Genomic DNA, 117,158 nt, shown 5'->3' with positions numbered 1-117,158 from the left:
GGGCCTGAAGTGTATTTTCCTTTGACTGTCTGCTCAGAGACGGGGAGCTGGCATAGGACCTGAAGAGTTATATCGGACATTCACTAGTGTTTATTATTTTATGCGAATTATGATTTGAGACATTGCACGACATGCTAAGTTTCGGAAAACCTATGTTTCTCATTATATATGTGTTTTCATAAAACCTGGGGGTTAGTATGTTGATAACTGTTTTATTATATATATATCAACTTGGTCCACTCATGTTTGTTTTGCGCCCCCTTCAGGACATATGAACGAGGAATACGACCTGAGCTACGAGGCATTCCCCTACCAGTGATATTGTGTTATATTCGCTCCGTTTCGCCATCTATTGTAATAGCACTTCTCTATCTTAGTTCTGCTTGTACTCTGTGTTAGACTTATGCTCTGGACGTGTTGTGTATTACCTAATTTCAATACTTAGAAGTTGAACTTTTATTTGTGTAATTAGCATTTTTTGCGTACTTTAGATTATTTCTCAGTTTTTGTTTAAATTAAATGGCTTTCGTCACCCTTCGGGTGTCGGCCAGCACATGACCATCTCGATGTCTCTAGGACCTCGGGGTCGGGGTGTGTCATGCCAAGTATTTTTGTCCGTTGATCTCACCTCGTTTTGCGTGCATGAACCACTTATTTTTTTCCGTGCGTTGATCTCACAATTGGTTTGTACGGGAAACAATGGTTGACCCATGAGATTAAAACTAAACCCTACCCTATATTAATAATGACTTATATATGCTCCACCTCTGACACCAATGCTTGGTGCGAGCAACAATGGTCAACCTATGCATATGGAACCACATTGTTTTGAATGCGTTAGGCCGCCTTGTTTTACGTGCCAAATATTTTCGTGTCAGGAGGGGAAAAAATCCTACTCTCAACGGGAGATGGATGCGGAGAGATAATGGCAACATCCCCAATGCATTGACCAACTCTATCCCTTTGCAGTCACTTTTGGCCTCCATATGCAAGCTATATAATTCTAGCAAAATTATATTTAATTAAGAAATTTCCCCACAAATAAATGACTAATTATATTATTTTTTCCGATCACATCCATTTATCGTATATTGTGGCGTCAATTTTTATCAGGTACTATTTATATTTAATTTTAAATAAAAAATTTATAATGATTTATGACCCTACGATGTACAATAAACGGATATAATTGGAGAATTCCTAGAATCCTCACAAAGAAGATCCGCTGGATTTTTTTCCCACCAATATTTTATTTTTCCCACCAAATAATTTTTGCAGACTGAGACCAAAACTGAAGGCACAAAAAACGCTTCCCTTTTATCTGTCTTACTGTTTTATATATTTTAATTTTAATTTAAAAAAAAAAAAAGAAACGAAAAAAACGGTGAGAGATTCGATCTGAGGACCTAAGCCTCAGCGACAGTTGGATATAGAGAGAGAATAGGGGGATTTCAATCGACGAGCAAATTGAGCTGAATCGACGTCGTTTTTGTCGGGGATAGGGGGCAGAAGAGGGTTCTCTCATTTATCTGTCTCAATCTTTGTCAGAAGCAAACTCCGATTCAGTTCTGCGCTTTCTGGTTCGTCCGCTTTCACGTCGGAACGCAGCGAAACCGATACGAAACGACACGAACTGGTCCTGCGGATTCGGTACTCTCGCTGGTAATTCTTCAGGTTCCTCCGTCCTCTTAAAGGAGTTGAATTTTTCTAATCAAGTTTACGACTTTACTTGGCAGCAATTTAAAAGTTTTCTTTTTGGTTAATTATTTGATTTCTTAATGATTGTGATGAGAATCTGATGCTTTGGATTTGCTGGGTTGGCAAATGGGCGACTGGGATTTTGGTTTGGATGATTTCAGATGGTTTCTGAGATGCCTTTTTTGGAATTTGATTGGGAAAATGTGGAAATTTGGAATGGTAGATTGCAAATTAAGTTTTATTTTTATTTTTGTCTTTAAATTATGAGTAAATTGTTGAATAGAAGCATGAATTTACAGAAAGTTGAAGTCTTTTGCTTTTCTGTGAGGGAGGATTGTTTGGAAATGATCAAGCGAGATATTTCGTAAGATTGTTAGTTTTTCGGATACAATTTTTAGTAGATTCCTAATTTCCAACAAAGTTGGTGCTTTAGGATCCAGAATTTGGTCACCCATTACTGAATTACAGTTCGTGTTTGGATTTTGTTTCGTATCCGTTTAACCATTGATGGGTTAAATTTTGTTTATTGGAATTGTTACGATCAATGTCATTGGTATGTGTTTGATATACCTCATATTGGGTCACTCAAGTAGTCATTTCTTGTTTTCCTTTTTTCGCTAAGGCTAACTACTACCTCTTTGATTTTGTAGGATTATTTTCTTATGTATTCGTAAGGCATCAATCATTGCCTTCCGCATGCACGCCATAGGATAACATTCAAGCTGGTCTTGTGAGAATAGTGGGCAGTTCAAATTCGCGAAGCATTATTCTGCACTTATTGCCTAATTTACTAGATATGGCTATATGCTCTCAATGCTGATTTAAAACGTACTAGTTCAACAAGTTTTATCAACAATTTTTGGTAGTGGATGAAACCATAGTGTTGCGTATTTGGAGATATTAATGTTTTATAATTAGTTACGGATTCCTGAAATTAATCAGGCTATAAATGGACACATATGGTGAGAACAATATCTCGATGGAGTTACTGGATATATCTGCAATTTTGTGTTGAACAAAGGGAAAATGCTATCAAATTGGAAACCCCGTACTGATTTGATGCTTATCTCCTTGGGGTACACCTTAATCTTGTTCGTTGGGATATCTAGAATTAGAGAGTATTTAAACCGTGTGATATAAGAAGAAACCATGGAGTATGAATCAAATAAACGATTTCCCTTGGATGCAAAAGATTATAAGTTATACGAAGAAGTTGGTGAAGGTGTCAGTGCTTCCGTGTACAGGGCACTCTGTATACCACTTAATGAGATAGTTGCTATCAAGGTTCTTGATCTGGAAAAGTGTAACAATGACCTGGTATGAAGCTTACTCTTGTATGCAGCTCATATGTTTATTTTATTTATACTTCATTGAATTTGTGTCTAAGTGATGTTTATATTTGCCTTATCTCGTTCACTTGGGTTCTATGTCTAACATGCATGGACTAACTGAACTTATGCATACATATTGCATAATCTTTCGAGAAGCAATCCTATCACATCATGGCTTCAGTATCTTACAGAAGACTTATACTTCATTATTTTTGTGGTGAATTTGTTTTCTAACCCTATGTTTGGATGGGGGATTTGCAAGGGTTTTAGGATAGATTAGTTAAAACTGAACCACAAAACATTGTATAATGGAATTTGAAAGGCACTGCCTGGTCTTTACAATGACATAAACAAAAAGGATTTACAAATTACTCCTTTCAAGTAATCATTTGCAAAATCCATCCCAATGCAATAATGCATTGTATCTGGTCAATTCAAATCCCTCCCTCTAATCTTTGTGGTGCATTTCTAACTTATGTAGCTTAATCCTATATGCTTGCCAATCCCTCATCCAAACATAGTGTGAACGTTTGGGCACAACTACAAGGCATTTGTAGAAAGGATTTGTCTGGAAAGAAGTTTAGTTTCTGCGTTAGCAACACTTTTAAGCCATCATAGTCTCGAAGAATATTGTCTGTCGAAATTGACTGGTTTTTTGTCTTGAAGCTGTCAATTGGTTGATATAAGAGTATAAATGGTATGTGAAGTATCATCTACAGTTCTATTTTTCTGTCAAATTTTGCAGGATGGTATCCGACGGGAGGTTAACACAATGACTTTGATTAAACACCAAAATTTAGTACGAGCACATTGTTCATTCACTGCTGGCCATAGCCTTTGGGTCGTGATGCCATATATGGCTGGAGGGTCCTGCCTGCATATAATGAAATCTTCTTATCCTGAAGGGTTTGAAGAGCCTGTTATTGCAACTTTATTGCACGAAGTTCTCAAAGCTCTCGTGTATCTTCATGCTCAGGGCGACATCCATAGAGATGTGAAGGTACCACGCTCCACTGTCTTATTATTTACCAATAATTTTTTGTATACTTCATTCAGGCCAGGTGATTTACCAATAACTTTTTGTATTCTTCATTATGAAATAGGCACATTATTGGTTGCAATATGCAGAAAACTAGTATCCTTGGAACCAATATATTCTGACGATAGTTACTTTCCATGGCATGCGATTTTTTTTTTTTTTTTTTTTTTTGAAAAGATTAATTCTGCGCTCAATGATATAATGTTTACGTCTCTATTCAAAACTTCTTACATGTGAATAACTAGCCGATATGTTTGTGTACTGGGTATATGACAAGCTTGTGTACAAATTGTGTCAAATTTCTTAGCATACTGTTATCTATGCCTGTTCATGTTGAAGGATGATGCAATGGTATTCTTATTTATGTTCTTAACCTTCAAATTCAGGCTGGGAATATTTTAATTGACTCTAATGGTGCCGTCAAGTTAGCAGACTTTGGAGTGTCCGCATGCATGTTTGATGCTGGTGATAGACAACGTTCCAGAAATACGTTTGTTGGAACTCCATGCTGGTATTTGTTTTTTAATCTTTTCCGTCTGCCTTATGTATGATGGTGTAATATCAAAATCATTTTTCCATTTTTAATTGGCTTAAGGCTGTAGAAATTTTATACATAGAGCTCATTTGGATGTGCTTTTAAAATAACTGAAAGCACTTTTGGTGAAAATGCTTTTAGAACCAATTTTTAGTAAAGATGCAAGTAAACCCTGTAAAAGCACTTAAAGTGCTTCCTGGAAGAAGCATATAACTGGTGCTTCTTGCAGAAAACACTTTTAAGTGTATTTTGAACCCAAAAACATTTTCTCTAAAAGCGCTTTCAGTCATTTTAAAACACATCCAAACGAGTCAAAACAAGGTATTGTAGTAAGAAACGAATAGATTCCTCCGAACAAGTAAGAGTCATCAACAGACTATACACCCTAAAATACTCTGATTTTGTCCCTTTCTCCTCAGGATGGCTCCTGAAGTTATGCAGCAGTTACATGGATATGACTTCAAGTGAGTGGATTACTAGCCAATCTCTGACTTTCTATGTTCTCTCTGTATCCGTGGTTTCTCTGCTGCTTTATGTTTGGCTGAAGTTTTCTTATGTTGTATTTTTACCTTTTTCTTCATTTACAGAGCAGACATCTGGTCATTTGGAATAACAGCGCTTGAGCTTGCTCATGGTCATGCCCCATTTTCTAAGTATCCGCCCATGAAAGTAATTTTCTTGAATTTTTCATATTTATATGGGCTCTTCCTAGTAGAAGTGTTTCACCGGTGCTTATTGGGTGAGTTTACAAATTATTTCTACTCTTTTTCTTGCAGGTTTTGCTTATGACTTTACAAAATGCACCCCCCGGCCTTGACTATGAAAGAGACAAAAGATTTTCAAAGGTTTGTGTTGGCCAGTTGAAACTCACATCTTCCATTCCCAAATTTAATTCATGAAGTGCTACATTTTCCAGTCTTTCAAAGAGATGGTAGGTGCTTGCTTAGTGAAGGATCCAAAGAAGCGTCCATCTTCAGAGAAGCTTTTGAAGCACCATTTTTTCAAACATGCACGACCTGTTGAATATCTGTCCCGTACCATTCTTGAGGGTCTTTCTCCATTGGGTGAACGTTTCAGGATGCTGAAGGTCTCTTGCTACTCCCAAATTCTCTTGTGTACTTTATTATTCAGTTATGGTATGTGTCATGATTTCAGCTACATTTTTACCTTTTTTTTTTTTGTGTTTTAGGCAAAAGAAGCTGATCTTCTTGTGCAGAATAAGGCTCTCTATGGGGATGAACATTTATCACAGGTGAGAGTTGTTCGAAGTTAAATAAAGAGCTAACTACATTTTACACCCTTGAGGTTTGGGGTGATTTTCAAATTGGGCCATGAAGGTATTAAAATTGTAACAATTTATGCCTTTGGTCAGATTGATTGTTTGACCCTTTATTAAATTGATGATATAGTGAGTGTGAGATCCTTATATGGGTAAACATGTAAGCCAAATTTGCATTACATTGACAAAAATACTCATCAATTTAATGGAGGATTAGATATTCAAAGAGGGAAAAGGTGTAAGGCGATACAATTTCAAAACTTAAGGGTGAAGAAAATTTAAACCTCATGGTCTATTTCAGACCTCAAGGGTGTAAATATAGCTAACCCTTAAACAAAAGTAGTTACGTGTTTAGTTGTAGTCTTGAGTGGTCTTTAGGCATCAGCATTTAAGGTTTCTCTTTCCGCTTTCACTCTTTCAATTTGTCTGTGTGCATGTGCTATAAATTAATATACTGTGTAATCAAACTTTCTGCTTTAAAATTTGAGAATCTAATTCCTAGGTTTCGGTTAAGTTATTATCAACACCATCCTGAATATATATTCTTACTTGCAGCAAGAGTATATCCGAGGAATCAGTGCCTGGAATTTCAACCTTGAGGATTTAAAAAATGAGGCTGCCCTTGTAAGTTTATCAATTTCTAGCCTATGTGTACTTATTTTAGTCCTAATCAACTAACTGTTGGTCTGATTCATGCACGACGCCTTCATTTAACATTATTAATCATTTATTTTGTTAATTTACATTATTACTGAAATACTGTTGCCTGCAGATTGAAGAGGATGGCATGCCCAATGCATCAAGTGAGAAGCAAATTGATAAGGATGAGGATGTTAGTCTTCCAACGAAGAGGGAAGCCACTGAGATGGAAATCCAATCAAATGCTGTGCCTGATCAGGAGGTACAGGAACTACTTCTTTAAACTCATCACCCTTGTCTCAGATGTTCAGTTTTTTAAGTTCTAATTATTGTTTTATTTATTTGGTGTCTGCCTGCTTAGGATGGCTTCAACGATCTGCATGATTTGGACAACTCACTTGCTTCATTTCCTATCAAACCTCTTCAAGCGCTTAAGTATGAATGCTTTCCTTTTCTGGAATCATATCATCCACTCATATTAATAACTTCAGCCCTTATAACTTTAACTGATTTGCCAGCAAACAGATTGTTAATGCAGTCCTCCAAATTATTATTATTCAATATCTTAACTATTTTCTGCAAGTTATTGCATTTTATCCATTTTATGCAGCATCCTAGTAATTACTTTCATTATGGATTTTCCCAAAATTATTGAGATATTTTGTGTGTTTATTAACTTCATTGCGATTGTAATTGTTCCGTTCTTGTAGAAACCTTGTGTCTTGATTTAAAAGTTTTTTTTTCTATGTTTGCTAAGCGTTTTGAATGCAATTTTTTTGTCATTTCTTTAATCTTACTTCCAAATTGTTTTCTCTGATGCAGAGGCTGTTTTGATGTTTGTGAGGATGATGTGAGTGCATCTAGTCCTAGAAACATTGCTCAAGAAAATGGAAGAAGTGAAGGTGAGACTTCAAGGCAATGTAGTTCTTTACCACGTCATGTTAATCCCGAGCCTAAAAAGTTTTTGAGTGGTTCACTGTTACCGGATTATGTGCTTTCTCCCAAAAAGGTTATTGGCAACGGTGAAAGGTAAGTGTTCTTATGATGAAGTTGATTGGGTTGTTTAATGTGCTTTTTCTAGAATAACATCATCGATAGAATGCTCTATTTGTTTTCCACTTTTCTCAATCAGAAGAAAGTGAGCTTCCCCCTTTTCACTTTCCTGCATCAAGCATTGTTTGCATGCTCATTATCTCTGGCTGAATAAAACGCTCTTTGAATTCCGTATGTGGTTGCTTGTTGACTTAGTATAATACCTACTTAGAGCTCCTCACAACAATTGCGCAACAAACATTCTTGTTGCCTAGTATTGTTATGAGTCATCCTTTGTTGGAATCACACTGTATTTTTTATTTTTTACGTTGAAACTATCATATGATAATATTGTATATGTGGAGTACTGAGGAACCATCCTTTGTTGAGCTAAATTGTAATTAAATTTCTTCACTGTCGAAATTGTCATGATAATCATGGTTTTATCACCTAGAGCCTTGCCCAGTGAAAGTTCAGGAAACAATAATGAATATGGTTTTGATGGTAATAGACTAGAGTGTAAAAGCACCCTGATTGTCATTGTCGTCTTGCTTTTTTACGGTGTGATTCTTTTGGTATCCTCATCTGCCAATCATTGTAATTTTGTGCAATTGCGTGTAAAAATGTGGTTCTACTAGCTATGAGTTGAAAATATTATATGTTTTGAAGGGATCATTTGCAATCAAAACATCAACCTGAGCGGAGCTACAGTGGTCCATTGTCGTATCGCCAGAAGAGAGATTCCATCGGCCATGCTTCTGGTTTGTCTCTTGTCGCTATGTGCTTTCATCATTTATCCCTATGTCTGATATCTTCCACCTGTTTGTGCGTTTTAAAAATCTATTATATCATTTATGCATCTGTTTATGCAGCTGAGGATGTTTCTGAAGGAGCAGTTGTCCAACGCAAGGGGCGCTTCAAGGTTACTTCAGCGGACCTCAGTCCCAAGGTACATATATTTAATAACTGATATATTCTGGAGTGTTACTGACTATTTACAATAGAATTGCATTGCTTCATATTTGAGGCACCTATTGGTTTCAGTTTTTCCATCAGATTTGTTCTCAGTACCCGTCGGGGTTTTATGTCTACGTCGTGTGTTTATGATGTTTAACATCATAAAGAAGGGGTGCAACTTAGCAGGATATCCTTTAGGCATTAATAACCATTACCGTTCCTATCTCTTTTCCAGGGTCCTTCAAACTGCTTGTTTAGTCCTTCTGGAAGTTCAACTGGTCCAGCGACTGCAAATCTTGCAGCTACCACTGTTCTCCCTTCACTACAATGCATTCTGCAGCAAAACACCTCACAAAGAGTATGTGCCAGTTTTTGAACCCATTTTGTAGAGAGAGTGTGTCTCAACTTTCTTTCTTCATGTGACAGGACGAAATAGTTAAATTGATCAAATACGTGGAACAGACACAAGGGGAGTCCACTGACGCAAGCACCGGTGACCTTTTGCAGGTAAAACCTGGGTTTAATTACTGTATATATTGTTTCGTGGTTGAAGTAATTCATACCTTTAACAGTAATATAATCTATTATTTCACTTGTATATAACTTTCAAAATCGTCTTGGACATGTAGTTTAAGATACGTCCGACTTATGATAATAATTTGCGCTTATGGACTGTAAGATTGAACTAGATCTTGACTATGCTTTATGTCAAACTGATGCAGATGGCTCTGGCTTCCTCTCGGGAGAGAGAATTGCAGTCTCTGGTGATTAATCTGCAACAGAGGTATTTGAGTAATTAAACGCTTTTTGATGATGTGAATCTGATCTGCATATAAACATTCTACTTATAATCTGTCTATAATGTCAGTGTTGGGAATCTTGTCGAACAATTGCAAAGACACAAGCTGAAAAATGCCCAGGTTCGTGTATTTGTCTTGAATGGTTTTGTTTGAGTTTTTATGTTCCGCGGAGAAAGAAATATGTTTTCAGATTAACCATCTGTTAATCAAAATGTTTCTTCCAATTCCAAGTAATTAAAAGATCTCCCTTTGGTTTGCAGTTAGAAAGGCAATTGAAAGGTATGGCCAACAAAGACGAAAATGCTAGAAATCGAAGTGATGCATGAAGGCAATGTCATGTCCACCGCTGACAGTCGAATAATTGCTTTGACCGGAAAATAGAAAATGCTACAGCAAGCAGATGAACCATGGTGGCGGTGCTGTGGCCACCGGCGGACGTTGTTGCTGGTGCTCTGATGGTACGTGGCGTCTGCCGGTTAATGCTGAATCGCAGGAGCAAAATTTTTTCTGGTGTCTTCTAGTGTATCATATGTGTGAATGTGTGTTAGTGCAGACATTCAAATTTTGAGAATGCAATTCCTTTTGAGTCCCGTTGTGCAACATGTAATTTGTTGAACTGATATTGTAAATATAATTTATTTTGGTTCAATTTCTCTCGTCTTCGTCTACTGCTAATATCATAGTCGTGTTCTCGAGCTAGCCTCAGCGCGCATTAAAGAAAATTTTAGAAGACATTTGGAAGCGGATTTACCATTTTCTGCATCAGATAAGTGTAAAATCGATAAAAACTGATCTCAATCGGATTGAAATAAGCTAAATTTTAGAGTACAACTTACTCGAAAGATTTGAGCAACCTGTAACATGAATTGGTTCTCATTCTGCAGTTCTATATGGTAATAATTTCGTACCATATCAAAATATCTGATTTTTTTGGTGTATAAATTATCAAGAAGTGACTTATTGTAACGTCATTCTCAAGCTATAAGCAACAAGAAACATGGTTTATTATCAAATCGAATTTATTTATTCGAGAGTCCATTTGCCAACCCGAGTTTGCCTCCATGGAAGGATGATAGAGCTAAACCAGAGACTCTTATATAGTACATTTTAGAGCAACTCCACCGGGAACATTAGCCCGATGGACCGGCAACTTCCCTATCCCAATAGCCCCAGCTGTAAGCTCCAGCCCATGCAGGCGTGTGGGCTGAGGGAGGGGCCCGAGCGAGAGGCCCGACTTGAATTGGTGGCCCGAGAGTTTGAGGGCTGTGTGATGTGCGATGTGTGATGTGTGGTTGATGTCAGGGTGACCTGGCTCGAATTCGTCCGTTTTCCTTTGTCAGAATCTGGAAAAAAGAATGGGATGCATGCAGGGAATTAAGCCCTCGAATTAAACCACAAGAATTGCAACACAACTGGATTTAAAGCTTAAGAACACAAGATAATGATAGAAACATCTCTTGGCTTCGAGATTGAGAGCTCAAGCTCTCAGCTTCAATGGTAGGACCTCGCACCATGCACCGATGCCGCATGCAAGGCTATGGTTGGGTTCCTTGAGTTCCAGGGATTCCAAAAATATTATTTTTGAGCTTGATTTGTTGAAGAGATAACAGGTCAAATGAGGGGGAAAATGAAAAGAGTGATGGGGTGTCTGATGGATTGGGTGAAAAAAAAATATTAATATTTTATTATCTATTGCCATGACTATTCAGTTTAGAAGTGAAAATACAAAAGACAATTACTGTTCACTCGATGAATTTAATAACGAGTTGCCCTCCTTTGCAACGCTAAAGTTGCTCTTACGTTCACAATCGCATTTGCCAGAAAATTCACCTCGAAACATAGGATGAAAATTGAAGTGCAAAACCAAAACAAGCCAAGCCTATTGCCGACCTAGCTAGGTAGGCAACTGCTAGCAGTTTTTCTGCGAAAAATATTATTCTCTAATAGAGATGAGATCCGTATTCATTGATGGGCTTTAGAGAGACGTGTTAAATGGAGCATTGCATGACTTCCAACTGGCCGTAGACGCCAACAGACCAACAATTCAATATTTACATAAACTCATGTCTTCGTCTCTCTAGTTGTGTCACTCCATCTCTGTCCAACAGAAAACTAAGCTTCCGAACAAAACCTTTTTCTTTTTTTTTTCTGTGCCATTTTTGTGTCACCCAGACACGGTCGAAATGGGGATTGTGGGTTTGGAAGAGAGGGTGAACATCGAGGTGCAGGAGTTCTGCCGTACGTTGGTGGCCTCCGCCAGCCTCCACCGCAGAAAAGACGACCACCAGCAACCCGACCACAAGCGTTTCGACTCGAGGGGTGATTATGAACAAGATATGTTGGTGTGTGTCACTAGCGGCGTTTCCTTCTTAGGCCTTGCCGTCGTCGACCGTCTCCTCCACCGTGGCTACTCCGTCCGCCTCATCGTTGACAACCAAGGTAATCGTTAATTATCCATTACTGTAAATCATCATTAGTTAATGCTTTATCCATCCAAGTTCCAATTTGGATTCTCAAAGTGTAGAATGTGAGTTAAGTCGGTTGATTAAAGTTATGTCTACTTCTTTGTGACCGTATTTGAATCGGCTTGCTTTACTGAAAGTGATTGTTTCAGAAGCCTAATAAAAATCCGAAAAGCACTTAAAATTACATCTTGAGAAAAATCACTTCTCCATAAAAGCACTAAAGAAACTCTTTTATATAATTAATAAATACTTTCAAAATTTTCTGATGTTTTTTATTATTTGAAAGCTATTTATAAAAGTTCAAGCAATTTTGGTGAGAAATTGGAATTTCCATTTTATACAATTTAAACATTTTTTTGGGCTTCAATTAAGTTTCCAAGTCTTCTATTCTCTTCCGCAATGAAGTTGCACGATGACAATAGAAAGTTTCTTCCTTTATCCCTATTTCTTTCATTGTTTGTTTTTTTATTTGAAAAGGGAACAATTGTTGGTTTCGTTAGGACAATCCATCATTTTGGGAGTTCGGAAACTCAATAAGGCATTTCAGCCTTTCTTTGATCACAATCGTGCGATTCACTGATATCATGAATCGAACGTAGGACGCTTGTTTAATTGCATTTACATTGCAACATATTCCTTTATTCGAGCACTATTTTAGTTATAGTAGAACCTCTAGGAATTGATACCCGATAAATTAATAATCTCGATTGAATAATATTTTTTTAGAGTCTCGACTTTTAAGATAATACATTATAAAAAATTCATATAGATTTCACATAATATATAAATTTAATATGATCGATTGTTTTTAGTGTTATCTAGTTTATTTTTATTGTACTCGCACAATGCTTTGCACATTTTATCCGTCATTGTTGATTTTTACACCTTTGAGGTGAGAAACCATTGTTGTCTGTATTGTGGTAATATGACTTTTGTTATTTAAATAGAATTTTTCTGGTTAAATGTTCATAAGTGAAATAATATTAATGCATTGAACAATGTACAATATATTTAAAAAAAAAAAGTATATTCATGAATTTTACATTGTTAACCAAATACACAGAATTATTAGTTTGTAAAACAAGAAACTAAATACAATGTGCAATATTTAAGAAAATATTGATAAATTAATTAGCTATTAGCTAATCGAATTTATCGATTACTTAATATTCTCTAAATTAATAGATTTTCTTTGGTCTCAAGACTATTAATTTATAGAGTTTAATTGTAATTAAGCATAATTTTTGTACATTCATTTTCTTCTTATGCATTTTGTGACTTGTCAATGAATTTCCATCTAATTCAAAGGGCATAAAATAACTAGAGTGAAAGGAGAGAGAAAAAGGGGTACAAAAATCTTTTCTCTTCTTTAACGTAGTCTGGATTACCTTTTTTTTTTTTAATACAAGAAACGATAGTAAAATTTCATTATTGAATTATAATTACAAAGAATCCATGACAATTATAAGAGTTGCCACATGGATATAACCCTCTAATTGGCAACAACAACCGCACACTCACTAGCACAAGCATTGTCGGTTCAAATCTGCCACAAAGACAGCAAACGGAACAGATCTATACAGCATCCCATGTAATGCTAGCGTAGTAAAATGAGTTCATGTCGGACTTAAATATTGTTTTGATCAACTTAATTGCGCATGTGATTAGGTTGAATATTGATTTATCTTAATGCGATATATGAATATTTTTCCTTTACTTGTACCCATAAAGAAAATGTCGTGTGAAATTTGTTTAATTACATCCGGAATTAATGTGTTGTCGTGTCCCCCCGAAACACATATTCCAGAAGATGTAGAAATATTGAGGGAGATGAGGACAAGCGGCGCCACCAGCGATCGCATATCTGCATTTATTGCGAAGCTAACCGACACCGACGTTGTTGAAAGTTTGTCACACGCGTTCCATGGCTGTCGTGGCGTTTTCCACACTTCTGCATTTGTCGACCCCGCTGGCCTCTCTGGTTACACTGTGAGTTACTTTACCCTTTTCATTTGTCTTACTCTTCTCCAACTTGAAAAGATGGCATGCAACCGACTGCACACAAAGGAATTTCGATCCTCTGCTAACTTTAGTGTTCAAAGTCTAAGGGTCACGTCCCGGCCCAGATCTCTATCAAATCTCAAGCTTGACTTCATCATAATATAATATTATTCGTTTTGGATCCCGATCACGTCTTTACAGTTTTGTTTCTGAGAACTCATATGGGAACTCACACGAGAACTTCCCAGATGGTCACTAATCCTGGGATTGCTCTCTCGCCAACTCGCTTAACTTTAGAGTTCCTATGAAATCCGATTTGTGTGAGATGGGCCAACGGCAACAAGTTAATAAGGATCGTCAGATTCAATTTTAAACAATCCAGATTGTCTAATCGTTTGACTTCCGACAATGAGATGCAGAGATCTCTGTCCGAAGTCCAAACAAAGAGTCACATCCGCATCCGCATTATTTAGTCTATTGTGCCAGTTGTCCCATGTGGTCATTCAGACTCTAGATTTTTTTTTTTTTTTTCTTTTCACAAGACACTAGATTTCTTTTTGAGGAAGTGATTTTTGCATGCCCCTTTACTCTTTTTGCATGTACTTGTTCTACTGCGACCATTGGATACTAGTATTTATTTATGTCCTTTTGTGCTTTGATTATGAATGAAGGTCTGGGGAGAAAATCGAATAATGCACATACATTTTACCAAAATTTCTTAAAATCGAATAATTAGTGCTATGATCAACTCATCCGACTAACCTCTACTTGTACGTCATGAATTGCATATAATTTTGTGTCTATCATTTTCATCATGAAAAAGTAAAACTAAATAGTTTCACATATTCCTTTGATTTTGTTGCTCATTTACAATTCTATTTATTTGTGTCGTTTAAATGGCGACTGACCGTTGGATTTGAATGATGTGATTAGAAATCCATGGCTGAGATAGAAGTGAAGGCAAGTGAGAATGTGATGAAGGCATGTGCAATGACGCCATCTGTGAGAAAATGTGTGCTGACTTCTTCCCTTTTAGCCTGCGTTTGGCAAGACAGCTCCCAGAATTTGAACTTCTCCCCTGTAATTAACCATAACCACTGGAGCAGTGAGTCACTCTGCATAGATAAAAAGGTACTGTTTACAGTTATTTTACTGAAATTACTAAGGTTTTAAAAGACGCTAGCCGAGTGGTAAGGCAGTGAGTCACTTTGCATAAATAAAAAGATACTATTTACAGTTATTTTACTGGTAATTACCAAGGTTTTAAAAGGCAATAACCGAGTGGCAAGGCAGTAGGCATCTAGGCAGAGTCTAGGTAAGCGCCTAGACAGGTTTAGACAACCTTTCTTGTTTTTTAAATATCTAGAAATTAATCGTGATGGTGGCCAATCATCTAGCGCTTAAGCATGAATTTTTAGAACAATAGTAATTACACAATAACATTTCTATGCTAATCACAAGGATAATTATCATTAGTAATTTTTTTTAAAGTTTGATTTGGAAATGGTAGCTCTGGTATGCATTGGGCAAGCTGAGGGCAGAGAAAGCTGCATGGAAAATAGCTGAGGAAAAGGGGTTGAAGTTGACCACCATCTGCCCGGCTCTCATTACCGGCCCTGAAATTTCCACTAAAAATCCAACCGCAACTCTTTCATATCTCAAAGGTATTTATTCCTTCCCACCTTTTTTGTTTTCTAAAAATTTGGTATCAAACTCGTTGTACATGGTAATCAAACCAAATGGGTCTAACAATATTCCAAATTACAAGTGAAGAAATGTCACCAGACCGTAATGCCACTATGAAAAGAAGCGAGGCTATGGGGATCTCTGCTCCACTCAAGCGCTATGGCCTCATTGAGCACCACCTCCTCAAGCGGTGCTCAAACCTGCCCACGTGTGTTAAAATTTAGAAGATAGGATCCTTGCCATATCTTCTTTGTGAGGATTCTGGAAATCCTTTAATCTAATCATTTTATCGTACATCTTACGATAAAAAATCATTTTAAATTATATTATTTAAAATTGAACACAAACAATACCTGACGAAAATTGACCGCACAATGTACGATGAACGAACAAGATTAAAAATCTCGAGATTCTCACAAAGAGAATCCGACGAGGATCCTATCTCACAATTTTGTTATGAGTCAAAATCCACTTGTTCCCTTGTAATTTTTACTAATTTTGGTTGTGTAAGCACAGGAGCGCAAGAAATGTACCAAAGCGGAGTGCTAGCCACAGTGGATATAACAAGACTGGCAGAGGCACATGTAGGCGTGTTTGAGGCAATGGCAGCGTTTGGCAGATACATCTGGTTCGATCGAGTCATTGACGGAGATGAAGAGGCCGAGAAGTTAGCAGAGGAGACGGGCATGTCGAAGAACAAGATTCTGGGCAACGGCGGCTCTAACGTTGTCCAGAATCGATTCGAATTGTCGAACAAGAAGCTTACAAATCTTTTGACAGGAAGAGTACATTGCTGTTACAATTCATAAACAAATTCGGCATTTCAATTAGAATTCTTCCCGTTGTTATACTAAATTGTTCCAAAAAAAAAAAAAAAAAACGAAAATACAAGTGCAAAGGAAAAAATAACAGAAAACCACGGGGACAAAAGTGGGATTCGATATGGAGCTCATCCTACAGTTTCAACAATTCAAACTATTTAATTTATAAATCATTATTACAAAAATTCAATTTAATTCAAAATTATTTGTCTATTTAATTATTACATTAAACTTTTATTACTTTTTATAATTGTAGAATCAATTAAATATTTTCAATATTTTCAATTTGGTTAATATTTTGCAAGAATATCTAAGTGATGCAAATTGAAAAACGAAAAATAAACGGTTTTCATCGTTAAAGTTCAATGTGGTGTGAGCGTCTCTATTTTGAAACAAAATGGGAATCTCACTTCCCTTAAAAGCCTCGGTACAAGTATTATGCCCAAAACTATTGTTTCTATAAAGTCAATTACTTCAATATTGAACGAAACTAAACTAAACTAAATAAAAACATGTTTTCAGATAAATTTTGGGCAAATTGATAAAAGAAAATTTATAAATGAAAAAAAAAAAAAAAAAAAAAAAAAAAAGAGACAGGGGGAAGAGGGAGGCTCAGAGAGTTGCTAACAGTGCTCAGCGAAGAGCCCTTTTACAGGCACTTCTCATACAAGAGGTGTCAGAAATTTAAAGCACTCTTCATCTTTGCCGTATCAACACACACACACACAAACATATTACCACAACACCAAAAATATATTAAATTTGACCACTCAAAAACCAAAACCGAGAAGAAGAAGCAAAACCCAGAAGAAAAAAAGCTGCGAGCAAGAAATAAAAGAGTGAGCTTAGGGTTTTCGGAATGGTTTGAGATGTCATTGGTTGCGGCGTTTTATAAGTTTTTCTTTCTGGGCCTTTAGGGTTAACACTTAGGTGAGACCACAATTGACGTTAAAATACCCTACTGGATCAGTAAATTCAGCCCATTTTCTATGGGCCTATGCTTCCTCGCTAAATTAACAAATGAGTATCACTTAGTACTACGGTCTAGTGATCATCACTTGTAAGTGAGAGGAATGAATGGAGAACAGATATTTAAATGATTGCTCCGGTTAGTGAGTGGTACGAAACCCGTTGCTGGTGTAGAAGCCAGATTTGTGACCAGAGGGAGGCTGAAATGTCTCTGTGAATCTTCCCGGCTAGCGGAATGGGTGGATAACTGTTGCTTGCCACCAACTGTTCTCTTTTAAAATAAAATAAAAAATGAGGGGTCTAGGAAGAGATTTTCTCAATTGTTTAGTAGTCAAGCAACCTCCAAGGAGAGTTTAACAACTAATTTATTTCTCTCGATGTAATTAACATGCGTGGACTCCCATGTTCCAATATCTTTACCGTTGCACATGATGCACGTACGTACAGGTAAAAAGTGGTATACTACTACTAACCCCTCGAGAGCTTTTGCCTTGTCTCCTCTTAGACAAATTACCAACGATGAGCCCTTCCATGAATACTTTTCATGCAGCCTTTTGCCACCCATTCCCTTTTTTTCTAATTTGAGGCCGCTGAACGCCGGCAGCATTTTCTTAGATTAAGGACAGTATAGAAGCAGATATGGTTGTTTTTTTAGGAGATTAACGGGTGGCGAAGAGGCGAAGACACGGTAGTTAGATGCGAATTCACTTTGGGACAAGGTGGGTCAATTGGCTTTCCAAACTCAAAGATTTTCTGTGGAAGAACTGGGTACTGCCCTTTGAAAATCTGAGATACCCTTAAAAGCTGCTCTCCAGTTATTCACCTATTGCCTCTATAGGCACTAAGTAGGGTAGCTACTAGCCTCATGTCTTTATATGTTGTTGCTATAAGCATCTTTCGATCTGTATTCTTGCTCAAAAGCTATTAACATCAGTCAACATGCTCATTCGAAAGTTGTTCGCATACGTCGACATGCATGCAATATGACTTGACAAATAACCTCAGGCTTACCAAAGCTCGATGAAATGCTACTTTTCATGTTATACCCCGACCCCCCTCCCCACCCCCCAAAAAAAAAATCCTAGTGGCGATAGTTCACCTTTTTAGGGCGTAGGAAGACTCAAATAAATATTTTAATCTCTCCTGATCATTAACGTATGGTTCACAAGCGTTAGGAATTGAATCTAAGACAAATTGTGTATAATACAAATTTGAAATTCGTCCCAACAACTGAGTCATCAATTGTGGTTTAGATATGGTTGTTAAATGTTAATTAATTTATAAAGTAGAGCACAATTTTAACAAAGGGCCCATGACTACTCGTGAGTCAACCCAACCGGACATGGGAGAGATGACCATATTGTCGACATGCATTGTGGTGATCATGATTACTATTTATTTATTTATTTTAACAACAAAAGAACAAAGATTATTATTTGTTTAATAATTTTGAGTACCAATTTATATGTAGCTGGTGGGTCGTGTGACAGCTTACAAGGCCTTGCATGAAAATTGACAACCATATGCCGGTCAAACATATTAGTAATTCAAATTTGTTTAATTTTTTTCCTTTTTTTTTTGTAAAGAAGTGTTCAGATGGTAGTTTCGTCATGACAGTTTACTTTTTTGAATTTGTTTAATTAATCAAGTTGGGAGTTTGAAACATAAAGAATCATGAGTTTCACGCAAAAGTAACAAATTTACATGATCAAATTTCAAAATTAAATCACTTCTAGCAAATGCACTTTTCACAAAATTTGTTAAAATTAACGATTTGTTTAATTACTATTTCTAAGATTAGCCCGTCTTATATTCGGAAAATTCATTCATGATGATGCATCGTGAGTTTGAGGGAGTGTTGAAAAATCGAAAAAGAAAACTATTACGAGATTGATGAATTAGGAAATTTATTTTATTTTCTTAAGGTCTTGATTATTTTGTAAGTATTTTGCTTAAGATTCACTTGTGTTGGGTACTAAGTTTATTGTATTTTTATCCCTTATAAATTCATCTAAGATGGGAGAAGATTAAAGCATTCAAAAGGCTAGAATTCTGAAATATACGTTTTTAGAAGAAGCAGTTTCGAACGATCCCTAACAACATTTAGGACAAAAAATTTGAAAACGTTTTTGGATGCAAGAAGCAACTAGATTTGACGTGCTTTTGACAAAACAAAAAAAAAAAACACTTATAATATAATCACTTATGAGTAAAAGTGTTTTTTTTTTTTAAGAAAGTAATCCCAAACTGACCGTAATGGAGGAATAAACGGAGATGTTTAGGGCAACAGAGAGCAGGGTGGAGGAGCGAGTGGGAAAAGAGCAGGGTAGATGAGGAACAGTTCCCTATATTTGCTGTCATCGGTACTCATGAAAACCAATGCCGAAGCCCTCACTCTCTCTCCCTCTCTTCAAGAAATTTTTTAGTGTGACTGATAGACGGGATAATATACTATATGTACAAATAGTAAGATATATATGTTAAAATATTAATAACTTAAAAAATAAAATTTCTTATCATTCTTATTAAAACAAATAGTGTACCACTTATATTCCCGTCAAAATTAAAAATTTCTCCTCTCTACACCATCTCTCCCTCTCACACATCTTTCTCTCTCAAGAGTGATGCATGAGCACCGTTTTTTCCCTCTTTTTTAATTCTGCTTTGCTCAGAGTTCTATATAGAAGAAAAATCTTCTGCTTTCGTTAACAAGGAGCTGGCTTCTCTGATAACAGTAATATAAAATATTGACATATCTTAATCATGATCGCACAAATAAGAGGAGATGAGAATGTACGGAAAGTGGGATGGGAGAGAAGCCAGCTCCCGTTAACAAAGTTTTACAAGTCAGTTCACAAATAGATTAAAAGTAGCACAGACTCTGAGAGAGCTAGAGAGAGAAAGAGAGAGTAAAACTGTAAAATAGAGAGAGAGAGAGAGAGAGAGAGAGAGAGAGTGATTGTGTGTGGTTCTATTTCTTCTGCTTGCAGAGATGTTACATAAACAAGCGGTGGTTATATATGAAATCTGGGCGTTTGAGATCAGATCGAACTTCCAACTCGTTCATCTTTCATTATTCGCACTCCACATTGTATTCCAACGATCGAGCTTTTTAATCATCCAGAGTCAACCCAAGATCACGAGCTTTGACTTAAATCTCAACCTTTGATTTGATCCCCGCTTCTCCAGGTCAGTTCTTTCTTTCACTTCCTTAATATACATTTGCATTGCTCATTTCCTTCATCCATTTTCTTGTAGTTAAGATTACGAATGCCTTTTTGAACCTCTCATTATTATTTAGATTAGATTAGATTATCGCTCGACCTCGAGTGAGGAGAAAAACTGTGGAATGTAGATTAGATATTGCTAGACGATTCATGCAATTGCAAGCCAGTAGTGTGATGTGATATATGATTTGCTAATGCTTCTTAGTGAGTGATTTCTTTCACTTAATCTAATTACCTTTTATAATTACTAATTGGTGATTGGCTGATTTACTGCGGATCGGTCCCACTCATGTCTAACCTTTTTATTGCAAGGACCTGGATCCTCTCCTGAGCTAATGGAGAGGATCCTACTCATCAATCATCGTGGATCGTTGGATTTTTATCTAACAGTTACAAACAGGGAATCCCTTTAAAGTTATAATAATTGTAACCGTTGAAAAAAAAATTCAACGGTCCACGATAATTGATGAGGAGGATCCTCTCCATTAGCTCAGGAGAGGATCCAAATCCTTATTGCAAGTCCTCTGCTTGTGAAAAAAATCTTGACTTTCTGTTTGAACTTTGAGAGGAGGGTTTTTTTTTTTTTTTTTTTTTTTTTACTATTCAATTTTACACACATTATACATGATATTGTTAAATTGCTAATCAGTTAATAAGTTAATACATCGTTAACAAAATATTATCGATAATAATGGAATGATTTTGAGAGTAATCAAATGGTTAAAAAGTTTTTAATTTGGCTAATAATGACTAGGATATCTATATACTATATTTGTATGATTGTGATACTATCTTTTTCTAAATTTGATTAATGACTTTTTACTTTCTTTCCATTGTTCTTTTCCATGTTTTAATTAATTATTAATTTTTTCTTAATCCACTTTTCCCTCATTCAACACCACAAAACTACAAATTCCCATCTCATCGTTTTTGGTTTGCGCATTAGATTCTCTCCCAAATAACGTTGTTTGCTACAAAATGATTCTTTCTGCTTTCTAGACTTGGCAATTGGGAAGGATGAAACTATTTCGGACATTGCTGATACATTCTTTAATAAAACGAACCTCATATAAATGATGCATTAGGATTTTTCTCGATTAAATGTAAAATCATTTCAGAGTGGCTCAGTGATTTGAGACAAATTTCAAACTCATATTTCACACGACACACCCTAGCTTCGATTCCTAACGCTCGTGAATCGCACGAAGGTGGGCATAAAGAGCCTAGCGCATGTAAATCACACAGTAGTTGTCATGGAGAGGCTGAAATACCTCTATGAGTCTTCTCGACTCTTAGAAGAGTGGACTGCCATGCTCAGCCACCAGCTGATCCCTTTTCTTTAAAGAAAAACTCTGTATTAAATGTGGCAGTAATATAATCAGTTTTGAGTGTCTATATTATTTTTATTTTTATTTTTTCAATCATGGTCATAATTTAGGGCCCATGTGACTTCCATAGATTAGAACTTAAAAATTAGGAGCAAATTGACAATATTTTATTAGAACACGAGATTTAATAATGCTTTCAAAGTAGGTGATACTTTTTTTTCCCCAAATCTACAATATGGATAATTGATGTGTGTTGATTTTGACAGTGCATTAAGAAAATGAAGTACAACTTTCATCAGATAGAAATTTGGTAGCATGTCACCACCTTTGCATTTGTCACACTTTTATGGTAACATTTCCAATCGAATTGCACCCTAACAAAAATTATTCATTTTCCAATTGTCTTTTTGGGGTAAAGCGACCGACCTCTTTTGCTTTTTCACATGGCTTTTGGCATGTGTGTTTCCCTTCCAACATTTGCATGTGTTCTCAACCAAAATATCAAAGTGCATTTCACAAAAAAAATGTCAGACTAAATGTTCAGTTACTTCTTGTGCACGTCTTAGATGTATTTTTAAAGTTTTATTAGTAAATATCATTGTTTTTTCAATAAAAAGTCCCCCGATTTGCTCAGGGGTGGATGCACAATGGGACTAGGATGGTAATTCCAAGACCATTTGTATGTTTCTTTTTTTATACAAGTGGTATTGTAAACTAGTTTAGCTTACCTATATAACGATAATTCAAATTTAAGTGCATAAAGGTGTACATTATTCTCACCAAATTTTATGTACAACACTGATATGACGCTATTTTGTTTATTGCACTATAAAAATCTTTATTTATATCTTATCTTTGTAAAGTATAGACAATTTGATGTAAACGTTTATGTGGTGAAGTTATTATTTTTTGGTCAAAAGTTCAATCCATTGGTGGAAGGTGAGTGAAGGGATGGGATAGGATCATAGGACGACAGAGCAGAAATTGTTCGAGAGCTGAATTAGGCATGAGACATGGAGTGATCATTCGTCTCACGATAACACATTGAGGGAAACTTATTCATAAACTCGGGCCTCCCTCCCTGACTCTGCCTGACGTGTCTCTGTCTCGTCCTCCTTCCCATTCCATTTTCTACCTCACCTTTTAACCTTTTTCATTCATTAATTCATTCATTCGATAATTTTTTCAATGTGTCAGAAACACGATCAAATACACTAAGTGTTATAATAAAAATTTACAATAAATTGTATTAGGATACGTGGTATATCCACCGTATACTCGGCACACTAAAAAATCTCTCTGTTCATTCAACCCGAAACCCTAATTCTCACTGATGTGCTTTATAGGATTCGAGTTGCCTGAGTTTGATTTTGTTTCTGATGTCGGTTTTATGAGTTTAATTCTTATATAAAGAAATTAGATCATATGAGTTTAACTCCTATGGCAATATTTTTCAATGGCGTGAGTTTAATATTTGTGGGAGTTGAAATTTATAAGAATATTCAAACTCATGAGTGCTAAATATTGTAATTAGGAATCACACTCACTCATATTGACTCAAATATTATGATTTACTATGTGAGTTTGTTGTTTATAGTATCCAACTCAAATTTTCCGACCCGCTATAAAAGACTCAATAACACCTATCGTTCTAATAGTGCAAGTTTAATAAACATGCTCTATTATAAGAATTAAACTCACGTGACCCACTAGACTCAACATTTAAACTCCCGACTGATTTTCATATGAAGATATGTTATTGACGATGTTATAGTATGAGTCAATAAAAATCGTTTATGTAAGTTACTCTTTTGATGGGCTTTTAGTTTAGTTGGCTGGAAATGGCCAGCTCGTTGATCTGATTTGAGAATTTTGGCCCGATGGGCCTACAAGTATTTGGCCTAATCATCAGTTGGAGACGATTTTCGTGTCATTCAGCCCTTTGGTCGGGCTAGTTGGAGATGGGCTTATGTAACACTCTTTCAAAACAATTTTATGGACCATTTTGCCCTCCTATAATTAACAAGTTAAAAATGCATGAAAAAGAATAGTCTCTTCACGTCTCTCCTCCCACGTACCAGTATAAAGCATAAGCAAGTAGGAAAGACCCCTCCCTAGAAACTTGGGATCAAAATCTACGCTCCTTCCGCATCACCGTTGAAATTTATAAAACCTCTCATCTTTTGCAGGTCAGGTGAAATCCAATGGACGAGAATAAGCCGCCTCGGGCGTCACGTAACCACCACGGGAGTTCGTCGTCGTCGTCGTCATCATCGTCCGGGTCGTCCGACCATCGCGGAGAAAGTCACACGTCATCCGCGGGACCCACCACGACACCCGCGCGGAAGAGCCGGTACGGGTACGCCATCGACGACGGCGCGGGGGACCGGATCGAGTGCACGGGAAGGTTCTGCAAGTCGTGCAGCGGCGCGTTGATCGCGGACTGCGTGGCGCTCTGCTGCTGCCCCTGCGCGCTGGTGAACTTTTTGACCCTAGCGTTCGTAAAAGTGCCGTGGATGGTGGGGAGGAAGTGCTTGGGATTGGGGAAAAAGAAGGGGCAAAAGCGGGAAAAGAGGAGGAAATGCAAGGGGGGTAGGAGTTGTAAACGTGGGATCGAGTGGGTGGTGGAGAGAGGGGAGGAGGAGGGGAAAGTTCCCGAGATTTCATGGCGGGGTGGGGACGGCGAGGAGGAAATGGAGTGCGACGGTGCCAGGCAGGAGGCGGAGAGGGTGTGGTTAGAATTGTACCAGATTGGACATCTGGGTTTCGGGAGAGTTTCCTTTACTGGTATTCAGTCTCTTGGAAATAAGGGGCAATTAGGGAATGTAAATTAATTGTTTGTGTAATTTAATTTAATTTGTATACACTCGGGGTTAGTGCAGTTCAATTTGCTTTCTGTTTTATTGTTTGTACTGTATACGGAAGAGAAGCGATTCACGCTGTTCTTCTTGTATAACGGTAAAAAAATTAATATGTAAATTTACGAAAATATTGATAATATTTGCCATTAAAGTATCATATTTGCCTCCAAATGGAGGGGTTATAAATCACAAGAAATGGAGTAGTTTTGGAGACGGAGACAGAGATCGAGAGACAGGAAACGTGAGTTTGTGGCAGTGGGAGAGTGACAGGAGGCAGCATGAGGCCAAGGGAAAACTGGGAGTTGGTTACCTTTTTCAAGAAAAATAAAAATAATAACCAGCCTTTTAATTACTTTGATTTTCATATTTACTTATTTTGTTTGCTGCTAGTTGTTGCTATCAGGATCACCTGTGAACTCACGCTCAGTCATATTTTGAAATCATGAAAAGTTATGTTGAGAAATGAACAACCGAGACTAGGATTCTCTTCCCTCATTTTTTTCATTCTCTTTTATCCCCATCTCTCATATTCTTTATTTTGTCTTTCTCTTTCTATACAAAATTATTATAAGATGTTCACGTGGCGTAACTATGACCGTTCAAATAGGAGGGGAAGGAAGAACAGGAAAAAAAAGAGGGAAGAGAATCCTATCTCCGAACAACCGACGCCGGAAGTATCAACGACATTAAAGGCCATGTTTGGTGAGTTGAACGGGATATGTTATTTATAATTAGATTGGACTTGTAACTCAACTTAAGTTTGATGAAAAAATTGTAACACGAACTGGATTTATAAATTCGAAATAAGAAAAATAGGACGGGTTATGTAACCCATCCTCGTACATGATTTACAAGTCCTGTGATCTTCTTCTTCAATTTGGCCTTCAATCTTCTATTTGGTTTGCCGTTGATGTTCTTTTTCGTTTCAACGACCATTTTCTGGTGAGCTCATCTTCGATATGGATCGTACAATGGGGGTGGGTGTGGGTTGATGGAAGAAGCCATTGCGTAGCCTTTCAATAAGTTGATGCCACATCATCAATTACTTGATACAGACTTATACTTTTGTTTTTTTTTTTTTTTTTTTTTTTTGAGAAAGTACGATATTTATTGAATAGAGAAATACGTACATAAGTGAAGATAGGGTGCTAACAACGGGCTTCAATAAAAACCTTGTCGGGACTTTCAATCTGATCGAAGGAAAAAAGAGTGTCCCGCACCAATTAAATATGAAGACCATCCTCAATTAATAAATCATTAATAACATCACGAGGTTCTTCGAACCAAGAAAGTGGATGATCCAGCGTAAGACTCCACCTTGCAAGACGATGTGCCACTTTATTCGACTCTCTAGGTCCGAAGGAAACCTTCCAATGCTCGAACCCCTGAAGAATCCGTCTTGTGTCTGCAAATAGGTGCCCCATATGACCATGAAATGACGAACCTGCATTCTGAATAGCAGTAACAACCAATAACGCATCACCTTCGAACTGGACCTGTTCCGCACTCCATTGCTGCACAAACACAGCTGCTACCCGTGCAGCAATAGCTTCAGCATGCATAGCCGAGCCAATGCCGTACTCCCTACACGCCAGCGTAGCCATGAATTCCCCTGTGGCGTTTTGAACTACAACCCTAAAACCTCCGTATGCATCATTCTCCTCCCAAGCCGCATCGAAATTACACTTTATCCAACCAAAATCTGGGCGTTTCCATTTAAGATCACAACCAATGCTGTAGGCGTTTTAGCTACTTTCCATTTCTTGAATTTTGATCGCCATGTTTGAGCTTTAAGTTGGACATCTAGTGGAGAAATATCAACTCCATTCCATAATACATCATTGTGAACCTTCCATACACTCCACAATAACACGAGAAGCAATTCAATCCTATGAAATGTACGAATACCCAAAGGACTACCAAACCAAATAGCAGCTGAACGTCCGCACATACAGACTTATACTTAGAAACATATAAATAATTATGTAATGATTTTTAATATAAACGACATGTCACGATAAAATTATTCTGATACTCGTCAATATTCAATGAGATTACATAATTCAAAGGAAATCAAAGAATGCAAGTGGCTTGTAACTTAATCAGTTAAGAACATTAGCCCACACACTCGAGATTCATTATTAGAATATCTTTTTTAATAATTTAAGTGAATTTAGTATATATTATTCTATTACAGGTCTTTTAAAAAAAAAAACAATTTGAATAATAGAAAAGGAAAAAAAGACAATGGCAATTGAGTAATTAATCAGGTTTAGACCATCAAAGAATCTTCACCACCGCGCCAAATTTTTGGCAAACCATGGCATATGATATGACGCACGCTTTTATGTACTGCCGCGTGGCACATGTCGGTAACTGAACGGCGTAGGTTAGTACCTTTCTATTGTATTGGATATGCGCTATCCTGCACCTAGATGCGCGCTGTGCCTAATCGGGCTTACGGCTGCGAACCCATACAAACGAAACAATTCTTGCTTCATCTACCGACTTCATCAGAGAGAGTGCGAGTGAGGTTCGAGAAATTTCCGAGTCGACTCGGTGAGCGAAGCGAAGATGGCGAATGAGCCAACTCGGATAATGCTGGGAGTGAACGAGTCGACCATCAAGGGCTACCCGCACGCCTCGATCAGCAGCAGGAAGGCGTTCGAGTGGACGCTCCAGAAGATCGTGCGCTCCAACACCAGTGGCTTCAAGCTCCAGTTCCTTCACGTTCAAGTCCCCGACGAAGACGGTCATCTCTCTCACTATCACTCTCTCTTTCTGCTTTTACTTTTATGTTTTTGCTTGTTATAATTGTGCTTGTGCTCTGTTTGGTTGCTGAGAAAACGGAGGAATTTGAAGAGAAAATGAAAGGATAGGGAAATCGAAACCGTAACTGTAAATTTGTGCTGGAAGATAGTGAAATAATTTGATCAAGGAGTGTTAGGGGGTCGCAGATTGTGTGAGAGTACTAAATTGGCTTCGCGATTGAATAATTTGTTAGTGTCATTTGGTTTGTAAATTGAAATTAAATAGGTGATGATTGTCGATTTGACCTAATCGGCGTTGTATCTAACAATCGTTAAGGTTTTGGTACCAAACGGGAGGCCATTGAGTATGAAGGTGCTTGATAACTTCTTAAGTACTCTGATCATTCCCCTTCAATTTTTCAGTTCGTTTAAGCGGTGAATATTTAGTATTTTGAAGTTCAATTTTGAGTTTGATTGGTTACGAGATCGTACTATTTTCTGTACAAGTTTGTTTACGATTGTGTCTCAAAGTTGGCTTTGATATCGTGACTTCATTTAGCGTGCTTCATGTATTTCTCGTCGTTTCAAAAGGCATTTTGTGATCCGAACATCATGATCATGATCATAATTATTGTTGACGTGGTCCTCTAGTATCAACCGTCATCATAGCGTAGTGAAATTGTGATCATGAATTGATCTGAATTCATCGTTGTATGAACTTTGAACAATGTCAATCACTTTACGTATAGTCCAGATAGTCGAGCTTCTGTAAATTCTTGTTGATTTAAGCATGCTTAGCACTTAGTTTTCATTGCCTGGAAAACTGTCTGATTCTTTATCCTTCTTATTAACGATGTGATGTTAACTGATCTTTGTTGCTATGTATTAACTGGCAACTAACTGTTACTGCAAATAATATGTTCCCTCTTTCTATAATAGGTTTTGATGACATGGACAGTGTGTATGCATCGCCGGAGGATTTTAAAAACTTGAAGAACAGAGACCGAGCTAGAGGGCTTCATCTGCTGGAGTTCTTTGTTGACAGATGTCATGCAATCGGGGTACTGACTTGTGTTGGGGGGCGACTTTAATTGATTGCATCTGAAGAATACTCTATTTTAAGATAACACCTACATATTGGAATCTCGTAGGTTGCTTGTGAAGCATGGATCAAAAGAGGGGATGCCAAGGAAGTAATCTGCCGCGAGGTGAAGCGTGTGCAGCCAGACCTTCTGGTGGTGGGTTGTCGGGGTCTTGGTCCTTTCCAAAGGTATCTCTAAGTCCTTACCTTTCACAGACATGCCTGATATCCACAGTTCTTAGTCTTCTTAGATTGCTGACGTCCTTTTCTCGCATCTTTTGAAACTGGCGGATAAAGTTATTTAGCAAATGTTATATATGCTCACTGCTCTGGAGCATAATTGGGTTATATGCCTTATCATATACAAGGCTATCCAATTAACATATCCCTTTTTCTGTGCTGTGCAGGATTTTTGTTGGGACCGTGAGCGAGTTTTGCGTGAAGCATGCTGAGTGTCCCGTCATCACAATCAAGCGCAGTGCAGAGGAAACACCCCAGGATCCTGTCGATGACTGAATGTTACCGGAATGTGTATGTTTTGTTTCTTTGATTCCGTCAGTACACTTCCCGGCACCAGACCCTTGTACCTAAAAACCAACTGGGAATAAATTACATGTATCCCTTCTGTCGTGTGAATTTTAGTTCTTTCAAATCGTATGCCGAGGGAATTACACTAGTTGTACGATGAAACTTGAATATTTTGCGTTGTATTGCAATTAGTTTGGGGGCTCGTTTTCGAGCTTTCTTGTTCATCATCTTACATTCAGCTTAATACACTCTCTTTTCCATATTTGTTGCTTTTGTCAAATGGAGATTCGATGTTTCGAGGATGCTTCTCCATCTCCCCAAAAGTTTGCGTATTGTTCCGGTCGGGACACAAAGAAAACTGAAATGTACATGGAATTAACTGCTGAAATTGGAATCAAAATATCGAGAGTTGTTACATGGAGATGTATTAACTTCATCCACAAGCATCCCAAAAGAAAGTATTTAGATCTCTCCCTAAACCTACATATTCGCTCACTAGCTATATCCAAGCAGAGAAGCTGATCTACGACGACGATTAGACCATCGTGCTTACCGTCCCCAACAGCTCTTTTATCTCGCTCTCCAGTTTCGATTTCGTGACATCCGAAACTTGGCCATTTGAATCATCCAGCATTGAGGTCATCTTCTCCAGTTTCTGCTTGATTAAGTCGATCTGCGACGCCTCACCAGCAGCAGCGGGTACCTGTGAAGCTAATGCCTGGGTTTTGGTCTTGCCCCTGGACTTCTTAGCAGGAGCAGAATTGGATATTTCACTCAGTTCACGAACCTTCGAAGCAGCTGCCAGATTATGAAGCCGGAAATTGACGTTGGAAGCTCCAAACGGACTGTCATTTTGCGAATGGTTGAAGGCTTCTTCTGCATCAGCTAGCCTTGCAAAGGAAACACGAGCGCAGAAATTGGTGTAGAACATCTCAGTTTCCATTTCGTTCAGCTCTCCGAACTTACTATAAATCTTGATAAGATCAGCTTTTGTGGGGAGATTGGACCCAGGGCCAAATGTCACAAAAAGGGATGCAGGTGAAGCTATTTCGTCGGTCTTTCTACGCCTTTTCTTCAAATCCGGAGTTCCAGAAGCATGCTTTGATTTTCGCTTACTACCAGGCTCTGAACCTGGTGTCTCAGTAGCTTGCTTTTGTGTTGGCTTAGCAGACCTTGTCTCACTGCTCTTCTTGATTATCTTCTTCCTAGATTCAGTTTCAGGCAGGTTTTCTGCAGTCTGATTTCGGTCTTTCCCCATTGAGCCAGGTTCAGATTCTAACTTCTTTCTCTTCTTATCAGGTTGCTTCTTCTTGTATATGTCGTAGTAGGATCCATTGCGATAAATCGAGTCTCTGAATATGGACAGAAAATCCTTAACAATCTCAAAGGATTTCTTTTTGATTGGAGATGATGGATTAACAGCTGCAGAGCGGACTCCAGATAGCACGTTACGATTAGATACATTAGCTTTCATCTCATCAATGCTCTTCTTGTCATCTGCTGATGGTTTTTTCGAACTTGAGCCACCAGATATCTCATTCCCAAGCCCAAGTTCTGTGGAGTCTTTCTTCTGTAACGTCTCTGTGCAAGGATTCAGCATCTTCGGGGACCCAACAAGGTTCTCATTATAAACTTTCTGAGATTCTACTTCTATGTCTAGACTCCTTTTTCCAGTGCTTAGATTTATGAAGGGAGGGGACAAGTACTTGCTCCTTTTCCTCTCTCTTGTGGAAAAGGGGTGATCAATTTGGTCTTTCATGTCAGTTTGTGAACCGCCACTGCGCAGAATAGGACTATCACCGGCTTCTTCTTTGGTCTCGCCACCATTGCTTTCAATTCCAGTACCTTCAGCCTTCTTCCTGCTCCTTGTTAAGGCACCCTTCTTAGTTTCTTCCGTACGGTCACTAGAACCATTTTCAGCACATGATAGTTTTTTCATCTGCGTGCTCGTTGGTGTCTTTGAAAGCTTGGCCCTTCTCTTTCCGGATTCAGAAGTCAAATTACTCTCACCATGATTCTCGCCAACTTTCCGCTTCTTCGGCCCAGATGATACCCCTGCTTTCTCTGATGTTGCTCCTTCCTTTGTTTCCGCCTGAATATCATCATCCTCTCCCATTATATCAGCAATGCTCTTCTGCTTCCTTCTTTGGTATTGCCTATTCTCTAAACCTTGAGCCGAATTTTCGTGTAAAGGTTGATCAATTTGACCTGATTTTCTGGGAGAAGAAAGCCAGTCTTCAAATGGCCCTTGGTGCGGGACATCCACCGCCCTCCAGTCATCCTCAAGACCAGCAACTGGCTGCGCTTCGACGAAAACAGGCAAATGATAGCCCCCTTTTGAACAATAATATGCCGACAACCAACTCTTCAAAGCATTCAGCTGAAGCTCACTAGACGTGGACATAACTTCTGCAACATGTTTCAACTCAGCAAGAAGCTCTGCCGGGTCAGACAGACGATCCAAAAGCTTCCCAACCCTGCCTTCTGGCACAAGAACTCCTTCCTTAATTCCGGCATTTACTGCCAACGGCCGACCAACCTCACTCAGGGACTCTTCCTTTACACACCCACAACTCATCTTCAACATCACAATCCTTCCAACCTCATCCACAGCCTGCTGCACAGCATTAACAAACGCCTTCGAGCTACTCTGCCCCGACATCTCCCTAAAGTTCTCCTCAAACGGTTTCAGCTGCAATGAATTGCACCAAGCAAATGTTCCGTCCCCAAAATACGCCACCAGGAGTCTGTCTTTGGCCTTCAATTTCAGGGCATACTCCGAAGCGTCCGAAGGATCACAAATTTGTGCAGGCCACCACGGATGGCTCTTAATCTTTCCCCACACAAAATCACCAACAAGAAACTCATGTCCCTCATCATCCATGTCCTCACTAATCTCATCAGTTTTCTCATCGGGGTCTTCTCCAGTCCCATCCAAACAGCTCCCATTCTCTTCAAACCCTCCGTTCACATCGGTCCCGGTCTCAGTAATCTCAGTCCCATCCGGGCCTTCTCCAATTCCATCCAAAGAACTCCCATCTTCTCCAACCCCTCCTCCGTTCTCACCATGATCAACCTCAGCACCGCCGCTCACCGCCTTCTTCTCGTTACTCGAAACAAATTCCAACTTCTCAACTCTCCCTTTCCCTCTCAGCTTCACCAAACCCTCCTCAGCATCCGAGACATCAACACTCAGGTTCCCAAAACTCCTTCCACCGCCGGAACTTCCCCGACCGGACCCTCCCGAGTCGGTCACAACTTCCCTGATCGTCTTCTCCTCCGGAACTTCATGCTTCTCCGGTTCAGATGCAGAACGCAAATCCTCCTCCAGGGATGTAGTAGATCGCGTCCCTACCATCCCCATTTCCTGAAAAAAATTCAAGCTCAAGCTCAAACCTTGATTTCACAGCTGAACCCAATCACAAACAAAACCCAAAAACAAAAACACAAAACTATGCAAAAATATGTAAAAATCAGTACTTTCTAGGGTTTAGGTTTATGTCCAAAAGAGCTTGAAAACTGGAATAATATAATTATATTAACAACTAATTGCGCAGTGCACTAACAAACGAGAACAAATGCATACATACAATAAAAAAAAATATATATATATATATATATATATATATATAATAACCGAAAAATAAAGAGAACAGGGAAATTATATACCCGAAGAAACCAAAAGCTTCAAAGCTTGAAGCTTTTTTCTTTTGCTGGTCAACAAAACCTGCAAGCTCTGCAAATGATTGAGAAAAACTCCGATAACAAATAAATACGGATTTCCTGAATCGTATTCTGCAGAGAAAATCCGAATTCGAATTCGAATTGTGAGAGGGAGAGAAAGAAATGGTGGATGGCGGGGGGAAAATATCGCAGATAGTGGGCGAGAAATTGGCGTAAGGCGGTGGTGGGAAGAGCTGAGAGCGTAGAGAAGGAGAGAGTGGGAGTAGAGAAGAAGCGGCTATCTCGCTCTTGTTGTCGTTTTCTGGCAGAGCGGCCATCTCCACGTTTTGTGCCCGCCCAGCTGACATTTGGGTTGGTGAGGCGCGTAGACGCGAGAGTATGGAATGGGAGCGTACTCGCTGTGCTATGGGGCCATGTGGTTGTTACTGTAGGGATTTCGAAGAGGAGTAATCATGATCGCAGGTTCGATGCGGCATTGGGGATATCAAACGGCTGAAAAGCTATTATGTTTTGACGTTAAATGAAAAGCCGCGGATTTGATGTGGATGATCGCCACGTGTCCGTTGTGGATTTGGTTGGAACCGGATCCCTTCTGAGCACATCACACGGACCGTTGAAATTTGACCTAACGACTGTAATTATTTTAACTTTTAGAGGGTCTTCCTATTTGTAGCATTTAGATCAAATTTTAACGGCTTAGATCCTTTACTCAGGAGGCTGAACCTCCTAAGCTTAGGAGGGGATCCGGTTTCGATTTGGTTAAACATATCCCCTCATAAAGGCGATGCTGAATTGCTGATTGGTGATCCCAGCCAACATCTGCTTACAACGACATCGTTTTATGGTGTAACAGGTTTTGAGACTTTTCTTAGACAAATTTTTCAGCTAGGAACACTTCTATCTATTTTTCACGTGTCATAATATATGTATAGATACATTTCATATGATAGAAAAAGACAAACATAATTTATTCATTCCCCCACCTTGAAAGTTCAAAAGAATATACTATTCCTAATTTCAATTGTACTTTTATCGAGTCAAAAGAGAATTTTGCTCATAATTTTTGTCTCAAACTAGAAGGGGTTCGCTTTGCTTTCTTAAGGATGAACTCGCACATATTCGACCCAATAAGAGCATCTTCAAATAAGATGTCAAAATTGTTATGTAGGCATACAACAATAAAAAATGGCAGTAAATTCTCTCCAACCGAGCCTTCAATTTCTTAGGTGGCACTGAGTCATTTGAATGTCAAATTTATTAAATAATATTTTAATAGATTAATATAATATATAATAAATGTTGTTATGTTTTTGAAATATTTGATTGGTTGCCTTAATCATTGGACTCCACAAAAAGATAAAAATTTATTAAATGACATTATTTTTGAAATATTTGATTGGTTACCTTAATCATTGGACTCCACAAAAAGATAAAAATTTATTAAATGACATTATTATTTAACATATCGGGTGAAGCAAAATATTGTACAAAATGTCAAATTACCACTTAAGCTATCAACGATCATTTTGATGATTAAAATTTTACATTTCCTTTATAGATGCTCTAACAAGGTAAAGCAGTTATCAACATGCCGATACCAAAGACAGAAAAGAATATGGGCTTTTCGGGCAGGTTGATCTCTTCCTACATGTACATGAAGCAACGAAATGGATGAGGAAATAATGTGCACCACCCAATCGCATATGATGGAAATTGGACTAAACAAAATAGCTAGATTAACGTTGTTAAGTGATAAGAAGTGCCCACATTTACTATCTCTAAGCCAAGCAAAGTATACTTCTAGCTCCACTAGCTAAACAATCAAACAGCATAATCAAGCACTAGGGCGACCCAAGTCAAAAGACTTTTTGCTTTGGAAGTATCGGGAGGAACGTCTATGGCACGCAATCCCATCTTTGCAATGCGACATTTTGATCACAAAAGGACATTCTTTCCAACGAGCTAGAGCTCGCCCAACATAACCAAGCACTAATTTTACGAAAACCTTACAATGCTCTAATGTATGACATGCACCCAATTATTGAAGTAACTAGTTCATGAAAGCACACATTCTCTTGTTTTTTTATACTAACAAACATCGACATCATCGAGACATATACCGCTCATAACATTGGTAGATAACATGTTAGTGAAAACACATATTGCCGCCTTATTGAAATCTACAAACAACATTATCGATACAAAATCCGACGTAAGAATTTCTATAACAAATCAAACTACAAAAACCAAAGCAATCAAATATATTTTTTCAGCATAAAATTACAATTCCAACTGCATTGAGAACATTGAAGCAAGAGAGCAATGACATATCGCTAAACACCTACAATTCCAAATAAAAAGTACACAAAAACAAAGCTCATTTGCTAAAACCCCCGAACCGGATTAATTAAGCGCTAATTCATGATTAAACAATGTTAATCTTCGCCCCGGCGGCTTCCAGCTGCTTCTTCGCCTCCTCCGCCTCGTCTTTCGAAATTCCTTCCCGGAACTTCTTCGGCAAACCCTCAATCAACTCCTTCGCTTCCTTCAGCGCCAGGCTCGTCAACGCCCTCACCGCCTTAATCACCGCGATTCTCGCGTTGCTCGGCACTTCCTCGATGACGACATCAAACTCCGTCTTCTCCTCCACGACGGCGGGGCCATCGGCTGCTCCTGGCGCCACAGCAACTGCGGCGGCTGGGGCAAGAGCCGCGGCGGAGACACCGAGCTTGTCCTGGAGGTAGTCGACGAGGATGCGGGCCTCCTCGAGCGTGAGGCTGGAGATGTCAGTGCCGAGCTTCTCGATCTTTTCTGGGGCTCCGACGGCGGCGAGGGGGCGTATGTGGATGGCGCGGTGGGTGAGGGTAGGGTTTTGGGGTTTGAAGGGGAATTGGAGGGTGGGCTTGGGGGAGTGAGAAGGGAAGGAGGAAGCGGAGGTTGTGGCGGGGTAGGAGGGAGTGCCCAATGTGAGTGTGGAGAGAGTGGCAGCCATTGTTGTGGATTTTTGAGGTCTGAGAGAGAGAGGGAGAGCGAGAGAGAAATGGAGAGTGGGAAGATGATAGGATAAGGAATTGTGGAGCTAAAATGTCAATGGGTGATATCGGATGAAGCTGCTGGGTTTTATTTGGTTGACGATTTTACCCTTATGAAATGTTATAATTTTCCTGCAAATTGCATAGTAGTTCCGTCGTTCTTCAGGGGTACAAAAGGTATGTGAATAGCATTTTGAAAAGGCCAAAAAACAGAAAGGCCGACACAGGGGCATTCCGAGAATCGAACTCGGGACCTCTCGCACCCAAAGCGAGAATTATACCACTAGACCAAATGCCCACTCATGAACTTAAATTTATGACTTGATTATTATTTCAAATCATGTAGTTAGATGGGGCCGAAACACCGTATGTTATTATACAATTAGATGAAAGTTTTTCTTCAAGTGTCTCTCCAATTGTATAATGGCATGTGACGTACCGTCCTGTATTTAAGGCACATTGAAAATCTCTCCTATTCAAGGCCTTCTATCTATGGTCTAAATTGGTTTCTTACCAACACCTTTCACTAGCAATGTGGAGAACATATTAGATTATGTTAAAGTGCAACTACAATGTCCATACATTGGTCAGGCTAATTGGTTATACCGGTGTGATTGTCCTTTTGCAGAAACAACAGAGCAGTTTAAAATATCACTTTGTAAAAAACGTACGATAAAGCACTTGAAATGAGGAAAAACAAAAATTGAGAAGAGATTGGATGAAACAAGATAAACTATCCTTCCTAATCAATCTAATTCTCGGTTGTGTTCTTATATTGGATTACAAAATTGTAATAGTGAGCAACATATTTTTCCGAAATTTGAGTAACTCAAATACTCGTTCTTAATAAGTAAACAACAACTCATAAAGTTATGCGCTCGACCCAAATATTGCTCAGCACAAAAAAATTTACAACGAAAACGCCCACATCAACCAGATATTTGATAGGGCAGACCAACCAAAGCCCACATCAACTATCCAGATATTTGATATGGCAGCCCAACTTAATAGTTTTAAGCCCAAAGCCCATATTCCAGAGATTTTGGTACACGGATGCATATAATTCTTTGTATTTCATTAATTATTTACAACGACAGTTTTGCTTCCTCAATATATTTGATCAAATATTTGAGGCATCTCTCAATCTCCTACACCTTTCAATGCCACACACAACACGGTTATAGTACAGTCCCCAAACATCTGCTCACCACCTCCGGCGCTTCCTTCCGTACCAATACACGAACGCTGCTATCGATGCAGCCACAACAACGCCGGCAGTTGCATGAAAAGCGTACATTGGCCTCTCCTGAACGATGCCAGAACTGGTAACACCATGGGGTGGTGATGATGGCAGTGGTTTCTGGCCAACTGTCAATGCGAAACCCAAACCTTGCCTTTCCAACTCAGCTAGGTCCTCAACTTTCTGGCTTCAGCTTGGTGGCCTTGGCTATAGCTTCATACTCTTCCTTGGTTCCGCCTTCGAGAAAAGACCCGACAAGTTGACCTTTTCTTACCCAATAAGCCCCGAATGTGCCTCCTGAGAAGTCTCCGAAATGGACTACATCTCCTGCATTGTCCCCGTAAAACTGCCAAGACAGGGTGAAGATTCTCGAGTAAAAGAATGGTAGATAGTCGAATTCATCAACTTGGTTTCGTTCCATAATTGCAGTAACAACATGTCTTGCGGATTTTCTTGCTGAGTCAACGTGTTCGAGCCTTCTGGACTCACCAAATACTTTTACTGGAAATGTGGCAATATCTCCCACTGCATAGACTGAGCTATTACTTGACAGCATCTTTCCATTCACTTTGATCCCACCTTTCTCCAGCTTTAGTTGACCTTCAAACAGGCTCGTGTTTGGACGAATTCCTATTCCCACAACAACCACGTCTGCAGGAAGACTACTTCCATCTCTAAGATTAACAGCAGTCACCTGTAAAAGGATTGAGCAGAAAAATTTAGCATTTCAATCGCATCTAATTCAAAGAAAATGTATACATATAACTATGGAACCAATGTTTTCTCTATTTAAGAAAGTACAGAATTTGTTTTGAAGAAAGCATCTCAATAACCACTCAAAGTTCATGTTATTCCAGAAGAATTTAACATCTACCTTCCCGTCCGAGTCAATGTCAAACGAGGACAAAATGGTTCCTTTAACAAACTTCACTCCTTTGGATTTGTAAAATTCTTCATAAAAACTTGCGATCTTGGGTGTGAATAATCGGGCCACTGCAAAAACCAAAAGCATTGATCCATTTGCTTACAAGAACTCTTTCACCACAAATTGAACAGATGCCCCCCAGGACCCAACACACAGAAAAAAAGATGCAACAACGTTTGGTCTGCATCAAAATAAAAGTACTTACTGCAATGTTCTTCTGGAAAAACCATCGTTACATTCATCCTATTGATCACTAATGATGCAGCACACTCCATTCCAATGTAGCCACCACCAATGACAATAGCATTCCCACCAGAGGAAGATTCCATCAAGTTTACTAGTCTATTGGCATCAGCCAAATCTTGTAAATAACACACATTTTCAGAATCTGATCCTTTGACTCCAAATTCTTCCAGCTTCAGTGCCTATTTTCGACACACAAACACATATCCATTAAATGGAGAAAATGAATTTTCCTTAGCATCCTATACTTCGGAAATACCCCTTAAACTAATAGCGTTCTATATTCTGAAAATAATGTCCGATGCAACCACATTAACACAGCTGTAGAAAAGGTAATTAGCACTTTATAGGTCTACTACAACATTTTAACTCCTCAATCAGGTTTTGTTACTCGTTTACTTGAATTCGTGGTACATCAATATTGCTTATATTGTATTTGAAACTTTCCATTATACTTCTTTTAGCAATGACAGAACATATACAGCAAGAAAAGCAAAAAGTAAAATAAGATCAGTTTCAATACCCGAGCACCTGTTGCAATGATGAGAACTTTGTAACTTATAGTCTCTCCAGATTCTGTCAGTAGTGTCTTGCGTCTCACATCAACAGACTTGACTCGAGTTCCTATAACTAATTCGATCCCTATAAAGAAGAAGATCCAAATTATATTTCAGTTTATCTACTTCGATTTTATTGATAAAGCACCACGGTTTTTACCAAAAGTGATTACGGAAAGCACAAACAAAAAAAATACCACCCCCTATGATTCCTATTAACATATAAAGTCAAAGAAGCAAGACGTCCTAGATACTTACCATGCTCCTTATACCATTTTGGAGTTAACCTTTCCTCCTTAGCACCGACACAAGTATGAAATGATGGAAGGCGTGCAGGCGCTGCACATGAACACAATTTGCAAGAATTAAGTCAATGCAGAATTTCAGAAAGAGATATATGTGAAGTAACTAACATCAATGATGAGAAAGCATTTGCTGAAGGCATGTATCTAATACGGCGGCCAAACATTGATGTCTAATGTCTGTGATACAGAAACATTATATACCTTCTGGAAGTAGAAAGCCTTTGCTTAAAGCAGGTCTCTCATAAGGTGGAACCTGAAAAAGATATAATCGCAACCGTTGAATCTCCCGAATCATGGAATTTACTTTCACAGAATTGATCACTTATGTTACAAGTTGGTTCATGAAAATGGCGACCCCAAACCAACCAAGCTGCGAGGGTTAGGGGGAACGTCTATAGTAGACAGCCTTACCCTTGCTTTGCAAACAGGCTATTTCCACAACTCGAACTAGTGACCTTTTGGTCACAAAGGAGCTACCTTTCCGTTGTGCCAAGGCCTCGCCCTCAAAGTGTTTCACTCTTGTTTTCGAAAATTACGCGAAGCAATACTATTCCATATCACTTATGTGAGAGGGTTCATAATCGTAGGTCCACGGTTTACATTGTTCAATCCAATCAGCTAAAAAAATTCGGCACGAAAAAGTCCATTTTCCAATCCCAAAACCAATTGGCAATGCAAAGTTTGCTTAACTTTCTGATGCAGGACAACTCTCCACATCCTCACACGCTAAACAATGTTTCAATACAAACCCAAATCCTAGAATTTGAAATAATATAAGAATTCATGTATCTTTTCCTGGTTTATCATATAAAAAACACGAAACTAAAGCTTGCAAATTGCAAATTGCACACCTATTAATATATATATATATATATATATATCCATCAAACAAATGAATTATCAGCTATGAATAATTGAATTCATGAAGAAAAAAGAACTCACTGATTCTTCAGAAATGATGCAGAGCTCACCATGGGAGATGCCTCTCTTGTTGAATTCAAGAGCTGCATACCCAGCAGCCACCCCTCCTCCCAGAATAACATGAACAAAAGCCCTTCCCATCACTCCTTATTTTCTCTCTTGTCCCTCCCTCCTCCTTTTTTTTTTTTTTTTTTTTTTTTCTTTCACTGGAGTGTGGAAGAAGAGATTGAATTATATGTATATTTAATTTCTATGATTTTCTGGTAGGGAGAGCTTTCCTTTGAAGAAATGCTCTCCCGAGGAAGATGAACAAATGTTGAATGTGAAGTCGGACAGGATATCATCGAGAGAGAAAGAGAGAGACAGAGCTGCCTCCTTTTACCATTTACCCTTCATTGGATTTGCATCTGGATACCGTTGGATGGAGAAATTTTTCCATATGCGGAAAGATGATTCGGTACAACAAATGTTATAATTTAAATGGTTAGAAATTATTATTTTTAAATATCTAATCATTTATATAATAACATTTGATGTGACAGACTGTATTTCAACACGTTAAAAATCTTTTCAAATGAGGATTATCTGTGGAACCTGCAACTTGATCGTGATGATCGTTTTTTTGTTTTTCTAAGGTCGGGCTAGCGAGTGATGTGGTGACACGTGTAAGGCGGCTATCATGCCATGTGGTGGTGGATAAGAATGAGGATCCTTTTCGGATCTTGTTTGTGAGGATCTTAGAGATTCTCAAATCGTATTCATTCATCGTACATCGTGTGGTCAGAAATCATTTTAAATATTTTTATTTTAAATTAAATATGAATAGTACTTGATGAAAATTAACCGCACGATATATGATGAACGGACACGATTGGAGTGGATAATATAAGAATTTGTTGGTACTAGGAATTTTGGAAATAGTTTGAGGAATATGAGGTTGGATGGAAGTGAGATGATATGAAAATTATGCCAGAGTCGGAGAAGCCAACATAATCGTGGATCAGGTAGGTTAGTGTTTCCGCCACACATTCCCTTTTTTGAACTTATCCTCACCTCCATCTCTTCAATATTATACGTTTTTAGAAAAATTTATGAATATCAATAAACGCAATCACGTATTGTATTATTGTATGTGTTATAAGGAAGTGAAAATATAATTGATATGTCTTACTTTCACAAAGGCTAGTATATCTTCTTAGTAGATAATGCTTTGCCTTTATGAAAATTTTACTTCTACTAATTTATTTTTTTTAATTTTGATTGCATTAATTGACATGATTCGTGTAATGTGTGAGGGTTTGAATCCTAGTTTAAGGTTTATAGGGCTATTTTGGGATTAAGGTGATTTTTTTTAAAAGTAGCTTACAAAAAATAGAATTTTAATAAAACATTTTCAGTACTGTTCTTTTTTCAACAAAAGCCGGTCATACCATCCTTCCCATCAAGGCGCTTATTTTTGTAGCATGCCGGTGAACAGTGTTATTTTCTTTGGTGTAATTACTTTTTATTTGGGCCGAAACTCGAAACCTCGTATGAGGCATAAACCTGGCCCAACAACCTTCCAAGCAAGCGAGTTGGCAAACTTTAGCTATGGGCCTTATATCTAGTCCATTTGGTAGCTCCAAACCAGAGTCCAGTTGTATCTTATGGGCCATCAAAATCGATCACCAAATCCGATTGAATATTTATAAATTTTTTTTTTGAACAAATATTATAAGTAATTTTAAACACATTATTTTCTCTTGGTAATTTCAAGTCTTCAAAAAAGTGAAAAAGGTGAAGTTGAGATTCTCTTTGGATCTCTGTGTGTGAAGCAGCCAGATTAAAAAATTGAGCCGTTCAAGAAAAAGATATTATGACCATTCAAAAATTTCATTTTTCTTGATGTGAGCCCATAAGATGAGCTACTGAGGACCGCATGATTTAAGTTGAGTTGTTTGAATTTTTTGAATCTGACTGCTCTGGACACAAATAAATAAAAGGAGAGGAATTAAACAAAGTCTAGTAAATATATAAAAGTAGAGGAATTAAACAAAGTTTTTCAAGCATGGATCACGTTTTTAATGGGTCCTCTAATTGGTATCCGATTGTCTTGGTAAACGTCGATTTAATTAAGTTTTAAGTCGAATTGAAAAGGTATTGGACGGTAAGACGAAGGTATCAACTATCACTAAAATAGTTGACATGGTTATTTAACTTATTTGAACCCTACATTTTTTTTTTACAATATATTAGAAGCGTGAACTATAATATTGTTCGACTATAAATTTAGACTATACTGTTTTCCATCAAAATTTCATGAATTTATAATCTAACCACTGATATGCCAACTTATTTGCCAAGATAAAGCTTTGGAACAATCTTAATGGTCATAGTTCATATTAATAATCCGACAATATAACGTTTTAGAGATGTTGGTAAGTCCAGTTTTCCTGATATGTGATACATAAGAAATAAATAGAAGGATTGGTTGTTGCATATGCAATTAATAGAAGACGAAAGTTTAACCTCCAATTGGGAAAACATCTCGGTTGCATATATTTTCATCACGTATTCAATGTCGACCTTCTTCCTTGATGAACAAGAACTTTCGCTTTCATCCAATTTCCTACGATTTGTCACCATCCATCCCTCACATCGTCACGAGTGATCATCATGGAATCACATAACTTATCTAAAGCATGACATATATATTCTTTGTCGGCACCACTGACTTCTGTTACCATTTAGTGAGAAATTGCACTTGAACATCTCCATTATGACAATTTAATCACTCATTAATTTACAAATCACAAATATAGTAGTCTATATTGAGGTTTGCAACTTCATCATCCCTCCCTCGCATGATCACTAGTGATCATCATGGAATCACATAACTTTTGTAATGCATGAAATCTATATTCTTTTTCGACACCACTAACTTTTATTACCATTTCACACTGGTGCTGTTGTTGATACTTCAAAAATATGTTATAAAAATTTAGAGAGAAATTACATTTGAACGAGTGCATCATGACATGCTGTAGAGTTTTACAACAACTTCATAGCTCCAAGATTCACAGATCATAAATATTGTCGGCTATATTTTAGTTCGGGTGTGCAACTTCACCATCCCTCTCTAACCTGTCAACTAGTAGTCATCATGGAATCACATAACTTTTCAATAGCATGCCATCCAAAACCCTTGTCTGCACCATTGACTTTCATTACCATTTCACATTGGAGCTGTTGACGCTCTAAAATTGTCCTATTACATACTACTTTACAAAAATCTAGCAAGAATTCTCACTTGAATGACATATTTTAGGGTGTCATAACACCTTCATCACTCCATCATTCACAAATAACAAATATTGTAGTCGATATTTGGCTCATCAATATCCAAATCCATTAATTCATACATTGACTTTGGAACCATGGTCCTTAATTTGCAGGCCACCGATAAACTAATGGCACTTTAATTGAAAAGTTTATTTGAATTAGAGAAAATCTAGTGAACCCCAAAAAGGCCCGTTAGTCAATTAATTAACTAAAACTAGAATACGATTTCACGGACTTAGCTAGCAAGGATATTTTGTTATCAACATGAACCCATGTACAAGTTTTCTACATTCATGGCCGACCCAACATGTGAATTTTTCCCATCTTCCACGTGATCTTTATCGTTTGTGCTTTGCGATCAATTTCAATTGAGCATACAAAACATGTGACTGAAAAGAACGAATGGCTGAGAGACGAATTTGCTTTTCCTATTGCCTTTTGCAACAGCCAAAGGTCTGTATTCGATCATATTTTGCCATATTTGGCAATGCAAAGTCGACGAAATGGTCCCTTGAGGTTCTTTTCTGAGCTGTTTCTTTCGATAAAGGTTGGATGCTAAAGTTTAAGGTTGATTAAAATTCTCGTCCGATCTGCTATCCAGGACAATCTAATTTTGTTTGTTTCTTATAACTCAACTGTTATTGTAAGGCATAAAACATAGAAGTTGTTAATTAAAGAATGGATTAAACTAATGTCGCGCTAATACGATCTCCCTTGAAGAAGTACGTTGACTAATCATATAAAGCTATCAAAATATCAAAAAGAACTAATTAACCTGTTAAAATCGGCTCAAGTCATGCCGAGTGGATAAAATAAGAAAATAATAGAACATAAACATGCTTATAGTTCCTTAATTAAAGTCATCAAATCATTAAAAAAAGGAAAATATAATTATGATGAAACCTAACTATGTTGAGCAAAAAAATACAGAGCCCAGATTATTGATTTAGATCTTGAAAATTATAAAGAAAGCAAACTATGAATCAAGATTCAAGACTATTTATACTAATTAAAATCTCAAACAGTTTAATTACTTTGTATATCTTCAACAAAAACAATAAAAACAGATTAATTACGATATATTAATTATAAAATATATGTGCGATGAGAATTGCCATGTGTTAGCACGTTGGACTAGTAGATACCATAAAAATATACGAAATTAGAAGTATAAATTTGTAGGGAAAATAAAGTATGGAGTATAATAAGAAGCATGTGAAAACTTGCTTGCGGTGGGTGCAAGTTAGGTTCACGTCGAACATCAGTTTTGCATGGCCATGCACAACTCTGGAAAGCCGAGACCAAATCTGACAAGAATAGCCATATTAGCTTTCCGCGTGTCGATTTCCCAGCGGTTCATTTTTGCTGTATCAATTGTATCACGGCATGGGTATCTTCATCCTTCTTTCTTCGAATCTTCATGGGCATCACCACTTCCAATTTTCATGTGCAAACTCATCCTAAATAAAAGCTGTGTGATCAACTCAACTAAATCGTGAAGCTTATTAATATATAAGAACGATCAATATAAGCGTCTATCTCAATAATTATATTCAATCTCGATACTACAAAAAAAAAAAAATATGACATTTAATCATTGATATTGATTGCACATAATGAGGTGAGTAAAAGACTTCAATGACTAATAACTTATTAGCTACTGATATGTAAGATTTACTCCCTCAATTAGCCATTGTTGTACTTCTACTTTTTTCAGCTCGTTCTGTGCAACTAATTTAAATGGTTAATGTCGAACTTTTTCAGCTCGTTCTAAAATTTAATCATTGACATTGATTGCACATTATTCCCGGAACTCTTGTTTATGCCATATAAGGGAGAAAATTGAAAAGCTTAATTTCCTATTACAAACTAATTAAAATTACGTATATATAAAGACCATATATTTACATATTTAAGAAAAACACACATACATATATGTATTTATATACTAAGTTTTCATGTGGACAAACGTAAGTTTTCATATGAAATCGGTTATTTAATTACTCTCCATTTAGCAGTTGCATAGACCAGAGATCCTCCATGCTCCAGTAGTTATCATTAGATTGATCAGCAGGTAAAGGAGGAGGATAAGCATCCATATTTGCTTGGTGTGTTGGTGCGGAGTGGGAAATATCCATTGTGTCCAGAGTTTTAGAGATTGACACTTGACTTGTGCTTGCTTGATCATTGACCTCAGAGCTTTGTCCTGGTGTAATATTCTCAGCTTGCTTAATGTGCTTTTGAATTCTAGTCCTCCAATAGTTCTTGATTTCGTTATCAGTCCTTCCCGGTAGATGTTTTGCGATTTTCGACCACCTGAGTATTGCAAGAAACACTGTCAAAAAAAAAAAAAAAAAGAAAAAGAAAAAAAGAAAATTTGCAATGGGCCAAAGTTAATAAATGATTGGACAAGTACTTGTACTGGTATAGTAGTTGCTAGCTAAAAAATCCCAGAAGAAAAAAGCTGTCTTAATTAGAAAGCACACTCAGTAGAACAACATGAGAAAAGCTGCTATAAACACAACCAATTAACAGCAATAAACCCTAACCTTAAATTATACCTGCAACTTGACCATGGTTGTGCTTTTGGTGGAACTGAATATATATGTATGTGTGTGTGTGTGTGTGTGAAATAAAACTTTATGGCAATTAACTATTTGTAAAAATTCCAAGTCATGCATGTTCCATGGGTGAGATTGAAAATCCTACAAGTCCCCGCTGGACTTCTTTTATTTATATATTAGGCAGACCAGGAGCTGGACTCCTTTTATTTATATATAAGGCAGACCAGGACACAGAGACTTCTTCATTTACATAAACACAGAAACATATACTTTCCATACGTGTATATTCATATTATATACACAGATCTTACAAACTCCTCCAGTTCATTCGATCTCCAAGTTTCCATGTTCAAACCCCCATTTACTTATACCTTGAGCTTCAAAGGGATAGCTCAGGATCTTTTATATATATAAGGTATTCTGATTGATATTACTAATCCCATTATTCTTTCTTATGGATAATATCATACTTATATATATGTATATATGGTGCCCTTTTGTCCATGAATATTTATCAGGTGAGGGGGTCGAAAAAAACTATGGGCTAAATGCAGGAGAAAAATTCTTCAAGATAGTACATTCCATTTAACGCACATTAATATTGATCATAATTTAGTGTCCTACCTAACCATGTTCCTAGAATTAGTAACTATCATTTGAGATTTTTAAACTCTTTGATTAGCAGTTAAATTATGATTAATTTCTTAGCAGAAAGCTCTTGTTGCGAGCGCTGCCTCCATGCATATTATTAGTACGATCAAAAGAATACAAGCATCCAAAACAGTATGGTTCACGTCGGTTTCAACCAAAGTAAAAGGTTTTGTCCTTTACTTCAAAGTGAGAGCTAGGGTTGGCATGTGAGAAACTGACAGGGGTTTACCTATGAATGGAAGGTTTCTATTGCTCCAAATACTTTTTTGGGTCGACTTCACCAAAGTGCCTCTCAATATATATCACAAAGTCCAGTCCACCACCACATCTAGTTTGAGGTATTTTTCTTCCCACATAGACAAACAGTTTCCAAATCTTTAATTTGGACTTTATCATTAATGATTATGATTTATTAATAACACGAAAGAGCATTCTAATTATTTTTAATTTTGTTACCAGTTATAACAGCTTGTTTCGTCTTCTCATATCAAAACAATTCATCCTCAACATATATATTCTTTTAATTTGGTCACAAATGAGAGTTTCTCTGAATTTCTACCCTACTCGTACTGTTCTACTCATTACATCATCTATTCTCACCACTGGGTTGATCTCAATGATTTATCTCGATAATTTTTTTGACATTTCATCACGATGATTTTTTTATTTCAGTTCATCTCGATATATATTGGAACAAGTCATAAGAGCGGAACTTTGAAAAAAACAAAAACACGCCCCCCCCCCCCCCCCCCCCAAACCCCCCAAAACAAAACAATTTCATGGGTCCATCCAGCACAAGAGAATTACATATATATAGAGAAGCTATGCTACACAGAGTTGTCCTGCAACACACGTGGGAGAGCTTTAAGCTGTTGATTTGGTGGATTCCAATACATGTAAACCCACTCAACCAACGACTGTTGAAGATGGTACACCAATTATGGATAAGTACCACATTTCAATTTTTTTAAATAAAAGAAAAAAAAAATGATCAATTACTTGTCCTTCTCAGTAAATTGGCTGGCCTGGAGATATCTAAAATTATTTTGGAGAATAAAAAAGGGTTGTAAGCAATAATTATGATGTTGCCCTTGACACAGATCCAACAATCTGGTATTAATTGGTAATAGTTAAAGGATACGTCCACTGCAATGATTTGTCACAAGCCTCCAGAAATCCATATATCTTATAACATACCTATGAGAGATCGAGGGACAATTCTCGGTGATGAGTAAGAGTAGGTTATATCTAGGATTTGAAACTCTCTATTGTTACCCCCAAAAAAATAACAGAGACACAGAGAACGGTTGAGGCTGAAAAATGTACCAAAGATTTTGCAATCTTCCGGATGGATGAAATTGCTGTAATAGAAAAATATGTATGCAGAATCAAAATGAAGGACAAGAATTGAATTGGGAGTTTTGTAGCCCTAAATACAAAGAAACAGATCTTTCTCAGGATTTTTGCTGTCAAAATTTTGTTGGAAAATAGCAATTAAACCCTACTTCTTCATACAAAATTACCTCTCTGTCTCTCGGTTAGGTTCAAAACTATTCAAATAGGGCTGCTGACAAGTGATCAAAGCCCGATGAATCAAAAAGAAGAAACCTAGCTACTTAGCCATCCAAATTAAGAAGGTGACGAGGAGAAGTAGAATAGTTGGTCATAAGACTCGCAACTTATCAAATCATATGTATATACCTGTCCTTGTCGTTAAATTATCAGCGTACTTACATACTTACCTTAATGTTTTGTATGTGAATAAAAATAAAAATAGGAATGATCACCTGTTACCCCACTTTGCATGCAGTTCCATAATCAAAAGTTGTTCCTCAGGAGTGATATTGCCTCTCCGAACATCAGGCCGCAGATAATTCAGCCACCGGAGTCGGCAGCTCTTCCCAGTACGTTTGAGACCTAGTAACATAATATAAACCTAGTGACATATTATATAATATGTGGACATGTAGTTCTAAATTATTGAATTGTTCTAGCTGGGGTTTGATAAATACATAAATAGCTAGGGATCAAACATGTTAATTAATTACCAGCAGCTTTGGCTAGGGAGTTCCATACACCTTCACCATGATTTGCAATGTAGTTGATGAGAATCAGATCTTCTTCCATGGTCCATGGCCCTTTTCTCACTTCAACATCCTGGGATGAACTATTGCATGGATTTTTATCCATTTGGTTTCTATGTTTGTGCGTTTTGGAGAGAGAGAGAGAGAGAGAGAGAGAGAGAGAGTCAGTTAGGCAAGATAATAAGAGATAATGGGTAGCTGGGGGTTCTTATAGAGGGAGAGCAAAATATTTTTTCACAGCAATATTACTGAGTTAATCAGCATTAGTCGAGAGCTTTTAATCTTAACTCGTTCAATCAATTATACAAGGATGTATATTATTGTCCATGACACATACTTATTCGCATGCATGACTTTCGATTGGTTCGGGTAGAATAAAATCTGTATACAAAAATTTCCATGTATCAGCGAACATGAACACATGCCCTCCTACGTAAGCATAATGTATCCAGAAACATGTGCATGCGTAAGTTTAGTCTTAGAGATATTCATTTTTTAGAAAAATCAAATTGAAAGGACCATATATACGTACACACAGATATACATACATATAATCATATATATATATATATATATGCATATATGCATATATATGCATATACTATATATATATATATATATATATAGAGTGTGGTTCGATGAGTATTCGAAAACTAAGCATTAGGTGTTCAGAGACTCATGGTCCTCAATCACAACAGATTCCATATGAATTTATTGATTTGAAGGTAATTAATTCAACGTTGTTCCGGTCGAACTTAAAGTTTAGGGTTCATTCTTGGGACTCTCGAAACCCGAGAATAAACCGTAATGCATTTCAATATATATTGGTGATGCTAGAGAGATCGTTTACTAATAAATTGTAATGCAGGTCAATATATATCAGTGATGCTATAAAGGTCATCTACTTAAATCATATTGTGTAGACTACATGATGTGACAGTTGATTGTTAGATTTTTTTTGTTTAAATCATTAGAGAAAGTATTCAATCATCAACTGGTACATCATGTGATTTACAAAATATGATTTAAAAACATGGTATTCCTGCAGCATTTTCATGTATATATAACTATGCCACTTAAACGAAATGAAGTGTGTCGTTAACTCATTGCTCTAGAAATTAATATAGTTTGATGCATGGGTACATGTGCATTATCATTTGAGTAATGCTGCACTTATTACATTTTTCATACCACATTTGTCTCATATCTTCCATAGAGATAGAGTCTATCAGCATATGTGGGTCTCATCTTCATTGGGGAGTTTGTACAAAATATATGGTAAAGTATTATTTTTGTTATCTTTTTCATCCTTTCCACCGTTGCATGTGTACGGGAAACCCACTATATATCATTTTTGACAATTTCTAAACCATTTGATTTATTCCCAACAAAAAGAACATCAGAGTTACACATATCAACTATATCAGTATATCAGTTATATACACACACATGTTTGTGTGCCGGATGCTTGTTCATCGTCATCTATATGCAAATTGTGCTATGTTTTTACTCCCTAATTAATTTGATTATTGCGTTAAATAGCACGCAAAAGTAATTATATGTGGAGTAGTACGTATTACTGTGTGGATAATGTATTAACACTACACTCAGTATCGAAGAAGAAAAGCAAAGAAGAAATATTGCAGAAGAATGTAGAGAGAGAGAGAGAGAGTGAATGAACTGTTGTATTGAATGAATTGATTGAGACTACAAGGATTTCTGTTATATAGGCTACAATCTTAGCTTCTCAATTAAACTACTAACAGCTAACTAACTTTCTTATCCTTTTAACAGTCTAACAACAATCCTAAGAACCTTAGCTGACGGGTAAGCCATCTGTCAAACCTTTTGCTGATGTGTGTATCAGTCAACATAATGCATGCATGTGCGGCACAGTTGGAAATTCTCTGGCGAAGCCAGAAGCTGACGACATGATCCCAATCGTCGATTCCACTGTTTCTTTGAGTATCCAACTTCTGTTTCTCCATTTTACATGCACGCACAACTTATACACACACAAATATATACGGTTCCAAACTATAAGTCTGTAGTTAATTTCTTCGCGTTCCCATCCCTGTGTTAGGGATTGGGCTCTTGAGTTTCTAGTATTGTTTTTTTAATAAAGTTGAGGTTTTACCATAAAATTAATTGGTCACGTAAAAAGTAGTTCAATTTTGTATAAGCACACGAAAGCTTCCTTATATCTCTAATATGAGATTTACTCTCAACACGCCATCTTCACGTGTGACGAAGACAACACAAACTGAGTGACATAGCACACGTGTAGCCAATGACACATAGTCCAACTTTTACCGTGAAAACAGTTAAGGTTCTACCATAAAACCAATTGACCGTGGTGGGGTGACTAATCCAATCTCTTATATAAACTCCCTACTTTTTCTGATGTGGATTAACTCTCAACATCTTTTCTTCTTTTGTTGGGTCTTCTTTTAAGCTGCAAATCACCTAATAGATGGATTTTCTATCCAAATCCAACAACAGTCTTTGGTTGATTTTTCTTTCTTTTTCTTTTTAAGTTCTACCAATAAAAAGTCCTTGTTTAAGCAAAAATCAAAAGTGCTTATTTGAGCAAAAGTCAAAAGTGCTTAACATACTCTTATAATCTCGTAAAAATCATATAAAAATCCTCAGAAACAATATATATATAGTCAAAATATACAAATGCAATCAATAACATTATTTTTATCATCTTCATTCAAATATTTTGTGGATACTGAAAAACCTTGTTATTGTTTGGCCATAGATGTTCTTCTATTCATTCAATTAAACAACTGAAAATTAAGAGAGTGAGAAGTAAAAATAAATGTGTAAATAGCACTACTATATTTTGTTGTTACTGCAAGGAAATCAAAGCTATGTTTGTTCGATTCGTACATGTTAATTAATGTAGATTCGTAGAAAGTCATAAGAGGACAAGTTGGCATTTATTACAAGTACAGAAGGTGACTTAAAAATCTAAGTTAAATACCTAACTAATGCCGTATTAGCCACTCATTACATGACTAAATAAGAAAGTCCTCTTCCCCAAAGTCATTTGGAAGTATACTCGTTTTAGAAACCCATATTGCCGTGAGGGAGGAGGATTCTCTCTCTTTCCCTTCCCTTTTATTTGAACGGTTACAGTTAAGTTACATTAACATCTTATATTGATTCTTTTATAAAGATAATAAGACAAAAAAAAAAAATATGTGAGAGGAGGGAAGGAAAGGGATGGACATAAGAGGGGATAGAATCTTACTCCTGCCGTGCATTGTGGGTCTAAATTAGCTAAGCTTAAGAAAATGACTATTTTAATTAAGTAACCAACTACAATCCAAGATGCGTATAGTCTTTTTATCACACAAACAATTCTTTGTTTACTGCTAAACTCGCATGATCCACATCAATTAACGGTTATCAATAGTTGTGTGCACTATGATTTCATGTTGATCAATTGTTGCATTGCATTGACGAAAGTATTAAATTTAACCGGACTTGCCCCATCCTAATAAATACGATATTACATATATACATACATACACACATATCAACTGGATAAGCAAATTATGTCTATATCCATGCATAGCTGTGCGCTTTAGGGTTAAGTGATATACGAACGCATGCTTTTACTTATGAATCAGAGATAGTTTGGACAGAATCAAGTGCTCAAAGAAAAGAGGATGAGGGCTTAGTGGCTAGGAAGTTGTATGAGCACCACCATGGTCCCTTGATTTAGGCCACGGCATGTGATCACAGCTAACAATCACACTTTATGGCCACGAAATTTGCCACGGAATGTACCACGGAGTTAAAAAAAATGAAATCTAGACAATCACAGCCAAGAAAACTGATGCTTTTCTATTTTGTGGCTGAGATCATAGACTAATCTGCAAGCTGTATCCTCACCCTAAAAAGGAACAAAGACAAACTCACATTACGGATTAGATAATAGATGGTGCTTGTCCAATTGCAAATCTGAACACTATCGATTAAGTAATTAGGTGTTACAGCAAGATTTGATGGGATTTCATAGATTTTTTTTTCGTCATTTTAATTAATTGGGTTTAGATGAAAGCATTGTTTTCTTCATGTATGTTAACTGAGTAATGACTTGTGACATACCAATTAAGTGGTAACATGGTGCGAGTAAGATCGCTTTCGTGGCCAAATCTTGTGCAGGTGTGGACATTAATTAAGGATAAGGGTTTGCTTAGATTCTTGACAAAAAAAAATTGAGGGGATGCTATTTAGATGCACAAAATTGACATAGTTTGCAAACATTATTTCTCTAATACAAGGTTGTTTTCAAGAAAGTTGAGGTTCCACCATAAAACGAATTGACAATATGGGGAGTAGCCAAACTTGCTTATAAGCTCATGAAAAATATCTTCTCTCATCAGTATAGGATTCAGTCTCAACACGCCCCTTCACGTGTGACGAAATTTCAAGTATAGCATGTGGACAACACAAATCGGGTGACGTGGAGCATGTGTGGCCGTTGAGCTTTATAGGTGGGACAACATGATCTGATATCATGAAGAAAATTGAGGTTTTACTATAAAACCAATTAGCAATATGAAGAATTGCCCAACTTGCTTATAAGCTCATGTGAAGTCCCTCATTTCATCAAGATTCAGTCCCAACATAAATCGGCAAAAGGAGAAACCTTGCAAGGGTTTATAAGAGGTTGGACTATTCCTGATATTGCCAATTGGTTGTATGGTGGAACCTTAACTTTCTTCATGGTATCAGAGCATGTTGGCCTACGTATAAAGCCTAATGGCCACACGTGCTCCACGTCATCCAATTTGTGTTGACCAAGTGTTTGACTTGAAAATTCACCATACATGTGGGAGCGTATGAGGATGTAAAGATAAAAGAGTCTCACATTGGTGAAAGGATAAACCTTGCAAGGGCTTATAAGAGATTAGTCTACTCTCCATATTTTTTATTTTTGTTTTATGGTGAAACCTCAATTTACTTCAAATTTCACATACGATAATAGTGTAAGCCCCTATTAAAGAGTTTTGTGTCAACAAGTGTATTAATTTTGTGTGTCCAAACGAGTCCAAATTCGGGTGTGATATTAGATCTTGATTTAGGTCATTTGACTTATAACAAACTCACCGACATCTACATGTTATTTCCTTTATAATGGGTTCAGCTCAAAACGCGGATTGAACTTTATTTGAAAATCCAAAAAGTTGAAATCTTCATCTGATTTGTTAAATTTCCACTTAGTTTTGTTCAACCGCAATGGTTTTGTTTTTTCTGGATTGTGGGCTGAAGCTTAAAACCCGAACAAAAAGTTCATGAAGAATAATACTCTCGCGGCTAGGAAGGAGACGCTTCAAAGATTCGGAGATGGAGGGTTGCAAAAGTGTGTAAGCATGAATCCACCTTCGATATAATCATCAACATAATTTCATTTGTGTTTCAACATTATATTGAATTATTTACATATTTTGTTGTTATAAGTCTATGTATCTCCGTTATAATCATCAACTTAATATAAAATTATGCTAATACATGTAATTATAATAGTATTACGTATTTATATGTACGTTTAGGAGTTTTTTTTTTGGTTGATAAAAGCAAGATTAGAGGAGATTTGAACTCAAAACTTTAGGTGAATGGGAAGATGTTTTTAATCAACTGAGTTACAAGACTCATACAGGTTTAAAAGTATTTTAGATGACCACATTTGTAAATTATAAAGATTGTAGAGGTTCCTTAATATTATAGGCTATAAATTTGGACCCAAATTAGAATTAGAAAGTAGTTTGGGATATTGTTGAAGTTTAATATAGTTTTTTTTTTTTAACAAACGATATTAAACAATATTATCTACAGGGGGAGAGTGAGGGGGTGGGCATAGCCTCACAATGGGCTAGCAATAATATAGTTCAAATTCTCATTTGGAGAGAATCAAACCTAAGATCTCTCACTTACAAATAAAGAGGAATACTACTAAACCGTAGTACTAAGTAACAATGTCTCTCAGTTTATTTCCCTTTTCTTTTGGTAACAGAAGTAGAAGTAGAACCCTCGTGGGCCGTGACACTCCAATTGGGTTTGACAACAGACTTCACGTTGGGTTTCAAACTCAAAGGTCCATTTGGGGCCCAAACGTTAAATTTAAATGTTCATCATCATTTTTCATTTCAACTAGCCTTGAATCTAACAAGTTAACAAATCCAATTCCGTCGTAAAAATCAAAGAACAGATCATTGCTTTTACCCAAGAAGAGAGGGAAGAAAAAACACATGATCTGTCAATCCGTAAAGAAAATCTTCTACCATACAGAAATTTTTAGTGCAAACACGGATTAACGAAGCAAACACAATAAAATATAACCTTGGCTCATGTGTCAAAACAATCGTAACAACATAGAAACTTTGTTTACAGCTAAACAGTGTAGCTAAAGTAGCAAATACACACACGAATTCAGAGAGTCTCGGCAAAACATTCTGGTGTTACAACATTCATCGAAATAAAGAAAACTATCCTCCCCCAGAATCTCCAAGGCAAGAAACCAAACTCATTGGCCTCAATTCTCTCATGCCTGTAAAGAAAGAGAGGGGACTGTAAGAAACATAGAATTCAAATATGGATGGTATCTTGCTAATAAAACAAATCTAATCCACCATGTTTTATGAAGGCTTCGTGGTTAAAGATTCCAAAAATTAATACCGTGAACTGATACAAAAAAAAAAAAAAAAAAAAAAAAAATTATTTAAACTTGCCTTGCTAGCAATGTTGTTGGAAAGCCAGTCCAACCCCTCGTACAGACCCTCTCCAGAGGTTGCACAAGTGCTCTGGATGTACCTGGAAAAAGAACAACAATCACATCCAGTATTCAACTTTTGCCGAAGATCTTAGCATTGATATTCAAGAACTCATTTGTTTAACTTGAACCATCCATATCCAGCTCAAGAGAGAAGACTACTAATAAGTAGATTCACACCATAAATCAATGACTCCATTATTTCAGTCTCAGCATGTTCAACCATAGGAGGAAAATTACAAGGTTCACATATGGACTAACTATTGCAGGGTGAAAATTACCAAAATAACTTACCAGTGACGTTGACGGAGAGAATGAAGACCAAGCTTATCAGTTATCTCGGCGGCATTCATTGCATTAGGAAGATCTTGTTTGTTGGCAAATACAAGCAGAACGGCATCCCTTAGTTCATCCTGAAAGCAATTAATAATATTAACTTCAAACCCTAGTTCCAAGTACACGTCAACAATATGTACCATTGTTGTATCCTAAACACAGTTCTGATCATTTACGGGGAACAAAAACAGAGTTTTATCTCAGTACAAATGATGTAGAATCCTACATAAAGAAACAAAGCAACAAAGGCAAAAAGGATCATAATTAAAAGAACTTTAATAGAATCCACAAATTCAAGTACAGAAGAAAATGGAATAACAAAACAAAATTCGGAAGGCATACAACCTCCTCATCTCCATTTACAACAGGAACATTAGAAATCACAACATAAACAAGCGGAATGAAAATATAAGGGAGTCAGTAACTACCTCATTCAACATCCTGTGCAATTCATCCCTTGCCTCAACAACTCGATCCCTGTCATTGCTATCAACCACAAAGATAAGACCTTGTGTGTTCTGGAAGTAGTGCCTCCACAATGGACGGATCTACAAATGGAAGAAACCAGATCAGTCATTGGATATGTATAATTAGAACTTCAGAAAGATGTCCTCGTTGGACACAAGTAAACATTAAAGTAAATATACCATCCAATTCTCTATATATTCCAAAAAAAGAGATCACATAAAATGTTTTTGCATTCCGCCTCCGCGGATCTCACTCCCTTGGTAGAAGAAGAACCACAATGACTTGTTGCACAATCAACAACACATTCGAAGTGCATATCTAAGCAAGCATGCGGAAATACAAAAGATAGAAAGAGAATTACTTTGTCTTGACCCCCGACATCCCAAACAGTGAAGCTGATGTTCTTGTATTCCACTGTCTCCACATTAAATCCTGCAAAAAAGAAAAAAACCACTCTTGTAATGAAAATGCAAATTACGACACTTTTATCCACAAGAAATCAGAGAATTGAAACAATCCTCATCTTAACCGCAACAGATCACGAGGATAAAAAAGCACCAACGATACCAAAACCAACATACAATTGAATTCTTCATAAGCGTAAAACAAATTACACCCGAAAAGTGAAATTGATCCAAAATTCGGGTCGAAATTGGAGCGTTTCAAATGAAATATGGAAACCCATGGAACTATAACAAGAATGTTAGGGAATCAAAGCTCTTACCAATGGTGGGGATGGTGGTGACGATTTCTCCGAGCTTGAGTTTGTACAAGATGGTGGTCTTACCGGCTGCATCGAGACCCACCATCAGAATTCGCATCTCCTTCTTGGCAAAGAGCCGGCTGAAGAGCTTCGTGAACGTAAGCCCCATTTTTTCAATCGAATTCACCTGCCACACACAACCAATCACACATCATCGAGGGTTAAATCAAAATTAGCGAATTTGATTTCAATTTACAACAACATCAAGCAAAAACCAATCCAACTTTCATTCGTATGAATCATATCGCACTGCAAAATTCAATCAGATCCGTTTGATGAATTGAAAAACAACGAAAAGGGGCTTCAATTTACATGGAGATCAAGGATCGATTATGCAACTGTCGATCTACGATTCAAATCTGGTAACGGAGAATTTGAATATAGGACGAAGAAATTCTAGAGAGAGAGAGGGGGAGAGAGAGAGACTGACCTGGAGGAACGAGGAAGGAGCAAAATGAGAGAGGCAACGGATGAAAGGCTCGATTTTTATTGGTATTGCCTTTTCTCTCTCCTGGACCCTGGTCAGTTATTAACTACCGCGGTTAGATTCAGAACGCTGTCGTTTAACTGAAGTTCCAAATAATACAATGGCCTGTTTGGATTTGGATTGTTTATGGAAGGGATAAAAGTGCTGTCAAAGCGCTTTGACAACCGAAAGTGTTTTTGACTGGTTTTGATTGGATTTTATGTGAAGCACTTAGGCCATCTCAAATTGATCCGACCAAATAATTATATAGCTAAAAATAACTCGGAATAACACGAAAATCGTTTCCAACCAAGAGTTAGGCCAAAGAGCCCACTGGGCAAAAACCCCAAAATCAGGCTAGTGGGTTGGCCATTTCCAACTAGCCTGCCTTCTAGCCCATCCCTTTAGCGCCAAAATGTTAAGCTTGATATTTTGCCAGCCCTCCACCTCAGCCCATTTAAATGACAACGGCTACCTAGCGTCAGCATGACACCAGTTAGCAACGACTAGCTGATGTCATGCTACCGTTTGATTTTTTTTTTGGACGAATAAAAAAAATTCTAATTTTTTTCCTATAAATACCTAAGTCATTCTTACACCATTTCTCACATACTTTTCACTTTAGCGCTGCTCATTTTAGTAACATGTGTAATTCGAAATCCTATCCAAAAATTTATTGAGATTACATAAAAATGAGAATCTAGAGAGTTACTCACGTTAGCGACACATGTCACTCGAAATCTTGTCCAAAAAATTATTGAAATTATATAAAGATAAGAAATCCAGAGGCTTATTTGTTTAGCGACAAGTGGCACTCAAAATATGTCCGAAAACCTTATTTTAATATGATAATTTAATTTAATTAACTATATTAATTCAATTAAAATAATAAATTATATTTGGCCTATGGCTCTTTGGCCCTCTCGGTTGGAGATGATTTTTTGTCAAATAACTATATTTAGCCTATGACCCTTTAGCCCCTCCTTCGATTAGAGAGGACCTTATATGCCTGAAGTCCTTTTATCACAATTATGTGAAATTTTTTATTTAAAAATTATAGTACATGTTGGAAAAGTACTTAAAAGCGTTTTTTGAAAAGGAAAAAAAACATTTATATGCTTATTCAGAAGAGAACTATTATTAGCACTAAAAAAAATCTCATTTTACACTCTTCATAAGGGTATTTTTCTTTCTAATTATATATAATTTGGAGTGCTAATAACAATTATCATTTAGAAAGCGCTTTTACAACTTATAAACACGATTAATCTTTTATTTCAAACGTCTTCAAAAGTGTTTTAAGTTATCAAAACAATCATGTCTAGTATTCTAAAAACAGTCAAAATAGATTCTAAAAAGCACTTGTTATTTTGAAATCACTTTTAATTGTTATAAGTAATTATATCTCTACTAATTAATGAAACTCTATTTGTCAACCAAAAGAGGATGAAAAAAATAACTTAGTCTTATATCACACAAAAAAATGATGGGCAATAATGTAATTTCACAGGTCCAAATTTACTGTTTTTTAATTGAAACCTCATCTACAAATGATGTTAAAATATCTACAATATTTAAAAAAAAAAAAAAAAAACCAAAAACAAAATTCTCGTAGTCCCCGCTTTCTCTCTCTCTCTCTCTTTCTCATTTTCTAAAAAAATGTATTCATACACACAAAGTTTGTGTAGGCAAATGCTAGTGTTTTATTAAAAAAAAGACTTTTTTAATGTAAGCACTTGTTTCGAATGAGCCCAAAATTTTGAACATGTTGCTAACAAGTAAGAAAGCACTTATTTCAAAAGCGATTTTGCGGCGAAGTTGTTACAGAAGCAAACAGACCACAAGACACATATATCTTCTTCTCTGCGCTCTCTCCGCAGTCGTTTGACGCTTACTGTGTGGTCATGGCTTGCGTTGCTTCGCTCCACCCACTGTCTTCTTCCTCCCGCGCTCTCTTTCCACCTCTCTGCCGCCAGTCGACGATTCCCGCCATCTTCCACCGGCTCAAGAGTTTCTCCTCAACCAGCCGCCTAGTATCCACCGTGAACCGGTTGAGCCCGGTCCGGGCGCAGGCCAAGCGAGGGTTCTCACTCAAAGAAGACGAAGTGGCCTCCGGTAAGCCAAAACTCCATTGAAACAGAAAGAAAGAACGAAACTTTTTACTCTTTACATGCTCAGTTCGTTCGTAACTATTGATTTTGCAATGAATTGCATGATGAATGTATAGCTGCGGATGTGGAATTTGAAATCCCTCTGAAAATTGTGGAATACCCGGACCCGATTCTGAGAGCGAAGAACAAGCGAATCGATTCTTTCGACGATAATTTGAAGAATTTGGTAGATGAAATGTTTGATGTAATGTACAGGTGAGTTCCATGACTTGTTAATTGTTATGTTGAGCATATGTGTTCCTCTATGCACCGATTCTCCGCCATTTTAAATTAGTTTAAAGTAGAACATTGCTCGTTTGAGAAAATAAAGAATCGTTAATTATTTGCTAGGTGCCAAAATGCAAATTATGATTTTTGTGAAATGCTTGTTATTCACAGGAGTTGTTGGCTTGGTTTTTACACAGAACTGATGGAATAGGGCTCTCAGCGCCACAAGTAGGGATCAATGTGCAGCTCATGGTTTTTAATCCAGTTGGTGAGCGCGGTGAAGGGGAGGAAATTGTGCTTGTGAATCCAAGGGTTACCAGATATTCTCAGAAAACACGACCCTTTAATGAGGGTTGCTTATCCTTCCCGGGGATTTATGCTGATGTTGTAGTGAGTGCTGTTCTTGTATATGCTGGTTTCTAAGTCTTCTGCTTTGACCCTGTTTTTAATTTCCAATTGGTTTTCAAATGACTACAAAAATGTGCAAGAAATTAAATCTTAGTATAACAGCAATACTTGTTAGATGTGCAGTTCATTGCATACTACTTTCATGCCATACAACAAGCTTAAACGGCTTACTATGTGTGTGTAGTTACGCTTTTGTTGGTGCCTCTAATTTTTGTGTTTGCAGAGACCAGAAACTGTGAAAATAGATGCACGGGACATCAAGGGTGCGAGGTTTACAGTCAGCTTATCAGGTCTTCCAGCACGGGTGTTCCAGCATGAATTCGACCATTTGCAGGTTCTTTATTCAACTATTATTCAAGCTACTTTCAGTTAGGGGAAGCACACCTTACACATTTAGGTGCTAGATTTCATTGGATTTGATCAACTTATAGTTTGCACAAACGGTGTGCCACTGCCGATCCCTGTGCTATGCACATTAGGATTAGTTACAGAAATTCCACTTGTGATGAGGTTACGTAGAACTTAATAAAAAAAATCCCAAAATAGCGATTGATTAGCTTAGTTCAAATGGGCAAAAAATGTTCAGGAAGGTGGGAGCTATTTTCATGTTGTCTTTGAGTATCACTTTGTGAAGTGTATTTGACATGAATCAAGTATGGAATGTCGCAACTTTTTGCAAGCTTATCGTATCAATAGAAACCACGAATGGTGACAAGTATTTAACATTTGAATGTAGATTCTTAGGGTAGTAAATGCGTACTAAGTGTGGCAAGAGACTTGATAAAATTCATACCAGTACATGCCAATGTGTTTTGGGTAAACCAATAAATTGCCTCAAGGCATCTACCGTATCATTCTTATTTCGGAGACTTGAGGTTAAAAAGCTATGATATGGTGCTATTTGTTGGATTGTTTAAGCTTTGTCGTTATTTAAAGTTTTATAGTCTAAATCCGGAAACAGATCTTAGTTACTAAAATTTGTATGGCTGCTCCTTTCTCTCCGTCTTATATGGCTCATTCATCCGCAGGGAGTTCTCTTTTTCGATAGAATGAGTGAAGGAGTTCTTGAAACCATTTGTGCACAGCTACAGGTTAGTATGTAGGAATGCTGATAGTCTTTCTTTCGCTTTTGAATTTTGTAATCGTTAACCTTCAAATTGGTTTGTTTATACTGATATTCAATCCGTGTTAGTATTAATTTGCTGATTATCGTCTTATGGTAACAGGCGTTAGAAAAGAAGTACGAGGATAGGACAGGACTCCCGAGTCCTGAAAGGGTTGAAACCCGCAGAAGGATGAAGGCTGCTACTGGTTTTGGAAAATCACAATTAGTATAGGCTCCCACAAACACTTGAAAGAGCTTATAGATATGAAATCCCAGTGTTGTAATTTATGATTTTATTATTTATACTAATTATACATTTGCAGGTTCTTGCTTAATTATAATTAGGCACACCATAATAATTCTTGATTAATATTTATCTGAGTTCAACCCAAAACAGTCCAAATCCCAATCTGATTAATTATATTCAGCAGGCCAAATAGAATCCATTTAACAAAAGCTTAACTTGTAGCAGGGAAAGCAACACACAACACATTCATGAAAACGCCGTTCTAACTACAAACGTCGTTGTTCCATGGCGGTATAGGGTCGAGAAGAAAGGCTTCGGAGACATGCCCTGCATACTCTGAGGTATCTACGCGACTATACTAATGTAACTAATCAATCAACCCCCTAGGCTAAGCTAAGTTTAGCACGAAGAACCACTACTTCCGGATTGAGTTATTGTGCTCGGCTTCCCCTTCTTCAAGCAGTCGATTCGAGGAACGGTGCTTGTTTTGAGCACTCCGTACGCCTGCCAACAGAAAGGGTCGTACAGGTGCTTCCCTTCATCAACTGATTTCAACTCTATGGTATCCAGAGACACACCGGTGCACGGAGAGCTGTCACTGCATGCGAAATGCACGGCCTTCGACGTGTAGGTTCCTTGTATGTTTACGTAATTCACACCCGAAATCGCCACAGCGGAGCTCTGATTTTGGCACTTGCTCTTGTCGCAGTAGAACTGGTCAATCATGATCGGCGTTTCAACTTCTGTTAGTTGAATGTTTGAGAACATTATGTTTTGGACAGACCCCGATCCTCCCTTCATTACAAATTAGAAAAACATTTACAATTTGGTTCTGTCTGAGATTTAAAATGATTTGGTCCGTGTGTTTTTGTATGTAGCAGTACGTACCTGCCAGGTCTTTATTCTGACACCCGTGAGTGTACTGTGCATTTTAACGTCTCGGACAGTGACGTTCGAAACGCAAGCTTTCGTGTTGTCCTTCCCTAGCCCTCCAATGCTGACTCCATGTCCAGGTCCACAATTTACGTTGTGTATGTATACGTTCGAGCATCCAGTTTGTATCGATACACAGTCATCTCCTGCAGTCATTATATGTTGCAGTTCATTATATTGTTGTCGATATTGTGTCAACTTTCTTTCTTACTTGGTAACTTCTGCCATACGCAGGTTACGTAGTTAATTTTATGTTATGATTTACAACTTCTGTCAGTTTTTTCACCCAGGTTTTTGGACAAGGTTGCCCTTGTCGAAGACCGGATTCTGAAAAATTACCACAAGCGATACTGCTGGCGGAAATGACGGCATTTTGGGAGTTTTGGAGGTGGATTCCATCCGTGTTGGGGCTGTTGCCCGGGGATGAAATACTTATACCGGAAACCTGAACATTTGTGCAGGCGTCGAACTTGAGGTGCGCCTGAGGGCTGTTTTGAAGTGTTATGCCAGTGACACTAACGAGGTCGCTTCCATAGAACCTAAGAGCCTGCACATCAAAATGTACTAGCACACCATGATGATAAAATTAATCGCAAAGATCGAGTTGAAAGGTAATGAAGAGATTGTTACCGTTGGTTTGGTGCTTGGCATTTTCCCACTGTAACTTTCTGTGGCCTGCTGATGAAGTTGACATGAGAAAAGCACGCATGCTCGATTAGTTTCACTATAAATTAACACAAGTGAACATGATGATTTTTTTAAGCTGAATAAAAGCATTTGGCCGGCTGTGTTTTGGCTTTGACATAAGGTACGGATGGACAGTTTTTGTTTTCTTTTCACCCGACCAATATTCTAATTAATCTAATTCAAACTATAGGAAGGGTTCGGACTGGTGCAAGGGTACACTGCTTTACTTGACTATTTCGAGAGATGCATATGGAGGGACAGTTAGTTACCGAATCATCGAGACTGCTATCCGTTGTTTCGTTAGCAGGATTGTCTTTCGGCGAATCATTCCACCAAACCGAGCCTTGTCCATCAATGACGCCGGTGCCTTTGATCGAAATCCCTTTTAGTTTTGTGAATTCAATCCATTGTAAAAGACCTGAACCCCAATCGCCTGAGCTTGTTGGAGCTATGATTTTACCATCTAACTGCGTTAAAAATCGACCAATATATATCAACAAAATTCTAACAGATGAACTGGTGACAATTTAAGATTTGAAACTCACCTGAAACACGATATTTGCTTCGCAGTTAGGGCCAGAGAAAGAGATTGGTTTGACAAGGAATACAGACCCGGATGGAACACTTATAGTTGATGCCTGCACTTTGCAAGCTGCTGCCCACGCCGCCTCGAATGCCTGCCTTGCAATGCAAGAAACCAGTCAACAATAACATCCAGTAGTATTTGTGTTACAAAATTACAGCATTAATTTCATAAAAAACGAGATGTAATTTTCAAATTCACCTTGGTGTCATCAGCTTTTCCATCACCTTTAGCACCATAGTCCAACACATTAAACACGTCCGAACCCCCACCGCTCTTTTTTCCAAGTGTCACCGCAGTTTCCTCCGGTGTGATGTAACTCTCTCCCCTTGAAGCAGCGCGGCGATGATCACCACCATAACCCCTTAGTTTCTTCCTCCAGTGCTGCTTATTGCCTCCTTCTCGAGCATCACATAGTTTGAAAAAACTCGAAAACGAGATAATAAACGCAATGAGAACAAATAACAAGAGGGTTTTTAGGTTAAACGTCCTCATAATATTAACCTCTGACTTATTCGAGAAAGATGAGGATTTGAAGTTTAAGTTTCTGTATTTATAGTTGAGGGCTCATTGCACTGTGCAGTCACATGAGTCTACAGTTAAAAAACGACGAGGTTATACCTTCCGAATGCATTCAAAAAATTTATTTATGTGCCAGGTCAGAAACCTCATGAAGTAATCTCTCGACACGTTACGCATGACAAGCTTTCAAATCTAATACGTGGACAACAAAAATCGAATAATGTAGAACACGTATAGTTGTTGAACTTTACACATAAGACAATATACTCTGATACTATGAAAAAGTTAAAATTCCACTATAAAACCAATCGACAATATATTAGAAATAACTCAATTACATATATGCACATGTAAGATCCTTTTTTTCCGATGTGAGATTCATATTCTCAATATAATCTTATTCGGATTTTTGGATTATTATTGTCATTAACTCCCCCATCAAATTCTTTTCTAGTTAAATCAACCGGAGAACTCACATGACATGCTTTAGCTTTACCCTAACAACAAAACATGCTCAGACAGCAAGAAAACTCAGAAGGCCGGCCCACCAGATCGAATATACGCTGACCTAACATTTCATGTCAAACAGCTTGAACATTATATTTCTAGCAATTATTCCTTTAAAAAATTAGTTTAAATTGCTCTCATCTTTTCCTAACTTTGTCGTTTGAATTAAGCATGGCAGCATAGCTGGGAGGATGCAACATCTTTGCACTCATGATCTTATATTATTTGAATATTATTTTTTTTTGTTATCACAACGTATACTAGTTCTATTGATCAAGAACATTCGTTCTTCCATCCGAAGTTATGGCTCTATGTTTCTTTAGTATTTGCTTGTATAAAAAGAAATTAAAAAAAAATTATGTTCGCCATTTTACTACCTACATACAACAATGACGGATTTAGAGGATTGGAAGGTCGGTAAAGCAAAAGTTTTTGGACGAATAGATAGTGTGCATATTAATATTTCATTGAGTCTTGTTAGACATGAGGTTAGTTGCTAAGACATGAGGTTAGTTGCTAAGTCATATTGCAGGGCTATCGACCAACATATGCCAACAACTTTTGAGCGAGCATGTTGACTCATGTCAATAGCCTTATACACGCGCGCGCGCGCGCACACACACATAATACAAGGGTAAACAATACTACATGGCTGATTTTCACTGTTTGGCTTGAAAGTTTTCTTCTTTTACCCAGAAAAGAAAATGAAGTTGCACATAAATATAAGGGTAAACTGCCATTTGACCCCCTCAAATATTACTTTAGTTGAAATTGACCTCCTGAACTTTTTTTTTTTGGATAAATTAACCTCCTGAACTATTTGAAATGTGCCAATTAACTCCTTGTAGTTAGATTCCGTCCACTATTCTATCAAATTCAAGGGCAAACAAATTAGCGTTTTTACCATCAATTCTTACATGTCACTTATAACTACCTATAAAATTATGACATGTGGACACATAATAATGTGTAATGACAATGTGAAATTGTCTATTATGTAAACGTTTAATTTCTTTATGTTTCTTATTTTGCTGTGATCGAATCTCTCAATAATTAGTTAAATTGAAATGAATTAATAGTCATGAACCTTGGTGGAATATATGCAGACATATACATTGAATTGGAATCGATAAGAACATGAGTGGATTATTTAAGTTAGAAACGTGTTCATAGTTTCTCATGAACTTTGTGGATATTCTAGGGTTGAGTTTTAGAAAAAGTAATTTAAACAAGATTTGCAGCACTACGACTTCCTCTTAATAAATAAATAATACTCAATCGTATCTATAGAAATTATAGCTTTAATTTGTGATGTATATTTCATATTTGCAATGTACAATGGTTCGGGTATATATGAGGAAGAAGACTAAGAAAAACAAAAAAAACATTCCCCTTAAAACAAGGAATAAAACAAGGAGTAAAACATGGAATAAAACAAGGAGTAAAACATTCCTTAAATCAAGGAATAAAACATTCCTTAAATCAAGGAACTCATTATTTTCAACACTCCCCCTCAAGCTGGATCGAGGAGGTTCACTGAGCCAAGCTTGCCCAATAACCGATGAAACTGAGATGATGCTAGTGCCTTTGTAAAAAGATCTGCTAGTTGATCATGGCTTCGTGTGAACATGGTCCGGATGATTTGCGTTTGAACTTGAGCTCTGATGAAATGACAATCCACTTCAATATGTTTGGTTCTTTCATGGAACACAGGATTGGCAGCAATGTGCATGGCTGCCTGATTATCACACATAAGCGTCATAGGGGTAGAACTAGGAAACCCTAAGTCTGAAAGAAGCCCTTTAAGCCAAATGAGTTCACAAGCAGTGGCTGCCATGGCTCGATACTCAGCCTCTGCGCTGGAACGAGCAATTACCTGTTGCTTCTTACTCTTCCATGTGACAAGGTTTCCCCCAACAAATGTACAATAGCCTGTGATTGATTTCCTATCAATTGCATTACCTGCCCAGTCTGCATCTGTGTAGCCACTAATGACAGTGGACTGATTGTTATGCATTGTAATTCCTTGCCCAATTGAACCCTTAAGATAACGAAGGATTCTCTTAACAAGGTTAAGGTGATCAACAGTGGGAGAGTGCATGAACTGACTAGCCAAGCTCACTGCATATGTGATATCTGGACGAGTGATAGTAAGGTATATGAGCTTGCCTACTAATCGTTGATAGTAGCTTACATCATGCATGGCTTCTCCATCTATGCTGAGCTTCAGTTTACAATCAACGGGAGTGATAGCAGGCTTGCAGTCAAGCATTTTTGCTTCTTGAAGGAGGTCCAATACATATTTCCGTTGATGTAGAAACAGTCCTTTTGAAGATGTTGCCATTTCGATCCCCAAAAAATACTTTAACCTTCCCAAATCTTTGATAGCGAAAACTTGATGTAGTGAGAGTTTTAGTGCCTCAATCTCCACGGTATTATCTCCAGTGATGATAAGATCATCAACATAGATGAGGACCACCAACTTCCCCCTGGTGCCAGTTCTTACAAATAGCGAAGAATCAGCATTACTTCGCATGAATCCAGCCTTTTCCAGAACAGAACTGAGCTTGGCATACCAAGCTCTTGGTGATTGTTTCAATCCGTATATTGCCTTGTGCAATTTACAAACCATGTTGCCTTTAATACCATCATAGCCTGGAGGAGGTTGCATATACACTTCTTCCTGCAGCTCGCCGTGAAGGAAAGCATTCTTCACGTCCATTTGGTAGAGTGACCACCCACAATTGATTGCAACTGACAGTAAAACCCTGACTGAGTTCATCTTGGCCACCGGTGCAAATGTTTCCTTATAATCTACACCAAAGGTTTGGGTGAAACCTCGAGCAACAAGTCTAGCCTTGTGTCTCTCGATAGATCCATCAGCTTTGAATTTAGTCTTGTAAATCCAACGACTTCCAACAGCCTTCTTTCCTGGTGGTAGGTGAACTAGGCTCCAGGTGCAATTCTCTTCCAGTGCACGAAGCTCTTCTTTCATGGCTTGGTTCCATTGTGGGAGAAGAAATGCTTCTTGAAAGCTTCTTGGTTCATAGTGCTTATCAATTTCACTGAGAAATGTAGCATGAGATGTTGAGAACTTACTAAAGCTGATACATTCATTGATTGGATGTCGTGAGGCATATGTAACATAGTCCTGCAACCTAACTGGAGGTTTTCTGATTCGAGGAGGATTTCTTTTAATCACCTGAGACTCTGTAGAGGGCGGAGAATGATCAGAGTAGAACTCGTCTTCACTCTCACTGGCAGTAATTTGGTCAGTTTGAACTTCTTCACAATCTGGACTTACAATGACTGATCTATTTTCCAACATCGGATAATTAAAGTTTTGAGGGAGTGGGAACATGTCAACTAAATCCTCCCCCTGACTTGTAAAATAGGGATAGTCTTCTTCGAACTTCACATCTCTTGAAACTGTGCACTTCTTAGTGACTGGATTGAAGCACTTGTATCCCTTTTGAGTGGTCGAGTATCCCATAAACACACACTTGGTTGCCCTGGCATCTAGTTTGTCACGGTTCAAGGTTTGGATGTGAACAAAACATACACAACCAAACACCTTGAGATGTGTCAAATCTATTTTCCTCCCCTTAAGAACTTCATATGGAGATTTAAACCCTAGCACACGACTTGGAAGTCGATTGATGAGATAAGTGGCAGTAAGGATGGCAAACGACCAAAATTTCTTTGGAACGTGCATGTGAATCATGAGAGCACGAGTTTTTTCCAAGAGATCTCTATTTTTCCTCTCGGCTACTCCATTTTGTTGGGGAGTCCCCACACAGCTGGTTTGATGTATGATACCCTGAGAACTTATGTATTGAAGCATGTTGTTGGATAGAAATTCAGTGCCATTATCTGACCTTAAAACCTTAATGTTTGATTGAAATTGCGTTTTAACATGCATGTGAAAGTCTTTGAAAATGGTAGGGACTTCACTTTTTGATTTCATAAGATATAGAAAACTTGTTCGAGAGAAATCATCAACAAATAGAACAAAATATTTAAAACCTTCCATTGATTCAGTTGCAGGTCCCCATACATCGGTGTGTACCATTTCAAAAGGTTTACTTGTCCTAGACATTGAATTACCAAAAGGTAGCCTAGTAAACTTAGAAAATTGACAAGTATCACAAGTAGGATAAGGGTTACAAAAAATTGGAAACAGTTTCGACAAGACAAGTTCAGAGGGGTGAGCTAATCTCCTATGCCAAAGTTGATTTTCATCTATGGACTTTGATTGAGCTTGAAGAGCCTGAGTGAAACATGCATTCTTGCACAGGTAGTAAAGTCCATTTATGAAGATCCCTTCACCAATCATCTTCATGGTGAGAACATCCTGAAACATCACTTTATTTGGTGAGAAAATAGCACGGCAGTTTAGGGTGTTGGTGATCTTTCCAATTGACAAAAGTTGGAAGGGAAAAGTTGGTACATAGAGGGCAGTAGAAGGTGTTTTTTGAGAGAGTAAGTTTATTTCTCCTTTTCCCAAAACTAAGACATTTTTTCCATTTGCAACAGACACATGTGAGGGGCTTGAAAATTTTTTAAAATGATGTAAATTTGTAACTTTGTTTGTCATATGATCTGTGGCGCCTGAATCAATTATCCAACAATCAGTTTCAGTACTAGTTAATAGGGCAGTAGTAAAGGCTTTGAGTATACCTGATGCTTCTCCCTTTGGAACTTTCTCATTTCCAGCAAGAAATCCGGCAAATTGTCCCAACATAGCTGTGTGACTACCCTCTTCATTGCCTTGACCATGTGTGCCTCCTCCGTGTCCCTTACTTTGTAGGTAAGCTGCAAATTCATTGATCAATGACAATGGATTGGCAGTGAACTCCATGGATCCTTGTGAGATAGTAGGAGCGTGAGCATTAGCAAGTTTTGCCTTGAAATGAGGTTGAAATTGTTGTGAGGACCTTGGTATCATCCTTCCATCTTTGCTGAACTTAGGCTTGAGTTCAGGATGAAGTTCCCAACACTTGTCTTCCTCATGACCAACACCATTGCAATATTTGCATTTTAGATGTGTGTTTTTTCCCTTGTATACCTTGGCTTCTGAGTTCTTGTAATTTGATGCATATGCCCGAGTCTCCGTTAATCTAGGATTGGGATCAACATTCATAACCTTCTTCCTTGCTTCTTCTCGTTGGATAGTTGCACAAACATTGTTGAAGGTAGGCAGGTCTTGACTCATCAAGATGTGACTCCTTAGGTCCTCGTACTCAGAACTCATACTCCCTAACAGCTGATAAATTTTGTCTTCCTCAGCTCGTTTTAGGAGAATGGTAGGATCTGTGGTATGAGGGAGATATACATCCAACTCATTCCACATGGCTTTGAGACTCCCAAGGTGTTGAACAAATGCTTTCCCTTCTTGTTGAGCACTGGCAATGTCCTTCTTTAATTGGAAGACCCGTGCATAGTTGTTTTGATTTCCATACATATCCTGCAAAGCTTTCCAAAGATCATGGGCGGAATTGGAGTAGCTAAAAATTTCAGCAACATGTTTCTCCATGGTGTTGAGCAGCAAGGACATGACAAGTTGATCTTTGCAGAGCCATGCATTGTATGTAGAGGAAGAACGATCTGGAGCTTCCACGCTTCCATTTACAAACCCTAGCTTCCCTTTGCCTCCGAGAGCTAGGGAAACAGCTCGAGACCAAGGAAGATAATTGAACTCGTTCAAGAGAACTGAACATAAACGTTGATTGGTGTTAACCTCAACGTCTGAGGAGTTTGGAGAGAGATTGTGCCGGGTTTCCTTATCATGGTTGACAGAACTCTCTTCAGTCATGACTTAGACCTTGAAAGAAAGAAAAATTCGCAGCAGCAAGAATGGCAGAGACAGGTTACAAATGAACCTGCTCTGATACCATATAGAAATTATAGCTTTAATTTGTGATGTATATTTCATATTTGCAATGTACAATGGTTCGGGTATATATGAGGAAGAAGACTAAGAAAAACAAAAAAAACATTCCCCTTAAAACAAGGAATAAAACAAGGAGTAAAACATGGAATAAAACAAGGAGTAAAACATTCCTTAAATCAAGGAATAAAACATTCCTTAAATCAAGGAACTCATTATTTTCAACAGTATCAAACAGCTAATCAGGATTTAGGATTTCGATTTGGAATGGTACGTATCAAAGAAAATTCCAGATCACAACTGTCATGCAGCACCATCGTATAACATTATATCACCATCAATCTACCGCATGATATCTTTTCATATCAAAATTAGACTTAAGCAGATGGGAAAAAAACCAGATTTAAGCCCTTGTGGACTCGAAAATTCTAACATGTCTTTGCAAATCTTTTATATCTTTTAAATAATAAATTATCGTGATGAAGTTACAATTAATCTTCTTTTTAGAAAAGAAAATTTCTGACATGCATGCAGGGTATCACAGAACGCATTAAAATTCTCTTGGAAGCCAATAAAAGCGGCAGAGGACATGGCACAATTATTGACTTGTGAATTTTATTTTATTTTTTCTTTGGCCTAATAGTGGTCGTAATTTTCATAAATACAGAAAAACACGGATTAATTGTAATCTGCTAAAGTTCTAGAAAAATCTGGGGGCGAAGGTGACGTGCGTTGCATCATCAATCATGCATGCATGTGAATGATATTATCGTTCATGACAAAACCGTTGAATCAGTTGCATTGCTTTTGGGATTGGTATATCTATATCAACACAACACTACGTAGTAAACTTCATCATCATATGTTCATGCCTTTCCCTGCGACTTGGTTCCTTTTTTTGAGCCAACCCTATTGATCATAAGTAAAACCGATTTCACTAGACGGGTTAGTATAGGTACTGGGTCTTTTGGTTCCGCTTCTTTAAATAACTGTTTTTGCTCATAAGACGTTTTCAGTAAAGGCTTATGCGGAGCGGAAAGCAGTAATGCTTATGCATTTTGAATGGTTCAATCTCCATCGTTCTTCTCCTCTTAATATTTAACATTTTAACCTACTAACGCTATCGCTTATAAAAAAAAAAAAAAGGCATTTTGTATGTGCTTATGAGTAGTTAGGCTACTTTCTACATTGCGAATTAGTTTTATGGTGAAATCTTAACTTCTTTATAGTATTAGAGTAAGTTGTCTCGCGTGTGAAGCTCAAAGGTCACACGTGTTTTTATGTCACCCGATTTGTGTTGGCGACATGTTATGCTTGAAAATTAATCACACGTGAGAGAAGGTGTTGAGCGTTCAATCCCACATCAGGGAAAAGACCTTGCATGTGCATGTAAATAGGTGGACTACTCACCATATTGCTAATTGATTTTATGATAGAACCTCGATTTTCTTTAATTAGAAACATATCAAAAAATTTCGTAAACGTGCAAGTACTTCTTGGAAAACACTTAAAGTGTTTCATGAAAGAAACACACTGAAAGTGTTTCTTTTAAGAAGGACTTCAAGTCATTTTATACCGCATAATTAAGAACTTTTAACTTTCTAAGTCAAACATTTTCAAATTGATTTTATGATGAAATCTTGATTCTTCAATTAAAAACATATAAAAAATTTTAGTAAACATGTAAGTGCTTCTTGAAAAAAATACTTAAAGTGTTTCATGAAAGAAACATAATAAAAATGCTTCTTTTAATAAGGACTTCAAGTCATTTTATATCGCATAATTAAGAATTTTTAATAAGGACTTCAGATAATAGGTCACGTGTTATAACATGAACGTATAGTAAAATGATGCTTGTGACGGTGTTACGAAATCACCGAAATACGACTCATAGCATATCTAAGATTCACAAACTGTCTTGGTTCCCATACCTGAAATTACGATTTTGCTCCTTAATTCCGTGATGAAAGTGTACATTGTGGCTGCTTAAGGTCACTTCATCAGCAATATAAAATTAGTAAATATTAAACTTCGCTGGTAGAAGACGCAATGTTTGAATTGAAAACAGACTACTCTAGCTAAATAGCTTGCTCGTGCACGAATGGTATCAAGGTTACACTGATCACGCCGTCTCATAAGCTTAATTATGTTTTTAATAATTTGTTTATGATAAGCAGAATAAGACTATAGGGTGTTGATTAGGCCTAGCAAACGGATCATGTTTATCGTTTTTGTATCGTTTTCTTGTCATATCCATTATCTTAATGATCAATTATGTCGTATCAAACTTGTTAATGGAATGTTTAACAGAACCCGATAACGAGTCATATTCTTATCAGATTAACGGGTCACGCAATAAATTATCAAACTCAATGATGATTACAAGGAGTCGTAATTTACAAGATACAAAATTTGTGATATATTATATACAATTAGTTGCTTTTGAATTACAAATTCAATGTTTTCTTTCTCTTGCTTCTATAAACTCGAGTTTGAGCAGTGAATTAAACGAATATTTATAATATTTTTTTTTTGGAAAAATAATGACCCCCTTCAAGAAGGGCAATGTCATTTTCGATAACAGTTTATTTATCAGAAATTTGATAAAATGTGGGTCGTGCGCATGGGTTGTGCAGAAATAGAAAGAGCAACTCACACAAAATAGATGACAAATTTATACCGAATATTAACGTCATACATATTAATAATATTGACACAATATCAACAACATATCAAAAAAAAATATCCGTTGAATATGGACATTGTTAACACGATTGAATATCATCATTTACGTTGTTCAAATCCCTTTCCGATTCCTATGCAAACCATGCACATGACCTAAAAAAGAAAAGGAGTTTTAATGAAAAGTCAACGGTACTGTTCATTTTAACGAAAAATCATATTTTTACACTAAAAAATCAATCCTAGTACTATTCACTTTATCATTTATTTTATCCTTATCATTGATAATTTTCAAGCCATTTCATTAGTTTTCCTTAAAAAAAAAAGAAAAAATCAAGCAATCAAACAATGATATTCGACCAAAAAAATCAAACAGTGATCAAAGAAACAGGATAGCATTTGGGCTTTCTATATTCGTATTGGGCTAATTGGACGGGGAATTAGTGGCCTTTCAGTAGCATGTTGCTGAGCCCGTATTCAAACAACGACAACGGGTCTCCAGTGCACATTCCAATAAGCACACGTTATTTACACATCAGTAGTATTGCCGTTAGATCAATCTCAATGGTTGTTGCTAAATCTTAAACTTATGCAACCAGAACTGCACCCAATAATTTCTTGAGCCTAATGTCGATAACTTTTTACACGATCTATTAATTAATATGTATAATATGAAAATAACAGATTTCGATTCAACTTATTAAAAATTTGTTAACGAGTCAGATTATTGTTGGATCACCCATTAAGAACCTAATAAAATATCGTTTTCCAGATTTATACATTAGGCATAACAATTTCTTGCATGACCTGTTAACCTGACACGAAACAATACGATATATTGACGAGTCGTGTCGTTATCGAGTCATTTGTTAATAACTCATTAAGATAACGAGTATGACACGACACGATTTATGAAGATAATGAGTATGACATGAAAATAATACAAATACAACAAATACAACCTTTTTGTCAGGCCTAGATGCATCCAACCCTTAATATTACCAAAAAAAAAAAAAGATTAACTTAACCACAAGCTGGTGGCTCAGTGGTAAATGGCAGATTACGAGGCTTCATTTAAATTAAAAACTGGAGGTCTTGAGTTCGAAACCCACTGATGGTACCAAACTTGTGGCCAGAGGAGGCTAAAATACCTCTGTTAGTCTTCCCGGGCTCCGAAAATGGTGGATAACCGTGGCTTGCCACCAGTTGTCCTTTAAAAAAATAAAATAAATAAAAGATTAACATATCAATGTTCATGTGTTCGTACATGGACCAAAGAACCAATATGGATGAAGATCCTCTTTGGATCTGTGCCATTGAAATTTGGATCCTCTCCTAAGCAAGGGAGTGTGCCATTGAAATTTGGATCCTCTCCTAAGCAAGGGAGACGGATCCTCTCCTAAGCAAGGGAGACAGATCATCCTGACCCAAACACACGGGTTATCTAAAAGTTATAATAATTATAGATGAAGATCCTCTCCGAATCTATTCCTCCTAATCCACCAAATCAGGAAATTTGTGCTATTGAAATTTGGATCCTCTCCTAAGCAAGGACCAAATCAGGGAATCTGTGTCATTAAAATTTGGATCCTCTCCTAAGCAAGGAAGACATATCCTCCTGACTCAAACACACGGGTTGTTGGATTTTGATCCAACGGTAGCAAATAGGGGATCCATCTAAAAGTTATAATAATTATAGCAGTTGGATCAAAATTCAACAGTCCGTGTATTTGGGTCAGGAGGCTCTATCTCCTTTGCTCATGAGAGGATCCAAATCCTTTCCCAAGACTACACTATTGTGTACACGCACACACGCCAAGTCAGCAAATCGTCCAGCTCACCGCCACGTGTTAAATTCAGTTCTCAAAGCAATGGACATCAACTAGTTCATAACTAGATTTGATAAAACCGGTTGGGTCCCGCCACTGTTTGTTCAGAAATCAGAAATGCACAGAGGATCCAAGGGGTCTCCCTCAGTCAACACTCGCAAAGAAAACGTCTCTGAAATTGCGAACGCCAATCTCTCTCTCTCTCTCTAAAATCTCTAGGGCTTCTCTCTCGCCCAGCTCCTCAGTGTTCGAGTTGTTCGGATCGGCGAGCTTGCTAATGCAGAATGCGAGCGACTTGCAGCTCGAAAGGTTTGGTTTCAGGCTTCAGCTGTAATTTTCTCGGGAACCAAACAGGTTCTGATTTCTGATTTCTGATTTTTGTTCTTCGAGATTTCAGATTATAAAGTTCAGTAGCTCCCGTAGACGTTGAAAGCGTGAGCCTTTTGGTTTACAGAGTAGAAGATACATATGGCTTCAGCTGGTACGGCACCTGCTGCTTCGGCGGTTAAAAATCCGGGCGGCAGCGCGATGTTTGCTGATAAGTTGCCGGAGGAGATTAATGACATGAAGATCAAAGATGAAAAGGTTGGTTATTTATTGTTGAATTATTGTTTTTCTGTATTTTTCTATATATATATGTATATTTGTTTGTGATTTTATTTTGGTGTTGAAAGTTTGTTTCTTTTTTGTTAGGAAATAGAAGCAGCTGTGGTGAATGGGAATGGAACTGAAACGGGGCACATTATTGTGACTACGATCGGTGGTCGAAATGGTCAGCCGAAGCAGGTGCATTGTGCTGAGTTTTGTAATCGTAGTTGAATTGCTTCTGGTTAAGATGTAGAACTAAGGAATGGTTAAATTGCATTACTTTATGACATGAATTCAAGGATGTTCTTTGCTTTTATCGCGGGGAGTAATTTTAGGACTATTTTGGATATTTTAGCTGTTGAACTCGTAGCATATGTTGTTTTTGAGGACGGAAAGTTAAGGAACCTTTCATAGGCTTATAAGGAGTTGGGCTCCTCCACCCGTTGCCATTTGGTTTCGGGATGGAACCTCAACTTCCTTAGCGGTATTAAAGCAGGTCACCCAATATGTGTTTTCCATGTGTTTGGCTTACAGTGTAGCCACACGCGAGGGCCATGTGTGGAGGTGAAGAGTTGTCGCACATGGGAATGCTGAGGGAACCTTGCATAGGCTTATAAGGAGATGCCACTCCCACGTTTCCAATTGGTTTTGGGTTGGAACCTCAACTTCTGTTACTGATGTGATATATACAGAAACCATGTGCTCATAAACTCCCAGTTAGGCATTCATTTTGGCTGGCCATGGTCAGCGCAGAATATCTAAGTTTCAACAAACAGATGAATTTAACTTAAAACCAAAAGGCATAGAAGGTCTCACAACTCAGTATTTGTTTAACCTCAAACAGGAGTGTTTCAATTTTTGTGTCCTTACAAGTTAAAATACTACATCATGCTAGAAACTTGATATATTTAATAGTGTCGGTTATATATTTAAGTTAAAGTATCTCAAACTCATATCTGACATGTCGAAGCTCTTAGTATTAAATCCTCTCTGATTCATTGTGCAGACCATAAGTTACATGGCAGAGCGTGTTGTTGGACAAGGCTCATTTGGTATTGTATTTCAGGTAATGTCTGCATTACAGTTTCTAAGCTAGTTATTATGAAGAGAAAGAAACTTTTATAATAGGAAGGCTAACCCGTCTTGAATTTCACATATCACTTTGTAGGCTAAATGCCTAGAAACTGGAGAAACTGTTGCAATCAAGAAGGTTTTGCAAGACAAGAGATACAAGAACAGAGAATTGCAAACAATGCGTCTTCTTGACCATCCTAATGTTGTGTCACTCAAACATTGTTTCTTTTCTACAACGGATAAGGATGAGCTCTATCTAAATCTCGTGCTTGAATATGTACCCGAGACTGTTTATCGTGTGTCAAAACACTATAGCAAGGCCAATCAGAGGATGCCTATGCTATATGTGAAACTGTATACTTATCAGGTAGTTGCTCTTCTTTGGACTATCTGTATTAATGGCTGTAGTTTTATTGTAATCCACCTTTATCTTAGTCTTCTTCTAATTATTCAATTTGTAGTCCTCACTTGAAGAAAACTTCATTTGAAAGGTCAGAAACTAAATAGAAAAATATTTTTAGTGCAAAAGTTATTCTAGGAGTAAACATGTATGACAAAGCTGTTGGGGTTTTCTGGAAATATCAATAAGTCTTAGAGTCAACGATTAAAAGTTCTTTTGGTAATTTTATTTTGCTCGATTTTCATTTTTGTCAGATTTGTCGAGCTCTGGCATATATTCATGGAGGCATTGGAGTATGCCACAGAGACATTAAGCCGCAGAATCTCTTGGTTCGTACCTGAATCTCTATTCTTTTTTTTACCTTTTTTTATATTACTTCTTTTATGCTTAATTGTATTTCCGCTACAATTTGTTGTTTCAGGTTAATCCCCATACTCATCAAGTTAAGCTCTGTGATTTTGGAAGTGCAAAAGTCCTGGTATTCTCTTCTTCTAGAGTCTTATATCTTAGTGTAGACATTTATTAGTTTCAGAGCAATATACAACGCATATATGATTTCATAAATCCCCATCCCCAATACAATTTTGAATGCATTACTGTACTTGTTTTCTTTTTCATGCTTATGCAGATGACGCTAAGTGTCGTTGACCCATTTCTATCATTATCCATGACAGGTCAAAGGCGAACCAAACATATCATATATTTGCTCTCGTTATTATCGAGCACCTGAACTCATATTTGGAGCAACTGAATACACTACTGCCATTGACATATGGTCTGTAGGTTGTGTTCTTGCTGAACTGCTTCTTGGACAGGTAGTCTATACTGTATAAAAAGTTCTACCTATTCTCTTAGTTTTTAGCCAAAGATGAATTCACATTTGGTTGTTTTTTGCCCTCTTTGTTAATGGCGATCCTCGATGCTGTAGCCTCTCTTCCCAGGTGAAAGTGGAGTTGATCAGCTTGTTGAGATTATTAAGGTAAAGTTCTTGTGACCTTGTGCACGGTGGAAAGTATGTATCTATCATGTGATCAACTCAAAATCTTGATCAATTACATTATGCAATGTGAACTGAATTAGCATTGCTTCTATGTAATTAGGTACTGGGCACACCAACTCGTGAGGAAATCAAATGTATGAACCCGAATTATACAGAATTCAAATTCCCACAAATCAAGGCTCACCCTTGGCACAAAGTGAGTTTCTAGTTCCTAGTTGAGGGAATTTTTCATTTCTTCTGTGATACTTTTGCATGCTATTTTCGTTCTTATTATCTTCTTTGCGTGCAGATATTCCACAAGCGCATGCCTCCAGAAGCAGTAGATCTTGTGTCAAGACTGCTTCAATATTCTCCAAGCCTAAGATTCACTGCTGTAAGTAGCCATTTTCTTTCAAAGTTGTCATACGCAAACTGTAAAAGTATGAGGAGTGAGGATTTAGTTCTTCTCATATCTTCTCTCTCCCTTCACCCCATCCTATCCGAACGGATACTGAATGTTCAACTTTTTGTTCCCTTGAACTTCAATTCTTGTGGGTCTATAATATAGTAACTTCAGAGAATCATAATCAAGAAAGTTACGGTGGACCTCCATTTCTATTAATAAGAAATGCAAATCACGTTGTCTCCGTGTAATGAACTATTTTATGTCTGTTTTAAATATCAAAGCATCAACTGTAATTGTTTATTTTGGCAGCTCGAGGTCCTTGTCCACCCATTTTTTGACCAACTCCGTGATCCTAGTACTCGTCTTCCTAATGGACGCCCTTTGCCTCCGCTCTTCAACTTCAAGCCCCAAGGTTTGTTCTTCGTTTCTGTGATTGCATATGCCTGTCCATGTACATAACATGCTGCTGATATTGCGTGCTTCAAATGATGATTGATTATGCAGAGCTGAAAGGAGCAACTCTCGAGCTTCTGTCCAAACTGGTACCCGAGCATGCCCGAAAGCAATGTGCCTTTCTAGGTACCTAGATAATCCTCGCCAAGACAAATCCGTGTGTATCAACCGTACCATTGTAATGCACCTCCTTCGCTGTATTTATGGTTTTTCGATCCGGCATATTACACTACTAAGACTCTGATGAGTGAATGGATCATGTATGTACTAAGTTTATCGACTTAATTAATAGAATCTCTCTCTCTCTCTCTCTCTCTCTCTCTCTCTCTCTCTCTCTCCAAATTTGATAACTCAGGTGGGTTGTTTTGATCGCTGCTAGAGCCGACGGTGGTGACGGACCGTTGCCACCGTCGGCCAATATTTGCTAGCCATGATGGCTGATTTGATTTACTTGTGACGCTTGGAAGAAAAGACTACAAAAATACCAACGAAAACATGTTCGAAAGGAAAATAAATAATGAACTGAGCAATTTTACAGTCCAAATTAGGAACAATTATTTGCACTCTGTGAATGTTAACACCACAAAAATATTATGATTCTTGTTAAAGCTACATTGCTTTTGTTTACTAAAATTTGGTAATCTTGCAAATTAGCTTCTTGTAGTTTCTTGATTAATTACACAAAAGTTAAAAGTAAGAAGTGAAATGTTAAATCTCTTGAGATGGAAAGATTATTCGATGTCGTGTGTTTACAAGTTCAAGTCTTTTTTTCTTGTCATATGATTAGGTTAGTTATAGATTCTCTCGTCACGTGATTAGATGAGTCAAAGATAAAAAAGTGGTTGAGATAAGAATTGTATATATTTGTTTCTCTCATCACGTGATGAGTTATAGGTAAAAAAGTGGTTGAGATAAGAACCGTTCTGATAGAATATTTATTTTTCTCAACTTTTGCTTATGTCACCATCCACTAGGGAGCAACAAGAATCTTTAATTTCATACTCTCGAGAGTATGAAATTAACTTACTTTCTCATTTCACCACATTTTACCACTTCACCTAACAAAAGCAAAAGCAGGAATTCCATAAAATGGACCCCACTTTTGCTTTTCCCACTAACATAGATTAATCGATTAAATAAAAGAGAGACGCTATTTACACTCCTAAACATAACGTCAGAAACTTTAAAAAACAATTTTGAGAGGACCGGAAGCTAATTTTTGTAGACTAATTTATAAATTTTCGTAAAAAGAAAATATTAAAAAATAAACCGCGGAGTATTTGAAAGAATTTCACCCAACGGCGTGTCGTTGTGCGTGGTTCCAAGCGCGCACCGGGCGCTCCATCTTCCTTCCTCATCGGCGCTCTGGTTCGCGTTACGAAATATGTCCACGGACTGTCTACGCAATTCTGTGATTTGACCTGCAACGGCTCTCTCTAGACTCATAGACTTTCTCTCTCTAGATTTCCCTCCATCGAGCTTTTATCGTTTCCCGGCGAGTTTCTTCTGCGGGTTCTCATATCAGCGGCGGAGCTTTCTTCGCATTCTCCGTGCAAGGCCGCAAGGGGAGGCTTTGACGGAGGCGAAGTGCATTGCCGGTATTTGCGAGGAGAGCTTATCAGAGAGGCCCCTCCCGCGGAGGTAAGCTTTCTTTGACCAAAGCTGTTTCCTTTTTTTGTTTTTAATCGCAATTTTGAGTTGTGGGTATTTACTGGTGGTGTTGTTTTTGTCGTTGGTTAGGGTTTTTATTTTGTGTTTATGTGAAAGATTGGGAATTTTCTCTATGCCACTGATGAAATACACTGTTTGGTTGCCAAGAAAAGTAGGACATGAAGGGATGGAACAGTGGTTTTAGAATTTTTGTTTTTCTTTCATTATTTGAAGGGAGGAGAAATTGTGAAATATTTTCTTCTGCATTTGCCTCAATTTGTGTAAATAAACAAAATGGGGTTTTACGGCTTACAATTCTAGAGAGTAAAGATTGTTTTCTATTGTGTTTGGTATTGCAGAAAGATGGGTGCTTTAGGGTTTTGTGGATGTTATGGTGTCTTTCAAATCCTGAAATTAGGAAGTATGTTTTTTTTCTTTTTTTGGGGGGGGGTGGGGGTGGGGAAGGGGGGATGTGGTTGGGTCTATTCAAACAGGTTTGGCCGTGCTTAAAGAATCTAATCAAAATCTGAGTGTATTTAGCATGCTGAGGGATATTTTGAACTTGTACCGTAGTGGATGCTGTACTCTTGGAAATGTATGCTGCGCCGTTTCGGGATTCTTGAATTTATTTTGAAAAGGGCACTGTTCATCGTATCGTGTTCTTGCTGTATCAGTACTAGTCAACTCCAATTCTAACTCTACACGATACATCTTAGTCATGAATGTGCAATCTCAATTGTCTACTATAAAGCCTCTTGCAGAAGTTGGGTAATTAATATATTTATTGGCTTTTATAGTCAAAATTTGCAGTTGTTTGGCACTTATTCTTTCCGTGTATTACTCGGACAGCTTGGAAATCGCTGCGTGGGCCAAACACAGCTTACAGAGAAATGGTATTTGTTTTCTGACTAAGTTTTTATTCATTCATTTCATTTAGTCCTTTGCTGATGTTTAGTCACTCTTCATTTTTAATTTACTCAATTTGTTGGGCTTGACTGACCCTTTTTTTATTCCAAACATGTGGGAATTCAGCAGCTGATTTTTTGGTTTTATGATTTGGACTGTTTAGCTAGTTTAGAGTTGTATTGTTGGTGAACTATGGTTGTAGTGTTTGAGTGACCCTTTGTTGACTAAAACGGTCCTTTCTTCTATATATAAAAAGAGGCCTTTTACTTCTTTTAATTGTTTACGTGTATAATATAAACTTGTGCAGGATGGTGAATACAGTAATGATTTTGACTGGAATACTGATGATGAGCTGGAAATTGAGAACTTTACGTTGTCTACTTCAAGTTTGACAGTTGGTGGAGAAGCTATTGTGATATCTGGGGAGGTAACATTTGTGCATTAGTTCTAAAATGTCTTCTTTGATTTGAATATGTTTTTGGAGATGGCTAAAACAATATATACACTCATAGTGTCATCTGGGGCATAGATGAAATACTCCTGTTGTGTATGTAATTAACTGCACATAATGCCTCTTAGTGATATTTAGGCATTTCTCCATTGAAAATTTCTGAATTTACTTCTTTATACTTTTATCACTTTCGATGAGTTTGCAAACATTTAAGGATAACTGATGATTATTTAAATGGGATATTAATGTTGTTACATAATTAACACACAATTCCTCTTTCTTCTTGAAGGGGAGCTCATCTGCCGGTCCCTCCAATACCAAAGTTCTTAATCACTTTGTGGGGATGGGATTTTCTGAAAAGATGGTTGTCAAGGCAATTCAGGAACATGGTTAGATCATTGTATCATTTCATTTCAGTAAAATTTTTGATATGAATGCTAACACCACTCTGATGGAATATCCAGGAGAAGAAAACACAGATTCAATTCTGGAAACCCTCCTCACATATTCAGTGAGTCAAGATTTCTGCTTTAGATACTTATTTTTACGATATTGATTATTTGGGTTTGTGAGTTTGGTATAACAGCACTTAATACTAGTCCATGCACTAAAGGATTTACATTTATTGTTTGCCGAATATGGCTGTAAGACTGGATTCCTTACTTATTGTATTATCTTGACTAGTATTAAGTGAGTTCTGTTAAATCAAAATTACATGCGATCCTATAAGAAATTATCAAGATGAATGGGTCACATATCTTACAAACACAAGTTTTCCTGCCCTGAGAGTTTTCTTGATAATAATTTTTGCAGGCTCTTGAGAGTTCCCCTGAAGAACAGCAGGAAGTAGAAACGCCGCAGGAAGTAGAAACGCTGCAGGAAGTAGAAACACCACAGGAAGTAGAACCACATGAAGTTGATTCTGATGGCTTCTCTCTCGATGATTACGATGAGAGCTTTCTGGATGATTTTTCAGACTTGGATGGCTTTTCTGATACCGAGGTAGGTCATTGGCCTTACTAACAAGTTGTATGTTATATTGGTTTTTCCCTTTTTTGCCAAGCTTTTCATTTTCTGTTTCCCCAATCCTTCAAACAACAAAAACATTACATCGCTTTCCAATGTCATTAAATCGTGTCTCGTACTATTTATGTGCTAATATGCCAATACACACAGGATAGTGGGTTCGTGACAAAGAGTCAAAGACATGTCACACATGTGTGTATCTCATAGAAATTTCATTTACCTATTTTGCAGGAAATTATAAATCCTACATCGGAGAAAGGGAAGATACAGACCTTGGTCAATATGGGTTACACAAGGGAGGAGGCCTTAATAGCAATTGAAAGATGTGGTATACGTTTAGTTTTATATATATGCATAATGTTGATTTGTGTTGCTTTTGTCATTTTCCTGTCCACATCTCCAGTTAGTTATGCTTTGGTTCTTTTTGGATGATTATGTTGAAATCCTGGAAAATGCTACTTATTTACTTCTGGTATAACTTTAGACTCCAGAAAAATAGATAAAAAGTACAATCTTTTAGTGTCTATCATCTCACCTTCAATATTTGAAAAATGTATTGCTTTCCTTGTGGGTAGCCGGGATCATAGTTGTGTGCCCACAAATGCATGTCCGCATCTCCAGTTAGCTACTTTTGCTTTGATTTGGATGATTAAGTTGATATCCTGTAAAATGTTGTTTATTTACTTTTGGTATAATTTTATCACGAACCAAATGCATAGTCAGAAGAATTTCTTGGATTATGTTGACTAGAATGTCTTTTATATATGATCTGGGGGCCAAAGTAACATCCTTCCTAGCTATATGCCCTGCTAGGATTCTGGGCAGTAAACCACTTTCTGCTAGTTAAGCCTGTGCCACACTTTCTCAAGTTTCCTTCTCAGTTCTAGTAGAATTTTGATTGCCTGTTTCTCCTTCCTTAGCCCTATTTCTCCCTTCAACATTGCAGGTACAGACTCCACTGTTGCTGAGTTGACTGATTTTATATGTGCTGCTCAAATGGCACGGACAGAAGATGTCTTTTTTGCGGTTGAAGAGAAGGTATTTGCTGATATAGAATATGATAACCGTTTTCTGTTTTTTCTTTCATAATCACTTTTATAGATCGTGATTGTTGTTTCATTTTTACAGCCTAGATCACATCTAGACAAGAAGAGGAAACTTCTTGAGTTTGAGATGCTAAAGAAGAAAAAGAAGCAGATGCGGCTTGGTGGAAACCAAGGGGATGATGATGAGACAGTTCATCTCCCAAATCCAATGGTTGGGTTTGGCACCCCAAGTGATCCATATGTGCTGACACATAGGACTCTTCCAGAGGCAGCTGTAGGACCTCCATACTTCTACTATGAGAATGTCGCACTAGCTCCTAAAGGGGTTTGGACCACCATCTCCCGCTTCCTGTATGATGTGCAGCCGGAGTTTGTGGACTCAAAGTACTTTTGTGCTGCTGCAAGGAAGAGAGGTTATGTTCACAATCTCCCAATCCAGAACAGGTTTCCTCTCATGCCACAGCCCCCAGATGCCATATCCAAGGCATTTCCCTTGACAAGGAAATGGTGGCCTTCTTGGGACAAGCGAGAAAAGCTAAACTGCTTGCAAACGTGTATTGCGAGTGCCAAGTTGACTGAGAGGATCAGGAAGGCTCTTGAGCAATATGATGGGGAACCACCAGAGCGAGTCCAGAAGTATGTCCTTGATGAATGCCGCAAGTGGAATCTGGTGTGGGTAGGGAGAAACAAGGTCGCCCCACTCGAGCCTGATGAGGTGGAGATGCTTTTGGGATTCCCAAAGAACCATACAAGGGGAATAAGCCGGACTGACAGATACAAGTCACTTGGGAACTCCTTCCAGGTAATGAATTACTTCTACGTTTCATTAGCATTTTAATCTCTCTCAAAAGTTTCCTAAGTTTCATTAGCATTTTACTTATGATTTGAACTTGTTGCAGGTTGACACTGTGGCATATCATCTGTCTGTGCTCAAAGATATGTTTCCCAGTGGCATCAACGTCCTCTCCCTCTTTACTGGCATTGGTGGAGCTGAAGTGGCCCTTCACCGGCTTGGTGTCCCTCTGAAGAACGTTGTCTCCGTAGAGATCTCAGAAGTGAACAGAAACGTTGTGAGCAGTTGGTGGGAGCAAACCAACCAGAAGGGGAGGTTGCAGCACCTTGTTGACGTGCAGCAGCTGAATGGTGATTGCCTTGAGCAGTACATGAGCGAGTTCGGTGGATTTGATCTGGTGGTTGGTGGGAGTCCATGCAACAATCTAGCAGGCAGCAACCGGCACCATCGTGATGGACTGGAGGGTAAGGAGTCTTCCCTTTTTTACGACTACTTCCGGATATTGGACTTAGTTAAGAGCATGATGGGAAGAAACAATTGATTCGATTCAATTTCCTGGTTACTTGTGGTAATAAACAACAACAACCAAGTCTTATCCCACTAAGTGCGGTCGGCTGGTTACTTGTGGTAATCCGATTCTATTTAATCCCCCTGTGCAAAAGTTTTGACTTTTGTTCACGAGGAACAAACAATTGTACTAATTGGAGTTTCGAACCTGCTTATAAATGAGGTTTTAGTTAGTGCTCATTCTTGTCTCTCGTTTCTTTTCCAAACAAGTTGAAGAACCTAATGGATCGAACTCCATGTTAACTAATGGTCTTAATTCATTTCTTTTTCTTGGTTTCGGGTCAAATTTGCATTTGTTCAGTTGATTAGAACAAATAAGAATTCGAGTTCCAAACCAGTAATATCATTTTAATTACATATTGGTCCAGGCCTTTATTATACAAGGGGTGTGTTTGGACGAGTTTCTTTGGCAACAAAAAACAATATTGCTTTTGACTGCTTTTAGCAGAATAAGAGCGTCTTCAAAGGAGATGTTAAAATGTACCCATCAAATATAACAGTAAAAAAAGACCATACTAATATTTTCCAACCGAAGTGCCAAATCCTATATGGCGATGACATGGATTGATAGCAAAAGAGTTTGCTGCCAAATTTGATAACAGCTTCAAATGTATATTTATTAATTATTAAATGTATTTTATTAATTTTAAATTAGTTTAATCATTTATTATAATTAATGTTGAGTTGATCGATGCATTCCTATCTTTTTTTTCTTCTTTTCAATCAAGGAAGGTGAACAGATTACTGATTAAACTTTAAATATCATTTATTAAATTTTAATAGTTTAATAATTTATTTTATAAAATAATAAAATAATAATTTAATTTGACATATCTGTAGGAGAATAAAACTTTAAAAAGATGTCAAAATGTCACGTAACCCGAATTCTAGATGACCTAACCCAACCCGAACAAAAACATACTAATTATTGCCATCAGACCGACCTAAGTTCAAATTGTAAAAGTTCAAACTAGACTTGAATTGACTTCCCAAACCGTCCGAGTTGTACTCCTAGAGAAATTTCCAGGTACCAACCAACCTGTATTTTGTTGAGGGAATATAAAAAAAATAAAAAAATAAAAAACAAAATGGTCAAATTAAAACGAACTCAAAATTAAAAATAAATAATAAAAAAATAAACGCACCAAACCCAAGTATACGGCCGACATTTCTATAAATAACCTATTGGATCCTTCCCTTCTCTCTCTCTCTTCTTCTCTACGCTTCTACCCCTTCGGAAGCGTAGTGTCTCACTTTCTCGCAGCCAGGGGGTTCCGCCATCAGATCCCATCGGAGCTTTTCTCGTTCCTTCTGCTCTCCAAAACGTCGCCGTCAGGTCCGATTCTCTCCGTCGTTAACCATCTACCTCCCGTCTCTGTAGATCTCTTAGATCTGAACTTTGCATTTTCGTTCTGTTAGGTCAATTCAAATTCGTGATTCGATTGAGTTGGTTCTAGGGTCTTTTGCATGTCCGAAAAGGATAGGGAGAGAAAGTTGTGACCTTTAATTGCATGCTGTGCTTGATTTTGTAGAATGATTGATAATTGCTTGCTTTTGTTGGTTTTTGCTTTTGTATTCCTTCGTTTTTGTTATTTTCTCGGGAGCCAAACGGGAGATAAGCTTATTTGACACTTGGTCGGTGTAAAACCCATACATGTAATCTCTTTTTTTTTTGTTCTGTCAGACTTTTGGGCTTTAATTTTGTATCATGTAGCGTACGTTTTTCATGTTTTTCGAAATACTTTTCCCATAAGCATGTGATTTGCTTGACATATTCATTGATTGGTTTTATCTTGATCTCAATTTGTTACTTATAGATGCATTTTCTCCTTTTTTTTTATAAATGTTATAGGGTAGTGCACTCTTCCCATGGCTGCCACTGCAACTGCCGCTGGTCCTCGATATGCACCGGAGGACCCAACTCTTCCCAAACCATGGAGAGGACTAGTTGATGGTAAAACTGGGTATCTTTACTTCTGGAACCCCGAGACCAATGTCACCCAATATGATAGGCCGACGGGTTCAGTTGGTCCATCAAAGCCTTCTTCAGCACAGTCTATAAGCTCTTCAGTTCACGTTCATCAATCTTCACAAGGACAACGTCGCCCTGATGAGGGAGATGATAGGTATGGCAGAGGCAGCAATGGTGTGTCCAAGTTTGACACAGGATCAAGAAATCAGCAGGTAAGTAAGCTTGCTACTTGGGTGACTTCTTACACAGTTACAGCTCCCTGCAACCTGCTTGGTAAATTTTTCTTATGGGAACTGATATGGTTTTCTTGGTTGTGCATTAGACTGCAAGAAGTGCAACAGTGTCTTCTCATAATACCCCGAGTGGGACACTAAGTGCACATGGAGGATCTTCTGTGAAAGGAAATGGATCAGACATTGGAAGCGGTTTGTCTGCTGAGGCTTATAGTCGCCGACATGAAATATCTGTTGTTGTGAGTATTAACAAATTTCTTATACAAGCTTGATATCATAGTGTTCATATTGTTTTTTTTTCTTGTTTGTATATTGTACTTGGTCATTCTGTTTAGTTTCTTTTACTGTCTATCTTTTCTCCGTAGGGTCTGGTTTAAATCTTTATATCTTCTGCCCGCACACTTTTGCATTGGGATTGGTTAGGTTAGCCTGATCATTTTGTTGCATTAAGAATTTCTCTTGGGGTTGTGCATAATTTGTATGTGTGTATTGTTGTAGTTGTGGTTTTATAGAGTCATGGTTTGAATCTTCAATTAAAGAGTTATGGTGCAAAATGCACTGGTCTTGCACAGTGAGAGATGCTTCTCATACGTGAATGTGATCAGCTGATTGTTTTAGGAGTCTTCAATGGAGTTACGTCATCACTCTTCTCTCTCTCTCTCTCTCTCTCTCTCTCTCTCTCTCTAGTTTATCATTGTTATCGTTAGAGAGTATTATTATTACTTTTATTATTAAATTTTGTGGCTAGTAAGCTACTAAGGTGAATCCGTGATTTTGTTAGCTAGTTGCTGTTATGCCTTTTTAAATGTTTCTTTTGTTTTTCTTGAGTTCTAGTCCTTGGCTGTCTTGTACCAACTTTTGATATACTCACAGAGTCATTTGATTTACCTCTTTTGCTAGGGTGATAATGTGCCTCCACCGTTTACTTCATTTGAATCTACTGGCTTCCCATCTGAGATTCTTAGAGAGGTATTGAATTATGCTTATGTTTTTGTGTTTCTTTTGTGTAATACTGGTGGCCATTAGTGTAAGTAACCCGAGTGTTTTGTGCAAAGTTTTGTGATTGCTAGAGGTCCAATGTTGAGTTTCAGACTCATGTTATTTATTTTGCCATCTGTACTTTTTGTCGCAGGTGCGATATTTGCTCCTGGGAGGAGCTAATGTCGTACGCTGTGCTGCCCTCTTTGTGGGGGCTTGCATTTAATTTGGAGCGCCCTTTTGCGTGGACAAATTTTTGGGAAGGGCTTTCCAAATCACCCAAGTTTGTGGCTGGGACTGCTGTTGGTGATTCAGTCTGCCACTCGGTCCGAATGAAAGAAGAGGCCTCCTCATGCTCCAGCTTGCTGTTGCAAGCTTTGGTCGCCTGCAATGGGGGTGTTGCTTCTTCTGCCATTCCACTGTTCCATAAGGCCAAAAAGAAAAAAAAAATCAAAATCTTGAAGCCAGTACCTCTGCTTATGGGGGTTCCTGGAATTTTTTCTTTTTCCAGGTACAAAAAGAAGGTTTCTCTGCCCCAACTCCAATTCAAGCACAGTCTTGGCCGGTTGCTCTTCAGAGTAGAGATATAGTAGCCATTGCTAAAACTGGTTCCGGGAAGACCTTGGGGTATTTACTTCCAGGATTTATCCATCTCAAGCGCGCCCGCAATAACCCTCAGATGGGTCCAACTGTATTGGTGTTATCACCAACTAGGGAGCTGGCAACACAGATTCAAGATGAGGCAGTGAAGTTCGGGAAATCGTCAAGGATATCTTGTGTGGTATGTATCTTCTGGTCCTTTTTATGTTTTTCCAGGATAAACAATAAAAATGTCTTCAAGAATGGTATTGTTTGATGCTGCATATGCGTTTGTGTGCATACATCATATAGTTAAATATTGTCATGCATGTGCATTTAGAGAGTTGCAATTATGGTTATTATTAAACACCAATGCTGCCCGACTCAACTTATTAGACTCTTAACTATGGACTACTCAAACTGACTCCCTAATGTAGAACCTGGCCACTGTGAAACTAGGTTGACATGCAGTGACTTCATCGACCAACTTGACCTTGCTGGTTATATCAACTCAATTGGCTTTCTTCTTCAAGTTGTAGTAACTTAAACGGTCACATGCCTTACAAAATCTTGTTCAATATATAAGTGGTTCATTGTGTTTTCTTTGTTTTGGGCTTTTTCCTCAGGGAAAGTAATATTTTATTATGGAGTGTTTTGGCCATGTTTCGCTCTAGAATAATTGATTATAGTGATGACCTTCTAAGGGCTTCGGCTGGGCCCCCTCTTTAGTTTTAGAATCTAATCTAGACATGTTATTCCACCAACATCTTGAACTTCGAGATTTTTTAAGAATTAAATGGAGGAGGTCCATTTAATATTGTTTTATCTAATTAAATGATTTTTTTTGCTTTTTTTGTGTGTAGTGTTTGTATGGAGGAGCTCCAAAGGGTCCACAGTTGAGAGATATTGACCGAGGAGCAGATGTTGTGGTTGCCACTCCTGGTCGCTTGAATGATATTCTTGAAATGAAGAGAATCAGTCTCCATCAAGTTTCTTACTTAGTGTTGGATGAGGCTGACCGGATGCTGGACATGGGGTTTGAACCACAAATAAGGAAGATTGTGAAGGAGATACCTGCTCGTCGCCAGACCCTAATGTATACAGCAACTTGGCCGAAGGAGGTTCGGAAGATTGCAGCTGATCTGCTGGTCAAACCTGTTCAGGTTAACATTGGCAATGTTGATGAACTGGTTGCGAATAAGTCTATCACACAGGTACGTTAACTTCAGCAATGCTGTCCATGTTTTAGTCCATTGTATGTTGGCTTATCATGTGCATGTTTCCTTATATGTTAGGATATCACTCTAGGTGATCACGATGATCAATTAAGAAGTTCTAAAGAGGATAAAAATTATTTACATATTTGTTCCCTCCACCCAGCGTGGACTTAACTATCAATTTTTTTTGTATGATTTATGTTTTGTATAGTCTTTAACTTGGCATACAGCTTAACAAAAAATCATATCCTGTCTTACAGTATGTTGAAGTACTGACGTCAATGGAGAAGCACAGACGACTGGAGCAGCTTTTGCGATCTCAAGAGCCAGGATCGAAGATAATAATCTTTTGTTCAACCAAGAAGATGTGCGATCAACTTTCTCGCAACCTAACCCGCCAGTTTGGAGCTGCTGCAATTCATGGCGACAAATCTCAGAGTGAGAGGGATTATGTGTTGAATCAATTTCGCTCTGGAAGGACTCCAATTCTTGTAGCAACTGATGTTGCAGCTCGAGGATTGGACATCAAGGACATAAGGTTTTGTACTTCCCAGCTTATTGTCACATATTTGTTCTGTTAGAATTGAAATATATGTTGGTTCTGTGGTTTGGTGAATCACCTGTCTTTCTTTCAAATGTAAGGTTTTTAGTCAAGTGGCAAGAGTAGGCAACAATTCAATTGAATTATGTGGGTCCTTATTATTCTGCGGTGTTCCCTTCTGATACGAGGATTGTATTTGTCAGGGTCATTTTAAGAACGAGTAGTTAGTTTTTGTTTGGCTATCTATTTAAGCAAATTTTTCTGTGGTGTCCCCTTCTGATAGGAGGATTGTCTTTGTCGTGGTAATTTTTGTTACAGGGTGGTTATCAACTACGACTTCCCTACTGGAGTAGAGGATTATGTTCACAGGATTGGGAGAACTGGAAGGGCGGGCGCTACTGGCCTGGCTTACACATTTTTCGGTGATCAGGATGCTAAGTATGCATCAGATCTCATCAAAGTTTTGGAAGGGGCTAATCAGCGCGTCCCCCCAGAAGTTCGTGAGCTAGCTTCCCGTGGTGGTGGGATGAACCGGTTCAGACGTTGGGGTTCTGGGCCCAGTGGTGGTCGTGATGGGGGTCGTGGTGGGCGAAATGATTCAAGTTATGGTGGAAGGGATGGTGGAAGGGGAGGAGGAAATGGATTTACTCCCTCTTCTGGCAGGTATGGTCAAATAATTACATATAAATTCAGGCTGTTTAATTACGTTGCTTGCTCGTTATGTCAGATGTGCTAAACATGCGATGGTAGTACTTTGAGAAGTGATGGTTGGAAATGCATTTTCTTGTATGTGACAGGTATGGTCAAACCAATGGGTATGACAGAGGCTGCAGTCCCAGCCCTGTCAAGGCGTCAGGATATAGAGCCCGTAGCCGTAGTCCTGAGAGGTTTAGCAAGGCTCTGCCAACAGGTGGAGGCTCTGCTGGTGGTTGGAGTTTCCACAAATCAATGATGGAACGGGAACGGGAGCGGGAGAGGGGGCGGTTGTCGCCTCCACGTAAACGCAGTGCTGAGGAAGCTGAGGAGGGCATGATACATCCAGAGTAATTTCACGTCTACCGCCATCTGCTCTGGTGCTGTCATTTGTTTTTGATGTACCCTTGCTGAACCTCCTCTCTCTCTCTCTCTCTCTCTCCTGGTCTCCATTTTTGGTCTCTCGATTTTTGGAAAAAAAAGAAGGGAACAAATATGCAGCAGAGTAATATTACTGGTTTTAGTTAATATTTTTACGTGTAATCAATTTGTAGTTTCTATGAAATGCAGATTAATTAATTATAGTAATCATTAGCACTGTTATTATCTAAATCTAATTCATTGTTTGTTTACTTTTTGACACATTTGGCATGTGACTTCTTTTGAGAGCAAATTGGACGGAAATTCACTTTTTTTTAGTCTCAATTTTGGAGAGATTTTTCAGTATTAGAATACGGTCTGTCCACCAAATATCATAATATAAGTGATTGCAAATCTTTATTTAAGAACCCAACTATTTTTATGATGATATATGGTATACCTTGCTATGTTTCAACACAATGAAAATTCTTTCTAAATTTTGGGTGACCTACAAGTTTAGGAGTAAATTGATGGCTTATTAAGCAATTACGTAATTCGAATTATTTGCTTCGCCTTCAATTGAAAATTGGAAACAGATTTGGTCATGTGGGAAATTAAACCAACACAGATTCCTCCCAACAGAGGAACAAATGATGCACTTCTTATGTGGTTGCTTGACTAGTTTAGTTCTTAGAGAGAGGATCCTCGCCGGATGCTCTTTATGAGGATTTCAGGGATCCTTTAATCACATGTTCATCGTACAATGTGCGATCAATTTTTGTCAAGTATTGTTTATATTTAATTTTAAATAAAAAAAAATTTACAATGATTTTTGACCGCACAATGTACAATGAATGAATGTGATTGGAGGATTCTTAAGATCCTCACAAAGAGAATCTGGCGAGGATCCTCTTGGTGGTTCTTATGCCGGTGACATTAGGGTGGGGTGAGGCGAAGTAAAAGGCGGCAGACTAAGAAAAATTACATCCTCTCTACGAGAGAAATTTTGGTAAGGTTGCATGACTAGTGAAGTTCGGATACTGTGTAAGTTGCGTAGAGTCAAGTGAAGTAAAACATAAGGCATCTTATGCTTTGCTTTTGTTCAAGATATCAACAAATAACATGGTCGGACATTCCTACTCATGTTTGTCACCCTCTTTGTGATGAGGCCAAAGTTCTTATAATTCACCTTTTGTTTACTTTTTATGTTAGTAAATACTAAAGCTTCCCAGTTTCGACAAGTATTTTTAAGTCTAAACAAATCGCAACTAAAATGTTTGTTAAATTTCAGGTGAAAGGTAAAATATTGCTTTATCTATTTCAGCGGTTAAAGAGACAAAAGGTACTGAATTGGGGAATGTTTCTCATGCTCAATACAGCGAAAAATAAAGCCAATATAATTGACTTTTTAAATTTATTTACTATGCCATTTTTACTAAAAATAAAGCACATTAAAATTAAAATTAATTATTGCTAAAACACAGCCCTCACGATAAGAAGTGTAATAAGTGACAACTTATTTTTAATGCTAATAAAATTTCCCAAATTCAATGATAATGAGAGATTTTTCAGTGTACTAGAAACACCGCCTTGTATACCAAGTGTAATGATACAATTAATTGAATTTTTTTTTAAAAAATTCCAGCTAATTGTATTATGACTCTTGATGCACCAGACGGTGCTTCTGACATATTGAAAATTTTCTCTTATAGAATGTGAAGTGGAAATATTTTTTTTTTAAAGTGAATAAATCAAGAAAATAAATAACTAACATAGTCAAATAGTTTTATGCTAGAGAATGGCCTTTAACAATGTGGCAATTGCTTCGTAACGGTAGAAAATATAAAATCCAATGCAAAATTTTGGTAATACCTTAAATATTATAAAAATAAATATATATCCATTAAATTAGATACCAATTTAGGAGGATGCATTCAAAACTTCAGTTACAAAAAAAAGAAGTGCACTGGATGTTTTGAGATAAATATATTGTTACAAAACCCAGCTGAAAATTACTTCATTGCCCAAATACTTAGTTTATAAGTTATTTTTCTTATTATTTTATGAGTCGAATTATTACAAAACTATTTGTTTTTTTTTTTTTAAATGGTAAGTTTCGGATATGGATGTTTTTAACTATGAGATTCAATTACTTGAGCCTTACAAAATGCATGTATGGTCAATATTTGAGCCAATTAAAATTATGCCAAGGCAAGTGATTAACATTTTCCATATATACTTGTTATGAACACCTTCCAAATATGCAGTTACGATTATTAAGTGTGACTTAGATTAGCTAGATGAGGTGAAAAAAAAAGACGAGAAATGCTTAGGGGACTTTTCATAGACTTTCTATCACTTAATAGTTTAATGTTAATTTTGATACTTATGTTATAAAATTTTATACAAAAAACATGAGGGGGCAGAGAGTCCATAGAGAGCCCCTTATCATTTCTTGAAAAAGATACGAATGAAAAAAATCATTTGATAGTAAAATTATTTGGGAGGTCTTTAAGATAATTCCTTAGTTGCCACTTAGTATTACAATCTTGTAGTATTCCTTGTAAGAGATCTTATATTCGATTTTCTCCAAAAGCGAAGTTGAACCATATTATTATGACTAGCCCAGTATGAGGCTTAGCCCACTCCCCTATCTCCCTTAGTATATACTATCGTTTGTTAAAAAAAAAATAAAAAATAAAAAGAAGGATAATTCCTTGGCTCCTAGCTAGCTACTTGACTCTTTCATAATTAAAATGCAGCTTTTAAAGCTACAATTTATTTAAAAGGGGCCGGAAATATGTTTTTTCTTAATTGGAAAATGCCAAAAAAAAAAAAATGTCATTTATGAAAAAGTGATTTAATGGGAGGCGCTTGTCTCTTAGGTATACAATTAGATTTTTGGTGTTATTTTGAGCATATTTCTAGTTGGCATTTACAGTTAGATTTGCCATCGACGGCTGTAGTTTTATAAAAACTAAATACACTATGAAACACATTATTTTAAATATGATATGTCACGTCATAAAACAATCATGAACAATACATGTCCACCATGTGTCACAAACCTGTCTTAGAATTTCCCTAAAATACAAGGCCAGTCTAACGACCAAATGATTATTCCTTATATATGTTTTATGTTTTATTTAAAAAAAAAAAATTTCAATTTTTTGTTTCAAAAAAATTAGAAAAAACTATTGGTAGGGAAGTTCAATGGACACAGACTGGAAGAAATGTGAGCCCTTGGATGGTAAAGATGGCCCTACAATGCTAGAAAAGCAGTGGGGTCCGCATCGCATTTGCCCTTGCTCGCCCTCAAACCTCACTAATAAAAAACCAAGAAATAGAGCAGCTAGCACACATTAAACCAGCCTTCCTTCTGGAGCTTTTGTTTCTCTCTCTAGAGCTCTGAAACTCTCTCCCTGTGCTTGCATGGAGTACTTGGAAACCAACTTGAGGGAATTAGATAATTTTCCTTTCCTTTCCACCCTTCTCTCTGATTCTTCAAACCCTTTGAAATTGATGAAACCAGAGAATCCACCTCCTTCCACCACCACCAAAACCACCACCATCAATGGGAATATTTATTCTGTCTCTAGATCTTCCCCACCACCACCCAATTCTCCCAAGGCTTTGTTTCATCACCCCAATTCCACCATTCACGGGTTTAACTGGAATTCTCATTCCCATGAGTACAATCTCACCCCAAAGATAAATCATTTCACCACCACTGAGGCCGGTTCTTCATCCAACCCTTTCAGCAAGATTTCAACCACATGCAACAACCTTAATAATCCCTTTGAGCCTTCACCTTATACCGCAAATCATCACCACCATGATTTCATGACATCCGATTGTAGAGAAAGCGAATCCGTGGTGATGCATGGATTTCATGGTGGTGTTAGAGGCTTTTTGGGTTATCAACCCCATCATCAAGAAATTCTTCATGACCAGCAGATGGGGGCAGAGAGCTGTGTGCAGCTCCCACAACTGGTCAATTATGGTGAATTTGGGTCCTCATCAGTTCCGGCGATGCGTTTGCCTTCGGATGATGTGTCATCCAACTCTATCATCGCAGAGATTGAGTTTGGGAGAAGATTCTCAGCTGATGAGAAGAACAAAAGGTTGTGTGCAAGAAGGGCCATTAAAATGCTTCAGAAGAAACCTGATATAATCAAAGGTCAATGGAGTCCCGAGGAAGACAGGTATTTTGTTTTTCTGATTTTAGTCGATTATTTGGTTAATCAGAGTGTTGATTTATATTTTCTTCATGTATTTTTATGAATTTGGAGGATATATGATATGCTTGTCTTTTTATTTTTTTTATTTTTTCTCTAAAAATTGGTAATTAACTCAGTTAAATCTATCTTTGCAGACACTTGGTGCAATTGGTTGGGAGGTTTGGGATCAAGAAGTGGTCTCAAATTGCAACTCAGCTGACTGGGCGAGTGGGAAAGCAATGTAGAGAAAGATGGCACAACCATCTGCGGCCTGACATTAGGGTTCCATCCTTTTCTCCCTTAATTCTTCACTATTTCCCAAACTTCATTAACATATAAATTACATACAAGCATACATATAGCTCATTTTCATTCACTAAATTTTTGTTTCTCCTTGAAATAAAAACAAAAGATTTATGCAAATACATATATTAAGTTAATGAAGACAAAGATAAATAGCTAATACATATATGGCATTTGCATATATTTGGTTATATATTTATTAGAAAATACTGTAATTCTAATATTTTGACGCGCGTCATAAAAAATATAAAATTCATACACTACCTTATATGTCCGTTTATACGTTTTGTGGACTTTTTATTGACGTTGTACTATCCAGTATTTGTCAATAGCTGCTTGACAATGAAAAAACATGCGTTTCAACCAGCGGTTAGGTTGGATTGCAGAATTTGAATTAGACTATAATAATTAACCATGACACGTTATGAATTTCCGAAGGAAAATGCTTGGTAGGTCATCTTTTTAGATCATATTTGTAAACCATGTGATATGTCACTAATAGAAAATAGGTACGTTAATCAAATATTTAAGTAATAATTCAATTATCAGTAACACGTCATATGGTTTAAACAGATAGTCTCTCTAACATTGTTCATTTCCGAAACAACCTATGTCAGGTTTGGTTTATGCGTATATATCAGAATTCAAATTCATTTCAATTTTAATCAATAAATTATTAGGATCCGATTTAGACCAAAATCGGGTGAAAGTCGAGCCCATTTCAAGACCTAAAATTTATTTACCTTTTTATTATAAGTCTGAATTTATATCAAATAAGTAAATTTAAAATGACGAAAATAATAAAAATATATGAATTATTATGTATTATTTATATAAATTTACTCTGCAATAAGTTACTCTTTTGTAAATATGTAGTGACTTTTGAATTTATGTAATTTATAATGAAGTTTTTCAATCAAAAACCATTTATAATGAAGTTTAAATTCTGTAATTTACTTTTTCACATATATAAATGTTAATTATTATCATGATGGAAAAAAAAAAGTATTAAGTTAATTTTGATTTGTAACACATAATTGTTGCACCCTTTTTTCATTGCTTCCTCTCTGATTTGATGGTATTGAACTAAGGAGACGATGCATGCATGCATCTTGAGTTTTCCTAGTTAAAACCCTAGGACTATTGTAACCGGGAAAACAAAACCCTAGGACCATACATGAGCATAGGAAGTACGTGCATTGTTTTCTACTTGGACGTGCGTGTTAACAGAAAATTGACAGTTACAGATCAAATCTAGCTAGCTGGTGCATAACGTTGGTTTAAATTAATACAGTTGTTGTTTACCATATCAAATCAGCTTCTGAATTTTATATATTATCTTTTAGAAAGCATATATATTCATATACGTGTGTGTGTGTGTATATATATATATGTATGTATGCATGTATGTATGTACTTATACTGTTACATAGAGTGCGTGAACGCAACTAATTAAATCTGTGTTGAAACTTGCAGAAAGAAATGTGGAGCGAGGAAGAGGACAAGATACTGATCGAAGCCCACAAGGAAATCGGGAATAGATGGTCAGAAATCGCCAAGATGTTGCCTGGAAGGACGGAGAATACAATTAAGAACCACTGGAATGCAACAAAGAGGAAGCAAAACTCAAAGAGGAAGAGCAACAAGCAGGACTCCAACATTAACAATTACAATGAGAGCTCCATCTTGCAGGACTACATCAGGAGCTTGGTCGGTACTACTGCTACCGATACTACTGCTTCCCCTAACTCTACCGGAACAACGGAGAACAAAGCCGGGCTGTCGTCTGTGGTCTCACCTGATCATCAGTCTGGGATGCACATTGATCAGAACAACATTGTCGAGAGCCCAGACGCGACCAGCTCTGCGAATTGGGATCTCATGGGTTATCGTCCCGAACCTATTGACAGTGAGGCGTCCAACATGAACAACCACATGGGTGTTGGTGTTAATCTTTCTGATTTCGACAAGATTAACATGTTCAATGTTTTTGAAAGTTATGGGCTTGGTGGATACCTGCAGCAGGGAATGGCGAGCAGCAGCACTTCTAGGGTTAAGGATCCGAGCTGCAACATGGCGTATGAACTGCCATTTTTGCCACTGGAGACGAACAACTTTATGCAGGGACATGATAACCATGTCAAGAAAGAGCTGGATATTATGGAGATGCTCCATTTCAAGGGAAATGTGTGAGCTTTCGACTTTCGTGCAGCTGCAGGAAGTGCTTTGTCGTCGGCGTTCCCCTAGCTATTTCGTATGTTTGTCAGTTTTTGTGCGTCATTAGGCTTTCATGTTTAGAAAGCGTTCAGACTTTTATTTCCTTTCAGCATTTTCATTTGGATAGTTTAACTGGAACACAGTTGTTGATGTTTTCAAACTTAAATTCAGTTTGGTTTTGTTTATGCATGTTTGTCCAAATTTGCTATTTATTTATTTATAGAGGTTTTTTAGGTTGCGGATAACTGTACTTAAAGAAAATAGGAATATGTGGTCGATATGTCATTTATATACGCCGTGATTGCTATTATTGATGTTATAAATGTTAAAATGTAGTTATTTGCTAACCATAATCTACGTAGGAGGTTTTATATTTAGCTAGAAATTCTTGTGATGGATTTCTGAAGTCACGTAAAGTGCCTAGAAAGTAAGCAATATGCATAAATGGAAAGCAATATGCATAAATGGAGATCTTGCTTATGCCATGTTGGTCGTACTAGGATTCCGCATCGCTAATAGAGTAATTAAGCCATTGTGGAAACCTTAATGTATAACGCTTCAATTTTTTGTGGATAGCGCCAATTATGCAAACTTTGGTAAAAGGATAGAAAATTAAATGGGGTAATGCTATGCATACACCTCTTTTTACCTCTTACACATTCTTTGTTAATTTATGTTATTTATTTCCTCTAATTCATTTGATCTGACGGTCGAAAATTATGATATACGTGGAAGGTTAAAATTGGTGTGTGGATAACACCACTACCCTTAAAATGGAAGAGATTTCTGCACTCCTTTTTTCACCGTCTTCACACCTCCTCTTAATTCAAGCCTTTTATTTTTTTATTTTTTTTTTCAATTTAGTGGCTAAAAAGAGGAGGGGGAGGAAGACTTGCAGTAGATGGCGAGGAGTATGCAGAAACCATTTCCTAAACAAGAACCATATAGGAGTCTCACTAGCTAGATGTTTTGATGCAAACCGCTATATCAAGATGATCTTGTAGCTGGGTTTTGGGTTTCAAAATTATCAATGGTAACTCACGTAATAATCGTTGTACTCTTAAACGCTTTGCTAGAACCGCATCTATTAAGACCCAGTTGAAATTATAATTAACAGAAAGCACTTTTAGCATTTTTATAAGCAGTCTCAACAGACCTTGGGGTGCTTATAGCTTAACTGGTTAACAATGTTCTCTATCAATAATATAAAAGTTATTTTGGAGGCAGCAAATATATCTTTGCATACAATATATATGATGAGAATATATATAGATCTAATCTTTACAGTTGATGAGATGATTTTCTTTTTTGCTTCATATATATAATGTATATTTAAAATTCATGCATGCAACACTAACTGGGCTTTGGCTTTATTCTCTTGGCTCTTGAATACAAGAACACTCCAGCAAGAGCCACAGCAGTCCCTGCAATATAACCCCCGTCATTGTTAGTCAAGGAACTCTGCAAGCCATGTGTAAGAATGTGTCATATATGTAAATATACAAGGAACTCACCGAGGGAGTTTATCGGTGAGACAGGTGTTTGGAAGAAGCTGACTGAGGAGACTATCACCACCACACGCTTCACACAGTTTCCAACTGCGTGAGTCACTGGTGAAACCATCTGCAGTATCATATAGGACACCTGCATCCCACACAACTTATGCAAATTAACCAAGCAATTATATATAAGAAGTGGACAGTAATATTTGTCCTACATTTGGTATGGCTACACATATAGCCTACATTACTGATCATTTCTAACAAAGGGGAAGTCATGTTTAAGTGGATTTTGTTATTCTGTAAGAGATTGAAAACTTCACCAAAACGCACGATTAAGCCAAAACCGTTGGTACACAGTAACTACTTAAATGTTTTAGTACAAGAAACACGTAACTTCAATTTCGGTTTAATTTAGAGAGAGTGTGAAACTATATATGTTGTCACCTGCTGGCAAGTGTGGAAGCAGAAGCCAGCCAGAAGTGATCTCACACATAACTCTTTGATGTTCAATCCTTGGTTTGCCTGGTATACAATATATAATTAATGAAAATAATGCGTACAGAAAAGCTAGCGCATTAAGAACCACGTTTAACTGCATTTTCATGAAGCACTTCTAGGAAAAGCTCTTATAAGCATAAGTAATTCCGACAAAAGTAGTCCCAAACGGGTCTTAATAGTATTACTACTCACAGCAGACTGCAGGTATGCAGGAGTAAATTTAACGCCTTCCAAGAGAATCGCCGAAGGAACCAATAGGATGAAGGAAATGATAGTGATCACTGAGAAGAGATTGATATTGTCCAAAGATTCCTAATTACAAAACAAAACTATTAACCTCACGAAGGAATTCTGAAAATAAAGAAATTGCGGCTGTAGGTTAATTAGTTTCACCTCTTTCTGAACCATGAACTTCTTGCTGAGTACATTACGTGATTGGTTCGTAACATTAGAGGCCATTGCACTACCGAAACCAATCCTGTTGTAGAACATACAATGGTTAAACACTTGTAAATTTGTAATTCAAGAAAAAGAGGAATTCGGCAGTGATCACGAGCTATATATCCAAGATATATACATTTAGAACTTGTTCCTTTTAGAAGACTGTAATCCAAGAAGCTGCATATAAATTTGATTCATGCATAAATTTGTCTTCCGGGATGTCTTACCAGTTAAAAGAGGCCTCGCTGAAGGATGCCAATGCCACTCCGCCTACAATCGGTACAAGAGAAGCAACGACCCAAATATTCGGCATCTGTGTGCAAAGCAATCAGCATGATGAAAAAAACTGACAGTCAAATCGCGACCTCAGATTTGCACCCGCCTTCTGAAGGTTAAATCACAAGTAGGAAGAAAGAACATGGAAGTTTCTTACCTCCGCAAGCAAAAGAGCAGAGAATACAACTGTGAAGAACGGCTCCATAGCTTTGACTGTGTGAGTGAAAGAAACAGCAACTTTCCCAAGACTAACGTTAGTCAATAAGTTCCCCATTGTGTGTGCCACTGCCAGTGGAAGAATTGCTGCAAGCTGCCATCCAAGTCGAAAGATTTCAAAGAGACGGAGTAGTAGTGTACTACTAATCACACCAGTATTATCCCAACTTGTATTTAACCACGCACTAGTTCGTGTTTATACAAAAAGTCTCGGTGCTATTAGTAATGAAACCACGTATTATATGTAGTATTCTAATCCGTCGGACATGGGACTTGACATTCGAGCAATTATAAGGAATAAGTAGGTACCTGTGAGCGAGTGAGATTTGGTCTGGGGTAGAGGTTAAGAGCCCACATCAGGGTAATCATCACAGTCCCGCAGCCGAACTGAAACGCTGTGACCGTTGCTGGAAATGGATAGACTTTCAGAACCTATGAACAAGCTCTGGCCTTCAAATTCTAGCTTCTTTTATTAGGCCAAAATCAACGAAAACAAGAAGCGAAAACATGCATTTCAAAACAAGAAAAGGCAATTAAAAATATGGGGAGGGCAGATGAATAAAGACAGTGAACGCACCTGTTTGTTGTAGATGTTGAAGTAAATATTCAAAAGGTACCAAATTCCAAACATTGAACCAAGCTGAAAGGTCTTAACCAGCCCGCTCTGTTTCGAGCCCTCGTCAGCACGCTCAGGCACAGAAGCAGCCCTGACCTTCAAATGATCATATCTGCGATTCGAGAAAAGGAAGGAAGCATTGGAAGAAGAAAACGTGTGAAGAGGTGTTTGCCATGAAAGCCTGTGAACTTTAGTCAAACTGTCTTGTATCAAGGACGTCGAGGGTGAAAGCTGAGTGGCTTTAGGGATAGAGTTCCAACACGGAGGTTTGAGAAACGAGGTGGAAGGAGCCAGAGCAAGCGCAGTGCTCTGCATCTTGACCAGAAGGTTTGGAATTTGGGAAGCAAAGCAAGTGGAGAAAGAAGCTCAGGCCGCTAAAGGCTTTTAAGTCTTTGCATGAATACAAAACTGAAGGATGACGGCGGCTATGGGGGAGTAGACCAACTTCTTATAAGTCTGTATAAGGTTACTTAAACTTTCCGGTATTGATCCCGCATCCTCACCAGCATCAGAAATCGAAGGGCCGACGAGTGAGATTTAGGGGTTTTGTAAGCTAGTACTGAATGGTGCTTAGTTAGTAGTGGAACGAATGGATTGCAATCCTGTGTACCAAATTTGCTGAGGCAAACATGTGGCCTTCAGCACTTCAATTTTGAGGCTGATTTCTTTTCCCTTCTGATACACGTAAAAATCCCAAACACTAATTTTCAAAATATTGACAACGACTAAGATACTGAATCAAAAGAAATTGCTCTAGGAACGTCCATGATTGAAGTTAAGAAAACGATCGAACGCAAAAAATGGACAATGCATTTCTCCATTAAAAATTTTCTAAATTTCCAAATCAGCGGAATAATTCACGTTACAGAAACAGCAAAAATGAAACCTCATCCCAACTATTTGGAACCAGGCTGTGTGTCTATAACTAGATTACAGTTGCATACTTTATGAGAGGCATTTGAGTCTTGCAAATGTCAAATAGCCAGTGTGGCCTCTGGTCTCACTGCACGGCCTGGCCATGACAGTGGGAGATCCTGTAGTTTCCAGCGCATTGCTTCCTTCACTTGATCGCTGCCGCCTTTTACGTGGATGAGATCCAACGGAACCAGCTTCATCTCCCTGGAAGTCATCCAATTTCCATTCTCGGACTTCATATGTGCGAAGGAGAATCTCAAACGTCCTTATATCTATACACAAGCATAAGATACAGATCTTAGTGTGAGAAATACATTTGTGAGAGAAAACACTTGAAAGAAGCAAAGTAAGTCCAAAAAATTACACATCAAAAAGCATGAAGGGAGATAACTGCATCAAAAAGCCCTACCCGTAAAGCTTGACCTCATAGTCTCTGACGCTCGTTGCACCTGCTCAATACACGGGGAGAAGGAGCATAATACCCCATCTTGCTTCAACATTTTCGCAGCTGAAGGGATGGCCAGCCAGGGTTGGGGTAGGTCCAGGAAGACAGAATCTGCCCTTCCAGAAAACTCATCCGGAAACCCTTCCCCCTGAATATCTCTAACTCCTACAGTGATCACGTTGCTTAATCCTGTCTTCTCAAAATCCTCCCTATAAAAGTAAAACATCCTGTTAGCCTTTCAACAATGATATAATCTACTTGAAGTAGAGGAAATAGATCAATGTTAGTTCAGAACCCGCTGGTTTCACGGGCAGCTGATCTAATTGTCTTCAGTTTGTACACGAAAGGGGACACCGAATCAAATAGAAACCAATTTAAACCAAATTCATAAGAAACACGGAAAATAATCGCTCACTTATTTCACAATTCATTAGCATATCACCCGATTCATCCACTTACTTCGCAACTCATATTCTAAACTAAAAGTTTGCATGTTCTGGAAGGCAAAACCATACACAAATCTTGTACACGAAGGGAAACACCGAAGTAAATAGAAACCATTATACACCAAAACCATAAGAAACAACGAAAACAAGGTGTTAATCTCAATTTCTTACCTAGCAGAGACCGCGCGTTGTTCATGGAAATCAAACGTATAGACATGTCCTTTAGGAGCAACAGCCCTTGCAAGTGAAGTAGTCAAAGATCCACTCCCAGTCCCCGACTCAAGAACCAAACATCCCGGAACCAACTCCAAGAACATGATCACAAAACTAATGTCCGCAATGTACAGAATCTGAGTCCTGTGGCTTAAAACCAAAGTCCAAAGCTCGGGAGTCGGAGCCAACAAGTAAACAAATCCGCCCTTGCTGCTGAAAACCTTGGAACCAAACTGCTTCCCTATCCAGTCCGAATGCTTAAACAAACCGAACCGGTTTTCGAGCACAGAACCGGCACACACCTTGACAGCCTTCATTGTATCATACTTCTCATAGACAATGACCAAATCTCCATCATTAATGGACCGAGTAAAAGACAGCTTCTTTGTCGGATTAACAGGCAACATCCTTAATCCTGGTCTGAATATTTTAAATATAAATTGACATTCGTAAGTATAAACAAATTTATTACAAATTTAAAAAATTTAGCATTATAACAACTAAAGGGGCAGTCTTTTATCAAGCAACTAAAAGTGTGGCTGGCCTTACGCACCCAAGTTCGAATTCTTACGCTGTAAATTAAAGTAGTTTTGAATACCCAAGTTCGAATTCCTCCGCTGTAAATTAAAGTAGTTTAGAATACCCAAGTTCGAATTCCTACGCCGCAAATTAAAGTAGTTTAGAATATCGTTGTGTTAGAAAATAATAACAGAAGAAAGATGATAGTCAAAAAGTTGGAAGTAAAAGTAGAATGTGCTTACTTTTTTCAATCGGGCAGATGGTGATATGAAACCCCTCAAACAGTAGCTGAAGAAGAAGAAACAGAAGAACCGGAGCGGAAGGAGGACTGGGTTCACAGGAAGAACTGAGGAGGAAGAAGAAGAAAACGACGGAAGGAACCTGCGTTTCTGCTTTACGGGTTCGGTGAAGAGACGAAAGAGCCGAGAGGAAGAAGAAGGCGTAGGGGGAGAGGGTTGGATTCGTAGGTTTAGGGAGGACTGGGAAATTTGGGCCTTCTGTTGGGCTGGGCTATAGGTTTTAGCCCATGAAACAAACAAAGTCTGGTGCTTTTTACCGAAGCATGTAGTGGATGGATAGATCATAAAACCGAGTCAACCGACTTGAATTTTGGGTCCTCGTTCATTCCCAATGAACATCATCATCGTGACCAAAACGGTGTCTGTATTTACACTTGGTTTCAGCAGAGAGAGACAGAGAGAAGCATTTTCTTTGGGTTTTTTTGTTTCCGGGTGTTAATATCTGTTTGGTTGCCGAGAAACTGAAGGAAAATACTGAATTGGGTTGCAGCAGATTTTGCTGTTTGAGCATCTCAGCTTCCTCTCGGCAACCAAACGAAACGACCCGAAAGCGAAAACCAAACTTTGAGCTCGTTGATTAATCCGTCTCTCACTAATTAATCAGGTATGCTTGCTGCTTGCTTATATTTGCTGATTCTTACATTGTTGTTAGTTCGTGCTTTCTGCTTTGACCAATAAAATTTGTTTCAATGTATTTTTCTCTTGATATATGACGTAACATTAGGAGAGAGTGAAGATTTATGAGTTGATTTAATTTAAATTTCTGTAATTCTTATTGATTTATTAAAATAATCAGGAAAAGCAATGACTTTATTTGAAGATAGACCATGTTTCATCATGATTTTAATTTCAATATGCAAGATCGCATAATCTCCGCAAGGGAATTGTAGCTTGAGTGATTAAGAACATTTATCCCTCCAGTCAGGGTCCTAAGCGATATCGTTTAATCTTCATATGCATATTAATAGCAGTGTTAACTATTTAGCTTCCCCAGACCCTCGCAAAGCGGAGAACCTTGTTGGCTTGGGGTCGTCCTTTATTCTTGTTTCCACCTTTACAGTCATGTTTTATTAGCAGTTTTTGGTTTTGTATACAATTCAAAGTCGAGGGCGTGGATTCTTTCGTTTTACATTGTACTTTTTTTTTGAAAAAAATACTACGAGACAATGCAGCAACCGAGAAATTTAGAAGTCACTCGTCGTTTGTCCTAGCAGGATGCAGCTAGAGGGTACTGCTGCTGATACTAATACCCTGAGCTATTGGTTGACCTGGCGAGTCTTGCTATGCGCAATTTGGGTGTTTGTGCCAATGGTTATAGCGTTCCTAATGATATGGAAATATGATGGTAAAGACCATTCAAAATCTGACAGAAGAGATGCTCAGCAGGACATAAGCCAGGATTTCTGTGGCGATGAAGCGTGGAGACCCTGCCTCAAAGAAATTCATCCCGTTTGGCTGCTGATTTACCGAGTTATTTCATTCTCTCTCCTTTTGGCAACGCTGATCATTAAAATTGCTATCGCTGGCAGTCGCGTATTTTACTTCTATACTCAGTAAGCCTCGTCTTATGTTTGTGCTCATCTAGTGATATGTAGTGAATTCTAAGGTCATCTAAAGATCCTTCACAACCGAAAGTTAAATGTGAAAACTCAACCGGGTTTACAACTCAATTAGTCTCTTTCTTGAGCAGCGTAGGACACATTTGTTCAGTCATAACATCAGGTTCCCGGATAGCTAGGAAATGTTCTTTTTTATGATGCTTTGAACTCAAGGATGTAAATTTTTTCTGTATGCTGAACAGGTGGACTTTTACCTTGGTTACCATCTACTTCGGGGTATGGTCTCTGATCTTCTTTTAGCCTTCTACTGAATCACCTTAATGTTTTCGTTGAGATATCCAATGTCTACGCATTTTATAATTGATGCAATCGTTAACAGCTCTCTATTGACTGGGCTCTGAGATTTTGTTTGTTTTCTTTTCTCACTTTCATTGTAGTTTGGATCTCTTCTCTCCATTTACGGGTGCTTCTGGTGCAAGAAAACAAGCAGCACGGGAACTCTAGGAGATTATGATCATGTCGGGACAGATGCAGAAAATGGAACATACATTCCCCTTGAAAATGAGGAGAAAGACTCAAGTCCCCAAGACGAAAGTTGTCTTCCCCGAGCAGCAGCCAAATGCAGTCGTGTCTTTGAAGCTATGTTCGAGGTCATATTTTCTTTTTGCCCAATGATTAATTCATGCAAAAGCTTTGTTTGCCTCTTAAGTCCCTTATGTTTCCGTTTTATTCAATTTAGAATTGCAGATGAGTGCCGGGGCAGTGATGCTTACTGATTGCATCTATTGGCTCGTCATATTTCCGTTTTTCACCATCATAGATTACAAAATGAGTTTCGTAAGTACCACAAATTTGCATATCCATCCTCTTACCACATATTTCGTAGCTTAAGGTTTATATTTTTTTTGTTAACGTTCAGTTTATTTCAGCTGACAGTGGATATGCATTCAATTAACGCTGTTTTACTCCTCGGCGATGCAATGTTGAATTGCTTGGTAATTTTCTCATGAGCAAATTCTCTCACTTTGGACTTGTATGTCTGAAAGTTTATTCCACGTTCCAACTTTTTCATACTTCTGCAGCATGTCCCCTTTGTTCGGATATCTTACTTCATCTTATGGACCGGTGTCTTCGTCATTTTCCAGTGGACCATCCACGCTTGCGTATCAGTACGGTAACGTTCGTTAACCCTTCCTTGTACACAACTCAGGAACTGGAACAACTAATGTCATGGAAGAAGATTGTCAAAGTTCACTTTGTTGCAGGTGGCCGTACCCGTTTCTTGACTTGTCATCGCCATATGCACCGTTGTGGTATGTTTTCGCTACGCATTGTTATACCTCTCGGCATTACACCCCGTTAATTAGGTCTTAACTGCATGTTTAGTCTAATAACGTACTGAATTTCAGGTACTTCTTGATGGGATTGATGCACGTTCCCTGCTACGGTATCTTTGCCCTAATCGTGAAGTTAAAACATTACCTCTTGTCAAAATGGTTTCCCCACTCTTATCGATGTTGAGGACGAGGTATGGTGTGACCGGAAAGACAGATGATTTCCCGGGTACCCGAAAATTCACATCCGGTGATGACCAAGAATCGACCCATTATCAAGAAAATTCAAGCACAGATGTATCCAAATCGAAACACGAAAATACTAACGGAGATTATAAAAATTCAAGTTGAATGTGCGTTACGTTCGGAAATTGTTTAACAGATCAAACAGAAGCACATAACTGAAATTATTCTACTTTACTACTAATCATCCATCCAATTGTCAACTCCTTTTAAGTAGAAGTTTTGGCAACAGCTCCGGCTTGAGTCAGCAGAGGGACCAGTTTTCCTTCCTTGTGCAGTGCCGTTGTTTCTGCACGACGACATCATATAGTATTATTCCAATAGCCATGGTTAAGGAGAGATTCTGCTCTGTAATCGGGATATATCTTCGGTTGTATCTAAGAATCTATTGCAGTTGAGGGATTCGAAATCTTACTGTCGCATCCACCGATGTGGTTTCCACCAACGAAAACATTGGGCACAGTCCGCTGGCCGGTCCACTCTGCCAGAGCTGATTGTATCTGAGCTCCGTCACCTTCAAACCGAAGAACAAAAACGGCATCAATAAAACTCGGACAAAATTTATACTCGAAAAATAACACATACGGCATCATTTTACAAAATATAACGGGTGCTGCCATCGGCAATTTGACACTTAAAAAACGTCATCTTGCACACCATCTAATTGAGGCCTAAATTCTAATCTAATTGACCTAATCACCACATTGCTAGTCAATTGTTTCTAACCAAATAGTAAATATTCTCGGCTTTTTTCAGTCGAGCGATTTTCTAATCTAGTCTAAACTATGCAAGGGGAAATAGGGTGCAGAGGGTGCCGAATAGTCTCATTATGCATGAAGAATATGGAACTCATAAAAACACCAATTTCCAGTTAACAATTTGACTTCTTCCAACAACACATTTGTGAGGAAGATCAAAAGCAAACTTTACATCCAATACGGGTTACGCGATAGCGAGTTTCAAATTTTGACTGGCTATCAATATCACATGTAATTAGCAAACAAAAGAAAAATCCACCCCGTAATCAAATACCGAAAATACCCAATTCTTTCGAAATTTCTCTTTTTGGAATGAAATTTTACGCAATCCCCATGAATAGGATCAAACATTATTCAGTGGTATTTACATGAGATTCCTCCTTCTTATTCTTAAACAATGTTTCGTCTTTCATTTCCTTTTCGATAATTTCGAGAAATATATCGATCAATTTTCGTTTATTTCGAGAAATATATCGATCAATTCCGATTCTTTCTTTTCTATTGATTATTTTCGTATGCATACATACATACACACACACATGGATTGGATACAAACAATATGTAAATACAGATATAATAGTGAGAGGGGAAGTGAAACTGACTTTCAGAGTCCAACTCAAATGCCTTGTAGGATGCTCCCAATTGAGTCAAGAGCTGCTTCACGTTCACGCAGAACGGGCAATACGTCTTGCTGCAATTACAGATCCACACACACATATATATAACAATTAGCATTTCTTAAACACGAGATTAATTAATCAATAATCGCGATTAATTTTCTAACGAGAAAAATCAAGAACCTGAAGACGACGACCGAATTGGTCGACACGAGCTCCTTCGCCTTCGTCAATTCCATAACGCTCACTCAATTCACAAACCCTAAAATTTTGAATTTCCTCACAATTTTCTTCTCTCGGCGCTCTCTCTCTCTCTCTCTCTGTCTGAAAAATTGCAGACAGCGTACGTGCAAGTCATATGTAGTTGGGAGTTTGACCAATAAAAGGGGGCAAAAAAGGTATATGCTTTTGGGAGGTGCCACGTTTGTCTTCGATTTTTTTATTAGTTTCTTTAGGCCGTGATGGTTTTGTTTTTTAAAATAATTTTAACCAGATATTTTAGGTATTGTTTATTTTAATAAAAAATAATATTTTTATTTTAAAAATCACTTATCTTCATTAAAATTTAAAGTTTTTAAATTTTTTTTTATTAATTTTTTTAGGTTTGTGGGCCACAAGATTCGTTTCTAACGCCTGAGGTCGATTGTTGCCCAAGATCGTCAAGTTTTACCTTAAATCACTATACCGATGTCTTGGTCATGTTCATGGGGTTGCGTAGTGTCACACAAAATCAATCCTCATCCAGCAATTTCCCTCCAGATGTTTGTCGGCAAAAAATCCAGATGTTTGTCGGCAAAAAAAGAGCTTTCATGCAATCAGGATACTGTCATTTTGATATTTCAATAAGTTTTTCACGTGCACAACCTGGCAATATTCTTGTTAGATCTAAATGAGAGGTTTTTTTTTTTTTTTTTTTTTTTTTTTTTTTTGAAGTTTTAACGAAAAGTTATTGTTCACTTTAACAAAAAACCACATTTTTTTATTAGTTTTTTTTTTTTTTTTTCATCTTTTTGACAAGAAGCGATGATGATTTCATTAACAAACAAGAACAAATACAGGGTTGTCTCATGGGTACATTTTTCAGTAACAAATTCAATAATCAAAGGATAATTTTCAAAAACAAGTATAAAGTTGATTACACAAGCACACAATTTTAGATCCATCACAAATACGGCAGACGAAACGAACCTAAACTAAAAAAAATGAGAGTTGAATGTTCACATGGCAGATACACCATGATTTTTTGTCATCAAGCCCAGCAACTAATAAAATTGCAAAACAATCCCTAAAAATATTTGACCAAAACTAAAGTCAACTAGATGCATCACACATACAAATTTACGAACAATAACTTGCCTGAAAAAATAAATAAGCTGCAAAAATTAATGACATATATTCAACTCAGTTTTTTTTTTTTTTTTTTTTTTCAAAAGAGAGACAACTAGTGGCATACCACGGTTATTCATCCCTTTCGAGGGTCAGGAAGATTGAACGAACTAAGAATTCTTGAACAGGTTCTCGTATTGCTACTGACGATCACCAGTCATACAAAGTATTTGAAAGATTTATAATTCTGATTTATACTTCTGTGCATCTATTCCATTCGGAAATTTTAAATCTCTATTTGAATGTTTGATTATAACAAAAAAAATTTCCATGAACCGCACGGTCATAACCACAAAACTGCACAAATTCTCACTGAAGCAATTATCTTACATGCTCATCTTGTAGATTCGCATCAACCTAGTTAAACCGCTACAGGTTCCAGAAGCTTTTCCTCAACATTCTTGGCAACAGCGTCAATGAATTCTTCGGTGTTCAAGTAGTACTCCCTCGATACCCTGCAGGCAACGCAAGCATCTTAGTTTAGTCCCCCCAATAACAATCCCGTTGGGCTAATGTAGTCACCACGAACAGATGACAGATAAAGCAGATTCCTAAACAGCAAACTAAGGGAAAAAATCTAATTTATTCCATTGCTTTTGGACGGTGGCAATTCATCTTCCTTTTTTATTGCACAATCCAACTGAATGTAAGTAACCTCATTAAACAGAGCCAAGAATCTACTTACTTGGGGCCATGGATCAAGAGGGCGAGATCCTTGGTCATTTTCCCACCCTCCACTGTCTCAATGCATGCAGCCTCCAACTTGCGAACAAAATCCAGCAACCTATCATTTTTATCTAATTTTGCCCTGGAAAGCACGTTGTCGCATTTCATTAATCCGAAATGTAACCATAGTATACTAAGATACAGTGAAGTTTGGCTTGCAAACAGTACCTGTGTTCTAGGCCTCGTGTCCATGCAAATATTGAAGCAATACTATTTGTACTTGTTTCTTGTCCTTTCTGATGTAACCGAAAATGACGAGTTACTGTCCCATGAGCTGCTTCAGCTTCTATTGTCTTGCCATCTGAAGACAACTGCACACACTGTGGTTAGCTTTTGTAGCATAAAAATGAGGAAAGTTAATGGTGATACGTACCAACACAGAAGTCATGAGGCCCAAAGAGCCAAATCCTGCAAAAAGGAAAACAAACTATTTAACTCCAGAAAAAAAAGGGAGAGATAATTAGAGAAAGAGAGATAGTGAGAGGCGGGGAGAGAGAGAGAGAGAGAGAGAGAGAGAGAAAGAGAGAGAGAGAGAGAGAGAGAGCAATTCAACAACACCTTGAGCAAGCAAATCACTCATGACATCTCCATCATAATTTTTGCAAGCCCAAACATATCCACCCTCACTTTTGAGTGCATAAGCCACCATATCATCTATTAGCCGATGTTCATACCTAAATGCCAAAAGAATCTTCAATTAGCAATTTCAAAATATGCGACACAACATTGAATGAATCAGTGTTTATGATAAACAGTACAAACCATATAGAATTTTCTTCAAACTTCTGCTTCCACTTCTCGTCATAAACCTCCTCAAATATGTCCTTAAACCTGTGGCAGTCCAAGAACTCAACATTTTTTATAATTTCTTTAGGGAAGTGTTATTGGCACTCCAAAAATCTCATTCTACACTCCTCACAAGTGTATTTTTCTTTCCTAATATGGAAAGTTTGGAGTGTAGAATGAGATCTTTAGAGTGCTAATAACAATTCCCTTTCTTTATAAGAAATAAATGATACAGAATTGATAGTTGAATGTTGACTAATTCTTCCAACAAAGGTAATTTACCTGCCATCGTATTTCTTAAGAATAGTGTTTTTGGTGCTCAAGTATAGTGGCCACTTCTTGGAAAGAGCCAATGACATTGACGAGTCAGCAAAAGCTCGAATAGACTACCAAAGAAAACAAGGTTTTGTTAGTAGAGTTTGCTGATAAAGCACATTTGCCTAAATGCAGAAAAAGGTATGTGATGTCCATTGTGGTAACACAAACCTCATCAACATTATACATAGAAAGGGCCACACCAGGCCCTTTGAAATTGTAAACATCAAGTTCAACGGGGGCATCTCCTCCTTCTGGGACTGAGCAAATACAAACAGATAGATGTTAAGCAGAAAACCATATTCAAGGGAAATTACTTCACCAGCACAATCGTATGATCTAGAATGTTGACATTTACTTACCAAAAACCATTTTAAGTTTTCCTGGCCCTTTGATAACTGTATCAGTGGCTCGATACTGATCACCAAAGGCATGCCTACCTATACAGATGGGTTTCTTCCAACCTGTAAATTGGACACATATTGGGTACTTCCCACGACATTTTACTTACATTCAAGATTAGAAATGAGTTTGAGCCATTACCAGCAACTATTCTAGGGATGTTTTTACATAGGATAGGTTCACGGAAAACGGTACCTGTAAAAATAAAGCATTACATTTCAATTAGAAATCGTTCAAACAGTTTGTATCCTTCTGATGCTAACTTAAGTTGTAACTTATTAATGAAAATGTGTAACAAAACCACGAGTATTAAATTTTCTTTTGTATTAAAAGGAGACAACGTCTTAGATACAAACCGTCTAGAATGTTTCTAATTGTGCCGTTTGGACTCCTCCACATTGATTTCAACCCAAACTCCTTCACTCTGGTCTCATCTGCAAGGTATATGAGAAATTGAAATTAGATAAGACAACATTTAAACTACCTGGCAGAGCAGATAGATCATCTTACTGCTAAGAAAAGTATCAGAGCAGCCAGAATGTCTATCGTAAAGGGTTCAATGTCCTCGTGATAATACATAAAAACAGCATTATACAAAAGCAAAACAACTAACCAGGGGTTATTGTAGCGCATTTCACAGCAACATTGTACCTGCAGGGCATAAAAGGTTAACATCGAACAAATAGAAAAAGCAAATACTAACGATCCAAATGTAAGAAATACAAATACACTAAACAAACTCTGAACCAAACCACTTACTTAAGAGTGGCTTCAGCACTCTCTACTGTAACTCTGTCACCAGTCGCATCACGGTTCAAAATCCCTAAATCATAATACTTTATATCCAAGTCCAGATAGGGAAAAATAAGCTGCAGTAGCATACGAACGAAAAACTCGGATTAAATCAAATCATATTCTACAACAAAAGCATCACTAAACTGAAATTCACATCGAAATGAATCTTCACACTTTGTCTTTAATCGTTGTCCATATGATCCTCGTCATTTCATCACCTAATTGACAAAATAATACCATAATTAATACAGTACACAATCACAACATCAACAATTAAGCTCAAGAACAAGCATCATCCTACTCCTACAAGTTATGATCCGTTTGGTTGCTGCTAAAATTCATGAAAACATGAAACAACATAAAGGATTTTCACTGGCTCAAAAAAAAAAAGGATTTTTACACAAGTTTCCATTATCTTGTGATTTTAATTCTGTTCATTTTCTCATTGCTTTCTCACTAACCAAACAGAGCATCGTTTAGGGAACTGACCGTCCATTTCGACAATCGGATTCTGAACCCGAACTTTATCGAAGCCAGCGGAAGAAGCGTAGCACCGCAGCGACGTGCGGCGAAAGCGAGCGGCGAACGAGACGCGGTTCCCGAGAGGCACTCCGTTAAAGAGCCTCGGCGACGAAGAGAAGGACAATCTAGGGTTTCTCATGGCCGCAGACGACGAAGCTGACGACGACGACGACATCATTGCAGCGCGCGACATGGCGCTCAATTGCGGCCGCGCTCTTAGCATTCAATTTTCGTGGGAGGGGCGTACTGAGTTTACTTGAGTTCGCGTTTCGATTTGCGACCGCGTTTGGGTGCTTAGAGAAATGAGATCAGACGGCCTTCAGCGCTCGACTTTTTTGTTACCGTTTTTCGGCCGGCGGGGGGTTTGGGTCTTTTGAGTATTCTCATCGGACGGAAGATATTGAACGCGTTGGATCAATTAGGACGGTAGGATCATCATGCTAGCATGGACCGAAGTGGCTGCCCGACTGACTCCGAAAAGACGAAAAAACCTTTGAGTTTGCTATACGCATGTAGTGGTATTTGTTAGGAAGTCGAAGAGCAGCGAAAGTAATACTACAATAGACGTGAGAAAAAAAACATTCAGGTTGACTAGATCTCTATCGACCCGTCAAACATATCATTTTACTTGTGAACATATAATAATTCAAAATTGACACGTTTTATCACATTTCATTTTAATTTGTATAGACTCTTATAGCACGTATAGCACAAGATAAATCATTCAAACTGGGCAAAAATTATAGTTTCTGAATGATTTCGTATTCATCAACATTAAAACCGAACGTTATTGTATAACTTGTTTAATAATCATTTCGTTTTTAAAATTTTGAGAAAACTAATGTTCTTGCCATGTTTGAATTGACATTGACCGTTAATCGTGTTGCGTACTAAAATTGTACACGAACTGCCACCTTAGAAGATTGATTGAGCAGATGATTTGGTGTTCACATCAGCACATGGAGTGGTGGTCCCAAACCTAATAGGGTCCCGAGTCCGGAGTCCAGGCCGACTTTACCAGGCTAAAATGCCCCTATGTAAGCCTTGGGCTTGATAATCACTAGGGCCACACAAACCAACCCGATTACTTACTTACAAGGTCCAACCCATAATTTTTCAGGTTTCGTCTGTTTATATATGTATTCTTTAAGAAGAGTTTCACTTTGAATAATTTCAAATAGAATTATGGTTTTTTTTTTTTTTTTTTTTTTTTTTTTAATTTATTGGTATTACATGGAAGGGGAGGTTTTTGAAACTATTGCAATAATTTAGAAAATGTGGAAGTTTCGAACCCTGAGCATGAATGGAAGTAAAACACCTTATCCACGAAAAATTTGGACCACATGCAAAATAGAATTATGGTATTGTTAGTAAGGAAATGTTTAGAATCGTTCAAGCTCTTGTGTTCATTTAGTGGTATGTGAGAGATAGGATAATAAAATTAGGATTATAATATGTTCAGAGTTCAATTCCCTCTTATATAATTGAACACACACACACACAAACTGCTAATACCAATTACACATAAGTGCGTGAAATAATTATGAAAATTCATGTTGTTGAGACTTACAAAGCAACAACGGCTTGTTGGGAGTTAAATCATTGGTACCACATATGTGATGCATCTAAACCTAATAATTGAGTTCAATTTATAATAAGTATGAAAGGGTTAGATTATCTAAATCTTTGTTAAAGGGTTTCATAATAGTATTACCACACATGAGTATGAACATTAACAAATGACCTATATGATGCTGTAGCAGACCGATATAATGTCAAAAGTGTGACTCGATGGACCATGATGATAATGATATCTTCAAGTGTTCATTCTGAGTACGTGTTTATAGTATGTCAGATACTAGCTAATTTGTTCTATTAGTGACTTGACAATCTTTGAGCTCCACCTATAAATACACTTGAACATGTTTTTATATGCGTGTGGGGGGGGAGAGAGAGAGAGAGAGAGAGAGAGAGAGAGAGAGAGAGAGAGAGAGAGAGAGAGAGTTATGAGGTACAATAAATCAAAAATTGCAATTCTAATTGCGTTTATGCTACTGGAAGGAACTTTGCTGCAATATTTTAGAACCAATGTGAAGGAGTATTCTGTAAGGTCGTTAAGCTCACCAGAAGGAAAGGTTTCCTTCAAAGTATGGAACTTCAACCACAACTACTACTACTACAACAACACTACTTCTGGGAATAATGGCAGAAACTACAAGTTCCTCAAAAACAGAAGATTTAGCAACCTTGGCTTCCGAGGACCAGCTGCTCCTAATCATGTCCCTGATGAAGAACAGAAGAGAATCACACCGTATGGTGCAAACCCACTTCACAACAGGTGATCGAACATCAATTTCGACGATTCAAGCCGTGCATGTGCAGGCTCCAGCTGGTCCTTCAAGCAGTTCAAGTTCGCCATCCAACATATGGTGTAGCTCACTGTATGGCTCGACTTTATTTACATATTGGTGGGAGCGCTGTTAGTTTGAAGAACCTCCGGTGTGCTCTACAGTGATACGTAATGTGGGGGGT

At 37.6% G+C, this 117,158-nt stretch overlaps 20 protein-coding genes, 2 long non-coding RNA genes and 2 other non-coding genes across 39 annotated transcripts; 11 read left to right on the top strand and 13 right to left on the bottom strand.

The window, feature by feature from the left end:
* Positions 1-1,276: 1,276 nt before the first annotated feature.
* Positions 1,277-9,959, top strand: LOC137739625 (serine/threonine-protein kinase BLUS1). The gene is made up of 20 exons (XM_068479260.2): positions 1,277-1,662; positions 2,349-3,015; positions 3,775-4,029; positions 4,455-4,579; positions 5,023-5,067; positions 5,191-5,272; positions 5,380-5,448; positions 5,520-5,690; positions 5,793-5,855; positions 6,438-6,506; positions 6,655-6,783; positions 6,883-6,956; positions 7,344-7,550; positions 8,223-8,314; positions 8,426-8,502; positions 8,746-8,868; positions 8,937-9,017; positions 9,233-9,294; positions 9,379-9,430; positions 9,571-9,959. Exons 2-20 carry the CDS (start codon positions 2,848-2,850, stop codon positions 9,634-9,636), a joined length of 2,010 nt encoding a protein of 669 aa, XP_068335361.2. The 5' UTR covers positions 1,277-1,662; positions 2,349-2,847; the 3' UTR covers positions 9,637-9,959.
* A 1,189-nt stretch (positions 9,960-11,148) lies between these two features.
* LOC137740817 (cinnamoyl-CoA reductase-like SNL6) lies at positions 11,149-16,351 on the top strand. 3 transcript variants are annotated; one of them, XM_088700724.1, is made up of 5 exons: positions 11,149-11,749; positions 13,583-13,764; positions 14,710-14,907; positions 15,287-15,440; positions 15,979-16,351. In XM_088700724.1, the coding sequence occupies exons 1-5, from the start codon at positions 11,494-11,496 to the stop codon at positions 16,269-16,271; spliced, it is 1,083 nt and encodes a 360-aa protein (XP_088556850.1). In that variant the 5' UTR covers positions 11,149-11,493; the 3' UTR covers positions 16,272-16,351. The 3 variants fall into 3 exon arrangements, with proteins under 3 accessions (XP_088556850.1, XP_088556851.1, XP_088556852.1); XM_088700725.1 differs by having other exon boundaries at positions 11,185-11,749; positions 13,586-13,764; XM_088700726.1 differs by lacking the exon at positions 14,710-14,907 and having other exon boundaries at positions 11,186-11,749.
* On the bottom strand, positions 14,451-16,130 carry LOC148693998 (uncharacterized). Its single transcript, XR_015967047.1, has 2 exons — positions 15,996-16,130; positions 14,451-14,854 (listed from the first exon to the last, which is right to left on the bottom strand). It is a non-coding gene; the product is annotated as an uncharacterized LOC148693998 (long non-coding RNA).
* Positions 16,352-16,892: 541 nt separating the features above from the next.
* LOC137741233 (small nucleolar RNA snoR1) lies at positions 16,893-16,990 on the bottom strand. Its single transcript, XR_011069261.1, has one exon. It is a non-coding gene; the product is annotated as a small nucleolar RNA snoR1 (small nucleolar RNA).
* A 2,835-nt stretch (positions 16,991-19,825) lies between these two features.
* On the top strand, positions 19,826-24,710 carry LOC137740874 (uncharacterized). Of its 2 annotated transcripts, none has more exons than XM_068480677.2 (2): positions 19,826-20,441; positions 23,997-24,710. In XM_068480677.2, the coding sequence occupies exon 2, from the start codon at positions 24,012-24,014 to the stop codon at positions 24,639-24,641; it is 630 nt and encodes a 209-aa protein (XP_068336778.2). In that variant the 5' UTR covers positions 19,826-20,441; positions 23,997-24,011; the 3' UTR covers positions 24,642-24,710. The 2 variants fall into 2 exon arrangements, with proteins under 2 accessions (XP_068336778.2, XP_088555688.1); XM_088699562.1 differs by lacking the exon at positions 19,826-20,441 and adding an exon at positions 23,881-23,904.
* Positions 24,711-27,074: 2,364 nt separating this feature from the next.
* Positions 27,075-29,254, top strand: LOC137739372 (universal stress protein A-like protein). The gene is made up of 4 exons (XM_068478940.2): positions 27,075-27,420; positions 28,358-28,479; positions 28,570-28,688; positions 28,907-29,254. Exons 1-4 carry the CDS (start codon positions 27,243-27,245, stop codon positions 29,013-29,015), a joined length of 528 nt encoding a protein of 175 aa, XP_068335041.2. The 5' UTR covers positions 27,075-27,242; the 3' UTR covers positions 29,016-29,254.
* Positions 29,255-29,393: 139 nt separating this feature from the next.
* Positions 29,394-33,083, bottom strand: LOC137739371 (PWWP domain-containing protein 3-like). Its single transcript, XM_068478939.2, has 2 exons — positions 32,697-33,083; positions 29,394-32,394 (listed from the first exon to the last, which is right to left on the bottom strand). Exon 2 carries the CDS (start codon positions 32,389-32,391, stop codon positions 29,563-29,565), a length of 2,829 nt encoding a protein of 942 aa, XP_068335040.2. The 5' UTR covers positions 32,392-32,394; positions 32,697-33,083; the 3' UTR covers positions 29,394-29,562.
* A 1,866-nt stretch (positions 33,084-34,949) lies between these two features.
* On the bottom strand, positions 34,950-35,790 carry LOC137739524 (large ribosomal subunit protein bL12c). Its single transcript, XM_068479119.2, has one exon. It carries the CDS (start codon positions 35,701-35,703, stop codon positions 35,137-35,139), a length of 567 nt encoding a protein of 188 aa, XP_068335220.2. The 5' UTR covers positions 35,704-35,790; the 3' UTR covers positions 34,950-35,136.
* A 179-nt stretch (positions 35,791-35,969) lies between these two features.
* Positions 35,970-36,041, bottom strand: TRNAP-UGG (transfer RNA proline (anticodon UGG)). Its single transcript has one exon. It is a non-coding gene; the product is annotated as a tRNA-Pro (tRNA).
* Positions 36,042-36,797: 756 nt separating this feature from the next.
* Positions 36,798-40,373, bottom strand: LOC137739487 (monodehydroascorbate reductase 4, peroxisomal). Its single transcript, XM_068479071.2, is given in 8 exon segments — positions 36,798-37,164; positions 37,166-37,677; positions 37,858-37,976; positions 38,114-38,333; positions 38,675-38,793; positions 38,967-39,047; positions 39,215-39,266; positions 39,956-40,373. Coding segments are annotated over 8 exon segments (1,440 nt in total). The 5' UTR covers positions 40,076-40,373; the 3' UTR covers positions 36,798-36,947.
* A 4,617-nt stretch (positions 40,374-44,990) lies between these two features.
* Positions 44,991-48,742, bottom strand: LOC137739921 (MYB-like transcription factor EOBII). Of its 2 annotated transcripts, none has more exons than XM_068479668.2 (3): positions 48,519-48,742; positions 48,258-48,387; positions 44,991-45,571 (listed from the first exon to the last, which is right to left on the bottom strand). In XM_068479668.2, exons 1-3 carry the CDS (start codon positions 48,658-48,660, stop codon positions 45,256-45,258), a joined length of 588 nt encoding a protein of 195 aa, XP_068335769.1. In that variant the 5' UTR covers positions 48,661-48,742; the 3' UTR covers positions 44,991-45,255. The 2 variants fall into 2 exon arrangements, with proteins under 2 accessions (XP_068335769.1, XP_088556708.1); XM_088700582.1 differs by having other exon boundaries at positions 48,258-48,406; positions 48,519-48,655.
* On the top strand, positions 45,568-46,910 carry LOC148693997 (uncharacterized). Of its 2 annotated transcripts, none has more exons than XR_015966974.1 (2): positions 45,568-46,234; positions 46,531-46,910. It is a non-coding gene; the product is annotated as an uncharacterized LOC148693997 (long non-coding RNA). The 2 variants fall into 2 exon arrangements; XR_015966975.1 differs by having other exon boundaries at positions 46,528-46,910.
* Positions 48,743-54,882: 6,140 nt separating the features above from the next.
* Positions 54,883-57,473, bottom strand: LOC137741067 (ADP-ribosylation factor 1). 2 transcript variants are annotated; one of them, XM_068480871.2, is made up of 7 exons: positions 57,339-57,473; positions 56,870-57,035; positions 56,507-56,577; positions 56,106-56,225; positions 55,636-55,754; positions 55,301-55,382; positions 54,883-55,119 (listed from the first exon to the last, which is right to left on the bottom strand). In XM_068480871.2, exons 2-7 carry the CDS (start codon positions 57,015-57,017, stop codon positions 55,114-55,116), a joined length of 546 nt encoding a protein of 181 aa, XP_068336972.1. In that variant the 5' UTR covers positions 57,018-57,035; positions 57,339-57,473; the 3' UTR covers positions 54,883-55,113. The 2 variants fall into 2 exon arrangements, with proteins under 2 accessions (XP_068336972.1, XP_068336973.1); XM_068480872.2 differs by having other exon boundaries at positions 57,221-57,359.
* A 1,402-nt stretch (positions 57,474-58,875) lies between these two features.
* Positions 58,876-61,635, top strand: LOC137739561 (peptide deformylase 1B, chloroplastic/mitochondrial). Its single transcript, XM_068479173.2, has 6 exons — positions 58,876-59,489; positions 59,602-59,740; positions 59,950-60,142; positions 60,384-60,494; positions 61,189-61,251; positions 61,387-61,635. The coding sequence occupies exons 1-6, from the start codon at positions 59,279-59,281 to the stop codon at positions 61,495-61,497; spliced, it is 828 nt and encodes a 275-aa protein (XP_068335274.2). The 5' UTR covers positions 58,876-59,278; the 3' UTR covers positions 61,498-61,635.
* LOC137739560 (polygalacturonase At1g48100-like) lies at positions 61,607-64,235 on the bottom strand. Of its 2 annotated transcripts, none has more exons than XM_068479172.2 (7): positions 63,917-64,235; positions 63,678-63,809; positions 63,402-63,599; positions 63,076-63,123; positions 62,785-62,992; positions 62,401-62,591; positions 61,607-62,307 (listed from the first exon to the last, which is right to left on the bottom strand). In XM_068479172.2, the coding sequence occupies exons 1-7, from the start codon at positions 64,208-64,210 to the stop codon at positions 61,912-61,914; spliced, it is 1,467 nt and encodes a 488-aa protein (XP_068335273.2). In that variant the 5' UTR covers positions 64,211-64,235; the 3' UTR covers positions 61,607-61,911. The 2 variants fall into 2 exon arrangements, with proteins under 2 accessions (XP_068335273.2, XP_088556150.1); XM_088700024.1 differs by having other exon boundaries at positions 63,076-63,120.
* Positions 64,236-75,226: 10,991 nt separating this feature from the next.
* Positions 75,227-79,355, top strand: SK13 (shaggy-like kinase 13). Of its 3 annotated transcripts, none has more exons than XM_068478156.2 (13): positions 75,227-75,454; positions 75,543-75,730; positions 75,839-75,931; positions 76,740-76,799; positions 76,902-77,174; positions 77,462-77,536; positions 77,629-77,685; positions 77,882-78,022; positions 78,136-78,186; positions 78,308-78,403; positions 78,497-78,580; positions 78,902-79,004; positions 79,097-79,355. In XM_068478156.2, the coding sequence occupies exons 2-13, from the start codon at positions 75,614-75,616 to the stop codon at positions 79,177-79,179; spliced, it is 1,233 nt and encodes a 410-aa protein (XP_068334257.2). In that variant the 5' UTR covers positions 75,227-75,454; positions 75,543-75,613; the 3' UTR covers positions 79,180-79,355. The 3 variants fall into 3 exon arrangements, with proteins under 3 accessions (XP_068334257.2, XP_068334259.2, XP_068334258.2); XM_068478158.2 differs by having other exon boundaries at positions 75,252-75,454; positions 75,600-75,730; XM_068478157.2 differs by having other exon boundaries at positions 75,252-75,499; positions 75,600-75,730.
* An 836-nt stretch (positions 79,356-80,191) lies between these two features.
* On the top strand, positions 80,192-85,664 carry LOC137738680 (DNA (cytosine-5)-methyltransferase DRM2). Of its 4 annotated transcripts, none has more exons than XM_068478154.2 (10): positions 80,192-80,686; positions 81,493-81,588; positions 81,909-82,028; positions 82,342-82,441; positions 82,517-82,563; positions 82,866-83,054; positions 83,310-83,406; positions 84,025-84,116; positions 84,207-84,926; positions 85,024-85,664. In XM_068478154.2, the coding sequence occupies exons 2-10, from the start codon at positions 81,586-81,588 to the stop codon at positions 85,456-85,458; spliced, it is 1,803 nt and encodes a 600-aa protein (XP_068334255.2). In that variant the 5' UTR covers positions 80,192-80,686; positions 81,493-81,585; the 3' UTR covers positions 85,459-85,664. The 4 variants fall into 4 exon arrangements, with proteins under 4 accessions (XP_068334255.2, XP_068334254.2, XP_088556637.1 ...); XM_068478153.2 differs by having other exon boundaries at positions 80,244-80,686; positions 81,545-81,588; XM_088700511.1 differs by having other exon boundaries at positions 80,343-80,686; positions 81,506-81,588.
* Positions 85,665-86,594: 930 nt separating this feature from the next.
* Positions 86,595-92,339, top strand: LOC137739787 (DEAD-box ATP-dependent RNA helicase 14). The gene is made up of 9 exons (XM_068479499.2): positions 86,595-86,820; positions 87,337-87,668; positions 87,779-87,928; positions 88,590-88,658; positions 89,179-89,448; positions 90,110-90,460; positions 90,724-91,001; positions 91,323-91,667; positions 91,802-92,339. The coding sequence occupies exons 2-9, from the start codon at positions 87,354-87,356 to the stop codon at positions 92,049-92,051; spliced, it is 2,028 nt and encodes a 675-aa protein (XP_068335600.2). The 5' UTR covers positions 86,595-86,820; positions 87,337-87,353; the 3' UTR covers positions 92,052-92,339.
* A 3,077-nt stretch (positions 92,340-95,416) lies between these two features.
* On the top strand, positions 95,417-98,980 carry LOC148693996 (transcription factor MYB64-like). The gene is made up of 3 exons (XM_088700246.1): positions 95,417-96,262; positions 96,433-96,559; positions 98,057-98,980. Exons 1-3 carry the CDS (start codon positions 95,490-95,492, stop codon positions 98,771-98,773), a joined length of 1,617 nt encoding a protein of 538 aa, XP_088556372.1. The 5' UTR covers positions 95,417-95,489; the 3' UTR covers positions 98,774-98,980.
* Positions 98,981-100,012: 1,032 nt separating this feature from the next.
* Positions 100,013-103,006, bottom strand: LOC137739783 (phosphoenolpyruvate/phosphate translocator 2, chloroplastic). 2 transcript variants are annotated; one of them, XM_068479493.2, is made up of 9 exons: positions 102,308-103,006; positions 102,040-102,162; positions 101,672-101,824; positions 101,466-101,551; positions 101,191-101,275; positions 100,990-101,109; positions 100,744-100,821; positions 100,312-100,441; positions 100,013-100,221 (listed from the first exon to the last, which is right to left on the bottom strand). In XM_068479493.2, the coding sequence occupies exons 1-9, from the start codon at positions 102,659-102,661 to the stop codon at positions 100,151-100,153; spliced, it is 1,200 nt and encodes a 399-aa protein (XP_068335594.2). In that variant the 5' UTR covers positions 102,662-103,006; the 3' UTR covers positions 100,013-100,150. The 2 variants fall into 2 exon arrangements, with proteins under 2 accessions (XP_068335594.2, XP_088556369.1); XM_088700243.1 differs by lacking the exon at positions 102,040-102,162 and having other exon boundaries at positions 102,308-102,801.
* A 129-nt stretch (positions 103,007-103,135) lies between these two features.
* On the bottom strand, positions 103,136-105,269 carry LOC137739785 (uncharacterized). Of its 3 annotated transcripts, none has more exons than XM_088700245.1 (5): positions 105,127-105,266; positions 104,919-105,022; positions 104,324-104,785; positions 103,671-103,915; positions 103,136-103,533 (listed from the first exon to the last, which is right to left on the bottom strand). In XM_088700245.1, exons 3-5 carry the CDS (start codon positions 104,770-104,772, stop codon positions 103,292-103,294), a joined length of 936 nt encoding a protein of 311 aa, XP_088556371.1. In that variant the 5' UTR covers positions 104,773-104,785; positions 104,919-105,022; positions 105,127-105,266; the 3' UTR covers positions 103,136-103,291. The 3 variants fall into 3 exon arrangements, with proteins under 3 accessions (XP_088556371.1, XP_088556370.1, XP_068335597.1); XM_088700244.1 differs by having other exon boundaries at positions 104,937-105,022; XM_068479496.2 differs by lacking the exon at positions 104,919-105,022 and having other exon boundaries at positions 105,127-105,269.
* A 51-nt stretch (positions 105,270-105,320) lies between these two features.
* Positions 105,321-108,503, top strand: LOC137739784 (plant/protein). The gene is made up of 9 exons (XM_068479494.2): positions 105,321-105,787; positions 106,398-106,736; positions 106,985-107,018; positions 107,180-107,392; positions 107,490-107,579; positions 107,672-107,737; positions 107,825-107,916; positions 108,008-108,055; positions 108,152-108,503. The coding sequence occupies exons 2-9, from the start codon at positions 106,399-106,401 to the stop codon at positions 108,261-108,263; spliced, it is 993 nt and encodes a 330-aa protein (XP_068335595.2). The 5' UTR covers positions 105,321-105,787; position 106,398; the 3' UTR covers positions 108,264-108,503.
* On the bottom strand, positions 108,393-110,038 carry LOC137739786 (glutaredoxin). The gene is made up of 4 exons (XM_068479498.2): positions 109,878-110,038; positions 109,680-109,768; positions 108,735-108,833; positions 108,393-108,608 (listed from the first exon to the last, which is right to left on the bottom strand). The coding sequence occupies exons 1-4, from the start codon at positions 109,931-109,933 to the stop codon at positions 108,529-108,531; spliced, it is 324 nt and encodes a 107-aa protein (XP_068335599.2). The 5' UTR covers positions 109,934-110,038; the 3' UTR covers positions 108,393-108,528.
* Positions 110,039-111,197: 1,159 nt separating this feature from the next.
* On the bottom strand, positions 111,198-115,215 carry LOC137739529 (isocitrate dehydrogenase [NADP]). The gene is made up of 15 exons (XM_068479129.2): positions 114,594-115,215; positions 114,279-114,322; positions 114,069-114,178; positions 113,923-113,960; positions 113,666-113,743; positions 113,451-113,504; positions 113,270-113,371; positions 113,079-113,167; positions 112,875-112,978; positions 112,569-112,637; positions 112,365-112,480; positions 112,180-112,214; positions 111,975-112,117; positions 111,766-111,888; positions 111,198-111,535 (listed from the first exon to the last, which is right to left on the bottom strand). The coding sequence occupies exons 1-15, from the start codon at positions 114,847-114,849 to the stop codon at positions 111,442-111,444; spliced, it is 1,455 nt and encodes a 484-aa protein (XP_068335230.2). The 5' UTR covers positions 114,850-115,215; the 3' UTR covers positions 111,198-111,441.
* Between the last annotated feature and the right edge of the window lie 1,943 nt (positions 115,216-117,158).

The sequence above is a fragment of the Pyrus communis genome, chromosome 9 (assembly GCF_041283825.1).
Source record: "Pyrus communis isolate YQ-2024b chromosome 9, ASM4128382v1, whole genome shotgun sequence".
Lineage (NCBI taxonomy): Eukaryota > Viridiplantae > Streptophyta > Magnoliopsida > Rosales > Rosaceae > Pyrus > Pyrus communis.
Note: the sequence above shows the minus strand (reverse complement) of the source record. Positions and strands in the feature narration are given on the sequence as shown.

Excerpts from the sequence above, each read along its gene's own strand:
- LOC137739921 (XM_068479668.2), bottom strand. The coding sequence starts at position 48,660 with ATGGATAAAAATCCATGCAATAGTTCATCCCAGGATGTTGAAGTGAGA. Across the intron at positions 48,388-48,518 it reads CTCCCTAGCCAAAGCTGCTG|GTCTCAAACGTACTGGGAAG; the intron begins GTAATTAATTAA and ends TTATGTTACTAG. Across the intron at positions 45,572-48,257 it reads CATGCAAAGTGGGGTAACAG|GTGGTCGAAAATCGCAAAAC; the intron begins GTGATCATTCCT and ends TGCAATACTCAG.
- LOC137741067 (XM_068480871.2), bottom strand. The coding sequence starts at position 57,017 with ATGGGGCTTACGTTCACGAAGCTCTTCAGCCGGCTCTTTGCCAAGAAG. Across the intron at positions 56,226-56,506 it reads ATGTCGGGGGTCAAGACAAA|ATCCGTCCATTGTGGAGGCA; the intron begins GTAATTCTCTTT and ends TTCCATTTGTAG. Across the intron at positions 55,755-56,105 it reads TGCACAGGATGTTGAATGAG|GATGAACTAAGGGATGCCGT; the intron begins GTAGTTACTGAC and ends AATTGCTTTCAG.
- SK13 (XM_068478156.2), top strand. The coding sequence starts at position 75,614 with ATGGCTTCAGCTGGTACGGCACCTGCTGCTTCGGCGGTTAAAAATCCG. Across the intron at positions 75,731-75,838 it reads TGAAGATCAAAGATGAAAAG|GAAATAGAAGCAGCTGTGGT; the intron begins GTTGGTTATTTA and ends CTTTTTTGTTAG. Across the intron at positions 77,175-77,461 it reads TGAAACTGTATACTTATCAG|ATTTGTCGAGCTCTGGCATA; the intron begins GTAGTTGCTCTT and ends CATTTTTGTCAG.
- LOC137740874 (XM_068480677.2), top strand. The coding sequence starts at position 24,012 with ATGGACGAGAATAAGCCGCCTCGGGCGTCACGTAACCACCACGGGAGT.
- LOC137738680 (XM_068478154.2), top strand. Across the intron at positions 82,442-82,516 it reads CAAGGCAATTCAGGAACATG|GAGAAGAAAACACAGATTCA; the intron begins GTTAGATCATTG and ends TGGAATATCCAG. Across the intron at positions 83,407-84,024 it reads AATAGCAATTGAAAGATGTG|GTACAGACTCCACTGTTGCT; the intron begins GTATACGTTTAG and ends TCAACATTGCAG.
- LOC137739529 (XM_068479129.2), bottom strand. The coding sequence starts at position 114,849 with ATGCTAAGAGCGCGGCCGCAATTGAGCGCCATGTCGCGCGCTGCAATG. Across the intron at positions 112,638-112,874 it reads CTTAAGAAATACGATGGCAG|GTTTAAGGACATATTTGAGG; the intron begins GTAAATTACCTT and ends GGACTGCCACAG. Across the intron at positions 112,481-112,568 it reads TTTGAAGAAAATTCTATATG|GTATGAACATCGGCTAATAG; the intron begins GTTTGTACTGTT and ends TTTGGCATTTAG.
- LOC137739561 (XM_068479173.2), top strand. The coding sequence starts at position 59,279 with ATGGCTTGCGTTGCTTCGCTCCACCCACTGTCTTCTTCCTCCCGCGCT. Across the intron at positions 59,490-59,601 it reads AGAAGACGAAGTGGCCTCCG|CTGCGGATGTGGAATTTGAA; the intron begins GTAAGCCAAAAC and ends ATGAATGTATAG. Across the intron at positions 60,495-61,188 it reads ATGAATTCGACCATTTGCAG|GGAGTTCTCTTTTTCGATAG; the intron begins GTTCTTTATTCA and ends ATTCATCCGCAG.
- LOC137739787 (XM_068479499.2), top strand. The coding sequence starts at position 87,354 with ATGGCTGCCACTGCAACTGCCGCTGGTCCTCGATATGCACCGGAGGAC. Across the intron at positions 87,669-87,778 it reads CAGGATCAAGAAATCAGCAG|ACTGCAAGAAGTGCAACAGT; the intron begins GTAAGTAAGCTT and ends GTTGTGCATTAG. Across the intron at positions 89,449-90,109 it reads CGTCAAGGATATCTTGTGTG|TGTTTGTATGGAGGAGCTCC; the intron begins GTATGTATCTTC and ends TTTTGTGTGTAG.
- LOC137739785 (XM_068479496.2), bottom strand. The coding sequence starts at position 104,772 with ATGTTGCCTGTTAATCCGACAAAGAAGCTGTCTTTTACTCGGTCCATT. Across the intron at positions 103,916-104,323 it reads CAACGCGCGGTCTCTGCTAG|GGAGGATTTTGAGAAGACAG; the intron begins GTAAGAAATTGA and ends TTACTTTTATAG. Across the intron at positions 103,534-103,670 it reads TATGAGGTCAAGCTTTACGG|ATATAAGGACGTTTGAGATT; the intron begins GTAGGGCTTTTT and ends GCTTGTGTATAG.
- LOC137739783 (XM_068479493.2), bottom strand. The coding sequence starts at position 102,661 with ATGCAGAGCACTGCGCTTGCTCTGGCTCCTTCCACCTCGTTTCTCAAA. Across the intron at positions 102,163-102,307 it reads TCAACATCTACAACAAACAG|GTTCTGAAAGTCTATCCATT; the intron begins GTGCGTTCACTG and ends GCTTGTTCATAG. Across the intron at positions 101,552-101,671 it reads CTGCTCTTTTGCTTGCGGAG|ATGCCGAATATTTGGGTCGT; the intron begins GTAAGAAACTTC and ends CTTTGCACACAG.
- LOC137739560 (XM_068479172.2), bottom strand. The coding sequence starts at position 64,210 with ATGAGGACGTTTAACCTAAAAACCCTCTTGTTATTTGTTCTCATTGCG. Across the intron at positions 63,810-63,916 it reads GAAAAGCTGATGACACCAAG|GCATTCGAGGCGGCGTGGGC; the intron begins GTGAATTTGAAA and ends ATTGCAAGGCAG. Across the intron at positions 62,592-62,784 it reads CGCCAGCAGTATCGCTTGTG|GAGATGACTGTGTATCGATA; the intron begins GTAATTTTTCAG and ends TAATGACTGCAG.
- LOC137739625 (XM_068479260.2), top strand. The coding sequence starts at position 2,848 with ATGGAGTATGAATCAAATAAACGATTTCCCTTGGATGCAAAAGATTAT. Across the intron at positions 3,016-3,774 it reads AAAAGTGTAACAATGACCTG|GATGGTATCCGACGGGAGGT; the intron begins GTATGAAGCTTA and ends CAAATTTTGCAG. Across the intron at positions 8,315-8,425 it reads TTCCATCGGCCATGCTTCTG|CTGAGGATGTTTCTGAAGGA; the intron begins GTTTGTCTCTTG and ends CTGTTTATGCAG.
- LOC137740817 (XM_088700724.1), top strand. The coding sequence starts at position 11,494 with ATGGGGATTGTGGGTTTGGAAGAGAGGGTGAACATCGAGGTGCAGGAG. Across the intron at positions 11,750-13,582 it reads CCTCATCGTTGACAACCAAG|AAGATGTAGAAATATTGAGG; the intron begins GTAATCGTTAAT and ends CACATATTCCAG. Across the intron at positions 15,441-15,978 it reads AACTCTTTCATATCTCAAAG|GAGCGCAAGAAATGTACCAA; the intron begins GTATTTATTCCT and ends GTGTAAGCACAG.
- LOC137739786 (XM_068479498.2), bottom strand. The coding sequence starts at position 109,933 with ATGGAATTGACGAAGGCGAAGGAGCTCGTGTCGACCAATTCGGTCGTC. Across the intron at positions 108,834-109,679 it reads ATTTGAGTTGGACTCTGAAA|GTGACGGAGCTCAGATACAA; the intron begins GTCAGTTTCACT and ends TTCGGTTTGAAG. Across the intron at positions 108,609-108,734 it reads CCACATCGGTGGATGCGACA|AAACAACGGCACTGCACAAG; the intron begins GTAAGATTTCGA and ends GTCGTCGTGCAG.
- LOC137739372 (XM_068478940.2), top strand. The coding sequence starts at position 27,243 with ATGGCGAATGAGCCAACTCGGATAATGCTGGGAGTGAACGAGTCGACC. Across the intron at positions 27,421-28,357 it reads TCAAGTCCCCGACGAAGACG|GTTTTGATGACATGGACAGT; the intron begins GTCATCTCTCTC and ends TTTCTATAATAG. Across the intron at positions 28,689-28,906 it reads GGTCTTGGTCCTTTCCAAAG|GATTTTTGTTGGGACCGTGA; the intron begins GTATCTCTAAGT and ends TGTGCTGTGCAG.
- LOC137739371 (XM_068478939.2), bottom strand. The coding sequence starts at position 32,391 with ATGGGGATGGTAGGGACGCGATCTACTACATCCCTGGAGGAGGATTTG.
- LOC137739784 (XM_068479494.2), top strand. The coding sequence starts at position 106,399 with ATGCAGCTAGAGGGTACTGCTGCTGATACTAATACCCTGAGCTATTGG. Across the intron at positions 107,738-107,824 it reads ATGCAATGTTGAATTGCTTG|CATGTCCCCTTTGTTCGGAT; the intron begins GTAATTTTCTCA and ends ATACTTCTGCAG. Across the intron at positions 107,917-108,007 it reads CACGCTTGCGTATCAGTACG|GTGGCCGTACCCGTTTCTTG; the intron begins GTAACGTTCGTT and ends ACTTTGTTGCAG.
- LOC148693996 (XM_088700246.1), top strand. The coding sequence starts at position 95,490 with ATGGAGTACTTGGAAACCAACTTGAGGGAATTAGATAATTTTCCTTTC. Across the intron at positions 96,263-96,432 it reads TGGAGTCCCGAGGAAGACAG|ACACTTGGTGCAATTGGTTG; the intron begins GTATTTTGTTTT and ends CTATCTTTGCAG. Across the intron at positions 96,560-98,056 it reads ATCTGCGGCCTGACATTAGG|AAAGAAATGTGGAGCGAGGA; the intron begins GTTCCATCCTTT and ends TGAAACTTGCAG.
- LOC137739524 (XM_068479119.2), bottom strand. The coding sequence starts at position 35,703 with ATGGCTGCCACTCTCTCCACACTCACATTGGGCACTCCCTCCTACCCC.